At 44.3% G+C, this 120,698-nt stretch overlaps 3 protein-coding genes and 1 long non-coding RNA gene across 12 annotated transcripts in view; 1 reads left to right on the top strand and 3 right to left on the bottom strand.

Annotated features, from left to right (window-relative positions):
• faxcb (failed axon connections homolog, metaxin like GST domain containing b) overlaps positions 1–36,861 on the bottom strand; it is a 79,725-nt gene extending 42,864 nt beyond the window's left edge. The window contains exons 1-2 of the mRNA XM_059983169.1: positions 36,592–36,861; positions 24,726–24,861 (exon numbers count right to left, since the gene is read on the bottom strand). Of these exons, the coding sequence (XP_059839152.1) occupies positions 24,726–24,861; positions 36,592–36,851 (396 nt within the window). The 5' untranslated portion in view covers positions 36,852–36,861. The remainder of the gene's footprint in view (positions 1–24,725; positions 24,862–36,591) is intronic.
• A 14,355-nt stretch (positions 36,862–51,216) lies between these two features.
• On the bottom strand, positions 51,217–66,469 carry coq3 (coenzyme Q3 methyltransferase). Of its 4 annotated transcripts, XM_059983161.1 has the most exons (7): positions 66,296–66,404; positions 64,345–64,533; positions 62,813–62,950; positions 61,954–62,053; positions 56,310–56,552; positions 53,596–53,755; positions 51,217–51,602 (listed from the first exon to the last, which is right to left on the bottom strand). In XM_059983161.1, the coding sequence occupies exons 2-7, from the start codon at positions 64,431–64,433 to the stop codon at positions 51,400–51,402; spliced, it is 933 nt and encodes a 310-aa protein (XP_059839144.1). In that variant the 5' UTR covers positions 64,434–64,533; positions 66,296–66,404; the 3' UTR covers positions 51,217–51,399. The 4 variants fall into 4 exon arrangements, with proteins under 4 accessions (XP_059839144.1, XP_059839145.1, XP_059839146.1 ...); XM_059983162.1 differs by lacking the exon at positions 64,345–64,533 and having other exon boundaries at positions 66,296–66,469; XM_059983163.1 differs by lacking the exon at positions 64,345–64,533 and having other exon boundaries at positions 66,175–66,304.
• A 188-nt stretch (positions 66,470–66,657) lies between these two features.
• Positions 66,658–74,887, top strand: LOC132401188 (uncharacterized). Its single transcript, XR_009514516.1, has 3 exons — positions 66,658–68,338; positions 71,300–72,415; positions 72,501–74,887. It is a non-coding gene; the product is annotated as an uncharacterized LOC132401188 (long non-coding RNA).
• A 5,034-nt stretch (positions 74,888–79,921) lies between these two features.
• On the bottom strand, positions 79,922–119,930 carry pnisr (PNN-interacting serine/arginine-rich protein). Of its 6 annotated transcripts, none has more exons than XM_059983166.1 (12): positions 119,800–119,922; positions 113,181–113,380; positions 110,381–110,566; positions 106,875–107,104; positions 105,167–105,308; positions 102,399–102,589; positions 99,239–99,373; positions 96,584–96,683; positions 92,784–92,837; positions 90,019–90,198; positions 80,697–81,807; positions 79,922–80,470 (listed from the first exon to the last, which is right to left on the bottom strand). In XM_059983166.1, exons 2-12 carry the CDS (start codon positions 113,266–113,268, stop codon positions 80,440–80,442), a joined length of 2,448 nt encoding a protein of 815 aa, XP_059839149.1. In that variant the 5' UTR covers positions 113,269–113,380; positions 119,800–119,922; the 3' UTR covers positions 79,922–80,439. The 6 variants fall into 6 exon arrangements, 4 of the variants coding, with proteins under 4 accessions (XP_059839149.1, XP_059839148.1, XP_059839150.1 ...); XM_059983165.1 differs by having other exon boundaries at positions 119,734–119,881; XM_059983167.1 differs by having other exon boundaries at positions 113,342–113,380; positions 119,734–119,880.
• Positions 119,931–120,698: the final 768 nt, after the last annotated feature.

Below are 120,698 nucleotides of genomic sequence, written 5' to 3'. Positions count from 1 at the left end.
AGAGAAGGAGTGCCCAGGGGGAGGGGTGAGTGACAGGAGGCAGAGAAAGAGTGCCAAGGGGAGGGGTGTGGGACAGGAGGCAGAGGAGTGCCAGGGGGAGGGTTGTGGGACAGGAGGCAGAGTAGGAGTGCCAGGGGGAAGGGTGAGTGACAGGTGGCAGAGAAGGAGTGCCAGGGGCAGGGGTGAGTGACAGGAGGCAGAGAAGGAGTGCCAGGGGGAGGGGTGAGTGACAGGAGGCAGAGGAGTGCCAGGGGGAGGTGTGTGGGACAGGAGGCAGAGAAGGAGTTCCAGGGGGAGGGGTGTGGGACAGGAGGCAGAGAAGGAGTGCCAGGGGCAGGGGTGAGTGACAGGAGGCAGAGAAGGAGTGCCAGGGGGAGGGGTGAGTGACAGGAGGCAGAGGAGTGCCAGGGGGAGGTGTGTGGGACAGGTGGCAGAGAAGGAGTGCCAGGGGGAGGGGTGTGGGACAGGAGGCAGAGGAATGCCAGGGGGAGGGGTGTGGGACAGGTGGGAGAGAAGGAGTCCCAGGGGGAGGGGTGAGTGACAGGAGGCAGAGAAGGAGTGCCAGGGGGAGGGGTGAGTGACAGGAGGCAGAGAAGGAGTGCCAGGGGGAAGGGTGAGTGACAGGAGGCAGAGAAGGAGTGCCAGGGGGAAGGGTGAGTGACAGGAGGCAGAGAAGGAGTGCCAGGGGGAGGGGTGAGTGACAGGTGGCAGAGAAGGAGTGCCAGGGGGAGGGGTGTGGGACAGGTGGCAGAGAAGGAGTGCCGCGGGAGGGGTGTGGGACAGGAGGCAGAGAAGGAGTGCCAGGGGGAGGGGTGAGTGACAGGTGGCAGAGAAGGAGTGCCAGGGGGAGGGGTGAGTGACAGGTGGCAGAGAAGGAGTGCCAGGGGGAGGAGTGTGGGACAGGTGGCAGAGAAGGAGTGCCAGGGGGAGGGGTGAGTGGCAGGAGGCAAAGAAGGAGTGCCAGGGGGAGGGGTGTGGGACAGGTGGCAGAGGAGTGCCAGGGGAAGGGTGAGTGACAGGTGGCAGAGAAGGAGTGCCAGGGGGAGGGGTTTGGGACAGGAGGCAGAAAAGGATTGCCAGGGGGAGGGGTGTGGGACAGGAGGCAGAGGAGTGCCAGGGGGAGGGGTGAGGGACAGGATGCAGAGAAGGAGTGCCAGGGGGCGGGGTGTGGGACAGGAGGCAGAGAAGGAGTGCCAGGGGGAGGGGTGAGTGACAGGTGGCAGAGAAGGAGTGCCAGGGGGAGGGGTGAGTGAAAGGAGGCAGAGAAGGAGTGCCAGAGGGAGTGGTGTGGGACAGGAGGAGAAGGAGTGCCAGGGGGAGGGGTGTGGGACAGGTGGCAGAGAAGGAGTGCCAGGGGGAGGGGTGTGGGACAGGAGGCAGAGAAGGAGTGCCAGGGGGAGAGGTGTGGATCAGGTGGCAGAGAAGGAGTGCCAGGGGGAGGGGTGTGGGACAGGAGGCAGAGAAGGAGTGCCAGGGGGAGGGGTGAGTGACAGGTGGCAGAGAAGGAGTGCCAGGGGGAGGGGTGAGTGAAAGGTGGCAGAGCAGTGCCAGGGGGAGGGTTGTGGGACAGGAGGCAGAGAAGGAGTGCCAGGGGGAGGGGTGAGTGACAGGTGGCAGAGAAGGAGTGCCAGGGGCAGGGGTGAGTGACAGGAGGCAGAGAAGGAGTGCCAGGGGGAGGGGTGAGTGACAGGAGGCAGAGGAGTGCCAGGGGGAGGTGTGTGGGACAGGAGGCAGAGAAGGAGTGCCAGGGGGAGGGGTGTGGGACAGGAGGCAGAGAAGGAGTGCCAGGGGCAGGGGTGAGTGACAGGAGGCAGAGAAGGAGTGCCAGGGGGAGGGGTGAGTGACAGGAGGCAGAGGAGTGCCAGGGGGAGGTGTGTGGGACAGGTGGCAGAGGAGTGCCAGGGGGAGGGGTGTGGATCAGGTGGCAGAGAAGGAGTGCCAGGGGGAGGGGTGAGTGAAAGGAGGCAGAGAAGGAGTGCCAGAGGGAGTGGTGTGGGACAGGAGGAGAAGGAGTGCCAGGGGGAGGGGTGTGGGACAGGTGGCAGAGAAGGAGTGCCAGGGGGAGGGGTGTGGGACAGGAGGCAGAGAAGGAGTGCCAGGGGGAGAGGTGTGGATCAGGTGGCAGAGAAGGAGTGCCAGGGGGAGGGGTGAGTGAAAGGAGGCAGAGAAGGAGTGCCAGAGGGAGTGGTGTGGGACAGGAGGAGAAGGAGTGCCAGGGGGAGGGGTGTGGGACAGGTGGCAGAGAAGGAGTTCCAGGGGGAGGGGTGTGGGACAGGAGGCAGAGAAGGAGTGCCAGGGGGAGAGGTGTGGATCAGGTGGCAGAGAAGGAGTGCCAGGGGGAGGGGTGTGGGACAGGAGGCAGAGAAGGAGTGCCAGGGGGAGGGGTGAGTGACAGGTGGCAGAGAAGGAGTGCCAGGGGGAGGGGTGAGTGAAAGGTGGCAGAGCAGTGCCAGGGGGAGGGTTGTGGGACAGGAGGCAGAGAAGGAGTGCCAGGGGGAGGGGTGAGTGACAGGTGGCAGAGAAGGAGTGCCAGGGGGTGGGGTGTGGGACAGGTGGGAGAGAAGGAGTGCCAGGGGGAGGGGTATGGGACAGGAGGCAGAGAATGAGTGCCAGGGGGAGGGGTGTGGGACAGGAGGCAGAGAATGAGTGCCAGGGGGAGGGGTGTGGGACAGGTGGCAGAGAAGGAGTGCCAGGGGGAGGGGTGAGTGACAGGTGGCAGAGAAGGAATGCCAGGGGGAGCGGTGAGTGACAGGTGGCAGAGAAGGAGTGCCAGGGGGAGGGGTGTGGGACAGGTGGCAGAGAAGGAGTGACAGGGGGAGGGGTGAGTGACAGGTGGCAGCGAAGGAGTGCCAGGGGGAGGGGTGTGGGACAGGAGGCAGAGAAGGAGTTCCGGGGGGGGGGTGTGACAGGTGGCAGAGGAGTGCCAGGGGGAGGGGTGTGGGACAGGAGGCAGAGAAGGAGTTCCAGGGGGAGGGGTGTGGGACAGGTGGCAGAGAAGGAGTGCCAGGGGGAGGGGTGTGTGACAGGAGGCAGAGAAGGAGTGCCAGGGGGAGGGGTGAGTGACAGGAGGCAGTGAAGGAGTGCCAGGGGGAGGGGTGAGTGACAGGAGGCAGAGAAGGAGTGCCAGGGGGAGGGGTGAGTGACAGGAGGCAGAGAAAGAGTGCCAAGGGGAGGGGTGTGGGACAGGAGGCAGAGGAGTGCCAGGGGGAGGGTTGTGGGACAGGAGGCAGAGAAGGAGTGCCAGGTGGAAGGGTGAGTGACAGGTGGCAGAGAAGGAGTGCCAGGGGCAGGGGTGAGTGACAAGAGGCAGAGAAGGAGTGCCAGGGGGAGGGGTGAGTGACAGGAGGCAGAGGAGTGCCAGGGGGAGGTGTGTGGGACAGGAGGCAGAGAAGGAGTGCCAGGGGGAGGGGTGTGGGACAGGAGGCAGAGAAGGAGTGCCAGGGGCAGGGGTGAGTGACAGGAGGCAGAGAAGGAGTGCCTGGTGGAGGGGTGAGTGACAGGAGGCAGAGAAGGAGTGCCAGGGGGAGGTGTGTGGGACAGGTGGCAGAGAAGGAGTGCCAGGGGGAGGGGTGTGGGACAGGAGGCAGAGGAATGCCAGGGGAGGGGTGTGGGACAGGTGGGTGAGAAGGAGTCCCAGGGGGAGGGGTGAGTGACAGGAGGCAGAGAAGGAGTGCCAGGGGGAGGGGTGAGTGACAGGAGGCAGAGAAGGAGTGCCAGGGGGAAGGGTGAGTGACAGGAGGCAGAGAAGGAGTGCCAGGGGGAAGGGTGAGTGACAGGAGGCAGAGAAGGAGTGCCAGGGGGAGGGGTGAGTGACAGGAGGCAGAGAAGGAGTGCCAGAGGGAGTGGTGTGGGACAGGAGGAGAAGGAGTGCCAGGGGGAGCGGTGTGGGACAGGTGGCAGAGAAGGAGTGCCAGGGGGAGGGGTGAGTGACAGGTGGCAGAGAAGGAGTGCCAGGGGGAGGGGTGTGGGACAGGAGGCAGAGGAGTTCCAGGGGGAGGGGTGAGTGAAAGGTGGCAGAGAAGGAGTGCCAGGGGGAGGGGTGTGGGACACGTGGCAGAGGAGTGCCAGGGGAAGGGTGAGTGACAGGTGGCAGAGAAGGAGTGCCAGGGGGAGGGGTGTGGAACAGGAGGCAGAGAAGGAGTTGCAGGGGGAGGGGTGAGTGACAGGTGGCAGAGGAGTGCCAGGGGGAGGGGTGTGGGACAGGAGGCAGAGAAGGAGTGCCAGGGGGAGGGGAGAGTGACAGGAGGCAGAGAAGGAGTGCCAGGGAGGGGGGTGTGGGACAGGAGGCAGAGGAGTGCCAGGGGGAGGGGTGTGGGACAGGAGGCAGAGAAGGAGTGCCAGGGGGAGGGGTGAGTGACAGGTGGCAGAGAAGGAGTGCCAGGGGGAGGGGTGTGGGACAGGTGGCAGAGAAGGAGTGCCAGGGGGAGCGGTGAGTGACAGGAGGCACAGAAGCAGTGCCGGGGGAGGGGTGTGGGACAGGAGGCAGAGGAGTGCCAGGGGGAGGGGTGTGGGACAGGAGGCAGAGGACTGCCAGGGGGAGGGGTGAGTGACAGGAGGCAGAGGAGTGCCGGGGGAGGGGTGTGGGACAGGAGGCAGAGAAGGAGTGCCAGGGGGAGGGGTGAATGGCAGGAGGCAGAGAAGGAGTGCCAGGGGGAGGGGTGAGTGACAGGTGGCAGAGAAGGAGTGCCAGAGGGATGGGTGTGGGACAGGTGGCAGAGGAGTGCCAGGGGGAGGGGTGAGTGAAAGGTGGCAGAGAAGGAGTGCCAGGGGGAGGGGTGTGGGACAGGTGGCAGAGGAGTGCCAGGGGAAGGGTGAGTGACAGGTGGCAGAGAAGGAGTGCCAGGGGGAGGGGTGTGGAACAGGAGGCAGAGGAGTGCCAGGGGGAGGGGTGTGGGACAGGTGGCAGAGAAGGAGTGCCAGGGGGAGGGGTGAGTGACAGGTGGCAGAGAAGGAGTGCCAGGGGAGGGGTGTGGGACAGGAGGCAGAGAAGGAGTGCCAGGGGGAGGGGTGAGTGTCAGGAGGCAGAGAAGGAGTGCCAGGGGGAGCGGTGAGTGACAGGAGGCCGAGAAGGAGTGCCGGGGAAGGGTGTGGGACAGGAGGCAGTGGAGTGCCAGGGGGAGGGGTGAGTGACAGGAGGCAGAGAAGTGCCGGGGGAGGGGTGTGGAACAGGAGGCAGAGAAGGAGTGCCAGGGGGAGGGGTGAGTGACAGGAGGCAGAGAAGGAGTGCCAGGGGGAGGGGTGTGGGACTGGTGGCAGAGGAGTGCCAGGGGGAGGGGTGTGGGTTAGGTGGCAGAGAAGGAGTGCCAGGGGGAGGTGTGTGGGACAGGAGGCAGAGAATGAGTGCCAGGGGGAGGGGTGTGGGACAGGTGGCAGAGAAGGAGTGCCAGGGGGAGCGGTGAGTGACAGGAGGCAGAGAAGGAGTGCCGGGGGAGGGGTGTGGGACTGGTGGCAGAGGAGTGCCAGGGGGAGGGCTGTGGGTTAGGTGGCAGAGAAGGAGTGCCAGGGGGAGGGGTGTGGGACAGGAGGCAGAGAATGAGTGCCAGGGGGAGGGGTGTGGGACAGGTGGCAGAGAAGGAGTGCCAGGGGGAGGGGTGTGGGACAGGAGGCAGAGAAGGAGTGCCAGGGGGAGGGGTGTGGGACAGGAGGCAGAGAAGGAGTGCCAGGGGGAGGGGTGTGGGACAGGAGGCAGAGAATGAGTGCCAGGGGGAGGGGTGTGGGACAGGTGGCAGAGAAGGAGTGCCAGGGGGAGGGGTGTGTGACAGGAGGCAGAGAAGGAGTCCCAGGGGGAGGGGTATGGGACAGGAGGCAGAGTAGTGCCAGGCGAGGGGTGAGTGACAGGAGGCAGAGGAGTGCCAGGGGGAGGGGTGTGGGACAGGAGGCAGAGAAGGAGTGCCAGGGGAAGGGGTGTGGGACAGGTGGCAGAGAAGGAGTGCCAGGGGTAGGGGTGAGTGACAGGTGGCAGAGAAGGAGTGCCAGGGGGAGGGGTGAGTGAAAGGTGGCAGAGAAGGAGTGCCAGGCGGAGGGGTGTGGGACAGGTGGCAGAGGAGTGCCAGGGGAAGGGTGAGTGACAGGTGGCATAGAAGGTGTGCCAGGGGGAGGGGTGTGGAACAGGAGGCAGAGAAGGAGTGCCAGGGGAAGGGGTGTGGGACAGGTGGCAGAGAAGGAGTGCCAGGGGTAGGGGTGAGTGACAGGAGGCAGAGGAGTGCCAGGGGGAGGGGTGTGGGACAGGAGGCAGAGAAGGAGTGCCAGGGGAAGGGGTGTGGGACAGGTGGCAGAGAAGGAGTGCCAGGGGTAGGGGTGAGTGACAGGTGGCAGAGAAGGAGTGCCAGGGGGAGGGGTGAGTGAAAGGTGGCAGAGAAGGAGTGCCAGGCGGAGGGGTGTGGGACAGGTGGCAGAGGAGTGCCAGGGGAAGGGTGAGTGACAGGTGGCATAGAAGGTGTGCCAGGGGGAGGGGTGTGGAACAGGAGGTAGAGGAGTGCCAGGGGGAGAGGTGTGGGACAGGAGGCAGAGAATGAGTGCCAGGGGGAGGGGTGTGGGACAGGAGGCAGAGAAGGAGTGCCAGGGGAAGGGGTGTGGGACAGGTGGCAGAGTAGGAGTGCCAGGGGGATGGGTGAGTGACAGGTGGCAGAGAAGGAGTGCCAGGGGGAGGGGTGAGTGAAAGGTGGCAGAGAAGGAGTGCCAGGCGGAGGGGTGTGGGACAGGTGGCAGAGGAGTGCCAGGGGAAGGGTGAGTGACAGGTGGCATAGAAGGTGTGCCAGGGGGAGGGGTGTGGAACAGGAGGTAGAGGAGTGCCAGGGGGAGGGGTGTGGGACAGGTGGCAGAGAAGGAGTGCCAGGGGGAGGGGTGAGTGACAGGTGGCAGAGAAGGAGTGCCAGGGGGAGTGATGTGGGACAGGTGGCAGAGGAGTGCCAGGGGGAGGTGTGTGGGACAGGTTACAAAGAACGAGTGCCAGGGGGAGGGGTGTGGGTCAGGAGGCAGAGGAGTGCCAGGGGGAGGGTTGTGGGACAGGAGGCAGAGGAGTGCCAGGGGGAGGGGTGTGGGACAGGTGGCAGAGAACGAGTGCCAGGGACGTACAGGTGCAGACACACTCAACCCTGAGACAGCAGGCATGGTCTTTAGATTCCAGACAGTTGAATTATTGATCAGTAATAAAACAGCAGAGTAGACTCGATAGGCCAAATGGGCTTCTCCTGCTCCCATTTCTGATGACCTTCTGGTTTTATTGTGGATTTTCACAAATGAAACAACATGAGGCATTTTATGTTTCAGAAAAAAACATACAACTCATTTACTGATCTCCAAAAAACTGAATACAAAACTCAGCACAAGCCCCTTATGTAATTACGCCACCACGTCAGACCAGCCCCTTGAAGTGAATCCCCAACTCAATGTTGGTGGCTGTGCATGACGTACATTTCCACCAATTACATTACCCCCCACACCCCCCGGAATTCGCTAAAACCGGCATTGCAAGCCCGTCTGGAGCTGACACAAGTCGTCTGGCTCAGGTCCCATGCTCCATGGTGGAGGAACAGCAGCTGCCTCTGGCCCGCCTAGAGGTGTGTTGACACGCTCCTGGTCACGTGGTAGCAGAATCCTCCATATCTTGGTTGGTCGGTTTAAGGCGATCTACCAAAACATTCAGGTTTACCCCACTATCTTTCCTCTTCATTCCCAAACGAGGAACAGGCCATCGTAAGGGGGCCTAAGGGGATGTTAATGTGGATCTTGGCGAATGAAAACAAACGAGGTGGAACGCAGGTCAACGGGAACCCAAGAGTGCTGTACGCCATGATGGGAGGGAGGAATTGAATTTACTGAGGAGGGTGGAACACTGCTGAGAGGCCGACTAGGCGGGCGTGGTGTCAGGAATAAAATCACCTGGCACTCGTAACAGCTGCCCATATACCAACTCAGCCACGGGCAAGAGCAGGTCCGTTTTTGGAGCTGTCCTGAGCTCCAGCAGGCTGCACGGGAGATGATCATGCCAACACTCATCGGTCGAGGAAGCTCTCAGAGCAGCCTTTAAGAAGCAGTGAAACCACTTGCGTAGGCCACTGGACTGTGGGTGATACACCTTGGTGTGATGAGCCTAATGCCCAGGTTCTGGGCCATCGCAACCAGAGGCCTAATAAACACACCCATGCTGCTGGAGGAACTCAGCAGGCCAGGCAGCACCTGTGGAAAAAAGTATAGTCGATGTTTCGGGCCAAAACCCTTTGACAGAGTTCTAATAGGAATTGGGGCCCACGGTCAGAGGAAATATGCCATTGGGTGCCAAACTGAGAAAGCCAGCTGCTCATGAACGCCCGAGCCATGTCTGCAGACGTCATCGACGCTAAAGAGTCGACCCCTGGCCACCTGGTGGTACGAACCACCAAGGTAAGGAGGTGTGTGAAACCAGAGGGAGGGGGGAGCAGGGTCCACATTGACATGGCTAAACCTTCACCTGGGGACCTCAAGGACGCCTGGATATGACAGTTAACTTCTGTCCAGTGGCACCACGCGCAGGCTGTCCTGTCCAATCACGCCTGTCCTTTCGAAGGCCGTGCCAAACGAACTTTAGTGCAGCCAGTGTCTGTGGGGCCTTCCGGTCCGGAGGCAAGAAACCACGAATGGAGTCAAAAACTATCCAACTTCAGTTGGTGGGCACGACGGGGCGAGGGTGACTGGTGGAGACATCACACAGGAGAGAAACCCCAGCTTCCCCAAACTGCATGTCAGCCAACCGCAGGCTGCTGCTCGATAAGCCTGGATCTCTGGGTCAGTAACCTGGTTAGCAGCCATGCTGGCACAGTCAACCCCTATGTGTACGGCCTCAACGACTGGCCGTGAGAGGCAATCAGCCACGGCATTATTTTTCCCCTTGATATGTTGTAGATCAGTTGTGAACTCCAATATGTAGGCTGGGTGACTTTGCTGCGGTGCAGAGCCAGGGTCTGACATTTTGGCCATCGCATGCATGAGGGGGTTTGTGGTCAACGAACGCTGTGAAATGGCGACTCTCTGGAAGAAAACAAAGATGGCGGAGAGCCAGACAAAGACCGAGAAGCTCACGGTCAGACGTGCTGCATTTCCTTTTGGGGGACGAGCTGCCGCCTGAAGAAAGCAAGTGGCTGCCACACATCTCCGACCAACTGTACGTGCACGGCACCCACAGGGCGGTCTGAGGCATCAGTAGTAAATGTTATGGGTGCATTGGGGAGCAGGGTTGTGTTGGAAAGAGCTTGTTAAGTATCATCAAATGCCCTGGTCATGTCTGCTGACCAGCGAAGCACTTGATTAGGGGTATTGTCTCTGAGCACACCATATAGGGAGAGCATAAGTTCAGCAGTTCATGAAATGAAGCGGTGATGGAGATTCACCATCCCTAAAAACCCCTGCAGTTTTTTAGTAGTGTGGGGCAGTGGGAAATCGATAACAGCGGCTGCTTTTGATGGGAGGGGTTTCGCACCTTCTGTGGAGATGTGATCCTGAGAAACCCAATGGTTGACAACACAAACTGGCTTTTAGCAGGGTTAATATTAAACTGCATTGGCTTTAAGTGCTTGAAAAGTGTGCGGAGATGAGATACGCGTCCAGATTTGGACACATTGATGACAAGTATGTCATCCAGGTAAACAAAAAGAAAGTCTCACTTTAACTACAGACTCCATCAGCCATCTGTGCTGCATTTTTCAGCCCAAACATGTACAGAAGCTCAGAGAGGTCAAAAGGTGTTATCACAGATGTTTTGGAAATGCCCTCTGGGCACACGGGCACCTGATGTTAGCCCCTAACTAGATCAACTTTGGAAAAATTAACTTTCAGGTTAAACTTGTTGAAAGGTCTTGGACGTACGGGACTGGATAACGATCAGGGTAGTGACCTCATTAAGCTGTCGGTAATCACCACATGGGCAGCAACCACCATCCAACTTTGGGACCACACGGAGGGGCAAAGCCCAGGGGCTGGTCGACTGTCGTACAACGCCAATTCCACGTAGACAAACTCAGCCTTCGTGGTTGCCAGCTTTTCTGGGTCCAGTCGACGCGTGCAGGAATAGACTGACGGGCCAGATGTAGGTAAGTGGTGATCGACCCCAAGATCTACAAATGTTGAGGAGAACGGCTGGTGCAGCCTCCAGCAAGGTCTCGTCACTCGTGAATAGGTGATGCTGTCAGCACGCTCATTTGAGTGCCTGAAAGGGTGTCCGTAATGAACTGTAGATGACCCTGACAGCTAGAACCCACAGTGTTCACAGACGTCTGGTGTTACGATGCACTGGCACTGTCGAAGCTGCAAGGGCATTGGTTCTTCCTGGAGTTCACACTAAAGTGAGTGTGGTAAATACACAGAGTCGCCGTCATGGGCATCCTTGTGCTGGGGGGCCATGCCGACATGGCTTATTAAGGTGGAGAAAGGAGGAGGAACGATGCACCACTGCCTGGCTGAGTGTAGACTACCAGTCATTTTAACAAGCTCTCTCTACTCCATTAGCAAGGGCTATATGAACTTGATCAAGCATTTGCTACATGAAGAGTTCTTTAGAAATAAAACAAGGATGGTGTTTTCCCAGGAGAGACAGTACGTGGTCCATTAGCTCTGACAGCCTAGCATCACCGAGGCCAGGCAAGGAGACGACTGCTAAGTATGCCCACAGGAAAAGAATCTCAAGATTGTATGCGATGACATATATGTAAACTGATAATACAATTTTGCTTTGAACCTTGAACTTCGTTTGCCGTGCTCAGACTCCAATAGTCCAAAAGTCTGTAAAAGGTGAGTTTTAGAACATAGAACATAGAAAACCTACAGCACAATACAGGCCCTTCAGCCTACAATGCTGTACCGAACATATACTTACTGTAGAAATTACCTAGGGTGACCCACAGCCCTCTATTTTTCTAAGCTCCATATACCTGTCCAGGAGCCTTTTAAAAGACCATACTGTATCCGCCTCCACCACCGTTACCGGCAGCCCATTCCACACACTCACCACTCTCTGAGTAAAAAACTTACTTCTGACATCTCCTCTGTACCTACTCTCCAGCACCTTAAAACTGTATCCTCTTGCATTAGCCATTTCACCCTGGGAAAAAGCCTCTGACTAGCCACACGATCAATGCCTCTATCATTTTATACACGTCTATCAGGTCACCTCTCATCCTCTGTCGCTCCAAGGAGAAAAGGCCAAGTTCATTCAACCAATTCTCATGAGGCATGTTCTGCAATCCAGGTAACGTCCTTGTAAATCTCCTCTGCACCCTTTCTATGGTTTTCACATCCTTCCTGTAGTGAGGTGACCAGAACTGAGCTCAGTACTCCAAGTGGGGTCTGACCAGGGTCCTATATAGCTGCAGCATTACCTCTCGGCTCTTGAACTCAATCCCATGATTGATGAAGGCCAATACATCATATGCCTTCTTAACCACAGAGTCAACCTGTGCAGCAGCTTTGAGTGTCTTATGGACTCGGACCCTCAGCAATACTTGGGCGGGTGTTCTAGAAAGCTCACCACTCTTGCAGTCGTGGAGTTAGTGAGTGATACTATCATGTCGTAGAATTTGGTTTTGTCAGTGGTGATTTCTTGCAGCACAAATTGGGCCTCAGCTTGTACAAACCAAGTGACGGCATTTTGTCCCCAAAACTCTAGCAGTTTGTCCCCAAAACTCTAGCAGTTTCAAAGCGACTGTGTTGGCCAACATGTTCAATAACTCTGGTATCATCCCAGAGCATCAAATTGAGGCATTTTTATGTTTAAGAGAAAGCCATAACAACTCATTTATTGAACTCCAGACACTGAACACAAAGCACGAAAAAAAAACTTTACGTAATTACATTATCACATCAGACCAGCCTCTTTAAGTGAACAGCAACTCAATGTCGGTGATTGTGAACCACCAATTACATTACTCTACATTCTTACAGAATCTTTCTCTGGTGCTTCCCTCTCCCTTCCCCCTTTCCCAACCATGATTCGCCTCTCCTTGCCTCACTCCCCACCCCCCACCACATCCACTCTCAGTCCATAATAGAGACCATTATCAGAATCAGGTTTATCATTACTCACTTATGTCATGAAATTAGATATTTTTGCAGCTGGATGGGACGGGAAGTCTATGGAGCAGGTGGAGGCCAATTGGTCGAGGCAGATTAATTGTTTGGCATGGACTAGATGGACCATCTTCCCCAACTCCCACCCCCAATCAGGGTCACATGAAGCCATTAGAGCAGGCGGTGGATGGTCGTATGAGCAGCTGGTGCATATCGCAGGTCCTGGTTATGTGGCCACCAACACCAGGCAGACAATCTACGCCTTGCAGTCCTGCAGAAGGGTTTCAGCCTGAAACGTCAACTGTGCTTTTTTCCATAGATGCTGCCAGGTCTTTTGAGTTCCTCCAGCATTTTGAGTGTGTTGCCCGTCTTGTAAAGACACTGCCCAGAAGAAGGCAATTCCAAACCAGTCCTGTAGAAAAATTTGCCAAGGCAATCAAGGCCATGAGACCATGATCACCCATATCATATGAATTAATGAATTGTGAACTAAGAGTGGGAAGGGAGCAGGGAGAGGGGAAAAGGGGAAGGGGAGGGGAGAGAATGGGAAGCACCAAAGAGGCAATCTGGAATGATCAATTGTTTGAAATCAAATGATCCTGTCTGGTTTGTCGGCAACTACGTCAATCACCCTGACCCCTAGTCTAGCACCTCTCTGCCACCTGTCCCACACCCCTCCTATGGCACGCCACCATCACCATTCCCAACATCTCTTAATTCTGCCATATTTACAAACTTCTTCTCCAATCCACGTTGACAAACACAGTACTGTGCAAAGGTTTTAGGCACTCCAGCTATATATATACACTAAGATATTTGCACAGTACTGCATGTCAGTGATAATAAAACTGGTCCTGATTTGGATTGTGAAAATGACCAAGAATGGCCTGTATTCCGTACAAAATCTTCAATACAAAATACGAAAACTAAGTGCAATAGTGGAAACTATTTACAATTTTCTACTCCAACATGGAGTCATAGTCTCACGGATTCCTGGAGTCATGGACCACTACAGCATAGAAACAGGCCATTCAGTCCATCTAGTCCATGCCAAACTATTGATCTGCCTAGTTCCATCGACCTGCACTTACCTTCCCGTCCATGTACTTAACCAAACTTCTCATAAACTTTAAAATCGAACTCACATCTACAGCTTGTTCCACACTCTCCCCACCCTCTGAGTGAAGAAGTTCCCCTTCACGTCGGCTTTGAACAGTTAATCTTTCAAAGTTCAAAGTAAATTGATTATCAAAGTACACGTCTGTCACCATGTACAACCCTGAGATTCGTTTTCTTGCAGGCATACTCAATAAGTCCATAATAGAATAATAACCATAATAGAATCAATGAATGTACCAGCTTGGGTGTTCAACCAGTGTGCAAAAGACAACAAACTGTAAATACAGAAATAATGATAATAATTAAAAATAAGCAATAAATATTGGGAACATAAGATGAAGAGTCCTTGAAAGTGACCTTCCACCCTTAATTGGTTGTAGTCCCACCCAACCTCAGTGGAAAAAGCCAGCTTGCATTTGCCCTATCTATATCCTTCATAATTTTGTGTACCTCATTTAAATCTCCCCTCATTCTCCTACACTCCAGGAAATAACGTCCTAACCTATTCAACCTTTCCCTATAACTTGAGTCCTCAACTCCTGGCAACATTATTACACATTTTCTCTGTACTCTTTCAATCTTGTTGATAACTTCCCTGTAGGTAGGTAACCAGAACTGTACACAACACATCACCATCGCCTTGTAAATCTTCAACATCACATCCCAACTCATGTACTCAATACATATGAAGGCCAATGTGCCAAAAGCTCTCTTTACAATCCCATTACATGTGACTTCACTTTCAAGGAACTATGAATCTGTGTTCCCACATAGCTCTGCTCTAACAGATTCCTCAGTGCCATGCCATTCAACATGTAAGTCCTGTGCTCAACACTTTGATTTATGAAGGCCAAGTGTCAATTTTTTAGCTGTTTTATAATCGACATTTCATCCACTGGGAAGCACTTGTTCGAACATCTTTCAGTCCCAAAGGATCCTAACTCAGGTCAGCTGTTGGTAGCTTCTAAGTCAGTCAGCCTTTGTGACGTCACAATTAATAACATAGACAATGCTATAATTTAGCGACTCAAAGGTTTAATCACTCTTAAAGATATAGTAACAATAAAATTGGGCTGGACAGCATCAATTAGCTTTGCTTCATTTCTTTTTATTTCCACAATGTGCCTTCTTTTTCACATTGGCTGCTGCAATGGATAGTTTTCATGAATTCTATTGTATTTCTTTATTTTTCCTGTAAATTTCTGCAAGAAAATGAATCTCAAGGTAGTATCTTGTAACATATACCTAATTTGGTAATAAATTTGACATTGACTTTTGTTCATGAATAGCTAACAAACATTTTGCATTACTTGCAAATTTTTCACTGAAGTCATGCGTGCATCCCACGTGCAGAGCAGGGGAACGCGATGGTAATTCTATGCCAGTTGGCAGTGGGTGCAAGCAGCCTGGAAAACAGGGAATGCGGTGCTCTTGTTCAACAGGGAGCTATTGGCCTGTTAGCTTAAGGCATTGGACAGACCTTATTTGGAGTATTGTGAGCAGTTTTAGGCCCCTTATCTGAGATTGGAGAGGATCCTGAATAGGAGTCCTAAAGGTTAACTTGCAGGTTGAATCAATGGTTAATGCAGGTGAATGCAATGTCAGCATTTATTTCTGCAGGACTAGGATATAAAAGCAAGGGGTTAATGCCAGGGTTTCATAAAGCATTGATCAGACCGCACGTGGAGTATTGTGAGCAGTTTTGGAGAAAGGATGTGCAGGCATTAGACAGGATCGAGAGCAGGTTTACAAGAATGATCCCAGGGATGAAAGGGTTAACGCATGAGTAGCGTTTGGTGGTTTAGGGCCTGTACTCACTGGAGCTTTGAAGGATGAGGGGGAATTTCTTTGAAACCGACCGAAAATTGAAAGGCCTAGATAAAGTGGACGTAGAAAGGGAGTTTCCATTCATAGGGCAGTCTAGGAACAGAGGGCACCATTTCAGAATACAACGGCACCTCTTTAGAACAGGGATGAGGAGGAATTTCTTTAGTCAGAGGGTGTTGCATCTGTGGAAGTCATCGCCACGGACGGCTGTGGAGGCCAAGTCATTTGGTGCATTTAAAATGGAGGTTGATAAGTTCTTGATTAGTCAGGGTGTCAAAGGTTATGGGGAGAACACAGGAGGGTTGAAAGGGGTAATAAATTAGCCATGCTGAAATGGTGGAGCAGGCCCGATGGGCTGAAAGGCCTAATTCCGCTCCTATGTATTATGGTCAGACACTGGAGTGTATAATCATCATAAAACATTGAAGAGCACAGCCCACCATATCTGTGCTGAACATGAGGCCAGATTAAACACACGATACATATCCCACCATTCCCTGCGTATTCACTTGCCTATCTAACAGCCTCTCTCTTATCTGCTTCCACCACCCCGGCTCTCACTGCTCTCTATACAAAAAAATGAGGCCTGCATATGCCATTTAAAATCTGTGTCAAACATGGTGTGATGAGGATATTTGGATCCCGCAGTGGGATGTGTCGAGTGAATGAGCAAAAAACTCGCAAATGGAGTTTAATGTTAAAAAGTTGTGAGGTCAGGCCACAGCCACGTTATTGGGCACACACAGTAACGCAACGGTTAGCGCAATGCCCTTATTAGCTCAGGGTGCTGGAGTTCGAAGTTCGACTCGAGTCCTCTGCAAGAAGTTTGTACGCACTTCCCGTGTGTGTGTGCCCCAATCTCCTGCCTTCCACCCGTATCCCTTCACACCCTGACCATTTGGGTAGACTGCTGGGCAGTGCGGCCTACTAGGCCAGGTGGGCTTGTTCTCAAACTAAAAATAAATAAAACAAAGATATTCACGTGCCTGCCTAGCAGCCTCTCAAATGCTGCCGTCGCACCTCGTCATTTACAAAGATGGCGTGATGGGAATATCTGTTCCCACAACAGGACGCTTTGAGCGAGTGAGCAAAAGATTAGCAGATGGAGTTTAACACGGAAAAGTGCGAGGTCATGCCAATCAGCAATCAGGTTCTTAGCTAAGTGGGAAAAGGCCGCAAATGAATGGAATATGGAGGATGAAAGGCAAGTCGCGAACAGGAAGCTGTTGGGAGGGGAAGCATGGTGACATTCGCTCCCAGCACAATCCTCATTTGACACATCTCACTGTATGTTTTGATGGTGTGATGTACATGTGACATATAAGGCTAAACTCTCTCTAATCTCTCTTAAGTCGGATATAATGCTTGACATTTACAGCTGCCTTTGCTGTTTGCACTCCAGTGCTTTGTAATCGGGTCCACTGCAGCTCGGGAATAAAATAACATTAATTAAATTCAATGCATGTGGTACATTCATGCTGACATTTACTGTACCAGGGAGTGGGAGGTATGGCTGTGTGACTGTACGTCTAAATGTCATTGTCGGGGAAATACAGCAACATTTTCTGATCATCTGCTGTGCCCTTGAAAATTGGGCATGCTCTTAAAGCAGTTTACGGCCTTCCCAGTTTCAAAATAAAATAAAAACAAAATAAAATAAAATATAAAAGTTTCAAAATAAAAATAAGATGAACAGACCGAGGGGCGTGTGAGTCTTCCTGGGGCAGACGAGGGTGCTTAACGGCTGAGCAGGGGAGGGCCTACCAGGGCTTGGAAAGGCAGATATCAGATAGGGCTATTCCCAGTCCAATCGACCTGCACCCACCCATAACCCTCCATGTCCCTCCCGTCCACGTACTTATCCAAACTTCACTTAAATGTCGAAATTGAACCTGCGTCCACCACTTCCGCTGGCAGCTCGTTCCACACTCTCAATACTCTCTGAGTGAAGAAGTTTCCTTTAAACGCTTCATCTTTCAGCCTCACCCTATGACCTCGAGTCCCAGTCCGACCCCACCGCAGAGGAAAAACCCTGCATCGACTCATGCCTCACCCCAGGCGGGCTAAACCAGGTGAGGGTAGCTGGCAGCCCGCGTAACCTGGTGAGATAGGGTGCCCGTTGGAGCACGTGAAATCAGCTGGGCGGATGAGGCCAACAGTGACCAATGGCCAGGAAGGCGGATCTGCATTGCTCCGTGAAGAGCAAAGGCCAGGACAAGGCACAGAGATCCTGGTCGTGCACTGCAACCAGGGAAGATCCCAGCTTCCGAAGTCAAGAAAGTGGAACTGCCCCAGTGCAAAGTCTTTTCCACTTTAAAAGCACTCCTTCCCAGGTTTCATAGTCAGCCTCGGACACGATGTACAACCCAACAGACCCCCATTTAATTTTCGATACCTCTGCAAAATCTCCCTTCATTCTCCTACGCTCCAGAAGTTAAAAGTCCGAACCTATCATGAACCTGTGAGGGGTTTGAGATTTGCAGGGGAGGAAGAGACATTAATTAAGACTCAAGTAAGCAAGAATAAGCAGCAACACACAATTTGCTGCAGGAGCTCAGCGGATCGAGCTCCACTGTGGAAGGAAAGGAATTGTCAATATTTTAGATCAAAAACCCTGTATCAGGACCTGAATCGTCAATAAATCCTTTCCTCCCACAGATGCTGCTCAACCTACTGAGCTCTTCCAGCAGATTTCTCTTTTTTTGGCCCCATATTATAGGACCTACAGTCTCTTGCATCTTGAAAAGGAACAAATTGCATCTCATTTTAGCATAGCAGCAAGCATGAAGCAGTTGCAACTTGAGACATTGGAGTTTGGAGTTCAATTCCAATGTCCTCTATAAGGAAGTTTGTATACTCCTTCCCATGTGCACTTGGGTTTCCTCCACATGCTCTGGTTTCCTCCCACATTCCAAAGACGCACGGGTTATTACATTAATTGACTACATGGGTGTAATTGGGCAGCACGGGTTCATTGGTCCAGAATGGTCTGTTACGTGCCGTATCTAAATCTCCAAATCATTAGGAGTTTGAAGAGATTTGGCATGTCAACAAATACACTCAAAAACTTCTATAGTTGTACCGTGGAGAGCATTCTGACTGGCTGCATCACTGTCTGGTGTCACTGCATCACTGCATGGCTGCATCACTGGCTGCTGCACAGGACTGAAAGAAGCTGCAGAAGGTTGTAAATCTAGTCAGCTCCATCTTGGGCACTAGCCCACAAAGTACCCAGGACATCTTTAGGGAGCGATGTCTCAGAAAGGCAGCATCCATTATTAAGGACCTCCAGCACCCTGAACATACCCTTTTCTCACTGTTACCATCAGGTAGGAGGTACAGAAGCCTGAAGGCACACACTCAGAGATTCAGGAACAGCTTCTTCCCCTCTGCCATTCGATGAACCTTTGGATACTACCTCACTTTTCTTTACAGTATTTCTGTTTTTTGCGTGATCTTTAATCCATTCAATGTGCATATATTGTAATAGATTTACTTATTTATTTTTTATTATTTTTTTTCTCCTATATTATGTATTGCTTTGAACTGCTGCTGCTGTGTCAACAAATTTCACATCACATGCCGGTGATAATAAACCTGATTCTGAAATAAATAAGATGGGGAGCCTTTGGTTTTGGGAGGCCCAAAGGGACCCTCAAATGCCAGGTGCAGGTCTCAACATGCACTGAATTTAAAACTCAATTACCAGTGGGAAGATCGAGGTAGGCTCAAAGACTGAGGCAGGAGAAATACAGTAAAAGCATTTTAATATACAGTGGAGCTATGGAGCACGACAGCACAGAAACAAGCCCTTCGGCCCCTCTAGTCCATACCAAACCATTAATCTGTCCAATCCCATCAACCTGTACCTGGACCACAGCCCTCTATATCACTAGATATCACTAGATATAGGGACATAGATATAATGTCCCTATCCAAATTTCTCCTAATTGTTGAAATTGGACCGGCTAGCAGCTCGTTCCACACTCTCACCACCCTCTGAGTTCAGTTCTGTCTCACATTCATCTTAAACATTTCACCTTTCAACCTTAAGCCATGACCTCTAGCTCTAGTTTTGGACGAACCTCAGTGGTAAAATTATGCTCTGGTTTCCGTCAGCTGAGCAGCAGGCAAGAGCAAAACAAAATATTGCCTGTTTTATTGAGCTGGTTTTTCCCTGCAAGGCAATCTAATTCACTCTTAAACATTCATTAACAGCTGTAACTGCTCCTCCTCGGCACAGAGCGAGATGTAACGAAGAGCACGCTAGTTTCATTATCTCTGCCATACAGCACATAGAACAGACCCTTCAGCCCACAACGTTGCTGCTTGCCATGAAATTTGCTGTTTTGCAGCAGCAGTATAGTTCAGGACATTAAAAACTACTGTAGATTACAGAGTGGATAGATAGACAGACAGTACAGGCCCTTTGCACCACAATATTGTGCCAATTACTCAACCTTTTCCAAGATCAATCTAACCCTCTCCCCACCATATGACCCGTCATTTTTCTTTCGTCCATTTGCCTATCTGGGACTTTCATGAACGTCCCTAATGTATCTGCCTCTACCACCACCCCTGGCAGTGTGTTCCATGCATCCTTATAAAAAACCTACCCCTGACATCTCTCCTGTACCCTCCTCCAATCACCTTACAATTATGTTCCTTGTTTCCTGGGAAAAAGGCACTGGCAGTCCACTCAACCTATGTCTCTTACCATCTTGTACACCTCTATCAAACCACCTTTCATCCTCTTCCACTCCAAAGAAGAAAGCACAAACTCACTCAACTTTTCCTCATACAACGCGGTTTCTAATCCAGACAGCATCATGGTAAATCCCCTTTGCACCCTCAAAATCTGCCAACACAGTTCCTATAATGAGGTGACCAGAAATGAACACAATACTCCAAAGAGATGCTTGTACGTGACCAGACAGATGAATAGATACACAGTTAGATAAAGCAAGAAAGAGGGAGAGTGAGGCAGTGTTCATGTGTTCCTGGATGATTCAGAAATCTGTTCGTGGAGAGGAAGATGTTCCTTTAAAAAAAAATTGAGTATGGATCTTCAGGCTCCTGTACGTCCTCTTTGGTGGTAGTAATAACAATGGGGCATGTCCCTGATGATAAAGGTATTAAGTGATGGGTACTAATAATGGTTTATTACTAATAGTAATCATCATAATGGTTTATCCTGAAATGGACTATGGTCACCTCAGAATCCCATACAGTCATTAGAAGATAACAATTCTGATTGTCCATTCTGATTGATGTTGGAAGTGCACCAAAGATGTAGGTCACTTCTGTTGCCCTTCTTTGTCACATTTGAATGATTACCAACAAGCCTGGTCAATAATGCCCACAACTGTGAAGAGCAGGTGCCTCGATATTGAACTTCGTCCTCTCTCAGGAGCTCTAAGTGACTGTCCCGAGCCCGGCTGTGAAAGGAGGAGGGTTGCGCATAGGGCTAGCAACCCCATCCCGCAAAAACCCAGAACCACAGAAATTCCAACAGAAGCTCCAAAGACATCACCCCTGGGAGAGGAACGATCTTCACCTAGAAGAATCATGAAGTCCTGAGGTGTCACAGCTGTGGCCCAGCCTGAGGACTCTGGCTAGAAGCTGTGGCCGGCCTGTTCCTCAAAAGGGATTGGTGGGCTGAAGAGAGAAACGACAGCTAGCGTCCAATCAAGTGACCCATAAACAGAAAGCAAATTTAGCAGACAAAAACTAGATCATTGAAGTGATTTTTATCAGAAATCACATGTGAGAATGGATCCTGACAGCCACCATATCGGTAATGCATTAACCATGGGAAGATGGTTAGAGCCATGGAGGTGGGGGGGGGGGGTAGTTCAGAGGAGCTGTACCGTCCACTCACCCCTAACAAAAGATCGAACATAAAACAGCGCAGCATAAACAGGCCTTTCAGCACACAACCTTCTGCTGAGCAAAATAAAGTTTAATTTATCATCAAGGTACATGTATACAGTATTAGCATACACAAGTTGAGTACCCCTTATCCAAAATGCTTGGGGCCAGAAATGTTTCAGGTTTTGAATTTTTCATATTCTGGAACCTATGATGAGGTAGCTTGGGATTCGCCATCAATCCCGACTCTGAATTTATGTGCTACCAGTAAGTAGTCTTTGCCTTGCACTTGTTAAACACACATTAGCAGTCAAAATGATTATATACCATTAATATAAATGAAAACATAATGAGCTCAGGGTAACAAAAGCCACACAGGAGCGTCAGGAGAACACCTGAACCAGCTGTTGAACAGCTTTCAGTCTCCACCTACGATGCCATCTTTTGATTACAGTACACTGTATTTGTGTTTTACTTCTTTTAGGTATAAAAACAATCAGCATTGTAAACTTGTCCTGGTGTCAGGTTTTCATCAGCGACGATCTTCACAAACTTATCTTTGAATTTCTCTGCTGCTTTGTGATGAGCAGACACTCCACCTTTAAAAATTTTTTAAATCCTTAAAAGATTTTCTTTAAGTTCCTGCAACCATCCTGCTGAATATTCAGTTACCCTCGATTTTCAGTTCGTCTTGATAAACTTTTGCTTGCTTCATTATCGATATATTGTTAATCAGCTCATGTTCACTCTGACGCCGATGAATCACCTCTTTCAATACACGATCAAGATCTGCATTTTCCAGCTCGTGAGGTGTTTTTCTATTTCTCATTAACTTCCGATCATCACTTATGTGAGGTCACTTCTCAGAACTGTCTGCGATGTGCAAAGATTTATGCATCGACTTGTGGAATATTCCATTGGTGACGTCATGTCAGTGAGCAAAAAACTTTTGGATCTCAGGATACTGGAATTCAAGATTAGGGTTGTTCAAGCTGTACTACCCCGAGATAAACTTTCCTGCAGGCATTTACAAGAAAATAAAGAAAAGCCGTATATAAACGGCCTGCTCCACCAGTGCAATCCAAGCACCCACAACTCCCCGAGTATAAATCTACCTCTGACATCACCCTGTACTCTTCTCCACTCACCTTAACCAGGTATCCTCAGGTACTGGCCATTGTCACTGGCCCGTCCTGTGCTCCATCAAGCCACCTCTCATCCTCCGTCATTCCAAAGTGGGATTACACAGGTCGAGTCCTATACCATGAACTACCACACAATTCAACATATATCAATTCATGCAACTGCTGTTCGCCGGTAAATGCAAAAGCAATGTAGATTAATTTGAATTACATAATCGAGATTCTTTTAAAAATTAATCAATTGGAATGTAGTTTCTTTGCAGCTGCTTCTGGAATATTTCCTGGTCCTGTTGGTACTCTATAAGACCAAATGTTGTGTTAAGACCATAAGACATGGGAGCAGAATTAGGCCATTTGGCCCATCGAGCTGCTCCCCCATTCAAACTCTTCCTCCTGCCTTCGTCCCATAATCTTTGACGCCCAAGGAGCCATCAGCCTCTGGTTTAAATATACCCAATGACTTGGCCTCCACAGCCGTCTGTGGCAATGAATTCCACAAGTACTTCACCCTGTGGCTAAAGAAATTCCTCCTCATCTCTGTTCTAAAGAAACAACCCCATATTCTGAGTCTGTGCCTATGGTGCTAGACTCTCCCTCTATGGAAACACCCTCTCTATGTCCTCTTGGTGGCCTTTCAATATGCGATAGGTTTCAATGAGATCCCCCTCATTCTTCCAAGCTCCAGTAAATACAGTCATCAAAAGCTCCCCATTGCTGCGATCATACTCGTGAACCTCCTCCGGACCCTCTCCAAGTCTTTCCCAGATGACAGTCCCCAAGCTGCTTACGATTCTCAAAAGTGGTCCTGACCAGTGCCTCACGAAGCCTCAGCATTCCATCCTTCCTTCGGCATTCTGCTCCTCTCAAGATGAACTGACTCAACCTGCAAGTTAACATTCGGGGAATCCTGAGCCCCTTTATCCCTCAAAGTGCACTTCCCTACACTGTAAGATAACCATTGATCCCAACAACAGATTAGTGCCAGCCGGTTACATCAAACCTGCACTAACACAGCTTATTCTCCCTCTCAACCCCATTCTCCTCCCCGTAACTTTTGACACACTTACTCAGCAAGAAGCAACCTCTGCTTTAAATATACCCAACGATTTGGCCTCCACAGCCACCTGTGGCAATGAGTTCCCTTTCTCTTTTCATCTACCCTGCTGACATTTCTGAGATTGGCCTGTACTTTAGTTTTTGGCGTTTTCTTTTTTGTGGCCGATCTGTAAATTCTTTTTTTCTTTGTGGGAAAGGGGTGGGGTAGGGTATTTTTGATGCTACTGTCGCTATTGTTTTTGCGAGTGAGGGAGTTAGTCGTTGGTTCTTTCTGTGGGGGAGGGGATGGATGTGTTGACATTGTTGCTATGTTTTTTTCTGTGGGGAGGTGGATGGAAATTGTTATTGTTGCTGTTTTTTCTGTGAGGGGGGTCAGGGATTGTTATTGTTGCTGTGTTTTGTGAGGGAGGGGGTCAGGGATTGTTACTGTGGATGTTTTTGGTGGGGGAGGGGGTCGGGGATTTCTATTGTTGCTGTTTTTGTGGGGGAGGGGGTCGGGGTTTGTTACTGTGGCTGTTTTTTGTGGGGGAGGGGTCGGGGATTGTTACTGTGGCTGTTTTTTGTGGGGGAGGGGGTCGGGGATTGTTATTGGGCTGTGTTTTGTGAGGGAGGGGGTCAGGGTTTGTTACTGTGGCTGTTTTTTTGTGGGGGAGGGGGTCAGGGTTTGTTACTGTGGCTGTTTTTTGTGGGGGAGGGGGTCGGGGATTGTTATTGGGCTGTGTTTTGTGAGGGAGGGGGTCAGGGTTTGTTACTGTGGCTGTTTTTTGTGGGGGAGGGGGTCGGGGATTGTTACTGTGGCTGTTTTTTGTGGGGAGGGGGTCGGGGATTGTTATTGGGCTGTCTGCACCTTGCACCTTGCTACCTGGAAGAGTTCCTCTTGCCAGGAGTCACTTTGTCACTTCATCGTTTCCTATCAGTGTCAGGTATTCCTGCACCTCACATCACTTGATCTATGTACCGTCAGTCCATGTATATACTGTGAACTAATCCTATGTACAGTATATAGATGGCCACACTCAACTGTTGCTTGTACATTGTGTTTTAAAGGATTGCTTTTATATTCACACTTATTGTGTTCTTTTTGCTGGAGTGGATCTGGAGTGACAGTCATTTTGTTCCCCTGTACTGACGAATGACAATAAACAATCTTGAATCTTGAAACGGCTCTAGGATTTTTGGCTCAAAAGTTACATTGGTAAACTATTACCGAGAACATAAACAGGAATTTAGGAATTTCTCCATTCACTATGTTGATTAGACATTCGTCAACAGAAAGACTAACTACTAGAATGTGCCATGAAATACTTTTGACAGCGGTTTTAACGTATTTACTTAGAGAAACAGCGCAGAACAGTTCCTTCGCCCCAGTGAGCCACATTGCCCACCTATTTGACCCTAGCCTGATCATGGGACAATTTACATGACCAACTCCCTCTGACCAGTAAATCTTTGGGCTATGGGAGGAAAGTAGAGCGCCTGGGGGAAACCCGCGAGCTCACGCGAAAGTGCAGAAACACCTTAACAAAGGATGCTGGGATTAAACTCCAAACTGCAGAATGTCCCAAGTTGTAAATTTTTACACTACCATGGTACCCCTTGCAGAAACTGAGGCAAGCAACAGTACGCAATCTGTGACCAGCAGACATTAAGCACAGGAGCAAACATTTCATCAACCTGGTACGGCAAGTCAGCCATTCGGAGAAACGTTTCCATCTTCAGGCAAAAAGGAGACAGGCTGGGAATTCTAGACTCTGGCCGAGAGAACTGATGCAATATAATCGCATCTTTAGAATCCAGTTTTTGCTCCTTTCTGAAAAATAAGAAAGACATAAATCATAAACACGGGTGACTGTGCTGAAGATGGAAATCCAGAGCATCACATATAAAATGCTGTAGGAAATTAGCAGGCCAGGAGGTATCGATGGAGAGGAGTAAACAATCGATGTTTCTAGCTGAGACCCTTCATCGGGGCTGGAAAGCAAAGGGGAAGATGGCAGAATAAGAAGGTGGGGAAGGGGGAGGAGGACAAGCTGACAGGTGATAGGTCAGGCCAGATGTGTGGGGGAGGGGGGTGGATAGCGTCAGAAGCTGACAGGTGATAGGTCAGGCCAGATGTGTGAGGGAGGGGGTGAATGGAGTTAAAAGCTGACAGGTGATAGGTGGAAAAGGTAAAGGGCTGGAGAAGATGGAATCTGAGGGTGGATCTTGGGAGAATGGGTAGGAGGAGGGGCAACAAGGGGAGGAGATTGGCAGTTGCAGAAAAGAGGTGAGAGGGTGGGCCAGAGTGGGGAATTGAAGAAGAGGGAAGGGGGAGGGTGGGAAAAATTACAGAAGTTGGAGAAAGTGGTGTTCGTGCCACCACTTTGGGGACTACCCAGAGAGAATACAAGGTGTTGTTCCTCCAGCCTGAGAGTTAGTACATCAAGAGGAGGCCATGGGCCGACATGTCAGAATGGGAACGGGGAGTGGAACTTAGCTGGTTGGCCGCTGGGAAATCCTGCTGTTTGCGGATGGAGTAAAGGTGCTCAACAACGCATTCCCCAGTCTACTTCAGGTCTCTCCAATGTAGAGAAGGCCACGTCGGGAGCACCGGATAAATAGAGCACATCTACCATTTGCTGAAAGAACAGCTGGGACGTGAGACTGCTGGGCACGCTGTCACCACCCAGTCGCAGTAACAGTGTCGTGCATTCAACTATATGTCGCATTTGCACTTTACGTCAACGCGTACATCTCTCAATCTGTTAATATTACTGTAACTGCGCTATAGGTGGCCCCCAAGCCCGGGTGTAAAAGGAGGAGGTTTGGGCAAAAGGCTAGCAACCCAGAGCTGCAGAAATGCCAAGAGAAGCCCTGAAGTGCTCGTCCCTGGGACAGGAAGGAGACGAAGAGGATGGCCCGGGACAGAGGGCTCTAGCAGCGGCCTGTGCCCCGGTAGGGGTGATGGTCTTAGGAAGAAGAATATTACTGTGTTCATATTGTTTTATGTGCTGTGTTTTGCACCTTGCTCCCTGAGGATCGTCGCTCCGTTCAGCTGTGCGCACGTGCAAGGTTGAATGACACCATGCACGTTTACAGGTGTCGTACTGGTCAGCAGCTCGCCTTACGGTACAGGCAAACAGGGTTCGATTCCCGCCACGGTCAGCGAGGAGTTTGTTCGTTCTCCCCGTGACTGCGCGGGTTTCCTCCCACAGGCCAAAGGCACACCGGTTGGTAGGTTAAATGGTCATTGTAAGTTGTCCCGTGATTAGACTAGGATTAAATTAGGGGATTATTGGGCGGCATGGCTCGAAGCCCAGAAAGGGCCTATTTTGCACTGTATCTCAATGAAAAGTAACCTTGTACATTGATGATGATACTTTATTACATTACTTTTAATGAAATGCATTCACTTAATAAAACAGATTGGGAAAGGAGAAAGCCGGATTGCTGTATCCTGGCCTTCCCCAGCCATTGGTGGGACCATTGCAGGCCTGCTCGCAGTATTATCTACAGGGCCGACGAGAAGAGAAGCAATGACTTAGTGAAAAATAAACACTTGAGCTGGACACGGTGCTTTCTGGGGTTCACTGATGCACCAATCAGAACGTGGAACAGTAGAGCACACTACAGGCTCTTCGGCCCACTATACTGTGCTGACCTTCAAACCTACTCCAAGATCAGTCTACCCCCGCCCTCACACATGGCCCTCCATTTCCCTTTCATCCATATATCTCTCTAAAAATCTCTCAAATGTACCTAATGTATTTGCCTCTACCAACATCCTTCTCTGTGTTAAAAAAAATCTACTTCAGACATCTACCCTATATTTCACTCAGATCACCTTAAAATTATGCCCCTCGTTAAAGTTAAAGGGCTGATGGCAGTATTATCTGAGGGGGCAAAGGGAGGAGATGCAGTGATGTAATAAGATGAGGTGAAAATGGGCGGGAGGAGTTTGCTGATATGGCTGTCAGGTTATTAAATTAGTCTCGAGGCCGAGGCTATCAATGCAGACAACTGGACCTCAAACCCAACTTGATTCTCTGTAAAATCTGTTTTTTTTTTTAAGTCTGCAAAAAAAACTATAACCACAAAGGTGGTATATTATTCTGAAGTTGAAACTATTCGCCAGCGTCCTTTCGAGAAAGAAAAATGCCATTTTTACCTAATCGGGTACAAGAGCCCTTCAAAGAGGCCGCATAGCCTACAGCACCAGTAATACTCTCAGTTTAGAAAACCATCAGCCATTGGAGCAGAATTAGGCCAATACAATATAACATTACAGGAACTAGAGCTGCTTGGCCTCCAGAGATTAAATCAAAATAGAAGAGCCTTTGCTAACAAATGATTGAACGGACAGATATTAGAGCACAAGACCATAAGACATAGGAGCTGAATTAGGCCTTTTGGCTCATTGAACCTCTGCCATTCCATCATGGCTGATTTATTATCCCTCTCAACATCATTCTCTCCATAATCTTTGATACCTTTCTTGATTACTCAAGGACCTATCAATCTCTGCTTTAAATATATCCAATGACTTTGCCTCAACAGCAGTCTGTGGCAACAAATTCCACAGATTCACCACCCTCTGCCTAAAGAAATTCCTCCTCATCTCAGTTCCAAATGAAGGCCCCTCTGTTCTGAGGCTGTGCCCTCTCATCCTGCAATAGGAAACATCCTCTCCACATCTGCTGTACCTAGGCCTTTCAATTTACTTGCCCAGCCTTAATCGCACTTAAGGTGTCGGTTATTGCTATATTTATTTATTTGTTGCAACTTATAGTAATTACTTTTATGTCTTGCGCTGTACTGCTGCCGCGAAACAACTAATTTTAGGACATAAGTCAGTGGATTTTCTGGTGTAGTCTGTTTTGTCATATGCGTTTGTGATATCATTCTGGGGGAACGTTGTCTCACTTTTTAATTGCATTGCATTTGTGGTACCTAAATGACAATAAACTGAATCTCAATCTGAATCTGATAATAAACCTGATTCTGATTCAGATTCTGCATTGACCAGTTTTGTTACAAACACTGAAACTACCGAATTTGATTTTTGAACACAAAAGGCTGCAATGGGTCAAACATAAATGAGATGCTGTCCCCCAGGTTTATGCTCGATGAAATGGAGGAGGCCAAAGACACTAAGGTGGACTTCAGGGAGGGGGAAGTCAAGGAAACACACACCGCTCCTCAATGAGAGATCAGCAGTGCAATGAGAGAGCAGTTTCAAGTTCCTGGGGTGTCTACCTCTCTGAAGATCTATCCTGGGCCCAATATATTGACGCAATTATGAAGAAGGCACAGCAGCAGGTACACGGTATTTCAAAGTTTCAAAGGTTCATTTATTATCAAAGTACACAACTCTGAAATTCTTCTTCTCCAGATAGCCAGGAAACCAGGAAACAAAGAACGGCGGCACCATCATCAACCCCCAAATACCCCTCCCCTGCACACAAAAATGATCAAAAATTAGAACAGGAACATCAACCCCAAACCCCTCTTCTGCTGCACTGAACACAACAGGAACGTTGACCCCCATATCCTTCTCCCCGCTGCAGGAACGTCAACCCTCAGATCCCCCTCTTCCACACAATAAAAAGAACAGGAACAACCCCCTACCCCACACACAAAAAAAATTGGGCGAGAAACACAGAATATAAAAAACTATAAGACTGAAAAAAAATGTCCATAGTCCAAAACCATATCCATATCCAAAACACAGAGAACTTTGGTAACATCCTCCAGGCACAGCAGCAGACACACAGACTTCCCTCTCCAACAGCAGAGCGATCCCACCAACGAGCAAAAGGCAGGTAGCTGACACTCGCCTTTAGCATTCACCTCAATATTTCAATACCCATCGTTGCTTTGATCGGCAAACAATGGAAACTTTAATTGGCAAAACGGAGTTAAACATTGGCTCACAAACCTCCCCCAACCCCCACAGCTTCCTTGTCACGAGATCACGCTCTCCATCTCCCGGAATCCTCTCAGAGACCGCAGAGCGCTGGAACACCCAAATGATCTCCAAACTGCAAATCACAGGCTCCAGAAACACATTGAAGGCGAAAAACAGACATGAAGCACTTAAAAGAAGAGAAAAGGATAGTTTTGTGGTCTATCCAGAAGGTGTTGACCGTGGGAGCATTGTACACAGGCACCATCTTGACCGAACAGTGACTACGTACAAAGTTCAAAAGTTCAAAGTGCATTCATTACCAAAGTGTGTATGCACTATACAACTTTGAGATTTGTCTCCTGACAGGCAGCCACGAAACAAAGAAACCCAAAAGAACCCCTAAAAAGGAGAACACCCAACATGCAGAGAGAACAAATCATGCCAACAAATGGTGTTCTGAACTGAAATCCATGGAGAATCTGCCTCCAGACCCTTCATTTAGTGCAGCGTGCCGAACTAACCCGTGGCTCTGATATCCCGACCTCTCCAATTCCGCCTGGCACTTAAATCATCATCCACACATAGGGTTTTGTCTCTTCGATACACTCTGTGCCCTGGACCAAGCCGACTCGATTCAGCCTGCGCCTGACCTTTCCAAAATGGCCCGGCAATTATATCGACTGAATCGCGGGTTTTCCTCGCTCTCAGTGATGGTCCGGCTGCCTCGTCTCAGTTCTGCCACATCGAATTGCCTCCAAGTCCAAAAGGAAGTTTATTGTTTACCAGAAAAAGTGTGGTTAACAAAGTACTTTGCTGTTTTCGTTGCTTTGTCAGCTACCAGCTGAAGTTGCTAAGCTTCACCAGTGCCATCTTAAACCATAAAACCAAAGACTCTTGGAAACTTCTACAGATTTACTGTGGAGAGCATTCCAACTGGAACAAGAGGAAATCTCAGCAACACACTGAAAGTGCCGAAGGAAGCCAGCAGACCGGGCAGCCTCTATGGAAAAGAGTACGGTCACCATCTGGGATGGAGGGGCCACTGTACAGGACTGAAAAAGCTGCACACTCAGCCAGCTCCATCATGGGCACGAGCCTCCCCAGCACCTTCAGAAAGGTGGCATTCACCCCCATCACCCAGGACATGCTCTCATCTCATTGCCACTTCAGGGAGGAGGTACAGGAGCCTGAAGACACACACTCAACATTTTAGGAACAGCCTCTTCCCCTCCACCATCAGATTTCTGAATGGACAGTGAACCCATGGACACTACCTCTCTCTTTTTGCACTATTTATTTAAGTTTTATATATATCTCTCATTACAATTTACAGTATATTTTATGTAATGCAAGCTGCAGAACAACAAATTTCATGACATATGGCATTGATACAGGGTCCCTGACAAGCCTGTCATTTCCGTCTCTGAGATCCTTCGGGAGGGTTGTACCCATGGACAACATCTGGCCCCATTGGGTATTTGGCTGAGGACGAGAGACCTGTGCTGAACAACTGGCTGAAGTGTCCACTGATTATATTTAACCTCTCACTTCAGCAGTCTGAGGTGCCCACCTGCTGGAAGCAAGCTTCAGTGTTACTGATGTCCAAGAAGAACATGGAAACCTGTCTCAATGATCTTCATCCGGTAGCACTTACATCCTCCGTGCTCTGAGAGGTTAGTGATGAAACATATCAACTCCTGCCTGAGCAGTGACTTGGACCCACACCAGTTTGCCTACCATCACAACAGGTCAACAGCAGATGCCATTTCATTGGCTCTTCACTCACCCCTGGAGCAACTGGACATGAAGCTGCACACATCAGGATGCTCTTCATTAACTACAGCTCAGCATTCGGTACCGTCATCCCCTCAAAGTTCAGACCATAGGACCAGAAGCTATAGGAGCAGAGTTAGGCCATTTGGCCCATCGAGTTTGTTCCACCAATGCATTATGGCAGATCCACTTTTCCTCTCAGCCCCAATCTCCTGCCTTCACACTACATCCCTTCATGCCCTGGCCAATCAAGAATCGATTAACCTCTGCCTTACATTTACATAAAGCCTGGCCTCCACAGCTGCCTGTGACAAAAAAATTCACAGGTTCACCACTCGCTGGGTAAAGCGATTCCTCCTCATCTCCGTTGTATTCTGAGGCTGTGTCCTCTGGTCTTCCACTCTCTCACCATAGGAAACGTCCTCTCCATATTCACTTTATCTGTGTCCTCTGGTCTTCCACTCTCCCACAATAGGAAACGTCCTCTCCACACCCACTCTATCTGTGTCCTCTGGTCTTCCACTCTCCCACCACAGGAAACATCCTCTCCACACCCACTCTATCTGTGTCCTCTGGTCTTCCACTCTCCCACCACAGGAAACATCCTCTCCACACCCACTCTATCTGTGTCCTCTGGTCTTCCACTCTCCCACCATAGGAAACGTCCTCTCCATATTCACTTTATCTGTGTCCTCTGGTCTTCCACTCTCCCACCATAGGAAACGTCCTCTCCATATTCACTTTATCTGTGTCCTCTGGTCTTCCACTCTCTCACCATAGGAAACGTCCTCTCCATATTCACTTTATCTGTGTCCTCTGGTCTTCCACTCTCCCACCATAGGAAACGTCCTCTCCATATTCACTTTATCTGTGTCCTCTGGTCGTACACTCTCCCACCATAGGAAACATCCTCTCCACATCCACTCTATCTGTGTCCTCTGGTCTTCCACTCTCCCACCACAGGAAACATCCTCTCCACACCCACTCTATCTGTGTCCTTTGGTCTTCCACTCTCCCACCATAGGAAACGTCCTCTCCATATTCACTTTATCTGTGTCCTCTGGTCTTCCACTCTCCCACCATAGGAAACATCCTCTCCACACCCACTCTATCTGTGTCCTCTGGTCTTCCACTCTCCCACCACAGGAAACATCCTCTCCACACCCACTCTATCTGTGTCCTCTGGTCTTCCACTCTCCCACCATAGGAAACATCCTCTCCATATTCACTTTATCTGTGTCCTCTGGTCGTACACTCTCCCACCATAGGAAATGTCCTCTCCACATTCATCTTATCAAGGCCTTTCACCATTTGATAGGTTTCAATGAGGTCATTATGACTATTAGGTCATTCTGACTATTATGAGGTCATTATGACTATTATGGCCAATTTTAGTATGCGCCTCCAAATACCCTGACACTTCATAACCAATTACCTTAAGCGATAAGCTCCAAGGACCTAGGCCTCAATTCTTCCTTGTGCAACTGGATCTTCAATTTGCTCACTTGCAGGCTCCAGTTTCAATTGGCAACAACATCTCCTCCACAAACTCCTTCAGCACAGGTGCACCACAAGGCTATGGAAGCACCAATGCCCTTGAATGGAAAAGCCTACAAATTGTAGTGCAGTCCCACCATGGGTACATCCCACCCCACCACTGAGGACATCAACACAGCGCCATCGCAGGAAAGCAGCATCCATCATCAAGGGCCACAACCACTCAGGCCATGCTCTCTTCTCACTGCTGTCACTACTGCCATCAGGAAGAAGGTACAGAAGCCTCAATACCCACACCACCAGATACAGGAACAGTTATTACCCTTCAACCATCAGGAAGGTGGTACAGAAGCCTCAAGACCCAGACCACCAGATTCATGACCCATTATTACCCCTCAACCATCAGGAGGAAGGTATAGAAGCCTCAGGTCCCACACCACCAGGTTCAGGAACAGTTATTACCCTCAACAATCAGGTCCCACACCAGGTTCAGGAACAGTTATTACCCTCAACAATCAGGTCCCACACCAGGTTCAGGAACAGTTATTACCCTCAACAATCAGGTCCCACACCAGGTTCAGGAACAGTTATTACCCTCAACAATCAAGTCCCACACCACCAGGTTCAGGAACAGTTATTACCCTCAACCATCAGATCTCACACCAGGTTCAGGAACAGTTATTACCCTACAATCATCAGGACCCACACCACCAGGTTCAGGAACAGTTATTACCCCACAACCATCAGGTCCCACACCACCAGGTTCAGGAACAGTTATTACCCTACAACCATCAGGTCCCACACCACCAGGTTCAGGAACAGTTATTACCCCACAACCATCAGGTCCCACACCACCAGGTTCAGGAACAGTTATTACCCCACAACCATCAGGTCCCACACCACCAGGTTCAGGAACAGTTATTACCCTACAACCATCAGGTCCCACACCACCAGGTTCAGGAACAGTTATTACCCTCAACCATCAGGTCCCACAAAACCAGGTTCAGGAACAGTTATTACCCTCAACCATCAGGTCCCACACCACCAGGTTCAGGAACAGTTATTACCCTACAACCATCAGGTCCCACTTCACCAGGTTCAGGAACAGTTATTACCCTACAACCATCAGGTCCCACACTACCATGTTCAGGAACAGTTATTACCCTACAACCATCAGGTCCCACACCACCAGGTTCAGGAACAGTTATTACCCTAAAACCATCAGGTCCCACACCACCAGGTTCAGGAACAGTTATTACCCTACAACCATCAGGTCCCACACCACCAGGTTCAGGAACAGTTATTACCCTACAACCATCAGGTCCCACACCTCCAGGTTCAGGAACAGTTATTACTCTCAATCATCAGGCGAATGGTTGAACCAGAGAAGATAACTTCACTCACTTTCAAGAACTCTTCATCTCATGCTCTCAATACTTATTGTTTATTTATTATTTCATGTATTTCTGTATATAGTGACATATTCTGTACTTTGATAATAAATCTACTTTCAACTTTGAAGTAATAAACCGGATTCTGATACTGAGAGTTAAAGTGACGGTGAACTGGGAGCTTGACGTAGCTTTGAGGAGTAGCACCTCATCTTGTGCCTGCACATCTTGCTGTGCTCTGGACCCAATGATTCACAGCAACCCAGTCTGAGTCAGAGCTGGCCATATAATGTGTAATTCAGTTGTCCTTCACCTGCTCATGGTGCCTGATCGGCTGCACATTTCCACATTCCCTGCCTTGTTTCAGGTCTCAGTCGCAGCGCTGACCTGGATTTCACAGCTTATCTCACTGTTTGCCTTCTCACTCTCCACCCTGCCTCCTTCCGCAACCCACCACACTGGCTTCGCAAACGGCGTCTCCAGGGGCAGCACTGGAGAGTGGCGTTTAGCAGAGTACTTCACTGCAGGTGGCAATCCCGAGGAATTCATCGCCGTGAATGGCTGGGGGAGCCAAGTCACTTCGGGATGTTTAAAGTGGACTTTGATAGGTTCTTAATTAGTAAGGCTGCGGAGAGGAGGCAGGTGAATGGGGGTTAGAGGGATAATAAATCAGCCACGATGGAATGGCAGAGCAAACTCGACGGGCCGAATGGCCCGGTCCTGCTCCTATGTTTTATGGTCTTAATCCCTGCCACTGTAAGGATGCAGGGGTTGGCGGGGTAGCGTAGCGGTTAGCAGAATGTTTTACAGCTCCAGGGGTCGGGCTTCCCGCCACTGTCCCGTACACTTCCGAACTGTCGTTGATAATGTACATGTGAGAAATAAAGCTAATCGCCTGTCCGATCTCTCCCCACTAGAGGTATTCCATTTGCCCCGTCTAGGGCACCGGGGTAGTGCGGCTGTTAGCCCGACTGTCATAGCTCAGGGAGTTCCGGAGTTTGGAGGCCCCGCGAACCACAAGATGCTCCAGTTCCCTCCCACAGTCCAAAGACATACCAGTTGGCATGTTAATTGGTCATTGTAAATTGACCCGCGATTAGGCTGGGGTTAAATAGGCGCAGTTTGTTGAGCTGGAAGGGCCTGGTCGGGGGTAATCTGTAAATCAAATAAATAAATATAATGATATCTGCAACTTCTGAAACCAATTTGTTTTCTTCCTATCCATCCCTGTTAGCCTTAGAGGTGAAATATTAACTGTTTCTCTCTCCGAGGATACAGCTCAGTTTCTATTTCAGATTTCAAAATCCCTAGGGTATTATTTTCGTCAGGTTTTTATTCCACTCGTTTTTGGTCAAAGTAGTTAATGACTTCTCTTGTCTAATAATATTTTACTAAACTGCATTTTAGATGGTTATTGTAAAGGGAGCGGATGGAAGTGCGGTATCGTTAAAATGACGTCACGTTATCACGTCAGACGGTAACTTGATGAACACAGAAAGCCTGCAGCACATTACAGGCCCTTCGGCCCGCAATGTTGTGCCGACCACGTAACCTACACTAGAAGCTGCCTAGAATTCCCCTGCCGCATAGACATGAGAAGCGGGTGTTTCATTTACGTTCCCGCAGCCGAACGGAGGTAAACGCTGGTAAATGACTCCGTTTACGTGCGCACGTGTGGATTTGGTCTATAAAATGAATTAGTTATTTAGTTATAAAATGAATGATTCCGCCGCTAAAGTAAATCATTTCTGACTTAAGGCTCAAATGATGATAAATCATTTGAGTCTTCTAACACGTAACGAAAAGATATTGAAACATGATATTTAAATTGTCCATTTATACTGATGATTAAAGACAATGATGTTTAAGAATTACAATTCGCATTTCGGACACTGTATACCAGCACAAATAAGGTACCGATATTTTACCTAAATCATATCGCTCTTTGTGAAGGGTAGAGGACCCAAACTGGAAGCCATCGGAAGACATGTTAATTGTTTCACAGAACTTTACTACACAGTACAGGCCTTTCGCCCCTCAGAGCCGCGCCGACTTTTTAAACCTACCTGAAGATCGATCTACCCTTCCCTCCGACATCATAACCCCGCAGTTTTCTATCACCCGTGTGCCTGAGAATTTCTTAAATGTCCTTAATATACCTATCTCTCCCAAGGCGTCTCATGCGCCCTCCTTTCTCTGACATCCCCCTACACCTTCCTCCAGTCACCGTAAGATTATGCCCCCACATATTTGCCATTTCCTTACTGGGGGGGGGGGTGTCTCTGCCTATGCCTCTTATCATTTTGTACACCTCTGTCAAGTCACCGCTCTTTCCCCTTCGCTCCAAAAATAAATGCCCTAGCTCGCTCAGCCTGTCCTGTGTGTATGTCTGTGTCTGTGTCAGTGTGTGTGTGTGTGTCAGACGATGTGTATGTCTGTGTCTGTGTGTGTGTCAGTGTGTGTGTGTGTGTCTGTGTGTGTCTGTGTCAGTGTCAGTGTGTGTGTGTGTGTGTGTGTGTGTTCTGTGTGTATGTCTGTGTCAGTGTGTGTGTGTGTGTGTGTGTGTGTGTGTGTGTATGTGTGTGTGTGTGTGTGTGTTCTGTGTGTATGTCTGTGTCAGTGTGTGTGTGTGTGTATGTGTGTGTGTGTGTGTGTTCTGTGTGTATGTGTATGTGTGTGTGTGTGTGTGTGTGTTCTGTGTGTATGTCTGTGTCAGTGTGTATGTGTGTGTATGTGTGTGTGTGTGTGTGTGTTCTGTGTGTATGTCTGTGTCAGTGTGTGTGTGTGTGTGAGTGTGTGTGTGTGTGTGTGTGTGTGTGTGTATGTGTGTGTGTGACGATGTGTATGTGAAGGCGTTGCCTTTCCATGCACACCCCAGCCCTCTCATCCCTTCTCCTGCCTGCGGGACAAGGTCGGTGCCGCTGGCCCAGCCCGGTGGGAAGGGAAGAGGGAAAGAGGGAGAGGGGGAGGGCGAGGCGGCGAAAGCTGTTACCTGATCGCCAGTAATTCGTGCAGGAGATAGGCAGCCGCTGCCAGCAAGGCGCCCCCGGTCAGGCACAATGTCTTCTTCCACCACGACTCGGCGCCCAGCCCTGACATGATGTGAGAGTAATCCTGCAGGGGGAAGGTGATTATGTAGCCATAGAAGGAGTAGTGGTCAGCAGGACCGCACAGTCCCAGGGAAAAGCTGTGATTCCTGCTCAGGTCAACCACGCATGATCGGGACGATGCAAACCCGACACCCCAGTACATTCTCCGATGGTCGGACAGGTCGGCCCGAGAGGCTGCGCCCTTTTAAAACCGGGATAGTCGCCGATATCCGGGGAAATGTAATGATGTCATGTTGATATAAGTTGCCGAAAGAGCAAACGTGTGAACAGCACCCGCGGATCCTCGCGGAAACAGCAGCATATTGGCCTGGCTCCCGATGCTGTCTTTGTCTTCCCTTCCCTCCGGCGACTCCGTCAATGATGTCATCCCTTGTCGGATCGATTCCCCGAAGACACCAATTTCCCTAAGACCCAAAACATGGACCGAATTTAATCTGAGGACAATCGCAATGGATAGAATCCACTTTGCGGAATAATACACCTTGTGTATCTATAATGCGAATAACGCAAGGTGCTGAGTGTGTGCAATTCATTGCCACAGACGGCTGGAACCAGTCACTGGGTGTTTTTAACGCCGAAGTTCACGGGTTCGACCGCGCTGCTCCGTTCTCCAAGCAAGTAAATTAATAGAATGACGTGGGCTCTAAAGGAAAACGAAGCATGTAAGAATGTTTGTTTCATAACCTTCCCTTCTTCCTTTCTCCCTTACTTGTCTATTTATTTATCTATCTATGGATCTATTTATTGTAGGTATTTATAATCATATAAAATATAGCTCTGAAAGAGGTCATTCGGTCCACCTAGTGCATGCCAAACCACTTAAACTGCCCACACCCATCGTCCTGTACTCGGGCCATAGCCCTCCACGCCCCTACTGTCCATGTCCCTACTCAAATTTCTCTTAAACACTGAAATCGAGCTCGCATGCACCACCTGTGCCGGCAGCTCATTCCACACTCTCGTGACCCTCTGAGTGAATTAGTTTCCCCTCATGCCCCCCTTAAACATTTCACCTTTCACCTTAACCCATGACCTCTGGCTGCAGTCCCACCCAACCTCAGTGGGAAAAAACCTGCTTGTATTTACCCTATCTGTACCCCTCATGATTTAGTAAACTTCTATCAAATCTCCTCTCAGTCTTCTACGTTTTAAGGAATAAAGTCCTAACCTATTCAATCTTTCCTTCTAAACTCAGGACCTCCACCCAGCATATATATTTATTTACCTATTGTTCATTTTCTGATTTTATTGATCTATTTATTATCTGTCTATTTATACATTTTATTTATTGTATTTATTTATTTATCTATTTACCTATTTATCTATTTATTTATGTATCTCTGTTTAAATATTTATTTATCTATATATTTATGAATGTATTAATAGTCATAGAAAAGTACAGCACATAAAAAGGCCTTTCAACCCATCTAGTCCATGCCAAACCATTTATACAGCCTACTCCCATCGACCTGCACCCAGACCATAGCCCTCAATACCCCTACCATCCATGTACCGATCTAAGCTTCTCTAAAATGCTGAAATCGAGCTTGCGTATGGACCACTTGTGCTGGCAGCTCTGAGTGAAAACATTTCCCCTCATGTCCCCCTTAAACATTTCACCTTTCACCTTTAACCCATGAACTCTGATTGTGGTCCCACCCAACCTCAGTGGAAAAAGCCTGCTTGCCTTAAGCCCCTCATAATTTTGTAGACTTTGATTAAATCTCCCCTCATTTTCCTATGATCTAAGGAATAAAGTTCTAACCCATTCAATCTTTCCTTATAAACTCAGGACCACCTGACCCAGCATATATATTTATTTATCCATTTATTTGCAGATTTTCTGATGTTATTTATTTATTCATCTATCCATTTATCTGCATAATGATCGATTGATAGATTGTTATTGATTATTTGTGTATCTATTTATCTCTTTGTTTAGTTATTAATCTATGTATGTAGTTTATTCATATTTATCTGAGTAAATATCTAGTTATTTATAATTTATTTATTTACTTGCTTATTTATTTCCCTATTTATCTATCTATCTATTTATTTACTTATCTATTTATCTATCTCTCTATGTATATCTTAATTTATAGGTCATAGCATCATAGAAAAGTACAGCACAGGAACAAGCCATTCAGCCCATCAAGTCCATGATGAACCATTTAAGCTGCCTACTTCCACTGACCTGCACCGGGACCACAGCCCCCCATAACCCCTACCATCCATGTACCAATCCAAACTACCCTTAAACGCTGAAATCGAGCTCGCATGCACCACTTGTGCTGGCAGCTCACTCTACACTCTCGTGACCCTGTGAGTGAAGGAGTTTCCCCTCACGTTCCCCTTAACTTCTGACTTTCACCCTTAATCCATGACCTCTGGTTGTAGTCCCACCCAACCTCAGTGGAAAAAGCCTGCTTGCATTTACCCTCCCTTCATAATTTTGTATTCCTCTATCAAACGTCCTCTCAGTCTTCTACATTCCAAGGAATAAAGTCCTGTTTATTTATCAATGTAAGTCTATTTATTTATTTAGTGGTGCCAATTAACCTACCAGTTGGTCATTGGACTGTGGAGGAAACCGGAGCACCCAGAGGAAACCCACACATTCCACAGGGAGGACATACAGAGTCTGGGAGCATAGGAATACTATCCAGAGGAAGACTAAACATTTTCCACTATTTAATTTAAATTAGTTGACAAAGCAACCATGGTTCATTTACATTCTTTGAATTACAAAATTCCAATAATTACAGATTAATTATGGCCTGCATTGTCCAATTTAACTGACACACAAGTGTTACTCTTCTGCTTTATCTTCAAACTTACCAGCACATGGACTCTAATTTTAGAAAGATGGACAAAATCTCCTCTTTGTCTCCAGTTTGTACCCTTTAACTGACTGGCCTCCTTCACCCCACATCAATCACTCTCAACATACCCATCACCCAAAACATTCCCCTCACCAACAGTTCAAAGGTTCATTTATTATCAAAGTTTACAGCTCTGAAATTTTTCTTCTCCAGATAGCCACGAAGCCAAGAAGAAAAGAATGGCAGCACAATTACCAACCTCCAAAACTCTTTCCTCTACACAAAAAAAATGAGAAAGATTGGGCAAAATACACAGAATATAAAAAACATAAGTGATAAAAGTCCATAGTCCACAACCAGTTCACCTTCTCCGCTTTATTCCATGGTCCACTGTCTCCTCCTATCAGGTTCCATCTTCTTCAGCCCTCTGTCACCTTTGCCTAGCACCTCCCATCTTCTAACATCTTCCCCAGTTCCTCACCCGCCTGATACCCTCCTCAGCTGGGTCCGCCTATCACTTGTTCTTGGAGGCCAAGTCGCTAGGTATATTTAAAGCAGAGGTTGATAGATGCTTGACTAGTCAGGGTGTCAATTGTTGTAGGGATAAACCAGGAGAATGGGGTTGAGTGGGATCAGCCATGACAGAATGGCAGAACAGGCTGAATGGCCTAATCCTGCTCCTATGTGTTACGTTGTATGTGATGCACCATCAATAACTCACACTGAGACGTAAGGTGAGATATCGGCTTTTATTGACTGGAAGAAGGAACCAGGAGTGAGTGTCTATCATACAATGTCCTGGAGACTGAGGCCGAGCATCAGGCCTCAGATCGCCTTTATACAGGGGCCTGTGGGAGGAGCCACAGGAGCAGTCAGCAGGGGGCGTGTCCAGACAGGCACATAGTTCACCACAGTATGGTTATACTGCTCGTTGAGAACAGAAGCAATTTACACTTTGAACTTTCTCACAACATATGTACCCCAAAAGTCAAAAATATTAATCTTTATTCAAGTTGTGGTAAGCTTCAAGGTTTGTTCACCATAAGTACCTGATACTAAAGGTCACACCAACAAAAAATTTGGACAAGAGATCCTTTGGTTTATTATCGTGAGCATCGATTTTATTGGCCAAATACTGCACATTTACATGTATTAGGAATTTGCTGTGATATGTTGGTCAGGGCACAACATGTAGCAACAAACATACAACAATTATGGATTAAAGAGTTACATAAAAATAAAGTCTGAGGTTAAAGAATGGATATGGAATAAAATGTGCATAAACACCAGCATGTATTTACAATGTAAATTTCAAAAAGTGGTTTAAAGTGTTTACAGGGTAGGGACAGGAGTAATAGATAGAGGGGGTGGGGTGCTAACTAGAATGGTTGATCAGATTAATGGCCTGGGGGAAGAAACCTTTAAAATGGCATGATTTCATTTCTTTGAATGAGTTAGATTTAGTACCATTTTCAGTATAGACCCATTTAATGTAAGCACTTTATCCTGAACAATGAATATCTACTTTATAATAAGCAACTAAAGAAATAATAAATCCATTTGAGTCTAAACATAATGAAATGTATGGGACGTTTTATTTAAATTTCCATTCCACACTGCTGATTAGACACAAGTTACACTTGAGACCTACAGACTCTTTTTCAAGGAATCTTCCACATCTCACGTTCTCAGTATTTTTTTTATTTGCAGAATTTGTCACATTGGTTGTTTGACAGTTTCTGTTTATGCATGTTTTCTCATAAGTTCTATTGTATTTATTGATTTTTCATGTAAACTCCTGAAAAAAAAACTGAATATCAAGGATGTATATGGTAACAGATAAATACTTTGATAATAAATTTACATTGAACATTTTACAGTGCAAATGTAAGCTATATAGAGACATAGAAAACCTACAGCACAAAACAGGCCCTTCAGCACACAAGCTGTACCGAACACACACCTTAGAACTACCTAGGCTTTACCCATAGCCCTCTATTGTTCTAAGCTCCATGTATCCATCCAGGAGTCTCTTAAACGACCCTATTGTTTCCGCCTCCACCACCGCCGCTGGCAGCCCATTCCACGCCGTCACCACTCTCTGCGTAAAAAACTTACCCCTGACATCTCCTCTGTACCTACTTCCAAGCACCTTAAAACTATGCCCTCTCGTGCTAGCCAATTCAGCCCTGGGAAAAGCCTCTGTCTATCCACACGATCGATGCCTCTCATTACCTTCTCTATCAAGTCACCTCTCATCTTCCGTCACTCCAAGGAGAAAAGGCCGAGTTCACTCAACCTGTTCTCATGAAGCATGCTCCCCGATACAGGTAACATCCTTGTAAATTGGCTTTGTGGGAGAAGCCAGAGAGTGGTAGCAGATGGTTGCCTCTTTGAGTGGAGGCCTGTGACAAGTGGAGTGTTGCAGGGATCACTGCTGGGTCCATTGTTGCTTGTCACCTATAACAATCATCTGGATGATAATGTGATTAACTGGATCAGCAAATTTACGGATGACACCATGACTGGGGGTGTAGTGGACAGCGAGGAAGACTATCATGGCTTGCAGAGGGACAGCTGGAAAAATAGGCCAAAAAAATGGCAGATGGAGTTTAATGCAGACGAGGTGTTGCACTTCGGTGGAATCATCCAGAGTGTGGTAGATGAAGGGGATCTGGGAATACAGGCCCATCATTCATTGAAGGTTGCATTACTGGTAGATAGGGTTGTAAAGAAAGCTTTTGGTACACTGGCCTTCATAAATCAAAGTATTGAGTACAGGAGATGGGATGCTATGTTGAAGTTGAAGATATTGTGAGGCCTAATTTGGAGTATAGTGTACAGTTTTGCTCACCTACCTACAGGAAAGATGTAAATAAAGTTGAAAGCGTACTGAGAAATTTTACAAGGATTGTTGCTGGGGCCGAAGGACCTGAGTTATGAGGGAGAGATTGAACAGGCTAGGGCTTTATTCCTTGGAATGTGGAAAATTGAGGGGAGAGTTGATAGAGGTATACAAAATCATGAAAGATATAGACAGGGTAAATGCAAGCAGACTTTTTCCATTGAGGTTGGTTGGGACTACAACCAGAGTTAATCGATTAAGGGTGAAAGGTGAAAAGTTTAAGGGGAATATTAGGGGAAACTTCTTCACTCTGAGGATTGTGAGAGTGTGTAACGAGCACCATTGCCAAGTTGCTACATGTAAGCTCAATTTCAACGTTTAAGAGAAATTTGGATAGGTACATGGATGGTAGGGGTATGGAGGGCTGTGGTCCCGGTGCAGGTCAGTGGAAGTAGGCAGTTTAAATGGTTCAGCATGGACTTGATGGGCTGAATGGCTTGTTTCTGTGTTGTACTTTTCTATGTCTCTTTGACTGTAATTCATTAGAGTACATTGAGGTAGAACAAGGTAAAATAACAACCTCCTCCTTCCTCCTTCTCTCTTTTTCCACTCCTATTTCTGGTTTACCTCTCATGCCTTCTCTTCTCCTCATCTGCCATCACCTCTGTCTAGCTCCACTCCTTCCTGCCTTTCTCTCACGGTCAACTCTCCTCCTCTATTAGATACCTTCTTCAGCTCGTTGTCTTTTCCACCAAAAATCCGACAGCTTCTTACTTCAACCCCGCTCCCCCTACCTGTCTGGCTCCACCTGTCACCTTTTAGCTCCTTCCTCCCCCCACCCCCTTACTCTGGCTCCTTCCCCCTTCCTTTCCAGTGCTGACAAAGGGCCTCAGCCTGAAACGTCGACTGTTTATTCCCCTCCATAGATGTTGCCTGTCTTGCTGAGTTCCTCCAGCATCCTGTGTGTGTTGCTTACCAAGACCTCTCCTTAGTTGTTGCCCGATATCAGCTCTATAAACCTAATAGCTTTAGATGTTTTAATTGCATACAGTGGACCTATGTTCTCACTCCATCAATACCATTTCCAGTATTGTAGCTGTAATTCTCAATCCAATCATTTACAAACGTTTTTGTTATAGAAAAGTACTAAAATGACTCTGTCTATAAAAGCCATTACATTAGGGACAACATGGTAGCGTAGTGATTAGTGTAATGCTTTACAGCACCGGTGATCAAGTTTTAATTCCCGCTGCTGTCTGTAAGGAGTTTGTACGTTCTCCCTGTGACTGCGTGTGCTTCCTCCAGATGCTCCGGTTTCCTCCCACATTTCAAAGAAGTACCAGTTAGGGTTATGGGCATGCTATGCTGGCACCAGATGTGTGGCAGCACTTGCCAGCTGCCCCCAGCGCATCCCCAGACCTTGTTGGTCATTGACGTAAATGATGCATTTCCCTGTATGACTCGATATACATATGACAAATAAAGCTTATTATTGTCTTTTCATTATTAAAGATAGAAAATAGTAATGAACCTAAAGAACGGATGAAACCTGCCAGTCGTTATTGGTAACTGGTTTCCACAATCATTAATAATCAAGTCTTTACTCACCAGGGCAAATAGTTGCCAATTCCATTATGTCCTTTATTACATTAAAATATCTTTCCAAGTTACTTTCTGAGATCCCTGTAGACCAAAACACCTCCGAAGAATACTAATCAATGTTGCAAAACACTTTCTTTAGACCCAGAGGCTGTGTTCATTATTCCTGATAGAACATAGAATAATTGATGATAATAATAATAATAGTACAGGCCCTTCAGCCCACAACATTGTGCTGACCTTTAATCTACTCTAAGATCTATTATAAATAACTCTATCAAATCTATAGGTTTTACAGAAAGCTACGATGATCCTTTTGGGATCCTGCCAATGTGTCTACAGTTCCTTGGAGCTGCTTTGCCACTTCTTGATAAATTAAACTAGTTCTGGGCTGAGAAGAGAATTAAGTCTACGTAGGTGATAAGGAAACAGACAACAGCGTTGACTGGGGTTATCGTGCTTGAGTCATTCCATGTTAGGGGTGGCATGGTAGCGTAGTGCTTTACAGTACTGGCATTTGGGGTTCCATTCCTGCAGTTGTCTGTAAGGAGTTTGTATGTTCTCCCTGTGATTGAATGGGTTTCCTCTGGGTGCTCCAGTTTCCTCCCGTGCTTCAAAGATGTGCAAGTTAGTAGGTTAATGGTCACATAGGAGTAATTGGGCAGTGTAGGCTGAATCTCTAAACAAAATAAACATATTGCTTTTAATATTTTCAGTGTTCATTTCCAGTTAATGATTGCTACTGACTGAATTTGATGTCATCGCTTATGTCTTTAAGCATACTCTGAGAGTTCATTCAAATCTGCTCTAATAAATCCTTTATACATCTTTAATAGCACTCTGACTCCTGACATGGTGGAAAAAAAATCCTTTCAGCACGGTCATGACAGCTGTCCACTATCATCTTCTCCATGGACACTTTCGTTGCTCTAAGAATAGATTTTATTGTTTCTAATGAGGCACAAGGGTGGCCTCTGTTTTACTGTGAATTATCGTCCTGAAGACTGCAGAAGGATTATTCTGTTAGAGGCAAAATTATCCTTTTGCCAAGTTTCATTATAGCTTCCAATTGTAAACTAAATGCAAACAAGAGGAAATCTGCAGATGCTGGAAATCCAAGCAACACACACAAAATGCTGGAGGAACTCAGCAGGCTGGGCAGCATCTATGAAAAAAAGTATAGTCGACATTTCAGGCTGAGACCCTTCGCCAGGACTGTGTGTGTAAACTAAATGCATCATTTTTCAGGGCAAAATCAAATGGCAAAATAGTACAACTGTGGCAGACAAGGGAAGTCAAAGCTAATGTAAAAATAAAAGAGAGGGCATACAACAAAGCAAAAAATATTGGGAATATAGAGGATCGGGAAGCTTTTAAAACTTACAGAGAGCAACTAAAAGAATCATTAGAAGGGAAAAGATAAAATATTAAAGCAAGCTAGCAAACAGTATCAAAGTGGATAGTAAAAGCTTTTTCAAGTATACAAAAAATAAAGGAGAGATGAGAGTGGATATAGGATTGCTAGAAAATGAGACCAGAGAAATAATAATGGGTGCCAAGGAGATGGCAGATGAACTAAATGAGTATCTTGTATCAGTCTTCACTATGGATGACACTAGCAGTGTGCCAGATGTTGAAGGGTGTGAGGGAAGAGAAGTGAGTGCAGTTACTATTATAAGGGAGAAGATGCTCAAAAAGCTGAAAGACCGAAGGGTACATAAGTCACCCGGACCAGATGAACTGCAGCCTTCGGTTCTGAAAGAGGGAGTAGTAGCTATTGTGGAAGCATTAGTAATGATCTTTTAAAACTCATTGGACTCTGGCAGGGTGGCAGAAGACTGGAAAATTGCAGATGTCACTCCACTCTTTAAGAAAGGAAGGCGACAGCATAAAGGAAATTATAGTTAACCTGAACTCAGTGGCTGGGAAGATGTTGGAGTCAATTGTTAAGGGTGAGGTTATGGAGTGACACAGGACATGGTAGGACAAAGTCAGCTTGGTTTCCTTAAGGGAAAATCTTGCCTGACGAACCTGTTGGAACTCTTTGAGGAGATTACAAGTCGGATAGATAAGGGGGATGCAGTGGATGTTGTATATTTGGACTTCCAGACAGCCTTTGACAAGGTGCCACACATGAAGCTGCTTACCAAGTTAAGAACCCATGGTATTACAGGAAAGTTCCTGGCGTGATTAGGGCATTGTCTGATTGGTAGGAGGTAAGTGACTGGGAATAAAAGGATACTACTGGTTGGCTGCCAGTGACTAGTGGTGTTCCGCAGGAGTCAGTGTTGGAACCACTTTTTTATGCTGTATCTAAATGGTTTAGAAGATGGAATAGATGGCTTGTTTGCAGATGATATGAAGACTGGTGGTGGGGCAGGAAGTGTTGAGGAAACAGGTAGGCTGCAGAAGGACTTAGACAGAGTAGGAGAATGGGCAGAAAAAATGGCAAATGAAATAAAATGTTGGAAAATGCATGGTCATACACTCTGGTAGTAGAAATAAATGCACAGACTATTTTATAAATGGGAAGAAAATCCAAAAATCTGAGATGCAAAGGGACTTGGGAGTCCTTGTGCAGAGCACCCTAAAGGATAACTTGCAGGTGGAGTCGGTGGTGAGGAAGGCAAATGCAATGTTAGCATTCATTTCAAGAGGTCTAGAATACAAGAGCAGGGATGTGTTGCTGAGGCTTTATGAGGCACTGGTGAGGCCTCACCTTGAGTATTGTGAACAGTTTTGGGCCTGTCATCTTAGAAAAGATGTGCTGGCATTGGAGAGGGTCCACAGGCAGTTCACAAGGATGATTCCAGGAATGAGAGTGTTATCATATGAAGAACATTTGATAGCTCTGGGTCTGTCTCACTGGAATTTAGAAAGATGAAGTGGGGATCTCATTGAAAGCCCTAGACAGAGTAGATGTAGATGGTGGGGAAGTCTAGGACACGAGGCACAGCTTCAGGATAGAGGGGTATTCATTTAAATCAGAGATGCAGAGAAATTTCTTTAGCTAAGAAGGTGCTGAATTTGTTACCACAGGCAGCTGTGGAGGCCAGGTCGTTGGGTGTATTTAAGGCAGAGATTGATAGATTCTTGATTGGACAAGGCATCAAGAGTTAAGGGGAGAAGGCCGGGGGGTTGAGGAGAGGAAAAAAGAATCAGCCATGATCTGATGGTGGAACAGACTCGATGGGCCAAATGGCCTTATTTTGCTCCTATGTTTTATGGTCTTATTGGGGGTTTTTTTGCATTGCATAAAATCCAGAGTAACAATTATTTCATTCCCCTTTATACTTGTGTACTGGAAATGACATTAAACAGTCTTGAATTCTGAAATGTCATCTAAAGTAGCGATCGTCTGGGGCCTTTATGAAGGGTCCTGGCCCGAAATATCAGCTGTTTATTTGCTTCTGTTAATGCTCCCTGACCTGCTGAATTCCTCCGGCATGAACTGCTCTGGGTTTCCAGCATCTGCATAATCTATTGTGTTTCTTATCTGGGTCACTTAATTTCTTCCTGATTTGATCAGAGGCTTAAAATACAAAAATCTAGATCTGTGCTTTCGTTTCCGAGCTTTGGCGGCATCCATTAATTAAAAATAAATACTCCTGACTCATCTGTATCTGGTTGGAGAACAGGAAGAAGATAGAACAGGCCCTTCAGCCCACAATGTTCAGCACAACTAAGCTCCTCTGCCTACACTACGCCCATATCCTTCCACCTTCCTCACATTCACATGTCCAGCCAAACATCTCTTAAAAGTCCCTAATGATTCTGCATCTATCACCGCGCCAGACAGTGCATTCCAGGGATCCAGCAATCTCACTGTAAAAACAAACTTGCCCCTCCCATCTCCTTTGAAATCGTCCCCTTTCACCTTAAATGCGTGCCCTCCGGTATTAGACATTTCAATACTAGGGAAAGATAGTGCGTATCTGTTTATCTTTACCCCTCATAATCTTACAAATCTCTATTAGATCACCCACTCCAGAGAAAACAACCCAAATTTGCCTGTCCTCTCGTTATAGGAAGAGCATTTGAGCCCTGGCTTGAATTGGGTCATACCTCCTGCAGAGTCAAATTGTTTCCCTTTGTATCACACCTCTTGTTAACTTTACCAAACAAACCCTGTCGGTGTCAGGCTGTCATTGGACACGTACTGAGACTTTAGAAGGCATCGGTTGGACCACATTTAGTTTTGGAACCCATATCTAAGAAAGGGTGTGCTGGTGTTGGAGATGTGGAAATATATCTGTAACCCTGAAGTCTTTAGGAATTTATAACTTCTGTAAAACATAATGCAACAAAATGGAACCTGTGTTGTCCCAGAGTGTTTTGCTGGTTTATTAATGTGTTTGGTTTACTGCAAGGAGTGCTTTGACATTGCGTGATTGAAAGCAGAGAAAAACAGGACACGGCTTTTGGGAGGCGGGGGGGGGGGGGAGGAAGAAGCTGCAAAGACAAATGGGCTCATTTAGATAGATGTGAGATAAGGCAGGAATGCAATTAAGGGATGCAACAACGTCAAAGACATGAAGTTGAAGAAGTACTGGAATCTGTAACCGTATAAAAATGATCCGCTTTGAGCTGCAAGATTGAAGTCACATACCGATGACTTACTGTATGGAGGTAGACTTCCTTTGCAAGTAATAAATATGCTAATAATTTGATCCGATCTGTGTTTGTTGCAGTCTGTTACCGTATATTTAGAAGACCTAGCTGAACAGTACACAATAGCAAGGATCCAGAGTAAGTTTATGATGATGATCCTGGGAACGAAAAGGTTAATACATGAAGAGCATTTGAAAGCTCAAGGCCTGTACTCACTGGAGTTTAGAATAATGACCAGGTGATCACATCGAAACCTACCAAACCTTGAAAGGCCTAGATAGAGTGGACTTGGAGAAAATATTTCCAATAGTGGGAGAGTCCAGAACCAGAAGGCACAGCCTCAGAATAGAGGGATGTCCATTTAGAAAAGAGGAGGAATTCCTTTTGTGAGTGGGTGGTGAATCTGTGGCAGTCATTGTCACAGACAGCTGTGAGGGCCAAATCATTGGGTATATTTAAAGCAGAGATGGATAGGTTCTTGATTAGTAATGGTGTCAATGGTTATGGGGAGAAGGCATGAGAATGGAGTTGAGAGGAATAATAAACCTGTCATGATGGAATGCCGGAGCAGACTGGATGGGCCAAATGGCCTAATTCTGCTCCTATGTTTTATAGTCTTCTTATATCTGCTGAATCGTTTATGTATAGTTTCATTACTACTCTATTGTGTTTCTTTGTACCTGTAATTGCCTGCAAGAAAATTAATCTCAAGGTAGTATATAGTAACACAAACATACTTTGAAAATGATTTTCCTTTTTGACCTTTGAACAATAATAGACATGTACTCCAAAATAAAGTTAGCAGTGCTCCAACAAGTGGCTGTAAAGTGACCACGGACTTACCAATAATCACGTCGCTGCTGCCAAATAAGCAGCCCCCCACCCCCCTCCCTTATATTGTCTTACAACATTGAATCACAATGAATTTAGTTTGGCTTTTGTTGACACTGATAACAGACAAAGACTCTTTCATGTCAAAGTGAAAACAGATCTCTACAAAGTAATCTAAATTGGTTACAGGTATACAACACAAAATAATTGATTGCCTAAGTAGTCACCCCCTTCAAGTCAGTACAGTGTTTAGCAGATGCACCGCTGGCAGCAATTACTGCCTTGAGTCTGTGTGGATAGGTCTCCATCAGCTTTGCACATCTGGACACTGCAATTGTTCCTGGTTATTCTTCATAAAACTGCACAAGCTCTGTCAGATTGCATGGGGATCATGAGTGAACAGCCTTTTTCAGGTCCAGCCACAAGTTCTCAATTGGGTTGAAGTCTGGACTCTGACTTGGCCACTCCAGGACATTAACTTTTTTGTTTTTAAACCATTCCTGTGTAGCTTTGGCTTTATGCTTGAGGTCATTGTCTTGCTGGAAAACAAATCTTCAAGTCATAGTTCTCTTGCAGACTGCATAGGGTTGTCCTCCAGGATTTCCCTGTATTCATTTTACATCTTCACAAGCCTTCCAGGGCCTGCTGTCAGAGAAACATCCCCACAGCATGATGTAGCTCCCACCATGTTAGGGATGGTGTGTTTTTGATGATGTCTAGTGTTTGTCTTACACCAAACATAGTTTTTAGTCTGATGGCCAAAAAGCTCAATTTTGTGATTGTCAGATCCTAGAACCGACTTCCAGCTGACCTCCACATGCCTTCTGGCAAACTCTAGCTGAGATTTCATGTGAGTTTTTTGTCCCACAGAGGCTTTCTCTTTGCCTCTCTCCCATAAAGCTGTGACTAGTGAAGCAACCAGGCAACAGTTCTTGTATGCGCAGTCTCTCCCACCTCAGCCACTCAAGCTTGTATCTCCTCCAGAGTTGTCATCGGTCTCTTGGTGCCCTCCCTCACTAGTCCCCTTCTTGCACAGTCATTCAGTTTTTGAGGACAGCCTGCTCCAGGCAGATTTACAGTTGTGCCGTATCCTTTCCACTTCCTGATGATTGACTTAACTGTACTTCAAGGGATATTCAGTGACTTGGGAATTTTCTTGAATCCATCTTCTGACTTGTGCTTTTCAGTAACCTTTTCACAGAGTTGCTTGGAGTCTCCATGGTGTAGTTTTTGCCAGGATACTGACTCACCAGCAGATAAGGTGTATTTTTACTACAGTCAATTGAAACATCTTGACCACACACAGGTCTCCAAAAACAGGTCTCCATATATCTAATTATGTGACTTCTAAAACGAAGTGGCTGCGCCAGTGAAGATTTGGTGTACTGTATTAAGGGGGGAGGAGGGTGAATACTTGTGCAATCCATTATTTTGTGTTTTATATTTGTAATTAAATTAGATCACTTTGTAGAGAGATCTGATTTCACTTTGACATGAAAGTGTCTTTTTCTGTTGATCAATGTCAAAAAAGCCAAAGTAAATCCACTGTGATTCAATGTTGTAAACAATAAATCATGAAAACTTCCGGGGAGGGGGGAGAGTACTTTTCATGAGCACTGTACCTTTCTGAATGCACTCAAACTGACAAGGTGCAGAGGTCAAAGCCATGGTACATAAGAGCCAAAGTACCTAGGTAAAATTTTAAGTTTTAGCTACCAGCATTATTAAAAAAAAATCAAATTTAAATAATTCAATGTCAAAAATCCCTACAATAATGAAAAATACATCAATACCCAAAAGCAGATCAACACTGGTTGTTTAATGTTAAAATAATCCCTGGTAAACAGAATTCTGTAATCTCGGTATTATTACCGATAAATTTGATATACAAACATAATTTATTTTTATTCGGAACAGTGCTGGGAATAACTGTTATAAGGAACAGGAGGAGGAAGGAAAAGGACTTTAAGGAACCGTTCCTTCTACAACTTGTCTGTGGGGGAGCCACTGGATTCTGATCGTTCAGAACCATGCTCTCGGCCATTAGTTCTTCCCGAGACATCACCTGACTGCTTCTTTTTCACTGCATGCAGTGCATAATTGACACTGCAGTTACTGATCCAAGTCCAGGAACCAAACAGCGGATTGAACAGCATTCCATTGACAGCTTCCACTGAGAATCCACCTGGGACAAGTAAAGCATAGTTAAATATTTCTCTTTCATAAAATATGAATGTTGATGCAATTTCCCCCCCCCCCCATAGCAATGAATAAAACACCATAACCATAAATTACCAGTGAATTGTTTGTGATACTGACCAACAAGAAATCAGCATCCATCATCAAGGACCCCCACCATCCAGGCCATGTTCTCTTCTCGCTACTACCGTTGGGCAGGAAGTACAGAACCCTCAGGTCCCACACCACTAGGCTCTGGAACAGTTATTACACTTCAGCCATCCAGCTCCTGAACCAGGGTGGATAACTTCACTCAACTCAACACAGAACTGATTCCACAACCGAGGGACTCACTTCCAAGGTCTCTACAACTCATGTTCTCAGTATTATTTATTTTGTTTTGTTTGCACAATGCGTCTTCTTTTGCACATGGGTTGTTTCTCAGTCTTTATATATTGTATTTATTTTCCTGTAAGTGCAAGGAAATGAACCTCTAGTGCATGATAAAATACACTGTATGTACCTTGATAATAAATATACTTTGAGGAGTATTGCAGAGAATTGCCGATTCCATTGTGTTTTTCTGTTTTGTGGTTGCCTGCAAGTTGAATCTCGTTTGCATATGGTGTACGTACATCAATAATAAATGTACTTTGAACTTTGACAGACTGCAATACTTTAAAATAGGAGGTGGCTTTATTCCAAAAGAATTTGTGAAAAGGAAATTCATGTTACTGTTCCAAGCAAAAGCGGTACTGCTCATTCGAGAGATTACATATAGCAGGACTGCTACAGTGGCTCTTAAGGACCTTCAGCTTCATGTCTCTCACAAGTGCTCACTGAGCCTTCTCAGCTCTCGGTGCAATGAAACCATTCCATAAGCTCCATTCGAGTAAATAAAACAAAGGACCAAAAAGACACAGACTTGTACTTCTGTAGTTAGCTTCAGACAAAGCCAAAACCTGCTCCTCTGCTCCTTGATAGTATTGTTCATTGGGGGACTACCTTGTCAAGCACCTCTGCTCCATCCACCAAAAGCAGAAACTCCCAACATTTTAATTCCCATCCGCTTTCCCGTTCTGACATGTCAGTCCACGCTCAGGGTGGAGGAACAAGACGTCTGGGTAGCCTCCATTCTGATAGCATGAACAAAATAAAACCGCAGATGCTGCATATCAAAGTGATAGGTACAAAATGCTGGGGGGGACTCGGCAGACCAGGGAAAAGAGTAAACAGTTGATGTTTTGAGCTGAAACCCTTCATTAGGACTTCAGTAAGAATATCGGTTTCTCCTTCCAGTAAAAAAAAAATTCCCTCCCCTTCTCCCCTTCCCCACTCTGGCCTTTTACCTCTTCTCACCTATCTATCATCACCCCTTGGTGCCCCTCATCCCTCCCTTTCTCTTATGGGCCACCCTCCTTCCCGATCAGATCCCTTCTCCTCCAGCCTTTGACCTTTCCCACTCGGCTGGCTTCATCTATCACCTTCCAGCTGTCCTCCTTCCCCTCCCCACACCTTTTTATTCTGGCATTATTTCCTTTCCTTTCCAGTCCTGATGAAGGGTCTTGGCACAAAATGTCACCCGTTGGTTCAATTCCATCGACGCTGCCTGACCTGCTGAGTTCCTCCAGCATTTTGAATGCGTCGCCTTGGATTTCTTGTTTTTATATCATATCGCTAATGGTTTTGCTGTTGTTGTTTTGTTTTATTGCTGCTTGTTTGCTCCTGCTGAATATGAGCTGAGGCCAATTAATAGTTCAGCACAAACTCTATGACCAACTGGAAGCTAGAAATTTGTCCAGCTCTTCAGGGCCAATGAATTTTTCCAGTTCATCAATTTAAAAATATATTAATATATGCATTAATAAAATAAATCATGTTGGGTGATTACAATTTCACCTTCTTAACCATAGAAACCTTTTCAATCTAACTTGCATTATACTATATTTCTGCCTTCTTCTGACAAATAAAACTAAAATTAAATAATTCACATTACTCACTGGATGTTAGAAATGTCTCCAGTTCTTCGGGGCTAATGAACTTGCCCCATTCGTGTGTCCCACTCGGTACAACTCTTAATAGGTGCTCAGCTGCTATGATTGCCATTGCATAGGACAGGAACGTTCGGTTTATTGTTGTGATAAAGAGCGATCCTTCAGGCTGCATCAAAGAGCAAAAATGATTTACCTAGAACATTACAGCACAGTACAGGCCCTTCGGCCCACAATGTCATGCCTATCTTTTAACCTACCTCCCACGTAGCCCTCCTTTTCCCTATCTTCCATGTGCCAATCCAAGAGTCTCCTCTATGCCCCTAATGTGTCTGCTTCTACCTTCATCCCTGGCAACATGCTCCACACACTCACTATTCGCTGTGTAAAATACTTACCTCTGACATCCCCTCTATAATTTTAAGATGATTGGAGGAAAGTATGTCCCCTCACATAACCCATTTCCGCTCTGAGAAAAAGTCTCTGGCAGTCTACTTGATCTGTGCCTCTTATCATCTTGTACAATGACCTAAAGAGTGTAATTAACTCGTTTTGCCTCTGAACAAAAGTTGATCCTGTCTACAAATTGTAAAAGAAAGCTCAAGATCTTCACAGGTTTCTCATGATAAACAGTGTCCATAAATGGTTGCTTATAAACAAGACTCTCAGTACCAAGATACTTCCAAGCAGATTTACTATCTTGGAAATTTCCTCTAATCCTAATCTAATCCCAGGATGTGGAAGCAGAGTAATCTTGGCTATTCCACTTCACAATGAAATGGCCAAAAGTAAAGGCCAAAGGACACTCTCCCATAAAGCTGCGACTGGTGAAGCACCCGGGCAACAGTTGTTGTATGTGTAGTCTCTCCCATCTCAGCCACTGAAGCTTGTAACTCCTCCGGAGTTGTCGTATGCCTCCTGGTGCCCTCCCTCACTAGTCCCCTTCTTGCACGGTCACTCAGTTTTTGAGGACGGCCTGCTCTAGGCAGATTTACAGCTGTGCCATATTCTTTCCATTTCTTGATGATTGGCTTAACTGTACTCCAACAGATATTCAGTAGTGAAGTAGTGTTCATGGGTTCAATGTCCATTCAGAAATCAGATGGCAGAGGGGAAGAAGCTGTTCCTGAATCATTCAGTGCGTGTCTTCAGTCTCCTGTACCTCCTTCCTGATGATAGCCCTGGGTGGTGGAGGCCCTTAATGATGAATACCACCTTTTGAGGCATCGCTCCTTGAAGATGTCCTTGATACCTTGGAGGCCAGTGCCCAGGAAGGAGCTGACTAATTTTGCACCTGCCTGTAGCTTATATCAATCCTGTGTAGTAACCCTCCCCCGACATACCAGACGGTGATGCACCAGTTAGAATGCTCTCCACGGTACATCGGTAGAAATGTGCGGGTGTCTTTGGTGATACACCAAATCTCATAGGAACATAGAAAACCTACAGCACAACGCAGGCCCTTCGGCCTACAATGCTGCGCCGAACCTACTTACTTTAGAAATTACCTCAGGTTACCCATAACCCTCTCTTTTTCTAAGCACCACGTACCTGTCCAAGAGTCTCTTAAAAGACCCTATCATATCTGCCTCCACCACCGCCACCGGCAGCCCATTCCACACACTTACCTCTCTGTGTATAAGTCTTACCCCTGTCATCTCCTCTGTACCCATTTCCAAGCACCTTAAACCAGTGTCCTCTCATGATAGCCATTTCAGCCCTGGGAAAAAAGCCTCTGACTATCCACACGATCAATGCCTCTCATCATCTTATACACCTCTACCAGGTCACCTCTCATCCTCCATCACTCCAAGGAGAAAAGGACGAGTTCACTCAACCTATTCTTATAAGACATGCTCCCCAATCCAATCCAGGCAACATCCTTGTAAATCTCCTCTGCACCCTTTCTATAGTTTCCACATCCTTCCTGTAGTGAGGCGACCAGAACTGAGCACAGTACTCCAAGTGGGGTCTGACCAGGGTACTATATTGTTGTAACATTACCTCTTGGCTCTTAAACTCAATCCCACGGTTGATGAAGGCCAATGCAGCTTAATCACAGAGCCAACCTGTGTAGCAGCTTTGAGTGTCCTATGGACTCGGACCTCAAGATCCCTCTGATCCTCCACACTGCCAAGAGTCTTATCATTAATACTATATTCTGCCATCACATTTGACCTACCAAATGAACCACCTCACACTTATCTGGGCTGAACTCCATCAGCCACTGCTCAGCCCAGTTCTGCATCCTATCAATATCCTGCTGTAACCTCTGACAGCCCTGAAACTCCTAATAATCTCCTCAAACTCCTAATGAAATATGACCACTGTCATGACTTCTTCGTAGCTACATCCATATGTTGGGCCCAGGTTAGGTCCACAGAGTTGTTGACACCGAGGAACTTGAAACTGCTCACCCTTTCCCACTTCCAAACCCTCTATGAGGACTGATGTGTGTTCCCTTGTCTTACACTTTCTAAAGTCCACAATCAATTCTTTGGTCTTACTGACATTGAGTGCAAGGTTATTGCCGTGACACCACTCAACTAGCTGACACATCTCATTCCTATAGACCCTCAGGTCACCATCTGAAATTCTGCCAACAGTACTTGTGTCATCAGCAAATTTGTAGATGGCATTTGACCTGTGCCTAGCCACACAGTCATGGGTGTGAAGGGAGTAGAGCAAATACAATACAATTAGATTTTTCCCCAAAATCTTACCTTTAACACTTGTGCAGCACATCCAATAAATGTCTCCAGGTCACTAACATGTTCTACAACTTCAGAAGCTACAACGGCATCAAATGTACCCGTAGCCTCCATTGCCATTTCCTCCAGAGCACAGGTAGTGTACTCCACCTGTCTCGTCAGTACCGGGTCAAATGACTGGTGCAGCTCGGCTGTTCTGATGTTCTCTTCCAAAGGATCAATTCCAACGACCGCTGCTCCGAGACGGCCTAGTGGCTGAATGAGTAGAAAGCCAAAATCATTATCAGGAAGTCCATGGAAATGAATAAATGGTCAACATTTCAGCCCCAGACCCTTCAACAGGACTGAAAATATCCTTCATCACGACATCCATGGAAGTGAATAAATGGTCAACGTTTCAGCCCTAGACTCTTCAATAAGACTGGAAAGGCCCTTCATTGGGATATCCATGGAAAGACTGGAAATACACTTCATCAGGTTAACATGTTGGCCTGAGACCCTCCAACAAGACTGGAAAGGCCCTTCATTGGGATATCCATGGAAAGACTGGAAATACACTTCATCAGGTTAACATGTTGGCCTGAGACCCTCCAACAGGACTGGAAAGGAAGAAGCCAGAATAAGAAGGTGGAGGGAGGGGAAAGAGTACAAGCTGGTAGGTGATAGATGAGACCAGAAGGAGGTCTCGTGGGAGGTCTCGTGCTGAATTAGTACAGGTTTCTTAAGGAATTAAGGAATTGAGTTCAAGTTTCTTAAGCAAGGTAACGTTGCAGCTCTATAAAACCCTGGTCAGACCACACTTGGTATTGTGCTCAACTCTGGTCGCCTCATTAGAGGAAGGACGTGGAAGCTTAAGAGAGGGTGCAGAGGAGATTTACCAGGGTGCTGCCCGGATTAGAGGACATGCCTTGTGAGGGTAGCTCAGGCTTTTCTGTTTGGAGCACAGGAGGATGAGAGATGACTTGATGGAGGTGTACAAGATGATAAGAGGACGTCGAGTGGACAGCTGGAGACCTTTTCCAGGGCATAAATGGCTAATATGGGGAGGGGTGATTGGATGAAGGTATATGGGGGATATCAGAGATAACCTCTTTATGTTGTGGTGGTGGGTGCACGGAATATTTATCTCCGAGTATATGAAAAGGACATTGTAGGCTGAAGGACCCGCACTATGCTGTAATGTTCTAATCTTCTGTGAAATAAATCTGATCAAAACTGTCACAAAGAATTGAGGCTCGAGTCCACTAGGGAAGTCGAAGGCCCAATGTCTGAACTGGGCTTGTTTCATTGTTGTTCTGTTGTTGCTGCTTGGGTTGTCCCATAGACGTTACATTGGTGCCGAAATGTGCAGCGACTCTTGTGGGCTATCATCCACGTGTGTTGGTTGTTACCATCATTAAGGGCATTCACCACCCAGGACATGCCCTCTTGATGCACTGCCTTCTCCACTTTTTGAAGATGTCCTTGCTGGTGGGGGTGGGGGGGGGCTATGCATGTACTGATGTACTGGAGACGGCTAAGAACACAACCCTTGCACATTGGATCCTCCGTATTGAATGGATTTATCCTTCTATACTTTGTACTGCAATTTAAATGTCTTAACATATTTATTTATTTAATGGCTTAGGGAAATAAAACTACATCTGTGCAAATCCCTGCAGCATCTGGTGATCTGCAACCTCTGACTCGGAGGCCGAGGTCAGAACATCTTTGATGAGGGTAAACTCTCGCAGGGCATCAGACTCTGATGGTGTACCTAGTAGGGCACTGAAAATCTGTGGCAGCAATCTGTCGGGGGTGTTCACGGACGTCTTCGACATCTCACTGCTGCAGTCCGATGTTCCCACCTTCTTCAACAGGGCAATAATCGTACCAGAGCAGGGTGAGCTGCCTTAACGACTATCACCCAGTTGCACTCACATCTACTCTGATGAAGTGCTTTGAGGGGTTTGTCGTGGCCAGGATCAACTCCTGCCCTGGACCTGGACCCACTGTAATATGCCTATCACCATGATACGCCTACAGCAGGTACAATCTCACTGGCTCTGCACTCAGCATTGGATCACCTGGACAATAGCAGTACCTATGGCAGGCTGCTGTTTATTGACTAGAGCTCTGCGTTCAACACCATCATAACCTTAGTTCTAATCAACAAGCTCCAAAACCTGGGCCTCTGTAACTCCCTGTCAAACAGGATCATCGACTAGGTCATCAGGAGACAACAGTCAGTGAAGACTGTGAATAACATTCCTCCTCGCTGACAGTCGACGCAGGTGCGCCTCAAGATTACATGCTTAACCCACCGCTCTCTTCTCTCTACTTCAACAACTGTGTGGCTAGGCACAGCTCAAACGACAGCGGTAAATTTGCAGACGACACAATACTTCAGGTGGTGACAAGAAGGTGTACAAATGTGAGATAGATCAGCTGGTTGAGTGGTGTCAAAGCAGCAACCTTGCCCTCAATGTCAGTAAGACCAAGGAACTGATTGTGGACTTCAGGAGGGGAGTTCGAGGGAACACACACACCAGTCCTCATCGAGGGATCAGGAGTGGAATGGGTGAGCAGTTTCAAGTTCCTGGGTGTTGACATCTCTGAAGATCTATCCTGGACCAACATATTGATGCAGTTACAAAGAAGGCACGACAGCAGCCTGTCGCTGGGAGTTTGAGGAGACTTGGAATGTAATAGAGTTACAGAAAAGAACAGCACAGAAACAAGCCTTTCAGCCCATCTAGTCCATGCTGAACAATTTAAAGTGCCTACCCCTACAAGGACAATAGCCCTCCATTCCACTATCATCCATGCACCTATCCAAACTTCTCTTAAGTGTTGAAACTGAGCTTGCATGCACCACTTGTGCTGGCAGCTCATTCCACACTCTCACTGCCCTCTGAGTGAAAAAGGTTCCCTTCTTGCTTACCTAAAACATTTCAACTGTCACCCTCAACCTATGGTCCCACCTAACCTCAGTGGAAAAAGCCTGCATCCATTTACCCTATCTGTACCACTCATAATTTGGCATAGCTTTACCAAATCTCCCCTCAATCTTCTTCATTCAGAGGAATAAAGTCCTAACCAATTAAAAAGTTCTTTATAACTCAGCTCCTCCAGTCCCGGCGACATCCTTGTAAATTTTCTCTGCTCTCTTTCAACCTTATTTATATCTTTCCCGTAGGTTGGTGACCAAAACTGCACACAATACTCCAAATGAGGCCTCACCGACACCTTATACAACTTCAACATAGCATCCATCTCCTGTACTCAGTACGTTGATTTATGAAGGCCAATGTGCCAAAAACTTTCTTTACAACCTTTTCTACCTGTCCTGCCACTTTCTTTGAATTATGGACCCGTATTCCCAAATCCTCTGTTCTACCACACTCCTCGGTGCCCGAACATTCAGTGTGTAAGACCTGCCCTGGCTGGTCTGACCAAAGAGCAACACCTCACACTTGTCTGCGTTACATTCCATCTGCCGCGATCCAGCTGCAACTTCAGATAGTCTTCCTCACTGTCCACTACACCCCCAATCTCCGTGTCATCTGCAAATTTGCTGATCCAGTTAGCCACATGACCATCCAGATTGTTGATATCAACGGCAAGCAACAATGAACCCAGCACCGATCGCTGCGGTACTCCACTAGCCACCGGCCTCCAGTCAGAGAGGAGACCATCGATCACCACTCCGCTTCTCCCACAAAACCAATGTCTAGTCCAATTTACTACCCCACCTTGAATACCAAGTGACCAACCTTCCATGTGAGAACTTGTCAGATGCTTTGCTAACATCCATGTAAACAACATCCACTCCCTTGTCTTCATCAATATTCCTGGTAACTTCCTTAAAAAATATCATTAAGTTTGGTTAGACATGACCTACCATACACAAAGCCATGCTGACTATGTCCAATCAGTCCCTGTCTATTCAAATACTCATATACATGGTCCCTTAGAATACCTTCCAATAACTTTCCCACTGCTGATATCAGTCTCACCAATCCATAATTTCCTGGTTTATGTTTGGAGCCTTTCTTAAACAGCGGAACAACGTTACTATCCTCCAATCTTCTGGTACCCCTCCTGTCGCTACAGCTGATTTAAATTTCTCTACTAGGGTTCCTGCAACTTCTGAACTTGCCTCCCCACAGGGTCCGAGGAAACATCTCACTAGACCTTTGGGATTTATCCACCCTAATTTGCCTCAAGACAGCAAATGTCTCCTCCTCTGAAATCTGTATTGGGTCCATGAACTTGCTGCTGCTTTGCTTCGCTTAGAGTCGATATATGTGTCCATTTCTCAAGTAAATACAGATGCAAAAAACGTGCATTTAAGGTCTCCCCCCCCATCTCTTTTGGCTCTGAAGATAGATTACCATTCTGATCTTCCAACTTTGTCTCTAGCAATCCTTTTGCTCTTGAAATCTCTCTAGAATCCTTTGGGATTTTCCTTCACCTTGTCTGCTGGAGAAACCTCATGCCTTCTTTTAGACCTCCTGATTCCTTTAAGTGTTCTCTTGCGTTTCTTATACTCCATTAGCACCTCGTTTGCTCCCTATACCTCCCTATATGCACCTCATTTTTTATGTTAACCAGGACTTCAATATTTCTTGAAAAGCAAGGTTCCCTAAACATGTTATCTTTACCTTTTATTCTAACAGGCACATACAAACTTCGAGCTCTCAAAATTTTTACTTTTGATGGCCTCCCACTTACCAAGTCCACCTTTGCCAGAAAACAGCCCGTCCCAATCCACACTTGCCAGATCCTTTCTAATACCATCAGATTTGGCCTTTCCCCAATTTAGAACCTCAACCTGCAGACCAGACCTACATTCTTCCATATTTACTTTAAAAAGTACTGGCATTATGATCACCAGATGCAAAATGTTTCCTTACATACATTTCTGTCACCTGCCCTTTCTCATTCCCCAACAGGAAATTAGTATCACACTTTCTCTTGTTGGGACTTCTATGCACTGATTAAGGAAACTTTCCTGAACACAGTTGACAAACTCTGTCCCATCTACTTTTGCAATGTCACCAAAGATTCTCACAAATTTCTACAGATGGACTGCGGAGAGCATTCTAACAGGCTGCATCACCATCTGGTATGGAGGGGCCGCTGCTCAGGATCAGAAAAACCTGCAGAAAGTTGTAAAACTCAGCCAGCTCCATCGTGGGCAACAGCCTCCCCAGGCATCGAGGGCATCTTCAAAAGGCAATGCCTCAAAATGCAGCATCAATCTTTAAGGACCCCCACCACCCAGGACATGCCCTCTTCTCATTGCTGGCATCAAGGAGGAGGTACAAGAGCATGAAGACACATACCTAATGTTTTAGGAACAGCTCCTTCCCCTCCACCACCAAATTTCTGAATGGACAGTGAACCCGTGAACACTACCTCAAGATTTCCTTTTTTTGCTCAGTTTTGTACTACTTAATTATTTTTATAGATGCAGTCTTTCTTATTGTAACTTATTGTAACTCAGTTTTTTTTTAATGTTTTAGGCTCTACTGCTGCTGCAATACATCTTTTGCGACATTTGCCAGTGATATTAAATCTGATTCGGATATCTTGGTACTGATTATTACTAATATTAGTAATCTGTACAGTCAGTGAATCGGTTCACCACTTCCACAGGCATTTTCTGTACCTCACATAGTAGACCTCCTCCACAGCCAACGTCTAGAATCCGGAAACCATCAAGGGGGTATCCCAAATGTGTTTTCTCACTGTACATTAATAATCTGTCTCTAGAAAGAAATTTAAAAAAAAAACAAAAATCAACCATCTTTCTCCAGAAAGCAGCTTCAGAATACAACAATGTGAAAAATAAAACTGTATCTTAAGTCTGCGGTTTCAAATTCTGACTGCATATTTGTTATGGTGATATGTCCATATTCAGAAGTTATAAATTTGCCAGTGATAATCAATAATTGATCACATTGAAGCAAAAATAAAAAGTTTATGGAGGGGAATAAATGGTTGATGTTTTGGGTTCAGACCCTGGAAAGGCGGTGGGGGGAGGGGGCTGAGGAAGTACTAGCTGCCGGGTGTTGGTGAGAGCAGATGAGGGGGTAAGGTGGGTAGATGACGTGTGAAGTTGGGAGGTGGGAGGAGTAAAGGCTTGAAGAGGGAACCTAATGGGAGAAAGGGAAGGAGGAGGGGCACCAGAGGAAGCTGATGGGCAGGTGAGGAAAAGAGTAGGGATAAGAGGGGAGCAAGAATGGGGGAAATGGAAAAAAGAAAGAAGGGGGAAGGGGAGAAATAACCAGAAGTTGGACTACTTGATCTGGTTGGAGGCTACCCAGACAGAATATGAGGTGTTGTTCCTCCAACCTGAGTGTGGCCTCATCGTGGAAGCACAGCAGGCAAGTCGGAATGGGACCAGGAAGCAGAATTGAAACGGACAACCCAGGAAGGACACGTGTGTGTGACAGGGAGTCTGGGTGAGCCAAGCAATTCCCACATTTACAAGCAGCACAAGCTGTTGAACAGGAAGGCGATCGTACCGGATAAAAGGGACGCGGAGGTCATTCAATGAATGTAGAGCAGCAAATTCTCCATTTCTGTCCCACCATTTTTGTGACAAGGCCTGAAACTTCTTCATTTCGCCAGGTTCCACAGTGGTCTTTGACGCGCTGTACATCCTAGTAAGGCAAAGAAGCAACACCTCAGACCTTCTTCAGATCTAACATGGTTTCCCTATCAAGACGATAGAAGTTCAAGATTCAAGATTTAATGTCATTTTCTGTACACAAGCGTAAAGGAGAATGAAGTAATTGTTATTCCGGATCCAATTCAGCACAAAACAAAATCACCATAAAGAACACAATAATAAAGAAAAGACACTATAAACATAAATACATTTAATAGCTGTTATACATAGATTGATTTAATGTCCATTAAGTGGTGCTAGGCACAGGACCGTCTGAACGTAAGGTCCAACAGGGAATGATAAAGTAGTGGTGGGTGGAGGTGTTGTTTTTGAGTCAGGTGGTCCTGGTCTAGATGCTACATAGCCTCCTCCCAGACGGAAGAGGGACAAACAGTCCACGACCAGGGTAGGTGGAATCCTTTATCAAGTTACTGGCCCTTTTCCAGCACCTTTCTGTATATATGACCTTTTTAGCGGGAGGCTGCCGCAGGTGTAACTTCCTGTTGTCAAATCTGAACTGGTAAATAGTTCTGACCTCATAGAGGCATATAAGATGATGAGAGGCACTGATCATGTGGATAGTCAGAGGCTTTTACCCCGGGCTGAAATGGTTGCCACAAGAGGACACAGGTTTAAGGTGCTGGAGAGTAGGTACAGAGGAGATGTCAGGGGTAAGTTTTTTTTACGCAGAGAATGGTGAGTGCGTGGAATGGGCTGCCGGCAACGGTGGTGGAGGTGAATACGATAGGGTCTTTTAAGAGACTTTTGGATAGGTACATGGAGCTTAGAAAAATAGAGGGCTATGGGGAAGCCTAGTAATTTCTAAGGTAAGGGCAAGTTTGGCACAACTTTGTGGACCGAAGGGCCTGTATTGTGCTGTAGGTTTTCTGTTTCTAAATAGGTTTATTATTGTCACATGCATGAGGTACAATGAAAGACTTGTTTTGCATATCATCCGTGCAGATCTATTCATGACACAGTGCGGCGAGGTAGAGCAAAATAAAAGAACAACGCAGAATAAAGTGTAACAGCTACAGAAAAAGTGCAGTGCAGGCAGACAGTAAAGTATAAGCTTCTAACAAGGGAGATTCTAAAAGATCAGTCCATACACCAGTATGTCAAGGGAAAATTAAAACAGAATTCGCAATAAACTCACAGTTACAGAGAAAGTGCAGGCAGGTACAATAAAGTACAAGGTACATCAAGAGCTCTTCAGCTTAGTCCTCTGCAGAATTGACAGGAGCTTACCACAGCGAAAGGTGAAATGATATTTCTCATGGAGAATAACATTTTGATTCACAAAGTACTTCGATTTTGGGGATGATGTAATAATTGTGAACAAAATGCTTGCCTGATAACCAATGAGGAATTAATATAGGCAGGCACCTCAATATACGACAGGCCTCCTCCCCCATCTCAGCCTCTGGAGTTATCAGAACAGGAGTACGCATGCACGTTGGTTCCTTGGAATCCATTAGCCAAATTAGATGACCAGGGCGAGCAGGTAGGATATTGATGCTACGTCACTGGCCTGCCTCTCAGCAAAATGTCATCATGGTCACTAATGCTTGCAGCCTTTGAAATGTTTCAAAACAAAAACAATCTATAACTACTTCTGTGTGGTCGTGTCAGGGCCTGGTGTGGATCACAAGAGGCTGTGTAGGGTTAGAGACTCAGCCAGCACCATCCCAGGCATCAGCCTCCCCAGCATCGAGGATCACGGAATTAAGGGAAGAAGGCAGAGTAAGGAGGGAAGGTTGTGGACAGAGGAGGGGAAAAGTAGAGGTGAGGGACTACCAGAATGGGGGGGGGGGCAGAAATAAAGGGCAAACAAAGGGGAGAGACTACCACAAGGCCCGGACACCATTCCCACACTGATATCTCTATCCTTGCCCTCTTGTACTGCCATGCTGAAGCCAAACGCAGGTCGGAGGAGGAACACCTCGACTGCTTCTGGGTGGCCTCCAACCTGACGCACGAACATTGATTCCTCTCCACTCCCCTCTGTAATCCCTACCGTCCTCGTTTCTCCCTCATTCTGGTGGGGTCTCACCTCATGATGTCCCTCCTCCTTCCCTTTCTCCCAAGATCCATTCTCCTCTCCGAGCAGATTCCTGCCTCTTCCAGCTCCCCGCATCATCGCCAACCACCTACCATCCCCCTCACCTATCACCTGCCAGCTTGTACTAAAACACCCCCCCCACCCACCAATCTACCTTCTTCACCCCTTCCTTTCGAATCCCAATGAAAGGTCTCAGGCAAAACGTCGAATTTTTATTTCTTACCTTAGATGCTGCCAGACCTGATGATGTGTGTGTGTGTGTGTGTGTGTGGGGGGGGGGGGGTGATTGTGTGGGGGTGTCTGTGTGTGTGGGGGTGGGGTGTGTGATTGTGTGTGTGGGGGGTTGTGGGGTGTGTGTGTGGGGGTGTGAGTGTGGGGGGTGTGGATGTGTGTGTGTGTGTGTCTGGGGGGGGTGTGAGTGTGTGTGTCTGTGTGTGGGGGAGGGTGTGAGTGTGTGTGTATGGGTGAGTGCGTGTGTGGTGTGTGAGTGTGTGTGTCTGTGTGTGGGGGGGTGTGAGTATGGGGGTATGTGTGTGTCTGTCTGGGGGGGTGTGAGTGTGTGTGTGGGGGGTGTGTGTCTGTCTGGGGGGGTGTGAGTGTGTGTGTGGTGTGTGTGTCTGGGGGGGTGAGTGCGTGTGTGGTGTGTGTGTCTGTGTGTGGGGGGTGTGAGTATGGGGGTATGTGTGTGTGTGGGGGGGGTGTGAGTGTGTGTGTGGGGTGTGTGTGTGTATGTCTGGGGGGGTGAGTGTGTGTATGGGGGTATGTGTGTGGGGGGGTGTGAGTATGGGGGTATGTGTGTGTGTGTGGGGGGGGTGTGAGTGTGTGTGTGGGGTGTGTGTGTATGTCGGGGGGGTGAGTGTGTGTATGGGGGTATGTGTGTGGGGGTGTGTGAGTATGGGGGTATGTGTGTGTGTGGGGGGGGTGTGAGTGTGTGTGTGGGGTGTATGTGTATGTCTGGGGGGGTGAGTGTGTGTATGGGGGTATGTGTGTGGGGGGGTGTGAGTATGGGGGTATGTGTGTGTGTGTGGGTTGTTCTGGATTTCCAGCATCTGCAGAATCCTTTGTGTCTCTAAGCTCCTTACCACATTTTCTTTCCCCAGTAAGTTCAGAGTTTATACTTCTCACTGCAGTCGCCACCCAAAGACCTAATGTACCCGTTGCAAGGCCGATTGCTCTTCGTAAAGGGCATTTGCTGCTGACTGAGCAGCTCCGGAGGGCGAGATGCCGCTGACAAACTGTTCGCCCCTGGGTCCCGGGAGGAGAGGAGCTTCTCACCGGACGCCGGAGCTGAGGCCGGCCGTGCGCCGCGCCTCCCCGAGCCGGAGCCCCGGACACCGAAGCAGCGCCCGCCGCACAGCCATCGCAGCGCAGCGCAGAGACCCGGCTCCGGAACCACAGCCACCGCCGCCGCCGCCGCCGCGGCTCCTCTCCGATTACAATCCGGCGGAGAAACTGGCAGCCGACAGCTCGGCCCCCGGACAGAAACCAGAATCGGGTTTAATCTCACTGGGGGGCGTCGGGAAATTCGCTGTTTTAGGTTTATTGGTTGACATTTGGTTTATATAACTTACAATGAGCAATATATATATATATATATATATATATATATATAACATTAATTTAAATAAGAAGTGCAAACAAGGTTCCTTAAGGTTACAGCCTGGGGTGGTAATGGGGACAAGCTCCCAGTAATGTTAAGTGCTCCCAATGGCGGGCGCCTCAAAGTCCGGCCCCTGGTCTTCACCTGTGGCTGAGCGACGAAACCCGGCGGAACCGTTCCTACCGACAGGTGAAGGGGCAAAGGCGGTTTTCTGGCGCCTCAAAACAAGCCGCTTCGGGCAGATGGGGCTCATTAGCCGTGGTTGGCAGCTCATCTGGGATTGGGAAACTCTGATCTCAAAGTCCCGCTGCCTTGCGGCTATACCCACCCATGGGGCAGGCTTCGGGAGTAGCAAACATCCGGAGCTGGAGTCCCTGAGGCTGAGTTCGACGCTGACTGGCAGCTCCTGTGACGCTGCTGGTACCAGACTGCTACATGGACAACCGCTCTCCATGTTGTCCTTGCATATCTAGACAGCTAGGACACAATAGCTCACTGATCAACTCTGACCGTCCGGAGGCCTCAGCAGTGCATAAAAGACCAAAAAAGTGAGGTTGTTCATTCTGAAATCTAATGGTAGAAGGGAAGGAGCTGTCATGAACATGTTCAGACTCCCCTACTCCTTGGTGGCAGTAATGAGAAGACAGAGGTCCTGAATAATGGATGTCTCCTTGTTGAGGCATTTCCTTTTGGAGGTGTCCTGGATGCTGGGGTCGGGAGTGTCCACGATAGAGCTGGCTGAGTTTGCAACTTTCCGCATCTTTTTTCCGACCCTGTGCAGTGGCCCCTCCATGCAAGACAATAATATAGCCTGTTAGAATGCTCTCCACAATGCATCTATAAAAAATAGCAATTCTTTGGAGACCTACAGTACAAATTCTCCTCAAACACCTAATAACATATAGCCACTGTCATGCCTTCGTTGTAGTTACATGAATACTCCATGTTGGGCCCAGGATAAATCCTCAGGGATCTGAAACTGCTCACTCTTTCCACCGCTCATTCCTCGATGAGGGCAGGTATGTGCTCTCCCCCGACTTCCCTTCCTGAAGTCCACGATCAATTTACTGACGCTGAGTGCAAGCTTGTTTTATTTCAACACCTCTCAACCAGCTGATCTATCTCGCTCCTGTACGCCTCCCCGTCACCATCCGAAATTCTGCCAACGACTGCCTGCAGGTGGTGCCTGGCCGCAGTGGGGGGTGGAACGGGAGCAGGGCAGCGGGTTGGGCACGCTAAGCGGCTGCGGATGCTGGAAACATTGAGCAGTGCACGGGAGATTCTGCAGGAATGGCCACCCTGGTCCCTCTTCAGTTCCTCTCTCCACCACGTTTCAGCCAATAGAAACACAGTAAAACTCCCTGCAGTATTTTGTGTTTCCCCTCCACAGATGCTGCCAGAGTAGCTGAGTTCCTCCAGTGTTTCAAAGTTCAAAGTGAATGTATTATCGAAGTACATACATCTTACCATATACAACCCTGAGACTCACTTCCCTGCAGGCATTCACAGGAGAATAAAGCAGTGCACTAGAATCAATGAAAAACTATACATAAAGACTGACAAACAACCCAAGTTCAAAGTGCATTTATTATCAGAGTATGTATACTTATACAACCTTGAGATTTATCTCCCTACAGGCTGCCAAAACAAAAAGAATCCCATTAAAAGAAGACGGATTTCGACTAAGCGACAAATTATTAAAATTCGTAAACAAGACGGTAATTTAACTACTGATTATAAAGAAATCAATAACACTTTTCAAGATTTTTATAAATCTTTATATCAATCAGAATTTGACGGTGACCGGTTTACGATGGATAATTTTTTTAATAACTTGAATATTCCTAAACTGATAGATGAAGATTGTAGCTTGCTTGATGCTCCTATTTCTATGGATGAAATAAGAGAGGCTATCTCATCAATGAATTCAGGGAAAGCTCCTGGTCCTGATGGTTTTATTGTAGAATTTTTTAAAACTTTTTCTTTATTGCTTTCTCCTTGGTTATGTGAAATCTTTAATGATGCGTTTGTTAAGAAGAGACTACCTCAATCGTTTTATGAAGCTACTATCTCTCTAATTCTTAAAAAAGATAAAGATCCTACTTTATGTGCATCTTATCGCCCTATATCATTATTAAATGTAGACTCTAAGATTCTTACAAAAATTTTAGCCATTAGATTAGAAAAGGTATTACCACAGATTATTTCAGAAGATCAAACTGGTTTTATTAGGAATCGGTATTCCTTTTTTAATATTAGAAAATTGATTAACATAATTTATACTTCATCACCTACAACCCCAGAATGTGTTATCTCATTAGATGCTGAAAAAGCCTTTGATAGAGTTGAATGGACATATTTATTTAATGCATTGAGAAACTTTAATTTTAGTCCTAATTTTATATCATGGATTAAATTAATATATTATAAACCTGTTGCTTCTGTTCTTACAAATAATTATAGATCCTCTTTTTTTCAATTATCTCGTGGTACGAGACAAGGTTGTCCTTTAAGTCCTTTATTATTTAATATTGCATTAGAACCTTTAGCTATTGCTATTCGTGAGTCTCCTAATATTTTCGGTATTATCCGTAATGAGAAGTTATACAAATTATCGCTTTATGCTGATGATTTGTTGTTATATATTTCTAATCCTAGTAGGTCTATTCCTGCTATTTTATCCTTGTTGGCTCAATTTGGTAGCTTTTCTGGTTATAAGCTAAACTTAGATAAGAGTGAGTTATTCCCTTTAAACGCGCAAACCTTATTGAGTGATAGGATGCCATTTAAAGTTGTTACTGATAACTTTATTTATTTAGGTATAAAAATCACTAAGAAATATAAAGATTTATTTGGACTGAATTTTTTACCTATGCTTTATCAAATTCAACAACTTACTACAAGATGGTCTCCCTTATTTTTATCATTAGTTGGTCGGATTAATGCTATTAAAATGATGATTTTACCGAAATTTTTATATTTATTCCAAGCTTTACCAATTTTTATTCCTAAATCTTTTTTTGATAATATTGATTCAAAAATTTCCTCATTTGTGTGGCAAAATAAAAATCCTAGGTTAAGCAAAAGGCAATTACAAAAGTCTAAAAAAGATGGTGGTCTAGCTTTACCTAACTTTAGATTTTATTATTGGGCGAATAATATTCGTAACCTAATGTACTGGAAACTAGATTTGGATTCACCTGTGTGCCCACAGTGGGTAAATTTGGAATGTAGTGAGGTTAAGGGATATTCTATATTTTCCGTTCTTGGTTCTTTTCTTCCTATTGATTTAGCCAAATTCAATAAACAGATATCTAACCCTGTTGTTAAACATACACTACGAATTTGGTTTCAATTTCGCAAATTCTTTAATCTGAAAAACTTTGTTCTGGACAGTCCTATTTTATGTAATTTTTTTTTTAAACCTTCACTGACAGATCAAGCTTTTAGTATATGGAAAAGGAAAGGTATAAAATGTTTTCGTGATCTTTTTTTTGAAGGTACTTTGATGTCTTTTGATCAACTTTCCAACAAATTTGAATTACCTAAATCTAATTTTTTTAGATACTTACAAATTAGAAATTTCTTACATAAAATTCTTCCATCTTTTCCTAATTCAACTCCATCGGATTTTTCAGATTTGATTTTTACTTTTAATCCTTGTCAGAAGGGATTAGTAGCTTTTATTTATAACATGATTATGAAGATACAGCCAGAAATATCGGATAGAATTAGACAAGAATGGGAAAAAGAACTTCGATGTAATATATCAACAGATAAATGGGAAAAAATTTTACAAATGGTTAATTCCTCTTCTATTTGTGCTAAACATGCTTTAATACAATTTAAAATTGTACATAGAGCTTATATGTCTAAAGATAAGCTTGCCCGATTTTACTCGCATATCAATCCTCAATGTGACAGATGTCACTTAGAAGTGGCTTCATTGACTCACATGTTTTGGGCATGTCCCACTTTACATAACTATTGGAAGGACATTTTTGATGTCATTTCCTCAGTATGGAATATCGATTTACAACCCCATTTTATTACTGCAATTTTCGGTATACCAAATGAAGATGGCAATCAGCTTTCCCCTTCAATCAGACGAATGATTGCCTTTGTAACATTAATTGCCAGAAGGTCTATATTACAAAACTGGAAAGAAGTAAATCCTCCTACTACATTTCAGTGGTTCTCCCAAACTATTTCTTATCTGAGTTTGGAAAAAATTAGAAGCACTATCTTTGATTCTTCAATTAAATTTGAAGAAACCTGGGGACCATTTATTCGACACTTTCATATGAATTAATTTGGCCTATTTCAGATCCTTCTCTCTACTTATCCTTGTTCAGGTATGGAGTTCCGGAGTTCTTTTCTTGACACCTTCATATATTTATAAAGTGCTATTATTGCCCATGTTAGTTTAGTTTAGTATTTTTTTCAATATATATTTTTTCTCATATATAATTTCAATTTTTTTTTCTTTTTTGATGATTATTTTTGTTTTTTTTCATATATATTTATATAGACTTGATTGATTTATGTACCTTTTGTTGATTGATGTTTAATAGGATATTAGTATCCTATTACTAATGTAATCTCAAGTTTATTGAATTTGTAATCTATTCATTATTATGTGTTGTTTTTTTTTCTTATATATGAAATTTAATAAAAAGATTGAAAAAGAAAAAGAAAAGAAGACGGTCAAACACCCCATGTGCAGGGGGGAAAAAATCAAATCGTGCAAACAATGACATTCAGAACTGATGTCCAGGAACGTAAGTCCACAGCCAGTAAGCCGGTCATCACTGCAGACCATCCAATGGCCCGTGGGTTGCAGGCTACGGGCTCAGTTCACCGCAGAGAAGAGTGGACCTCTCAGATCAGCGAGCTTGTCGCGACCCTCACCTCACCTTCTCAATCTGACCTGGTGCTTACCTCGGGACATTCCTCAGTCTCAGACCCAGGCCCCGCTGCTTCAATGTGCTCTCGGGCCCAGGCCTTGATTTGGGCCCTTGGCCCGGCACTTAAATCAACCAAACAGTGGGTCATTCCTCAGTCTCAGACCCAGGCCCCGCTGCTTCAATGTGCTCTCGGGCCCAGGCCTTGATTTGGGCCCTTGGCCCGGCACTTAAATCAACCAAACAGTGGGTCATTCCTCGCTCTCGGGTTCGGGCCTGGGCCTCACAGCCTCAATTTGGCTCGTACCCACTAAGCCACAACCATCCTCCACCTTCGAGACTGCAGTTCACGCCACAGAAGTTGCAGTTCATACAGGCGATTCAAAAGCTCAACTCCGAAAGGGAAGTGACAGGCTATGGACTGCAGTGATCGTACCTGGCAAAAAGGGAGATGAATACAGTCATTTACAGTATCGTTTGTTTGGTTTGCTACCAGCAAGTTGTCGCTGTGCTTCAGCAGCACCGTCTTGAAAGGGAATGTGCAAAAGAAGACAAGCCGTGCTTAACCGCAGGGAACGTGAGTTGTAGAGTCCATAGGTTGTGGAATCAGTTTGTAGTTTTACTTAGAGATGTAGCCTGGAGCAGGTCTGTCCAGCCCACCGTGTCACGCCGACCAGCAATTCACCAATTTAACCCTAGCCTAATCACAGGACAATTTACAATGACCAATTAACCTGCTAACCAGTGCGTCTTTGGACTGTGGGAGGAAACCGGAGCACCCGGAGGAGACCACACAGTCACAGGAAGAAACTACAAAGAGAAGATGCCGAAATTGAACTCTGATCTCCGCGCTGTAATCGTGTCGCGCCACCCGCTACGTTTAGCACTGAGGTGAGTGGTGTTAAAAAAACAATTATAACTGGATAAGCAGTTAAATATCATCGAATACAAAATAAAATTTGTTTTTTTCTTGCAGAGGTGGGGGAGGACCAAGGGAATGTGTGCAATCGGGCGAAGAGCAGAGTTGATGGAAGAGATTCTGCAGATGCAGGAAATCTTCAGGTTTCATTATCATTCAACCCTGCGTGAATGTAGCTAAATGAAGCAGCATTCCTCTAAGGTGCAAAACACCAGCGGCAAAGAGCACACTGAACTTTGCACGAATAGCACATATGGTTAACAGTTCAGGAGAAAACATACAGTCACAGTGAGAGAAAAAAACCCCCAAGTCCCGGAGTTGTCCCGGTTCTTCCAGAGCGAACACCAGAGGGCAGCACCAAGATAACACGTACAAGTGAAAACCTGTCGGTGCTGGAGATCCGAGAAACGCCCACGAAATGCTGGAGGAACTCAGCTGGTCAAGCGTCATCTTTAGGGGAAAATGCTTTCATTTCAGGCCAGCAGCATCCATGTCGATATTTCTGGCACTTCCCAGCACAGTGTATCAGTAAATATTTATAGGGCATCGCAGTTCAAGACTAAATAATTGTATAATGAATTTTGTTGGTCAGCGCAAGTTCAGGTATTATATACTGTATGAGATTATTATTTATTTTACTTCAAAGTAAGTATTACAGGGAAGCATCTCTTAAGTAAGAATGTTTTTGATCATTTGCAATTCGTGAGTTGTGAGTTAATTGCTTACTTTTTTATTGATTGCATGGTTTTTTTTTGCACATTGGGTGTTGGTCAGCATTTGTTGTAATGGGTTATTTCTGGATTCTATTGATTGATTTTTGATTTTCTTTTGTGATTACTAGAGTGAGTAGTTTACATTATAACTTTTCATGCCAACCTTGTAGTTCAAAGTACTTTACAATGGGATAAAGTGCAAACATGACTTAAAAGACAAAAACGTGTTAGTTAAAAGCAAAGTAAAATTAAATAGGTTTTGAGCTCATGTTCAAAAGTGTCAGCTGAGTCTGCATGCGTTATGGTTTTGGGGATTGAGTTGACACTTTAGCAGAGTAGTTCAGAAAAGCTGATTTACCAAATATCTTTCGAGGGGGACTGCTTAATTTTAAGAGACCTGAGAGCTCAAGCGGGATTATAAAACAAAAATGATGCAGTGGTGCACTTCGGGCCCAGACCATTAAAAGTTTTAAAAACAAGTAAGAAAACTTTGAAATCGATTCTAAAAGATACAGGAAGCCAGTGCAGGACAGGAGTGATATGCTCCTTCATAGTAGTTTTAGTTAGAAGTCAAGCAGCGGCATTCTGAATGAGTTGATGTTTGCCAATAGATTGCATTGGAAGGCCAGTGAAAAGTGCACTGCAGTAATCTAGCCTATTCGATATAAGGATGTGAGTTAGTTCTTCAGTATCACATAAAAATAGTTCCGTCAAATTTGAAGAGTAGTCCTAATGGAGCAGATATTTACTTAGAACTTTTTTGGAAGAGCAGTTAATGAGCAGTCTGTCTCGAGCTCAGAAACTCAGATTATTCAATTCAAATCGCATAGGGTTTGAGTCGCTCTGTGACTGCATTCAAAGGCAACTGAAAACAATCACAAGATTAAATAAGGAAGAAATATGATCTAAGTGACTGTTGAATGATTGTTGGTGCTAGATGGGGTGGGTTGAGTATTTCATAAGCTGATTGGGGATTTTCACACACAAGAGTTCTCTAGAATGTACAGAGAATGGTGTGAAAAGCAAAACACATCCGGTGAGTAGCAGTTCTGTGCACAAAAATACCTGGTTAATGAATGGCCAGACTGGTACTGTGGTGAACTACATATACCTGTGTGGACACGCCCCCTGCTGACTGCTCCTGTGACCCCTCCCACAGACCCCGGTATAAAGGCAATTGAGGCCTGAGCCCGGCCCTCGGTCTCCAGGATGTAGTATGGTGGTCAACTACTGCTTGTTCTTAATTCCAGTCAATAATATCTCGCCTTCAGGTCTCAGAGAGAGTTATTGATGGTGCGTCAGGTACCAGCTGACAGGAAGGTGGCAATAACTATGTGTTACAACAGTGGTGTGCAGAAGAGCATCTCTGAATGCACTTGCTGAACCTTGAAGAAGATAAACTACAGAAGCAGTAGACCATGTCTATACACTCAGTGGGCACTTTATTATGTACAGGAGGTACCTACTAAAGTGACTATTGAATGTATGTGTATATATATATTTTTTCAAAATTAAATAATATGTTTTGAACATGAATGAACAAAAAGTAAAATATCAGTCAGTCAACTCAAGCTTTCCATTCTGTAGATCGGGATTGAGTTCAAGAGCCGAGAGGTAAGGTTGCAGCTATAAAGGGACACTGGTCAGACCCCACTTGGAGTACTGTGCTCAGTTCTGGTCCACAGGAAGGATGTGGAAACTATAGAAAGGGTGCAGAGGAGATTTACAAAGATGTTGCCTGGATTGGGGAGCATGCCTCATGAGAATTGGTTGAATGAACTTGGCCTTTTCTCCTTGGAGCAACAGAGGTTGAGAGGTGACCTGATAGAGGTGTATAAGATAATGAGAGGCTTTGATTGTGTGCATAATCAGAGGCTTTTTCCCAGGGCTGAAATGGCTGCCACAAGAGGGCACAGGTTTAAGGTGCTTGGAAGTAGGTACAGAGGAGATGTCAGGGGTAAGATTTTTATGCAGAGTGGTAAGTGGTAATGGGCTGCTGGCGGCGGTGGTGGAGGCGGATACGTTAGGGTCTTTTAAGAGACTCCTGGACAGGTATATGGAGCTTAGAAAAATAGAGGGCTGTGGGTAACTCGAGGTAATTTCTAAAGTCGTCGTTCGGCACAGCATTGTGGGCCGAACGGCCTGTATTGTGCTGTAGCTTTTCTATGTTTCTGTCCTGAGGAGGCTGATGGGCCCACAATTTATTAACCTGTACATGTTTGGAATGTGGGAGGAAACCCATGTGGTCAAGGGGAGAACGTAGCAGCTCCTTTACAGACAGCGGTGGGAGCTGAACCCTGATCTTACAGCTGGGGTACACTAACACCTAGGCTGCTGGGCCATCCCGATGGATCGCCTGGCATTTGCAACAGTTCAGAGGAATGAAAGAAAATTTTACCAAAACATAACAATGTTCTTACAGGCCTGATAGGTTTCTGCTGGCTGAATTCTAGAATTAGTCACAGTTTCAGGATAAGAAAATCATTTAGTATTGAAATGAATCAATTCTTCTCAGACACATAGGATGGTGAAACTGGAATACTCTAGCACAGAGGGCTGTGGAGGTTCAGAGTTAAAGCAGAGATTGGTAGATCACTCTTGGGTTGGAGGAGCAACACCTCATACTACATAAAAACATACAGCTCAATACAGGCCCTTCGGCCCACAAAGCTGTGCCGAACATGTCCCTACCTTAGAACTACCTAGGCTTTACCAATAGCCCTCTTTTTCTAAGCTCCATGTGGCCATCAAGGAGTCTCTTAAAAAACCGTATCGTATCGACCACCACCACTGCCAGCAGCCCATTCCACGCACTCACCACTCTGCGTAAAAAAACTTACTTCTGACATCTCCTCTGTACATCTCCATCCAAGCAGCTTAAAACTATGCCCTCTCGTGCTAGCCATTTCAGCCTTGGGCCTCTGACTATCCACATGATCAATGCCTTTCATCATCTTATACACCTCTATCAGGCCACCTGTCATCCTCCGTCACTCCAAGGAGAAAAGGCCAAGTTCACTCAATCTATTCTCATAAAGCATGCTCCCCAATCCAGGCAACATCCTTGTAAATCTCCTCTGCACCCTTTCTATGGTTTCCACATCATTCTTGTAGTGAGGCGACCAGAACTGAGCACAGTACTCTTAAGTGGGGACTGACCAGGGTCCTATATAGCTGCAACATTATCTCTCAGCTCCTAAACTCAATCCCATGATTGATGAAGGCCAATGCACCGTATGCCTTCTTAACCACAGAGTCAACCTGCGTAGCAGCTTTGAGTGTCCTATGGACTTGGACAAGATCCCTCTGATCCTTACTATTAATGCCATCATATTTGACCTACTAAAATGAACCACCTCACACTTATTCGGGTTGAACTTTATCTGCCACTTCTAAGCCCAGTTTTGCATCTTGTCAATGTCCTGTTGTAACCTCTGACAGCCTTCCACACTATCAACAACACCTCCAACCTTTGTGTCATCAGCAAATTTACTAACCCATCCTCTCCACTTCCTCATCCAGGTCATTTATAAAAATCACAAAAGTCCCAGAACAGATCCCTTAGGCAGATGACTGGTCACCGGCTTACAAGCAGAATATGACCCATCTATAACCACTCTTTACCTTCTGTGGGCAAGCCAGTCTGGATCCAGAAAGCAATGTCCCCTTGGATCCCATGCCTCCTTACTTTCTCAGTAAGCCTTGCATGGGGTAACTTATCAAATGTCTTGCTGAAATCCATGTACACTACATCTACTGCTCTACCTTCATCAATGTCACATCCTCAAAAAATTCAATCAGGCTAGTTAGGCTCAACCTGCCTTTGACAAAGCTATGCTATTCCTAATCATATTACGCCTCTCCAAATGTTCATAAATCCTGCCTGTCAGGATCTTCTCCATCAACTTACCAACCACTGAGGTAAGACTCACTTGTCTATAATTTCCTGGGCTATCCCTACTCCAACCCCCCAGAACCTCTCCTGTCCCCATTGATGATGCAAAGATAATTGCCAGAGGCTCAGCAATCTCTTCCCTCGCTTCCCACAGTAGCCTGGGGCACATCCCATCTGGTCCCAGTGACTTATCTAACTTGAAGCTTTCCAAAAGCTCCAGCACATCCTCTTTCTTAATATCTACAGCCTGAAGCTTTTCAGTCCACTACAAGTCATCTCTACAATAACCAAGATCCTTTTCCGTAGTGAATACTGAAGCAAAGTATTCATTAAGTATCTTCGCTATTTCCTGCAGTTCCGTACACACTTTTCCACTGTCACACTTGGTAGACGGTGAAAATGTATTAACGTTTCCGGTTAAAAACTCAGTTTAACTTGCTGAATGTAAGCCTTAAGATCCACAAATTATACGTCGACCAACATGTAGACTACTCATGAAATTAGAAATTCACCCCTCCTCGTTTATTTACTGAGATACATTGAGGAAGGGGCCTTCCGGCCACTCAGGCCATGCTGCCCAGCAACCCCCGATTTAACCCTAGTGCGACTATTTACTATGCCCAATTAATCTACCAACCGGTACATCTTTGGACTGCGATAGAAATCAGAGCATCCGGAGAAAACCCACGACAGACTGCTTCCAGACGATGTTGGAATCAAACTCTGCCATCCTAAGCTGTAATAGTGTTCTGCTAATCACTACGCTATTGTAGTGCTGCATAAAACAGAATTAAGGTTTACTGTTTCTGCCCAGCTATTATATGCTTGTTGAACGTCTCACCACCCGTGGCCTGAGCGTAACAGAACCTTGATTATTACTATGGAAGTACAACCGTGAGAACACAGGAACATGGAAGTTAGTTGAATAGAACTCTTGAAGAGTGGTGGCAACTGATGGTTGGTTCTGATTTGGTGGTTTGAGATGCTGCAATCGCTGGTCCATTTACTAGTTTTTTTTCATTATCAGTGGAAAGGATATAAAAGTAAAGTGGTTGGGGAGTTTGGAGCAGTTCTTTGAGGCCTCACCAATAGGCTTGTCGTGAACAATGTCAAGGATCGAGTGGGAGGTGTGCTGTAGAAAGGGACCTGCGCATGCCTAGCTAATGCTTGCCCTGCCCTGTTATAATAAACAGTTTTGTAGTTCTAAGTCGATAATTGGAGTGTGTATTTTTTCTTATCTGAGCCAGATCCGAGAAACTACCGTGTATTGGAAGAGCTGTTAAAAAGATTTCTGGACCCACCATCCTTCATGTTTCAGACCTGAAAAATATTTCTGCTTGAATGGTTAAACTGTACAGGTCCATGATGATTGTAAAGATATTTTATGACATCATATTCCATACTTGCTGGATTTCATTTGTAATTGTCCTTTTTTCATATGGAAAGTGCAATCTGATAGCCTTAATAATGTCTTACGACCAGTTAAAACATACACACAAATATTCTGAACAAAAATGTTTATTAAAATCTGTAGATTTACTGCTTGGATTTCAAATTAAAATCTTACATTTAATTCTGAATATTGATGTGAATATACTTGTTTGAGATTAGGTGTTGAGCATCAAGATGGATTATTTTGCTTTTTTTTGAAAAATAATACCAGATTATTAATAATTGTTTAATTCAGAAATGCAAATGTGCAGAACAAAATTGAAAATTTTTGAAAGGTTTGTACCTTTCCAGAAGAGTTTACATCTAATGAAAAATTCAAAGGGGCCTGAAATCAGTGACAATGCACAGATAAAATATATTTTACCCTTGCACCTCGCTGACAAGGATGGCTCAAGTTTCAATAATTTGTTGAATTCACCTTGTCCCAAAGTGTACTAAAACCAAAGAAACTGATGGTCTTTTTGAAATATTGCTTCATCTCACTGAATTCTGGAAACATTTGTTAATTATAACACACCTCCTACAATTATTATTTCAACCAGTCTGTACCTTGATACCAGAGTTTCATTCCATCAAAGGTTTCCCTGTAGGTTTTCTATTTAAATCAGAATATACCATGGAGAGCATTCTGACTGGTTGCATCACTGCCTAGTATGGAGGGAATCGGAAAAAGCTGCACTCATTCACCCCCCATCATGGGCACTAGCCTCCCCACCATCAAGGACAACTTCAAAAGGCGATGCCTCAAAGAGGTAGTATCATTAAGGACCCACACTATCCAGGACGTGCCTTCTTACTGCTACCATCAGGGAGGAGGTACATTGAACAGTTTAGGAACAGCTTCTTCCCTTCTGCACCAGATTTCTCAATGGTTTTTGAACACTCTCACTATTTTGGCTCTGTTTTTACACTACTTATTCAAATTTTTAACATATAGTGTTTTTATGGCAATTTATGGTATATTTTATGCATTGCACTGCACTGTTGCTGCAAAGCAACAAATTTCACAATGTATGTCACTGATTCCGACTAAACATCTAAGTCCCCAAGAAGCCTAAAGGATCTGGCAAACATATTGAAACACCAAATTTGATACTCTACTAACCTTTACTCCACTCTGTACACAGCAACTTCTTGGTGGCTCCACACCGCTTCCTTCCTACAAGTACAGCTACTTGTAATCCTTCTGCAGAAACGATTAACTTGCACAGAAGTCTCAATTTGTCCTACTAATCTATCAATGGCATTAAATAACATTTCACTGAAAAGCTGACATCCAAAAAGTGTGACTGCTGTGACTTGCAAGTCTGGTAGAAAGGATCTGAAGTTTGGTTATTTTCCTATTGAAAATGTATACAATTCTGACTATAAATTATTCCCTCAAGTTATTTTAAATGAGAACTCCACATTAATCTGTACCAGAGAAAATTTGAAGGAATTTAATATACAGCTTTAAACATATGCACAGATTACAGGTGGGAATTAATTAAAGACTGCAACCTGGTCTCAGAATCTAGATGACTCTTTTGTTTTTGTGTAGCCTTACAATGGACATTACGGCTTTGCGTTCAAGTGCTCTTCATTCAATCTCTTTCAGATTTTGATCCACATACCTTTTAAAACGCCATTAACATCAGCAGTAAACAGTGGGAAATGTTTTAACAAAACCAACCTGAAAAGTTTATTGACAGCCGACTACAGATTATATTAAAATGTTACAACTGAAAGCAAACTGTTTACAGTGTGAATAATCTCTGAAGAATGCAATACAAATAAAACCCTAAACAAGTACTGATCTATAGACAGCACTTGGAAAAAATTTACACCTATATACATATAAACACCTACACAGTTGTCATATATGCCTCTATAATGAGACAATCCTCCAAAACTCATGGAATTTCTGATCACAGCAAGGGTGCCGCAGCTTTCCCCCTTAATGCTTACGATTATGGGGTGTTCGCGACCTGCAGAAGAAATGAGAGAAAGAAATAAATTAATAAGAGACAAGATTCCACTTCATTCACTAGCTAGACTAATTAAAATTATAGTATTTCAACTTAAGCTTTTAATTGTAAATTTTATCTTTACATATTCATACATAAAAAAGACCAATATGTTCGTGCCTTTTAACATTACTGGCCTTAAAACTTTACAGATAAACGAAAGAAAATTGTATAAAATGTATACTACCTTGATCGTGATTTAGACTTGTGTTTGCGGCTTGCCTTCTTACCAGACCTTTGAGGTTTTTCCACTGATCTTGAGCGACTGCGTTTTGATTTCTTTGCCTTCTTCTCCCTGCTATCTGGAGAACGAGAGCTGCTCCTTGCACTAGATTCTGTGTCTGAGTGCTTTTTGACATCCTTTGCAGATCCCCTCTTGCTGGATTTGCTATCCTGCCTAGAGTACTGCTGCGGAAGTTTACTGCCCATACCTCCCGGGTACATCCGCTCTGATTCCCTCTTGCGCTTCAGCTTATTCTCATCCTGACTGCTCGACTTGCGGCCGTCATTATCTTCTTTCTGCTTATCCTTACTCTTCTGTTTTTCTTTCTTTCTGTCCTGTTCCTTTTCCCTATCCCTTTTCTTCTCCTCTCTCTTCTTAACCCTCTCTGCACTCCCACTCCTGACTTTTTTCCTGTCCCTGTCTTTACTGCTGCCCCTCTGCTTCACTCTGCCTCCACTACGGCTCCTGCGCCTTTCGGGACTCCTGCGTCTTTCTTTGCTCCTGCTGCGGCTGACACGCTTCGCATCGCTTTTGCTCCTGCTCCTGTGCCTTTCTCTGCTCCTTCTGCTGCGGGACACACTGCGGTGCCTATGCCGCTCTTTCTCCCAACTGCTCCTCCTAGGCTGCCCGTGGCTCCTGCTCCTCTCCCTCCTGTAACTCCGACTCCTGCTCCGGCGCCTGCTTTTATGGGACGGGGACCTGCTGTGGCTCCACTTTTTCTTTCTTTTAGGTGAAAGGGAATAATTTGAGCTACTGCTGCTCTCTGTGCTGGCACTGGAGCTCGAGCTTCTGGACCTGCTGCTGCTGCTACTGCCACTGCCACTGCTGCTGCTACTCACACTACTACTACTTGATGAACTTCGGTTTCTGGGGACCTTTTCCTTCAAACCTTTCTCACTAAAACCTTTGCCCACTTCTGAGCTGGGCTCGGTTTCACTGTGAGTTCTTTTCTTTTCAGGAATTGTCTCACAATCTCTTTCCTTCCCTTCCTGCTTTACTGCACCACCATGTTCTTTGCTCTGTTCTTTAGAATCCACCTCCCTGAAAACTTTGCCCTCCTGATGATGCTTTGTATCTGGGAAAAGAGGAAAATAAAATATAATTTTAATTTACAAAATATTCATTACTTTTCGAGAGTTAACATTTTCTCAACACAAACATTTGAAAAGTTATTCATAAATTTTAATGAGAAGACTGTACCTTAATTAACCTCAAAGAAATTTGAGACTGAGCACAGAATATAAGGTTAAACAAGTTACTGAAAACGAAATTACACTTTAGTGCAACACACACAAAATGCAGGAGGAACTTAGCAAACATTGGAGGGGTATAAATATTTTGGGCTGAGACCCTTCATCAGGACTTGGCTTAAAATGTCGATTGTTTATTCCCCTCTATAAATGTTAATTTGTGTACGTGTTACTCAAGACTTAAAGCATCTTGTGCTTCTGAGTTGCACCTTAATGCATTTCTTTATTTATTATTTACCATGGAATAGACCCTTCTGGCCCTTCAAGCCAAGCTGCCAGCAACCCTGATTTAACCCCAGCATAATCACAAGAGGTGATTATGAGGTGGTGATCTCTTAAGACTCACCCGGCAGTAGGCAAATGCAAACCACTGCTGTAACCTGCGGAATACATGATTTCCCAATACGTCAGTCTCAATAAAGGATCAAAACAACAACATTAATGACAAGTGTCGGGACAGAGTGGAGGGAAATCGTCCGCCAACTGGAAATTCCAGATGCGACCTAACAGTGATGACGATAATTACAAGACAAATTACAATGACCCACGAACCTCCTGACCAGTAAATCTTTGGACTGTGTAAGAAACCACAGCACAATGAGGAAACCACACGTTCAACAAGGAGGACACAGGAACTCCTTAGAGGATCTCGGGATTGAACTCTGAACTCAGATGTCCAAAGCTGTAATAGTATTGCATTAACTGCTACGATACTATAGTGCCCACAATAAAAGCCATGGGCCATTTTTGATCATGCATAATAACAACTATTTAATGAGCCCAAACAGACGTGCTAACATAGAACAGACAAACTTTTGACTCCATATTACTTGATCTGCACCACAGCCTTGGAAACTACATATGATATGCATTTTCCCATTATGTATGACTGAAGCCATGGATTGTTCAGAAGCCCTAGTTTCTTAGGGGAGGATTTACCCATGATGTAAGCAAACATGAAAACTGTTTTTTGTAAATTTGCAGCCAAAGAAACAGAACAAACCAACATTTTATAACCCTGGTGCAGCGGAATGAAACGTTCTGAAACTTACCCAGATTATCTGTAACAACTACCAAAGTTCAAATGTTCAAAGTCAAAAGTACATTTATTATCAAATTTTATGTATTATATACAACCTTCAGACACCTTACAAGCAGGCACGAAAAGAAATTGTACAAACAAAAGCAAGGAAAATAAGCGTGAGGTGGTTCATTTTGGTAGGTCAAATATGATGGCAGAATATAGTATTAATGGTAAGACTCTTGGCAGTGTGGAGGATCAGAGGGATCTTGGGTTCCGAGTCCATAGGACACTCAAAGCAGCTGCGCAGGTTGACTCTGTGGTTAAGAAGGCATACAGTGCATTGGCCTTCATCAATCATGGGATTGCATTTAAGAGCCGAGAGGTAACGTTGCAGCTATATAGGACCCTGATCAGACCCCACTTGGGAGTACTGTGCTCAGTTCTGGTCACCTCACTATAGAAAGGATGTGGAACCCATCCTGCAGAGATTTACAAGGATGTTGCCTGGATTGAGGAGTATGCCTTATGAAAACAGGTTCAGTGAACTCGGCCTTTTCTCTTTGGAGCGATGGAGGATGAGAGGTGACCTGATAGAGGTGTATAAGATAATGAGCAGCATTGATCATGTGGATAGTTAGAGGCTTTTTCCCAGGGCTGAAATGGCTGCCACGAGAGGGCACAGGTTTAAGGTGCTTGGAAGTAGGTACAGAGGAGATATCAGGGTTAAGTTTTTTATGCAAAGAGTGGTGAGTGCATGGAATGGGCTGCTGGCAACGGTGGTGGAGGCGGATACGATAGGGTCTTTTAAGAGACTTTTGGATAGGTACATGGAGCTTAGAAAAATAGAGGGCTATGGGTAACCCTAGTAATTTCTAAGGCAGCACAACTTTGTGGGCCGAAGGGCCTTTATTGTGCTGTAGGTTTTCTATGTTTCAAAGAACTGAGTTCACGAAGGAAAGTCCAGAGCCCAAAACCAATCATCACTGGAGCTGATCCAGCTGCCCATAAGTTGCAGGCTACAGCCTCAGTTCAGTGCAGAGTGACAAGTAAATCTCATGGAGCAGCTAGCTGAACCAGCCTGTCCCTTGACTTCTGCCCCAACACCCTGATCTTTGCAATCTGACCCAGCACCAAAAACATCCAACCTCGGGTCATTCCTCGCTCTTAGACTCAGGCTCTTGTTGGTTCACTACTGTTATGAATGTACCACAGCTCTGAGGGGCCAAAGGGTGCGGGATAGCCCCCTCCTTTGTGAGAATCGCAAGAGCATTATTGGGTTGGGTCAGAGGACGCAGGAAATGAGAGAAAGACACGCAGAATCCACAAGGGGTTTGGAATGTCCTGGCCCCTCAGCGATACAAAGCCATGGGAAACAGCCATTGTCTCTTGGAGACGGAATTGTGTATTGAGTACCGTACTATTTATTTGAAGCCCTCAGGGAATGAACCGAGGGGGCTGGCTGACAGATTGCATCACCCCAACCTGATTGACATTTACTACCCGGCGAGTTAAGATAAAAGGGGGGGCTGTAGGGTCAGCCCCTCAGACAAGACCAGAAGAAACACTAGCGATCCCGTAATAGCGGGAAGCCATTGGAAGGAAGCCACGTGCGTTCAGTTCCCTTGCCTGGGAGCTGGTGGCTGGTACCACGGAAAATAACTTGGAACTAACAACGGGGAACCAACTCCCCCGACGCAACGGATTGGCCTCATAAAAGTCCCGGGCAAGTTTAAAACAGTCTCTCTTAAACCCAAAAGGCTGCAGCTTGAAAGGACAGTGACTTTTATCTTTCCATCGGACAATACAATATCCCCTAGACAAACGGTAGAGCTATTGTTTAGCTGATGATTATTATTATACCCGCGTTTTTCGATTGAGTCTTGACGACGTATTTTATCTGAATGTCTGTATTAATCTTATTTTTGTGCCCCTTTATAAATAAAGACTTTTAAAAATAGTACCATCAGACTTCAACGGGCCTCTCTATCTTTGCTGGTAAGTGACCCAGTTACGGGGTTCGTAACACTACACTCTCGGGCCCCGGATCTCACCACCTCAATTCAGTCTTGCCTTGGTTCTGCCACATCGAAGAGACTCCAAGTCCATTCCAGCAATGATGCCAAACACTGGCTCAATCCACTCTCTTGGGCCCAGGCCCCAACACCTCAATTCAAAGTAAAACTGTCGGTAGATTTTCTCCCCCCAGTTTGTTTATTGTTTCCTTCTTTATATTTCGTACTGTAGCAATGCCAGGCAGGATAATTGAATGCTCATTTTGCAGGATGTGGGCAGGCAGGGATCTCCAGTGTCCCTGACGACTCCAGCTGCAGCTTTTGATACTCCGTGTTCAGGAGACGGAGCTGGAACGGGAGCTGGATAAATTCCGGCGGGTGGGGGGGGGGCGGGGGTGATAGATAGGACATATAGAGAGGTAGTTACACCCAAGGTGCAGAACACAGGAGACTTGGTGACATTTAGAAAGGGGAAAGGTATTAAAACAGCCAGCGCAGAGTACCCCCGTGGCCAACCCCCTCAAAAACAAGTATAACACTTTGGATAGTGTTGCAGGGAATGACCTACCAGAGGAAAGTCGCAATGGTCAAGTCTCCAGTACTGAGTCTCACTCTGTGACACAGAAGGGAAGGGGAAAGCAAAGGTGAGCTATGGTGATAGGGGATTCGTTAGTTAGTGGAACAGAAAAAAGATTTTTTCTGAGAAAATGAGATTCCTGGATGGCATGTTGCCTCCCGGGTGCTAAGATCTGGGACAGGTCGGATTGGATCCTCAGTATTCTTAAATGGGAGGGTGAGCAACCAACGTGATCCATGTATGTACCAATGACATAGCTAGGAAGAGTGACAAGGTTCTGTAAAGTGAGCTCAGGGAGTAAGGTTCTAGGTCAAAGGACAAGACCTCCAGGGTTATAATCTCAGGACTGTTACCTGCGCCATGTGCTAGTGAGGCCAGAATTAATAGGAAGATCAAACAGTTTAACATTTAGCTAAGCAGTTGTTGTAGAAGGGAGGTGTCAAATTTTTTGGGCTCCCTTCCAGGGAAGGTAGGACGTGTACCGAAGAGAAGGATTGCACCTGAACTGGAGGGGACCAATATCCTGGCAATAAGGTTTGATAGTGCTGCACGGGGGAAGGTGTGGCTGGACTAGAGTTGCAGGGAGATAGGAACCAGAGTGCCAAAACACATATTGGAGAGGTTGTGGATACAGCTGTCGTTAAGACCTCAGATAAAACCAGGAATCAAAAGGTTGAGTGTGGTGCAACTAATGTCCCTGAGCTGCGTAAATTTCAATGCAAGAAGTATTGTAGGAAAGGCAGATGAACCCAGGGTATGGATCAACACCTGGAATTATGAGACTTGGTTGCAGGAGGGGCAGGACTGGCAGCTCAATATTCTGATCTTCTGTTGTTTTAGACATGATAGAAGGGGAGGGATTAAAGGAAGAGGGATGGCATTACTATTAAGGGAAAATATCATGGCAGTGCTCTGCAGAACAGACTGGAGAACTGGTGTAGTAAGGTGTTATGGGTGGAACTGAAAAATAAGAAAGGTATGACCGTGTTATGGTACTATATTATAGATCACCCAACCATCTGCGGGATTTAGAGAAACAAATTTGTAGAGAGATCGCAGACTGTTGCGAGAAACAAAAGATTGTTATAGGAGATGATTTTAACTTTCCACATATTGACTGTGACTCCCAGTCTGTAAAAGGACTAGATGGGATAGAGATAGTCAAATGTGCTCAGGACAAAGTTTCCTTAACCAGCACATACAGATCTGCAATTAGAGAATGTGATCATAATGCCATTAGTTTTAAACTAAGTATGGAAAAGGATAGGTCTGGTCCGCAGGTTGAGATTCTAAAATGGAGAAAGGCCAATTTTGATAGTATCAAAAATGACTGGGGAACTGAATTAAACAGTGATTGGCACATATAGAAGAAGAATTTACCTTTTCAAAACTCACAACCAATCTTGTTCATTCTTTAGTGACAGGTTCTCTTTTTGTAGTAAAAATAAATTATAAATTCTACCAGTGGAACCTCTCACTAAAGGATTCAATTTCAAAATGTTATCCAACAAATCAGATTCTTGCAAATATGGAAACTTAAATATTGTTGTAAAAAATTTGTCTAACCTGAAGGTATTGCAGAAAGTGTGTATGAGCCAGAGAATATTTGTTAATTAACTCTTCAAAAGTCATCACAAAATAAATCTGTAAAAGAACGGATCCCTTTATTTCTCCATATGAGAAAAATGGGATCAGTTACTGAAGGTTTAAATAAAAAGTTTCAATATAAAGAATTAGACAATTTAAGTTCTTTAAAATTTTTAAAATTGCGAAACTGAAACCAAATCCGTAAGGACTGTTTAATAACAGGGTAAAGATTTAAATTTGGAATTTTAGAGAGCTGTAAAGGTAATGGAGCTCCTAATATTGAGGATCAAAATTGTTTAAAATTGTTCACCATTATTATTTAACAAAGGAGAGACTATTTAAAATATTTCCTAGTATAGACAACTACTGCAATAGGTGTAAAACTGAAGTAGCTACTTTGTCACATATGTTCTGGTCATGTTCTTCATTAAAATCGATTTGGAAATCTTTATTTTCTACAATTTCTAAAGCTCTGAAAATTAATTTACAACCTAATAGACTGACTGTTCTATTTGGAATAGTTCCGAATCATATTCGGGGTATTTCATCTTCAGATCAACATGTTACATTATTGGCAAGAAGGACTATTCGATTCAAAATGACTGGGGAAGGCTCTTTTCTGCCAAAGGAGTACTTGGTAAGTGACTGGCCTTCAAAATAGAAATTTTGAGAGTAGAAAGCTTGTAATTTTCTGTCAGAATAAAAGGTAGAACCTTAAGGAACCTTCATTTTCAAAAGATATTAAGGTCCTGGTTCAGGAAAAAATAGAGGTACATAGAAGTTATAGGCAGGTAGAAACAAATAAGACGCTTATGGAGTATAAGAAATGTAAGAGAACATTTAGAAAAATCAGGAGAGCTAAAAGGTGAAGGAGAATCCCAAGGGATTCGACAGATATTTTAACAGCAAAAGGATTGCAAGAGATTAAGTTGGTCTTCTGGAAGATTAGAATGGTAATCTATTTGTAAAGCCAAAGGAGATGGGGGAGATCTTAAATGGATTTTTTGCATCTGTACTTACTTGGAAAATGGACACATATATAGACTCTAAGTGAGGCAAAGCAGTAGCAAGTTCATGGACCCAATACAGATTACAGAGGAGGAGGCACTGGCTGTCTTGAGGCAAATTAGGGTGGATATATCCCAAAGTGTGATGTTTCCTCAGACCCTGTGGAAGGCAAGTGCAAGAATTGCAGGGGCCATAGCAGAGAAATTTAAATTAACCTTAGTGACAGTTGCGGTACTGGAGAATTGTTCTCGTGTTGTTCTGCTGTTTAAGAAAGGATCTAAAAATAAACTGGAAATTATAGGCCGATGAGCCTGACATCAGTATTGGCAAAGTTACTGAAAGGTATTCTAAGAGATGGGATATATGAGTACTTGGATAGACATGGACTAAATAGGGATAGTCGCATGGCTTCGTGAATGGTAGGACATGTCTAACCAATCTTATCCTGTTTTTCGAGGAAGTTACTAGGAAGGTTGATGAAGACAAGGCAGTGGATGCTGTCTACATGAACTTCAGCAAGGCACTTAACAAGGTCCTGCATAGAAGGTTGGTCACAAAGGTTCAGTTGCTCGTCATTCAAGATGACGCAGTAAATTAGATTAGACACTGGCTTTGTTGGAGAAGCCACAGAGTAGTAGTAGATGGTTGCCTCTCTGACTGAAGGCCTGTGAATAGTGGAGTAATACAGGGATTGGTGTTGGTTCATTGTTGTTTGGCATCTATATCAATGATCTGGATGATAATGTGGTAAACTGGATCAGCAATTTGTGGATTACACCAAATTTGTATAGGCACGTGGATGGTTGGATATGGGAGGCTATGGTCCCAGTGCAGGTCGATGGGAGTAGACAATTTAAATGGCTCGGCAAAGGCTAAATGGGCTGAACGTCCTGTTCCTTTGGTGTATTTTTCTATCACTTTGTACTGTATATGAAGGTATTTGAAAGACCACATTCCACTTGTAGTTTATTCATAAGCTAAGCCCCCACTGGCCGTCTTGTCGCGCAGTGACATCAGCACCGGTTCCCGAGTTCGAACCCACTTGGGCTGCTCCCAGGCACGCTTTCCATCCGTGCCGGGTTGAGTGTCGAGCTCGCAACTCAGCCTCTTGAAAAGAAGGACATGGGGGACCACTCACAGAATCTTTCCTCCAAGGAAAAAAAAGTGGTCGTCAAGGCTCTGACGGAGAATGGCACACAAAAAAAAAAACACCCATATATTTAACATGATATACTTGAGCACTTCCTGCTTTATAAAGAATGCAACATTATAAAATACTTTTGTTTTAATGGGAGTACAGATATGGCCTTGTAAGTTCACACTGTAAATAACTTGCACTAGTGCAATGAATGGTTTGTGAAGCTTAAACAAGGAACACAATATGCTAGGGTGTTCCTAGGACCAGGACCCTGCATGAACCATTTTGCAAACTGCTTATTATCAAAACATTAATTAGAAAGGTCACATCCCAATAAAAAATGCATTAATCCAGAATTCTGATCAGATTCCTTTGTAAGTAAGCAGATTCCAAAGTTAAACCTGCGTAAAAGCAGAAAGGTTGGGAATATGTTGGATTCAGTTTCTAAACTAATTGAATCTCATGCAGGCTGCTACAGAAGTCTGCAGTTTCACTGTCTAATGCAAAAAGCAGAATGACACATTGAAGTACTGTTATCTTTCTCACATCAAAACTGGTAAAAGTCCTCTGACGACATATGTCGGAGATCAAAAATTTGATTCTCAATCCTGAGCAGAGATCAAGAAAAATCTAAGAAGTAAAATTAAAGATTTTTGGGAAAAAAAATGTAACTCTGGGCAGCAGTCATACCTTCCATTTGTTTCTCCTGCTGCTGTTGTAGCAACAGCTGTAGTTCCCTTTCTTTGCGTCTGAAGGCATCTTGTTTTTGTCTGATTCTACGGTGCAATTCTTCGTCATCTGTATCTGAGGATTCAGAGGCTCTCTCACTTCTCTCATCTTCACTGTCAGATCCATACCCGCCCAGTCCACCTGCACATAAAAACCCCAGTTTCTTTCACAGTGGAAATCAAACACATGTTTTTAAACACATTGTACATTTAGTTTATTATGTACTTGGTTTGATTTATTCAAATCCCGAACCACTGAAAGTCTTTCTACATTATGGCATTATGGCAGAATACATTTCAATAATATGATCAAAGCCACATTATCCAAAAAAAACACACTGAACAAAAACATCCAGTTCGGAGCTCCTGACAGTAATTTAAAATATAGAAGTTTAAATTTAACATTGTGGAAAGAAAACTCAGAATGGGGATGTAGGTAAACTGGGGTAGTAACAACTCAACTGGGGCAGCGTGGTAGCGTAGCGGTTGCATGACCCTTGTGAGCATTAATCTGAGGCAATCCTGTATTTTTAACAGACCATAACACACAGGAGCAGAATTAGGCCATTCAGCCCCTTGAATCTGCTCCACTATTCCATCATGGCTGATTCATTATCCCTCTCAACCCCATTCTCCTGCCTTCTCCAAGTAACCTTAGACGCGTCGACTAAACAAGAGCCTATCAAACTCAGCTTTAAATCTGCTCAATGAGTTGGCCTCCACAGCGGTCTGAGGCAATGAATTCCAGATTCACTACACTCTCGCTAAAGAAGTTCCTCCTCTTCTCTATTCTAAATGGACAACTCTCTATTCCTCTGGTCCTAGACTCCCTCACATTCTCTCCACGTCCATTCTATCTAGGTCTTTCAATATTTGGTAGGTCTCAATGAGATTCCACCTCCTCCCCACCCCATTCTTTTAGAATCCAGCAAGTAATGGCTTATATGAAGACATTTAAGCTATGCTGATCTGGACCATCTCCAGATGACTTGATATGTAAATCCATCTGTGCTTCTCAGATGCCAACTTCCCCCAATTTTAACTCAGTCTGCTGTCATCGAATTCAACAGCAGCTCCTGGGAAATTATTTACGAATTTGGTGGGAAGAGAAACAAGGCACTAATATTTTTGAACCTTGACTATCATTTACCCTTCCACAGGAAACCGTGCATAAAGACAAATCTGGGAAAGGTACAAATGGGCTGCAAGTCCCTATCAACTGCAACCAGTCACAACTCACTGGCTTAAGGAAAGAAAACAAAGTCAACCACAAAATAATACTTTTTAAACAATTAAAATTATTATGTTCAACTTTATCCTAACTAAAGTAAATATATTTTCTTCAAAGCTAGGCTAACCCTTTTATAAAGGTAAATTTTTCTTGATAGTTTCAATAAAAATGGTTCAGTGGATATTATTTATTATTTTGAAGTATTTTTCAAGTTTGACATGGGCCATATTTGCTAAACGAAGAAGGGAAATAAAAAGCACTACTTGACAAGATTTCCTATTTTTCAGTAATGGAAAGTTATTACTTCTGAGACTTCTTTGTAAATAAACATTCCTGGTAAACAAAAAAAAAATGCAGACAGGAGTCACTGTAATACAGGATTAACAAAAAGAAAGCTAAATTATGATTATTTTTGAGTAGTGGCAACATTAATAATACAGATAGACTATCCAGGAAAATGCTTAACATTATGAAGAGCAGTTCATTCCCTGCAATATATAATTACAAATGCAGGCACAGATTCCCAGATTTTATTTTGGGACAGTGGAAATATTAAGTCATTATTTCCTTAGTGATGGATATTTTAAATAACACAATTCAACAATTAATTTGTCTAAGCAACCTTATTCTGTGAAAGTTATAGCTTTTGTAATACACATTCACAACAAAAGTAGTACTGCCACCAAAAATAAGGGTATCACATATTTAAAGCTTCTTGGCTCCCCCACAGTAACTGGCACTGTTGTAGAGTCAGAGTTGTACAGCATATAAATAGGCCCTTCACCCTACTAGGTCCACACACACTAATCCCATTTTTCTGAATTTGGTCTTGCTATGCTTTGCCTATTCAAGTGCAACTCTAAATGCAGCGATTGTATCTCATGTCACTATCACCTCTGCTGGTTAGTTCCAGATGTCAACCGCTTACTATATAACCCTCAAATCCCGTTGACAATTCCTTCCTCTCTACTTAAAACCATGCCATCTTATTTTTGATACCTTTACCTTGCATACCCTTTGCTAACAATGCCTCTTACAATTTTATACACTTCTATCAGGTCACCTCTCAGTCTCCTTTGATCCAGGGATAACAAGCCCAACGTAACCAATCTCTCCCTACAAGTCCTCCAATCCAAGCAGCATCCTAGTGAATCCCCTCTGCATTCTTTTGAGAGCAGATGGGACAATTTGCACCATGCACTGAGGGGAAGAACACATGATGGGAAATTAATCTGTTCTGGAATGTCAGCCAGACCGCTTGGTTGCTAGCATTGTCGAAACATTACAAGCAATGTTTTCATAAGTTTATACAGGAAGCTGCACCTGGATAAGAAAACAGACTCAAAAATGCATAATTGTCACCTTTTGATCAGTATAATGTTCATGATGACAGTTAAAAAGTACAAAGGAACACACACACATATATTCAGGTTTAAATTGTGAACAAACCCCCTTTCTCCCATTACCCCTGTTTTCTTACAAATGATGTTACTTACCAAGTCCAGTTAGAGAAGCCAGTGCACTGGACTGCGCCAGCTGTTTTGCAGGAGCTTTGTATCACATCAACAACAGGAACAACATGTTAACACTTTTTCAAAGTCATGATTTTCTATGGCATTGCAAAACTGTACTACTACAGCTGCTTTGCAAGGGAGAGAAGAAACATTATAAACAAAAAGATCCATTCAAGAGCACAGTGCTTCACATAACAGGCACATTTTTAAAACAATTTTATATTACCTAAAACAAAATTAGTTAGCATCTACTAACATGAAATGTAAGGCGTGCTTCTCTAATAATGCACCATCAACTAAGAAGAAATAAAAGGATTTTTATCTTGTGTGGTATTTTAAATATGGTAGGAGATACATTTTTCAAAAATAAATCTTCTGATAATTTTCCAGCATTTAGGGAAGCAAGACCTGAAAATATAGTGAAATGCTGACATTAAAAATAAGTTTTACATCTCAATGTGGAAATACTATATAGACTTGACAGCAAATTGTTAAAGAATAGGATGATTATATCACATTAAGCTATAATTAGATCAATTTTTGACCCTTAAAGTCAAATATGCACTGCATTTATAATCCAAGAAACATAGTTCAGTTTATTACTGAACTATTGCACTGTGATTGTGCACTAATAGAGACAGATCACTGTAAATGTATTACACTATTGTGGAACACGACAAACTTAAATTCATCATGGTGGTGATGAAACCAATCAAATCTTAATGGATATTGAAGACAGACTCCAAATTTGCTAAATTCAATAAAGGGACCTGCAATTTATTCTCATTTGTAACCAAGAAAAAAAACTGTCTAAGAAATTGCATTAATTCCGGAACTATCAGGATAACTGCCGTAGTTTTACCAGAATAAAAGAAATGCATTTTTTTTTTACTATTCATTTACTGAAATAATATTAGAACAAATCCAAGCTTCTTTTTGAATGGTTACACTTAATAACTGTCAGAAATATCAGAGATCCCAAAACTTCCTTCTATGGACATAATTTCCAGATCACAACAGCTGAAAACCTGTTTAGTAATGCATTTTAGACAAATATCATTGGTGTTTCAAGTATTGGGATATTTTGAAATTTTAGATTTTCAAATTTGGTGAGAGTATTAGTTTTGTTAACTGAAAATATTTGTTTTGTGTACAGTAAAATCCCATTTAACCAAACCATAGAAACAAGTCTCAATTAACCAGAGACTTGAATCTTAAAACAGACCATGAAAAATTATTTGACTAATAGAGATCCTGAAAGTCTTCTGAAACAATTAAAGAGATCAGTGATCAACCGTAAATAATTTGTAAACTAATTAAAATACACAATGCATGGGCACCTGTGAATTTCAAACATATTTCTTTGATTTTGCTAGCTTGCTGTCAAGGAATGTTTTCAAATTACTTGGTGCATGTAGTCAAGGGAATTTTCTATAAGACTCTATGCCAACAGACAGATTTGCATCCTGACATCTAGACTGATTGTTAATCTAATAAGCTGCTAAACTTTTGAACTATGCTCCAGAACTGTGGAATTAATTAAAAACTATAAAAGATACACTCAGTTGACACTTTTAAACACCAACAAAAACATATTTAACCTTGCTTTTAACTAACATCTTTTTATTTTGATTTTTTATTTCATTTTAATGGTTGCACTTCATCACATTGTAAAGCAATTTGAACTCTGTATGAGAAGTGCTCTATAAGTAAGTTATTATTATTATTAAAATGTAGTTTGTAAACCATTAATGAAAACGCAGGGTAAAGCAATTTTTTTTATGTCTTGCACTGTACTGTTGCCGCAAAGCACACATTTCACAACCATGTCAGTGGTAACAAACCTAGTTCTGATTCTGTTCTGCACATTCCTCCCCCAGCTTCTCTCACTGAAAACTAACTTACAACTTTATATTTTCCCTTCTGACAGAGCCACAGGCCTGAAACATTGACTGTTTCTCTCCTCACAGATGCTGCCTGACTGCTGAGTTTCCCCAGCATTTCGGCATTTTGTTTCACAATTCCAGCACCCGCAGTTTTTTTAAAAATAATTTTCAGAAATCATTTATCAGCCTTACAGATTATAAAGAACTATAAATTTTAAAAAATACTGTACCCTTAAATAAAAAGTTATTAATTTAATTTGTAGGCTATAATTTTATCCATTCCATCAATTGTGTATTCACACATATTTCACATATCAAAACTACTTATTAATTCAGAATTAAGTTTAATATTTTATTTTTATTTCATTTAGAGATACGGTACAGAACAGGCCCTTCTGATCCAACATGCTGCAACACTCAGCAATACATTAATTTAACCCTAACCTAATCACAGGACAATTTACAATAACCAATTAACCTATTTCCAGCATCTGCAGATTTCCTCATGTTTGAACCTATTAACTGGTACGTCTTTGGACAATGGGAGGAAACCAGAGCACCTGCAGGAAAGACACGTGGTTCACTGGGAGAACAAACAAACTTTCTTACAGAGGACGCCAGAAATGAACTCTAAACTCTGACACCCTGAGCTGTAATAGTGTTGCACTAACCGTTCCACTACCACTAGCATTGGTAGATATCACTGGCACATGTCAAGAAATTTGTTGTTTTGTGGCAGCAGTACATTGCAATACATAATAAAAACTTTGATAATAATAAATATATTTAAAATTTTAAATTAATTTAGTACAAAAAGAACACAGAAAGAAAATACATAGTGAGGTGTATGAGTTAATATTGTCCATTCAGAAATGTGATGGTGAAGGGGAAGAAGCTATTCTCGAAACATTGACTATTACTCTATTTACTGAAGAATTAAGTTACGATGGAGAATGGAAAATAATTGTCAATACATGGAATAAGGTAAAGTAGCATGAGAAGAAGCTCACTGATGCATAAACAGGTCAAATATTCTATTTAGTCACTGGAAAAATTACATATTCCTAATAGTTAAATTTATTGCTCTTAGCTTCCTATTTTTCTTATCAACCTTTGCCAACAAAATTAGCTCAAAGTGGAATAACTAATACAGCAGCAGATCTGCAGGCATATTTCACTACCTTCCTAAATTCTAGCCTGACACATTTTGCATTTCCTGTTTTTTAAAAAAATTTGCAGCGCTGAATAGGCCCTTCTGGCCTTTCGAACCACGCCCAGCAAACCACCGGTCCAACCCTATCCTAATCCAGGACAATGACCAATTAACCTGCTAACTGTACGTCTCTGGGCTGTGGGAGGAAACAAGAGCACTCGGAGGAATTCCACGCACACATGGGGAGGATGTGCAAACTTGTTTACAGAGAAGGCCAGAATTGAATGCCGAACTCTCATGCCACGAGATGTAATGGCATTACATTTAACTGGTATACCATTGTGGCTTTGTTGGAATTCAGTCCACAATGGTCTGTCTCAGCTGCTGAACACTGAAACTAAATCAGAATCCTTGCTTGCTTCACTTCCATATTCCACAAATGTTTGATTTAATGAGGTTTTACTGCAACATTTATTCACATCTGCCATTTTAATTGTAAATCTGTATCATAGGGTGTGTAATAAATGTGAAAAATGTTAATTTGAGAGTGGATTACTTCTCAGGAATTAATGCAATCTTCTTCAACTTTCTTTAACATTTTATATCTACTGTCAAGCATAAAAAATGTGAACTGCAAAATACATCATGTCTTAAGGAATTAACACCTGTTGCAGACAATATGCTTCAACTTTTGTTATATTATACAATTCATTTAATTAAAAATACTCAAAGATTTCAAGTACCTTTCGTGGCTTTACGATGGGCTTCTCTGGCAACATAATATATCTCTTCATTTGTTACTTCCAAAAGTACCTCTGTAAGCAGCATCTTCATCATTATCATCTGGGATCAAGATTTAAATAAACACATTAAAACATGGGCTCAGAAGGAAGTGTAATACACTTGATAGAGAGCATAGATTGGTTGGATAACCAGAGGCTTTTTCCCAGGGTGAAAATAATTAATACCAGGGAGTATAATTTTAAGGTGACTGGAGGAAAGTATAGGGTGGATGTTAAAGGTAATTTGTGTTCTTTTGGAACACCCTGCCGGGGACGGTGGCATTGGCAGACACATTACAGGCATTTAAGGAACTCTTGGATAGGCACATATGGAAGATAAAAAATGAGGAGCTATGCAGGTGGGAACGATCTTGGAGGTGGTTAAATTTTGGCGCCACTTCATGGGCTGAAGGGTGCACACTGGGCTGTAGAGTTCTATGTTCTAAAGCAGCAAACAAACCATTATTTTTAGAGATTTGGCAATTGTCAGTGTATTGCATCAAACTTTTCATTTAACAATTCTACGTCGATGCACCAGAACCTTGCCAGTGAAGCAACAGTGTTTGTTGCTAATCTGGACGAGTTTTCTTTGGTGATATCTATGACATTGTCAGCCTTATTCTCAACCGAAGTAGCTGCTGAGACTATACATTAAGGGACACCTGGTACAGCACAACTATAATGTCATGCTGGTTGAGCATCCCAATCACAAAGAATTTTCACACACATACATCCAAACTTTTTCCGAGAACAACTTTCAGCCAAGCAAATTCCAAAATATTTACATGAAGTAATTATAACCTTTACAAATGATGTCTGTACATTTCCACTAGGCAGCTTCCCATGCAATAATTATGATTTAATGTGCAATTCAAAAATTAATTCCTCATGCAACAAGGTGTAATATTCTTGGGTAATTTACAGTAAAAATTATTTGCAACACTGAAGCTCATATCAGAACATTAATTTCTAACAGATGTTGAAGTTGGATACAACAGGGGAAAAGATTTAAAAGGTACCCAAGAGACAATTATTTCCAGTGTGTGGTAGTTATATTTAGTTTTTATTTTATTTAGAGAATCAGCATGGTGACAAGGCCTTCTCAACCAACGAGCCTATGCTGCCCAATTACACACATGACCAACTACTAACCAGTACATATTTGGAACTTGGGAGGAAACCAGAGCACCTGGAGGAAATGCATGTGGTCAAAGGGAGAATGTACAAACTCTTTAAAGACAGCGACAGCTACGCTACAATGCTGCCCACATATGGAACAAACTGACAGACCAAGTGGTAGAGGCGGGTATAATTATGATACTTAAGGCGTAGGTAGGAACAGTTCAGGCGCAAATGGGACTAGCTCATGTAAACACCCCAGCTCGCAAGGACAAGTTGGGCCAAAGGGGCAGTTTCCATGCTGAATGACGAACACTGTGGACCTTACAAGTAAGCAGCAAATTATTGACAGCAACTTTTTTATATTTCTGCATTTAGCTGTGCCTAAAATGCCTGGCAGCTTCACAGCATTACAGTGATGAATGGTGGTAGTTGTGCTATCATTGTAACAATAATAATTAAATTGCACTGACAATAACTAGCAAAGTGACCATAAGACATAAGAGCAGAATTAGGCTATTCCACACATCGATCATACTCCTCAATTCCATCACGGCTAACTTATTATCCCTCTCAACCTCAGTCTCCTGCCTTCTCTCCATAAACTTTGAATCCCTTACTGATCAAGAACCTATTAACTTTCGCTTTAAATGTACTCAATTACTAGGCTTCCAGAGCCATCTGTTGTAATGAATTCCAGATTCACCACAACCTAGCTAAAGAAATTCCTCCTCATCTCTGTTCTAAAAGGACATCCTTGTGTTGAGGCTGAATCTTCTGGTCATAGACTCTCTCACTATAGGAAACATCCTTCCACATCCACTCTATCTAGATCATTTAATATTTGATAGTTTTCAATGAGAAGCCCCTCATTCTTCTAAACTCCAGCAAGCACAGGCCCAGAGCCATCAAGCACTCCTCATACATTAACCCTTTCATTCCCAGATCATTCTCATGAACCTCTTCATATGTGCCATAAATAGGATCAAAATGACAATTTTAAAAATTGCAGACAGTTTGGAAACATTTTCCGTTGCTTCTACTTAGCAAATATGTAAATTATTTAAAAATTAATTGCCCTGAAAAGAGATTTTAAATATCTTGGATAGTTGATCACATTATCACTTACACAAGGAAGTAAACCATAGTATAAACTTTGCGACAGTGTAGAGAATTTGTGATTGGATGCATTAAAATTAATTAAAATAAAGTTGCAAGGAAGAAAAAAGCATGACTAATATTGTAGGAGGTACAACAGTTATAAGGTTTAAAGAATTTAACATCACATTTTACAGCTATGATACAGTGACACTTCACTTCTATATTGTGAAGACATTAATTTCCCTTGGTCTGAATTCTATAATGTTTTTGCTTCTTTTCCATTTGGACTATTCCTCAATGGTTGATAAATTTTTACTTTTTTGGGGTTAACTTTGTTTCCTAATTTGTAAGATTTAATGTCAAACCCAATGTACAAAAAAAGTAATAGTAACATGCCATCTGAAATTCCTTTTCTTCTTCAGTCATTTCAGGTTCGCTCTGTTCTTCCTGGGCTACAGGTGAAGGACTCCTGCTTTGTTTGTCACTGCTTTTTGTTTCAGTCGTTTCGTATTCCTCTTCATCATCACTGTCCTAAAACAAAAACCAGGACCCAATAAGTTAAAATTTAAAATGATCCGACATCTTTCAAAAGTACAGTTGGCCCTCCATATCCGGGACCCCCTGCAGATACCAAAATTCGAGGATGCTCAAGTCCCTTACATAAAAGCCTAAGAGAGCTCATAAGGGTGTTACAAAAAGCGAAAATTGCGTTTGTTTTGCAGCGAGCCATTATAGAGGCAGCACGCACCCCAAGCAGCAAGAGTGGCAAAAAGCGAAAATAGCAAAACAACCACTCAGCATCTCAGAGTCAAGCCACCATAGCTTTGAACTGCGTGAGATATTTGCTACGATCGACAGTGCTGCAATGATTGAAGAAAAGTATGACTTTAATTTTGAAAGGCCATGTAGGTTTAGGGCAGGTTTTCAGGATGTTCTGAGTGCTTACTAAGACCTGAATGACAGCTGTCTTCCCCATTCTGGTAAATGAAACTACACTGTACATACATTATTTCTACTTTATATAGACTGTGTATTTATCATATCATTCCTGCTTTTACTATATGTTAGTGTTATTTTAGGTTTTAGGTGTTATTTGGCATGATTTGCTGGTTTTTTTTGGGCCTGGGAACGCTCAAAAACGCTCTACTTTCATATAGCAGGGGAAACCTGTACAATGGAAATGCTATGTAAGTAATTGTTACACTGTGTTGTTTAGGGAATAAGAAGAAAGAGAGAGAACTTCTGGGTTTTTGACCCCGATCCGCAGTTGGTTGAATCCGCGGGTGCGGAACCCGCAGATACAGAGGGCAGACTGTATTAATATATTCTCACCAAATCAGTCGGATAATATGAAAGTACACAAGAGCAAAATAAGGACTTATTTTAATTTTTGATAATAACATTGCCATTGGAAAAATATACAATAACATATAGGAGTAGAATTGTGTCTTTCGGCCCAGACTGCTCCGACATTGCATCATGACTGATTTATTATCCTTCTCAATCCCATTTTCCTGCATTCTCCCCATAACATATGATGCCCTGATTAATAAGGAACCCATTAACCTCTACTTGGTCTCCACAGCCATCTGTGGTAATGAATTCCACAGATTCACCATTCTCTGGCAAAGACGCTCCTTTACATCTCTGCGCTAAAAGGAGGTCCTCATGCAAAAGTAAGTTGGACCACTGGACAAAGTATTCATCTGATTTTATTTCCTGTATTTTTTATACAGTCATACAAAAAAGAACAGCAAAAAAAAACAGGCACCTTGGTTCATCTCGTCCACGCCGAACCATTTAACCTGCCTCCTCCCACTGACCCACATCGGGACCATAGCCCTCCATAACACCTACCATCTACGTACCTATTCAAACTTCTCCTGAACACCAAAATCGAGATTGCGTGCACCACTTGCGCTGGCAGCTCGTTCCACACTCTCACGACCATCTGAGTGAAGAAGTTCCCCTTCATGTTCCCCTTAGACTTTTCATCTTTCACCCTTAATCCACGCCCTCTGTTTGTAGTCCCACCCAACATCAGTGGAAAAAGCCTGCTTGCATTTATCCTATCTAAATTCCTCAATTTTGTAAACCTCTATCAAATCTCCTCTCAATCTTCTATGTCCCAAGAATAAAGTCCTAACTTATTCTATCTTTGCTTATACCTTAAGTCTGCCAGACCTGGCAACATCCTTGTAAATTTTCTCTGTACTCTTTCAACCTTATTTACATCTATCCTGTAGTTAGGTGACCAAAACTGCACACAATATTCCAAATTAGGCCTCACCAATGTCTTATACAATTCAACATAACATCCCGTCTCCTTTACTCAATACTTTTGATTTATGAAGACCAATGTGCCAAAAACTTTCTTTACAGCCCTACATACCTGTGACGCCACCTTCAAGGAATTTTGGACCTATATGCTCAGATCCCTTTGTTCTACCACACTCTTCACTGCCCTACCGTTCACTGTGCAAGACTCGCCTGCTGGTCCTACCAAAGTGCAACACTTCGTACTTGTCTGCATTAAATTCCATCTGTCATTTTTCCAGTGATCCAGGTCCCACTACAAGTTCTGATAATCTTCCTCACTGTCCACTACACCCCTAATTTTTGTGTTATCTGCTGTTCCAGTTAACCACATTATCATCCAGATCATTGATATAATTCTTTATCCTTATAACTGTTGAATTTTTTTTTTGTCACATGTCATGCTCTGACCAACACCAGGACAAATTTCTAATACATGTGAACATACACTCCATGCCAACTTATCAGTTACTGCCTTACCCAATAAAGTGGCCGTTGATTGTATGTTCATGGTCTTCTGCTGCTATAGCCCATCCACTTCAAGGTTCAACATGTTGTGTGGTCAGAGATGCTCTTCTGCACAACATTGTTGTAATGCTTGATTATTTGAGTTGCTGTCACCATGAACCGGTCTGGCTATTCTCCTCTGATCTCTCTCATTTACAAGGCATTTTCACCCACAGAACTGCTACTCTTTATTTTCCACACCATTCTCTGTAAACTCTAGAGATTGTTGTGCATGAAAATCCCAGGGGATCAGCAGTCTCTGAGATACTCAAACCAACCCATGTGGCACCAACAATCATTCTACAGCCAGTCACTTGGATCATATCTTCCCTATTCTGATGTTTTGTCTGAACAACAACTGGGCTTCTTGACCATGTCTGCATGCTCTTCTGCATTGTGTTGTTGGCACATGATTGGTTGATTATGTATTTGCATTAGGGTTAGGTGTACAAAAAAGTGGCTCATTGGTACAAATGACAAATACAGCTGATCCATGAGTTGACCTTTGGTAATTCAGCAGAATGTTTCATGTCATTGCATCAAGTTTAAGTTTCTCTTCTCAAAGTGATAAAAATTTTGAATGGCAAACAGTGCATAACCTTCCAAGCCATTAACCCTGTTTCTCAACTTTCACAAAGTGCAGACAATATTGTTGGTGTAAGCCTCTCTCAGTAAAGACTTTTGCAAAAACCTGTAAACATTCTCTGTTGAAAAGCAAAATGCATGTACTTACAAATTTACTTTTGTGAGGCAACCTTGGTCCATCAGCTTCTCCAGGCACATCTTCAGTGTCTTTTTTGTGTTTTGATGACTGAGCCCGCTCTTTTTCTAATCGTTCTTTCTCAAGCTTTTTCTGCTTCTCCCGCTCCATCTTCTCCAGACCCTCGCGAATCCAAGCTGGCAGTGTTCTGCGTTTCACAGCATCTGCAATAAGGTGCCATTGGACATTCCAGGTAAGACATGTATGTGCAAACCTGGGAATTGCTTTATAAAATAGTACCGACACAAATGTCACATAAGCGTATTATGCATATAGCAACCAGATCGTAAAATAACTGATATTATTCACAATAATATGAAATGAATTCTCGACCAGATTTCCTAATGTCAGTTATAACGTAAAAGGAAATTCTCACTATTACAGATTATTTATTTCCTGAAGAAAAAGAAACAAAATGGAAAAATACCACATCAAGCACCAGAACTATCAGAAATGAAAACTAGTTATTTTATATGAAAACTAATAAAGGACCCGCAGAAACCTAACTTACATTGCTCTCAACTCAGTATAGTTAGGGCTGAAATACGTACCAGAAAATTCAACACAAACATTACTCTTGTGCAGAGAAACTGCAAATAGAGCAGAGATGGGATGTGTAAATGTCATAGTTTGGGGTTATTGGGGTTGTACTTTTGGGAAGGTACAAGGTGGTGAAAAAGTGTCAGAGGCCATTATTACTTCATGCACATCATACCTACTAGTCCAAAACAAAATGAAGCAAAGTTCCGCCATACTAAAAAGAAATGCTGCGATAGTAATATATAATAGACAACTATCAGATGGGATACCTGGGTAACTGCATCATTTCGCATGTTAAAAAAAGTGACTATACAAGGACATTGGGGCCAAATTAGATTAATGTTTTAAAGTTACTAAGGAGCTTGATAATGTGAATTATTATTATTGGAAAGCCATCAAGCGACCCAAGAAGAATTTTAGTGGAATTCCTTTATACATAAAATAGAAAAAAAAATACAAAATTCAATACCACGCAACCAGTGGAAGTGGTGGATGTAGATTTGATTGTAACATTGGATAAGTTCATGGATGGGAGAGGTATGGTCCAGGTGTGGGTCGATGAGAGTAGGCAGTCTGGCTTGGACTAGATAGGCAAAAGGGCCCATTTTGGTTCTGCAGTGCGGTATGACTCCATAACTAGATGAAAAAAGGAATTGACATTATGAAGAGAGACTTGGGATAAGGATGGATGGAAGCTTGGGAAATGAACAGCAATACGTAATTGGAGAGTAAGAAAATTCCAGTTGGATCAAGAAGTCACATTCAGTGTTGTAGACTGTAAGTTGGAAATACTCAGATATTATAAAATAGGATTCTTGTATTGATTGCTGTAGTTGTTTTTGTAGAGAGATGGGGAAATTCCAAGAAATACTATCATAAGATTTCTGCTTTCTGTCAAAATACCCTATCAAACCCCCTTCTCTAACCCTACTTCAGATACTTCTTGTCATTATTTACAACAGTTTCAAGTAAAACAAAGAACAAATCAGTTTTTATGCCCACGTTCTCTCAAGTTGTACTAGAATCCAGGGAATTAATCTTTAATGCAGTGCTGATCCAGTTAAATTAGTAGTATCGTTAGATTTTACTCATTAAGTAATTTACATTAGACTTGCAGGTAACTGGGTGAACTTTTCTAACTGGATAAAGCTTATGAACACATCAATAAGCCAACAGATAATACAAACAAATTTATACCAATTCCTCATGTCAAAACCACTAAGGTTCTAAATGAAGATAGTCTGAAAGCAGCAATGAACAGTAAGGAACAGAGTAATTTCAAATACATTTTGGAAAATACTTTTGATTGCTGCTTTCTTGCTCTACTGACTAACCTAGAACTTCTTGTAACATAATAAACATTTTAAAAAGTTTAAACACACTAAAGTATTTTGTTCATATACAATCTCCAACAATATTTTGTGTTGGAAGGTTCAGTGTCTCAGAAAACAAGAGGCATCAATTCATAGGCAACACCTCCTCCCATAGATGCTGTCTGGCCTGCTGAGTTCTGCCAGCACTTTGTGTTTTTAGGCATCAATTCATGAAGCTTCTCAAACGTAAGACCACATCTGTTAAATGACAATCTAAAAGGAACCTGTCTGTAATCCCTAGAACATGCGAACATGACATTGTACAATCACAGAAACTAAACTTCCCAATTATCACAATCAATAAAGGCAGCACTATAGTGCAGCAGTTAACATAACACCTTTTGTATCAATGACCTGGGTTCTACTCCCATTGCTACCTGTAAGGAGTTTGCATGTTCTCCTATGACTGAGTGGTATTCTTCCAGGTGCTCCGGTTTTCTCCCACAATCCAAAGATGTTAGGGTTAGTAAACTGTGGGCATGCTACGTTGGTGCCAGAAACAAGGTGAAACTTGTGGGCTGCCCCAGCATATCCTTGGACTGTGCTGGTCATTGATGCAAAAGACATACTTCACAAATGAAGTTAAACTTTAAAAATCTTTTTAACTGTGGACATACTTTCCTCATTGAGGCCAGGTTAGCCAATTTTTTTAATAATATAAACAAAAACATATATAAATGCAATACTACTAAGGGAAATTTGATCAAAAATATATTTCTTAAATTTCTTGCTGACAACATTCATTCTGAGCTAAGAATTACAAATTACATTTTGCCAGGAAAAATGTATTTATCTGAAAAGGTCTAAGGGAGAGAGGAAGAAACTTACCAAGTGCAGGAGGGTCTTGTTTTACCGTTACAGGTGACCGTGGACGATCTCTGTAAGCTGGCCTGTCTCTACGGTTTGGTGGTGGCCCAGGTTGCCAGTAAGGTGGATGAAACCCTCCTGGGGGCCCAAAAGCTGCACCGTGCTGCAAGTTAAAAATGTTGTGCACATTTAAAAGGTTACCTTAGCCAAGACTTGTCATGAGCTTATTATAAATTCATCCTAATCTTTCAATGGATGTATAGACATTCTTACACAAAATTCATATGAATAAGCAATGCTCAAGATAAACATAGTTAAACAAATGAAATATCCTGTAGCAAGGTATTATTTTGCATTCTTACACATAATTTTTTCATTTCTAGATTCAGAATGCAAGGTAGTGAAAAGATTCTGCATCTGTAGCAGCTACTAGCTTCGATCGGGTTTATTTGCATCCATGGATAATTAAATCCAGGCTGGATTAGGGACTGGCCCCTCCCGTTGGTGCTGCTCTCGAGTGTAGGCTCAGTGAGAGACAAACTGGGTTGTGAGTGTGCATGTGCTCCTCTAAGCACTGCCAAGGGCTTGTTCTTGCTGGCAACATTCATGCTCTATCAATCTATGGGACATGACTTAGGGATTTGGGCGTATCTTTTTCATGTGACTACATGTTTACTGCTACCTTATATGTGCTATATATGCCCTGTGTTCTGTATGACTATGTATGACAGTGTTTTGCACCTTGGCCCCAGAGGAACGCTTTTTCATATGGCTGTATGCATGGGTATTCATGCATGGTTGAATAATAATTAAACTTGAGGTGGTTTTCTGAATTTAACACTGAATTCTGTTTTGAATCTGACATTCTAAATGATCAACAGAGAAGAGCCACACAGAAAAGTACCACTAGAAGTCTTTGCTATTAGTAATAATAATTTCAGTCAATTTCCAGAATGCCACTATGACAGGCAATACTTTAAGTCCTTGAGTCATGCATCAAACACCAATTCGGATGACAGATTGTCATTCTGACAATCTATCCTGAACCTTTAGAAATCAGCGCTATCGATGAGCAGAATGGCTTGATGAGAGGGAGATACTTCTAACATATAGTATATTTTGTCTGGTCTCTTGTGGGTGACACAGTAGCATAGCAGTTAGTGTATCACTTTCACCAATTGAGGTTTGATTCTTTCCACTGTCTGTAGGTTCTCTCCATGACTGTGTGGGTTTTCTTTGGGTGATCTTGTTTCCTCCCGCGTTATAAAAATGCACAGTTGGGGTTAGTGAGATGTGGGCATGTAATGTTGGCAACAATTGTGGTCTGCCCAAATGATTTGATTTGATACATTTCACTATGTTTTGATATTTTGATTTATAAAGTGAAGCTTTATAAAACTTTATGGAAAATAACTAAGGGACAAATACTACACGAGCACCATTATAATTTGCAGCCAGAATGGTCATTCTTAATTAAAAGACATGAAATCCACCATCTGTGGACCTCACAATCAAGTCAAGCAACATCAGAGTTGCAGGTACGGAACTTAAATAGGTGATGTTGCTGTTGATTGATATAATTGAGGAATATAAGGAAGTAAGCATCTTGAAGGGTAAAAATGTTTTCCTGTTTATCTCACGTACACAAAACCAATATTGGTTTGAAGTCTGTCTCACGATGGCATGAATGCTTATACACCAAGAATGAAACTGCATTAAACAAATTTACCTGATAATCAAACTGGCTGACGGGCACAGATCCCATTCCAAAGTTTTCTGGTGCTCCTCCAAAATTGTTGTTATTGACTTGATTGAACATACGCCTAGAGTCTGGAGCAAACTCACCACTGTCCTGGCTATTGTCCTCTGATGGAGGGACTATGTCCATGGGAGCTGGGGTCGGTATCCACTGCTGGTCTGGTGGTGGGGGAGGTGGTCGATGATGTTGCATTCCCCAGTCTAGTAAACACACAAACAGAAATTCAGTACATATTGCAGTCTATGAAAAGACAAGTTAACACACTGGTAATAGTCAATTTATTCATTTAGAGATACAGCACAGAACAGGCCCTTCCAGACCAACGAGCCACACTGCAGAGTAACCCACCTATTTAACCACAGCCTAATCAAAGGACAATTTACAATGACCAAGTAACCTACTAACTGGTACATCTTTGGACTGTGGGAGGGAACTGGAGCACCCGGAGGAAACACATGTGCTCACAAGGAAAATGTACAAATGTCTTACAGATGGCGCTTGAACCGAACTCCAGTCCACCCCAAGCTGTAATGACATCTCATTAACCACTACGCTGCCATGGCATCTATCACTGCAGAACAAGTACACTTCTCTATTACAATTGGAATGTAAGTTTTAAAATGAATACATTTATCACAGAAAAGCAACTGTGGAGCTTTATTTAAATTAAGGCACACAATATTTTTGGGAAATATGATGTCATTTTTGAGGGAATATTTCATTCCATGTGCAGTGTTTTCCATCAGGAAGATTTAAGAGAAAATGCAAGGAACAAATTAAGGACAATAGAATTTCAAAGACGGGAGAAATTGTGTTTGTGAAACCTGGGAACAGGCATCATCTGGAAACGGCAAAAAATTGTGCGAATGCTACAAATGACAAGCTGATAGCCTAAGGAAGGGTGTCATTAATAAAAGGGATCAAGGAAAAAAGATGCAGCATGAGGAGGAGAGAACTACTTAACAATAATCTTTTAGAATATAAAAGCAAGGATGTATTGGCGAGGCTTTAAAACACATTGATCATACTGTGCTTAGAGTATTGTGAGCAGTTTTGGGCCCCTTATCTAAGAAAGTACATGCTGGCATTGGAGAGGATCAAGTAGGTTCATGAGAATTATTCCAGGAATGAAAGGGTTAACGTATGAGGAGCATTTGATCGCTCTGGACCTGTACTCGCTGAAGTTTAGGAAAGTGAGGGGTGTGGTCTCCTTGAAACCTTTTGAATATTTAAAAGCCGAGATAGAGTGGATGTGGAAAAGATATATCCAATAGTTGGGGGGGGTCTAGGACCAAAGGGCACAATGTCAGAATTGAGGGACTCCCAATTAAAACAGTAATGAGAAGGAATTTCTTCAGCCAAAGGTTGAATTCCATGGAATTCATTGCCATATACAGCTCTGGAGGTATACTTAAAGAAGTTGATGGGTTCTTGATTAAACAGGGTCTCAAAGGTTATGGGGAGAATGCAGGAGAATGGGGTTGAGGGATATAATAAATCAACCATGATGGAATGGCGAAGCAGACTTGATGGGCTGAATGGCTTAATTCTGCCCCCATGCCTTCTAGTCTTAAAAGAAAGGTAATTTGGTTAAAGAAATTACCTATGTATTGTTCACCACAAAGGAATTTTTTTGATAAAAACAATAATAATGTGTATTTATTTTGCCACAATATTATCCACCTTGTTTTCCCCAATACTCTCCTAGGTGGAATACATTGTTTTGAATTTTCTCTCAATACGTCCATAGATAAAGGAGGAGAATTTCTGTAAATCTTGCCCATGGGAAAAATAAGTAAGTTAAAGCACTTGAATGGTAACACAGTATATGACTTATCAAAGGAAATAACTGGATGCCCAACTTGCTCATTCTTATTCTATGCTTCATTGTGCTAATTACTTACTGGAGCAGATAAATCACATAGAAACATAGAAGGTTTGCATGTCCATATCCCTCCATCCTCCTTGTATCCAGGTGCCCATCCAAACGTCTCTTAAGAGCCTCTAATGTATTTGCTTCTACCACCATACCAGGTAGTGCATTCTAGGCATCCACAACTCTGAGCAAAAAACTTACCCTTCACATCCCCCTTAAACCCCTCTCACCTTCAATGCATGCCCTAGGGTATTAGACATTTTAACCCTGCAAAACAGATATTCTCTGTCCACTATATCTGTACCTCTCATAATCTTGTAAAACCCTATCAGATCTGCCCTCAGCCTCCTGTGCTCCCGAGAAGATAACCTAAGTTTATCCAGCCTCTTGTGTTAGCACATGCCCTCTAAACTAGGCAGCATCCGGTAAACCTCTCTGCAACATCCTTCCTATAGTGGAGAGATCAAAACTGTAGGCAATACTCGAGATGTGGCCTAATTATAAAGTCACAACATATTGACTTTTGAACTCAATGCCTTAACTAATAAAAGCAAGTATTCAATAAGCTTCTTAATCACCTTATCGACCTGTGTAGCCACTTTCAAGGAGCTGTTAACTTGAATCCCAAGATCTCTCTGCTTAACAACACTGATAAAGACCTTGCCCTTAGCAGTGAACTGTGTCTTTGCATTTGCCCTACTGGGGTGCAACACCTCACATTTATCTGGGTTAAATTCCATCTACCATTTCTCAACCCAAAATCTGCAGCTGGTCTATAATATGCCATATTCTTTATCAGTCTTCTTACACTATCCATAACTCCATCATCAAATTTACTAACCCACCCATCTACGTTTTCATCAAAGTCATTTATATACATCCCATATATATTTATCTCAGCAGAGGTACCTCCACAACACCACTAATTACAGATCTCCAGCTTGAGTAAGTCCCTTCAAAATGTAGATGAGTAGGTTAGTAAATTTGTGGATACCAAGATTGGTGGAGTGGTGGATAGTGTAGAATGACAAAGAGATGCCCAATGCATCACTGGCACCAGTCTACCAGCTATCAAGAACATATATATGGAAAGGTGTCGGAAAAGAGCCAGTAGAATCATGAAGGATCCCACCCATCACATTCATGGTCTGTTTGTCATACTCTCAGAAAGGAAACTACGTAGCATCCATGTCAGGACCACCAAATTCAAAAACAGTTACTCTCCCCAAGCAGAAAGGCTGATCAACACCTCCATCCACCAACCCACCCCTCCACACCCCCAACCACCACTACTTTATCATTTCTTGTCAGTCATCTTACATACAGACACTCATGTGCCTCGCGTCACTTAACGGACATATAATATAATTAATATAAGTAGATTGATTATGTATTTATATTTATTGTGTTCTTTATCTTAGTGGGGGTTTTGTTGAGTTGTATCAGATCCGGAGTAACAATTATTTCATTTTCCTTTACACTTGAGTACTGGAAATGCCATTAAACAGTCTTGAATAAGGGAATAACTCACTCATAGTATGGTTCCAACTGACAGACATCTCAAATTAACAAACATCTCTGTAAGTAAATGAATACAAACCCTGTTCCCACATTCTGTTGAAATTTGGATCTCCTGGAAAGCTTCCATGATTCTCTTGACTATTTTCAATACCATGTACTGCCTGTCCATTGGGTATTATAACTGGCTGTTGTGGTGCTGCAGATTCCTCGGAGGCCTCTCTCTGAGCAATCCAGGCTTGTGCTAATGCCGCCCAGTCAATCTGACCTGCAAAAAAAAAAGGTTATTGTAAAAATAATATTACACTGGATGCAGAGCTTTGTCATTTTTCATCAGTACATTAACATTTATTACATTTAAAGAACAATATGTATTTTCAACTGAGAAGCCCTTTGTTGATCAGGGTTGATATGGAGAGTAAGCTGGTGCCCATACAGCTAATGAATCAAAAGGAATGGCAGAGACTGATACAGCAGCATTGCAGAAGTTGCCAGTCAGCGTTGAACTCAAAGGAGTCCTTTGGGACTCCAGCTTCAGATTTTTCCTTGGGGCTTACTCCAAGGAAGTAGAAGTTTGAGATCAGTTTTCTTTCTCCTCGACGAGCTGCCAGCCACAAGCCCTATCTACCCAAACCGTCTGGTTTTAAGATGCCAATAACCTGCCTTTGCCCCTTCTCCTGTCAGTAGAAACAGTTCTGCCAGGCTTAGCAGCTAAGTCACACATGCAGGCCATGGACTTGGCTGACAGAGGCTATTTAAGACTCACACCATTGTGAACATTTTCTCAACCGAGAAAACGCGGCTTTATCAGTAGGATTTGAAATAAGCATCTGATGTATTGGCCTGTATCTGGTGACCTGTGATAATCATTACTGAAGTTGAGGTTAAAGGAAAATATTTTCAAGGAGAGTACCTTAGGATGAAGGATGATTTATTTCCAGTCCAACTCTCTTGGTTCTGGGAAAATTGATGTGGTAATGTGGGGTCCACAGACTCACTAAAGGTACGGCAGGAGGTGCTTGAAAGGTTGGCCACCACACTAGGAAGGGCTTGACCCAACATGTCGACTTTCACCATTTGCCCCCACAGATGCTGCTGCATTGTTCCTGATGCCAGCATCTACTCTCTTATAACTTTCCTCGTGCTGTCTACAGTGGGCTTCCACGTACAGCTGGAAGAAATTCTGAACGCCACTTTGCCATCAGAGGCCATAGTCTCCGGAGCTGGTAGGGATATCACTTCCCCACCCCGAGGGGTCTCTGAGAAGTAGTAGCCTGAGAGAGGACACGGACATTGGTATCCTGCTGATGGATTTAGATTTTGGAGGAAGCAACGTTGGTGGTAACTCCTTGTACTATATCAGATTGATTGCGGGAATGTGGTAAGTACGCATGCAGCCAATCAGTTGCATGGTGAATTGATTGGGCCTCCTCCATGAGAGAGGTGCTCTGCTCTGGGCAGGTGTAATTGTTGTTCTGTGCATGTGTGGCACTCTTCCTTGTTTTAAGGCATCTTCCCCAGAACATACTTTTGCAATTTTACACTGTCATCATAGCAAACATCCTGACATCAGCCCTTACCGTTGGGTTTGGTGCAGAATTCTGCCACCATATACAAAAACTACAGCAAACGGTTAGGTCAGCAGAAAAGGTCATTGTCAGCAGTCTCCCATCACTGGAGGACTTGTATGTGTCCAGAACAAAGAAAAGAGTAGGGAAAATCATTACAGTCACTACCCACCCAGCAAAATGCCTTTTCCAAAAGTTCCTTCTGGAAAGTGTTACAGGGCTATTAAAACAAAAAGCTTCATGCCATCCCAAATGTTTCTTCCCCCAGATAGCAGCACAGTAGTGTAGTGGCTAGCACAACATATTACAGTATTAGTGACCCGGGTTCAATTCCCACCGTTGCCTGTAAGGAGATTATACGTTCTCCCCATGACCATATTGAGTTTCTTACAGGTGATCCAATTTCTGCCACAGACAAAGACAGTTGGTAGGCTAATTGATGATTTAAAATCGTCCTCTGATTAAATCCGTGGATTGCTGGGTGGCATGGCTCAAACGGACAGAGGGCCTATTCCACACTGCATCTCAATTTCAAAAAAATTTAAAAGTTGGTGAAACACTGTAGCGACACAGTGGGAGTGCTGGGGAATTTCATCATCGTCATCAGCCTTCCCTGTGGTTTCTAAAGATTTGGAAAGTTGACAATAATTTGCAGAATTTCATTGTGGATCTTCATAGCTGAAGGCCATTGTTGATCAGATAAGTATGCATCGCCTGCATTGTGCATCTTGATGAAACAGAGGTTGAAATGACCTGGCTCTGGAGTGGAAGTAACAGAGGTTGCACATTCCCATTTTTTGTATAGATTAGCTCCACTCCAGCTGAAAACTTGGATTTGATATGCAATACTGGTGTAAGAGACAGAGAAGATTACAAACACAACAGATTCTGCAGATGCTGGAAATCCAGAGCAACACACAAAATGCTGGAAGAACTCAGGTCAGACAGCATCTATGGAAATGAATAAACAATTACATTTCAGGCTGCGACCCTTCATCGGGACTGGAAGGGAAGGGGGTAAAAGCCACAATAAGGTGGTGGGGGAAGGGTACAAGCTAAAAGGTGTTAGGTGAAGCCAGGGAAGACTATGCTGGGATTGACTCCTTCATGAATTCCATTGGTTGGAAACTTGCATGACTTACGTAGCAAGAGTAACGGATTGAGATTAACAATTATAACATTAGTCAAAGTTAAAGGAAATCATACTAATTGCCAAATTCCCTTGAAGTGTCTTTGCCTGCATCAATTAATATCAAATACATGCTTCTGAAGAACAGGTTAAGCACTGTGAGAATTTCAATTTTGGAAACTTACTTGGATCTTGTTGCTGCTGAAATGACTGCATCCACTGTTGCTGGCTTAAAGGCCACTGCTGCCAAGGTTGACTACCTTGGTCCCACATCCTCAAAGGTTCAACAATAAATGTTTCAAAGTTACCAACAGAAAAATAAAAGGTTGTAGTGTTTCCACTCTACCTCAATGGATGAGAAACTCCATAAAGCTGAGAACATATCCTGGAATATAAAATATACAATTCCTCAGTACATTCAATTGGCTAAATTGCTAAAGGTTATTCCTGTCATGTACATTCAACAGCCACTTTAGACATGCTGGTTAATGCAATGATCTCATCAGCCAGTCAAGTGGCAGCAACTCAATGCATAAAAACAAGCACATGTGGTCAAGAGGTTCAGTTGTTGTTCAGACCAAACACCAGAATGGGGAAGAAATGTTATTGAATTGACTTTGACAGTGGAATGATTGTTGCTGCCAGATGGGGTGATTTGAGTAACTTAGAAACTACTGATCTCCTAGGACTTTTACTCACAGGTTTCTAGAGTTTACAGAGAATGGTGCAGTTCTGTGGGCGAAAACACCTTGTTAATGAGAGAGACCAGAGGAGATTGTCCAGACTGGTTCAAGCTGACAGGAAGGCGACAGTAATCCATATAACCATGCATTATCACAATAGGGTGTGAAAGAACGTCTCCAAACACACAACATGTCCAACCTTGGTGGGTGGACTACAGCAGCAGACCATGAACACTCAGTTGCCTCTCTATTTGGTACAGGAGGTAGCTAATAAAGTGGCCGCGGTGTGTAGTGTTCCTAATGTGGCACTACTGGTCACTCATATCGTCTTATTGTTTTTCCATATACAATTAAAATCCCAGAATTCCATGGGTTTAATTAATACCTTCATACTGTGGACTTTAAAATGACACTCTACATTCATGGTGAAATTTACAAACACCTGTTGCTTTTTGCTAACAGGTACAGCACGCTCCTCTTTTCTGCCCCCAAGGACAAGAAAATCCAATTATTTTCCTCTACAATGCTTATTAACTCACAAACAAAGTCTTTGACATTCACAATCAATTTATGGATCATTGAATTGCTATTCTAAGTTTGAAATTTGGCTTGTTTAGTTGTAATTTGCCACTTACGTCCCTCTTGCCTACTCCACCCAGACTATGCTATAATGTTATGGCCCCCCTGACCAAAATTACTCTCAATTCTTTTGTCATCGACTCTACCTTCAAACTACTAATGCTTTTCTATGCTTCCTGCCTCTTTTTTTAAAACCCCGCGTGGAACTTTTTATTCTTCATAATGTCCACCTTCATTTCTGCTACTTTCACTGTCTTTCAATTTGATCTGCTCCATTTACCCATCATCTATATCTGTCACCGTCTTCTAAGAACTCTATCACCACAGCAACTATTGTGTCATGTTTCTTAACTGACCAGCTCACCTCCAATCATCTCCTACTTGCATGTTATTCTAATCCACCAGATCAAACTGTAAACTTCAACTTTAAAATGTGCAGTGATTACAGAGATAGCCATATATCTTGCATTTCCAAACTCTTAAATGATAGAATGAATGAAAAATATCACTTTTTTAATATCAATATAGAGATTTCCCTCCGTAGACCACGTACAACTAGAGGCTATTGTCACTTTCTGAATAGTCATCTCCAAATCACATTGAAGAAGTGTTTTATGGGATCTTAGCTACAACAAATCTTCCAGGTTTAACCTATAGAGTAAAAATAAGAGGTTTCTGTTTCCCCTTTTGATATCACTTTAAACCATCACCATCTCTGTGTCTCATGTTGTATGGTGTAGGTGATCATGGTCTCATGACCATGATTGTTCTTGGCAAATTTTTCTACAGAAGTGGTTTGCCATTACATTCTTCTGGCAGTGTCTTTACAAGATGGATGACCCCAGCCATTATCAATATTCTTCACCTCAGACCACTTCCTACTATTAGAGTAAGGAGCTAAGGGATGCTTAAGATATGTTCTTACTTTGGCTTAGGTAAAAGTTCATTACACTAATTCTTGGAATGAAGAGGATATTTTGAGGAGGTACTGAGCAGAATTGGCCTTCTTTGGAATTTATAACTGAGGTTATCTTAGTAAAATATTGAAGGACACAGCAGGTTAATGCTGAGAGTATGCTTGTCCTGGACCAATAATCTGGAATGTGAGGAATAATTCTTTCATGATCTGTGAACCTTTGTTCCTGTCTGGCCGTAGAAAGTTGTGAATGTTCATTACATTCAAGTCTGAGATAGAAAGATTTTTGAATGATGATGAAATCAGCTCTAGTAGGAAATCAGGACCAAAGGAGTGCCATGATTATGTTTTGATGTACATGTGACAAATATAGCTAATCTTTTTTAAATAAGGGAAGAGGCCTGTATGGCCAAATTCTGATTTTTATAAATGGTGCTGATGTAGAACAAGCAGTTCTAACCTAGTTTCACAGGGAAAGACATTGGCAGTTTCCTTTACCACAGATACAGCCTGGCTTGCTGAGTCCTTCCAGAATTTTCAGCTTTTGTTTTAGAAGATGAGGCACGATCTGGCTGAATGTGGACGAGTCTCAAAGGGCTTGATAACCCACATGTGTTCCTACTTCTCACATTATTTTCCATTATATTCATTCTGACTATGTTATTAACATGAAACACAATCATATGGAAGTAACAATATTCCACCTCTCCTCAATTGCTTATGCAAGTTAAAAAGATCAGAAATTAAGTGAAAGGATGCAGCTCTGCAAAATTTAAGTTTCTTGCTTTTGAGTGCACTTATTACAGAACCAAAACTATAACTGGAGGACAATAACAGGAATGTTAGCCACTTTACATTACACTGATTGGACGACTGTATCTATACTTGAATGGGTTTTTGGATCAGATTTAGTGTAGAGAGGCAGGTAGACCAAGAAACCAAAGAGAATGAAGATGTTTTACAGTTACACAATAATTAGAAAATATAAGATACATTTGTTACCAATGTTGAATCACTTTAGCCCTGGACTTCAAATTTTCTGGGGGGGGGGGGAAAAAAAATAAAAACGGCAAAATTTAAGGTTGAGGCTCCTTATACCAATGTTTTCCTTGTTGCATGCTAAACATGCTGAGACAAGATGGAAGTTGGATTATGGTACAGAGGGATCTATTCCAGAGTTGATAATGATTGTGCTTCAGAATGTATTTATTATTTAGAGATACAGCAGGTAACAGATCCATCTGGCCCAATCAGCTCATGCTGCCCAATTGCACACATGCGGCCGAATCACCCACTAACCTGTAGGTCTTTGTGGAGGAAACCAGAGCCCTGGAGGAAACCCAAGCAGTGATGGGGGGGGGGGGGGGGGGGGGAGAGGTACAAACTCCTTACATACAGCAGTGGGAACTGAACTTGGGTCACTGTGCTGTAGTAGTGTTACATTAACCACTGAACTGCCCAATTAATGAGACGGAATTAAAATAAAGTCACTGCTTTATTTATGGTTACACAGCCATACATCACTCTAAGTACCTGCACATTTGTTTCTCAGATCTGGAAGTTTAAACTTAGACTAGGATTCTTTCAAGTGAGCTCTAAGTAACCTTGCAAATTCCACAACTTAACAGCATGAAAATGTTAAACGGATGAGCTATAAAATAAAAATATGCATTTACAAGTATTTCATTTTGAGACAGCGCGGAATAGGCCCTTTCAGCCACGCTCCCCAGCAACTCCCAACAACCCCGATTTAACCTTGGACTAATCATAGGATTACTTACAATAACCACTAAACCCAGTAATCCTTTGGAAGGTGGGAGGAAACCAGAGCACCCACAGGAAACTCCCATGTTCCACGGAGAGGACGGCAGGGATGTCTTACAGAGGATGCTGGGATTGAACTCCGACCTCCGACACCCCAAGTGGTGCCCATATATAACATGTAGTAGTTATGATCTCAGCAAATCTCTAATTATATATCAATGGAGAGAATCTCTATGCCATCAAGAATCAAGTGAAACAGAACAACACTGCTGTCAAGAATGAGTACAAAGCTAGCAGGTTGGGTCTGGAATGCATCACTGGAGGAACAGTAGTTAAGAGGTTCAATTTCAGCATTCTAGACAGAGCAGCAAACACTCAGAGGCCACTTTATTAGCTACAGGAGCGGAACCTGATGTGGTCTTCTGCTGCTGTAGCCCATCCACTTCAAGGTGTGATGTGTTGTGCATTCAGAAATGCTCTTCAGCACACCACTGTTGTAATGAGTTACTGTCGCCTTCCTGTCAGCTTGAATCAGTGGCCATTCTCCTCCGACCTCTCTCTTTAACAAGGCATTTTCTTCCACAGGATTGCCACTTTCTGGATATTTCTCTGTTTTTCGCACCATTTCTGTACATTCTAGAGCAGGGGTTGTCAACCTGGTATCCACAACCCCTCAGTTAATAGGAGGGGTCCATGACATTAAAAAAAAAATTGGGAACCCCAGCCTTAGAGAGTGCTGTGCATGAAAATCCCATGAGATCAGCAGTTTCTGAGGTACTTAAATCATCCCAAGTGACACCAACATTCATTCCACGGTCAAAGTCACTCAGATCATATGTTCCTCATATCATATCCTCATCCTGATGTTTGGTCTGAACAATAACTGAACCTCCAGGCCATTTCTGCATGCTTTTATGACAGTTGCTGTCACGATTGGCTGGTTACTTACATTAAAGAGCAGGTGTACCTGATGAAATGGCGACTGAGTGTAAAACTAAAAGATTTTGTAGAATTGTTGCAAGAGGGGAGGGGAAGTGGGATTAGTTAAATTGCTTTCTATCAGAACAAGTATGGATGCGTTGGGCCAAATGGCTCCGTGCCATAATTAACTAGTCAATGACACTGAAATATCAACATTGTATTCTATTCTTAAAAATAAAGATGTATCCAAGTAGGATACTTCAAAATAAAAATGAAAAACACTTGGTGTTTCTCTGTATGCCATGTTTATGAAGTATTTCACAGACCAACAACTCTGAAATAGATGTCTCAATCAGGATTATTTTAAACCAGATAAGTGTAACGGGTGCACTTTTATTAATAACCTTCATCTGGCACATGGTGGGAACCCTGATTACATTTCACACTCTCAAGTTTCCTTGCCTTCATAGAAAAAAAATTGACAACTTGCTTTCGTCAACTGCAACCCAATGGTGTGATATCTGTTAACATGGCTACATTTTATAGGGTCACCCATCCTGTTGCCAAAGGTAGATCAGGAACTGACCCACCCTTCCTGCCGTCCTATTCTATCCGATCTCACCGTTACAGCGGACCCAACCAGAAAGGCGGCAGGCAATTCTCCTTTGGCCCTCGGGCGATGCCCTCCACAGATTTAATCATCACAGGGAAGGCAGGTCTGAACTGCAACTCCCTCCTCACATCAGGAAACTGCACTCACTACCATGTCCCTGTGCCAGGCTGCTTGCATCCTCTCCTACTCCCAGGGAGCTGTATTCCCTCCACTCCACCCCCTGGGGATTTGCGCCCTAATCCTCTCCACTCCCTTTCTCACCTCGGGAAGCTGTACCCACTACCATGTTCTTGTTCCAACCTGGTAGCACACCCTCCTATCTCCAGGAAGCTGCACTCATTCCTCTCCACCCCACTCCCCAGAGATTTGCACCCTCCTCCTCACCTCAGGAAGCTGTACCCACTACTGTGTTCCTGTTCCAGGCCGATTGCAACTCCTTATACACCCAGGGAGCTGCACTCCCTCCTCTCCACCCCCTGGGGAATTGCAACCTCCTCCTCTCCCTGGGGAGTTGCCCCCCCCCCCCACTTTCTCACCTCGGGAAGCTGTACCCCACTGCCACGTTCTAGTTCCAGACTGGTTCCTACCCCGCAGGGAGCTGCACTCCTTCCTCTCCACCTCCTGGGGATTTGCGCCCTAATCCTCTCCACTCCCTTTCTCACCTCGGGCAGCTGTACCCACTACCGTGTTCCCGTTCCAGGCCTGTTGCACCCCCTCCTCGCCACCCCCTACGGATTTGCACCCCCACTCCTCCCCCCTTTATCACCTGGGGAAGCTGCACCCCTTCTTCCCTCCCTCTAACCGACCCCCGGGCAGGTGCACCTCCTCCACCGCAGGGAGCTGAGACCCCCCACCCCCACCCCAATCCCACTGATTAAATTACTGGGGATCCTTCCCTCCATGAGCCCTTGTCCCACTACACGGGCAGCCTCCTGTCCCTCTAGGGCAGGGGAGGGGAGTGAGAGGCCGAGCCCTCGGCCACCAACAGCGAAAGCTCCATGGAGACTCAGGGTCCCGCGGGGCGGAGGCGGTTCCACGGCTGGACGGGCCCCGGTTCATCGGGCTGAGCCGGAGTGGGGCGAAGGAGATTTTACCCTCATCTCCAGCCGGAGGGGTATTGTTTTACGGGGGTGGGAGTTATTACTTTCCACAACCTCCGCTAGGCACGGTGCGTGAGGGCATTGGGAGATGGGGGGGGGGGGGTTCATTCACCTCGGCGACGGCGAGTGAGCGCTGAGGATTCGCGGATGTTTTTCACTCACCTCCCCTGAAAAGGGGGAAAAGGAGAGCGCGCTGCGTCGCGGGATCGGCTCCGGTTTTTCACTCACCACCCTCGGCGGCCGCTCCGAATCCGCGCTCCGGACCGATCAATATGGCGCCGGCACCGCCGACCCGGAAGCAAAACCCAGTCTCCAGGCCCCAGGCCCCAGGCCCTGAACTCCCTCCTCCTCAGCTTCCCCGGGCCTCACGCCGGGAGCGCTACCGATTCCGACACACCCGTCTGATTCCGTGACCCCGCTCCCCCCAGAGGTCGGGGCAGAGGGGGTGACGGGGAGGGGCGGGGGGTGACGGGGAGGGGCGGGGGGCAGAGGGGGTGACGGGGAGGGGCGGGGGGCAGAGAGGGGGAGGGGTGGGGGCAGAGGGGGTGAGGGGGAGGGGCGGGGGGCAGAGGGGGTGAGGGGGAGGGGCGGGGGGCAGAGGGGGTGAGGGGGAGGGGCGGGGGGCAGAGGGGGTGACGGGGAGGGGCGGGGGGCAGAGAGGGGGAGGGGTGGGGGCAGAGGGGGTGGGGAGGGGCGGGGGGCAGAGGGGGTGAGGGGGAGTGCTGGGGACGGGGGGGGACAGAGGGGGTGAGGGGGAGGGGCGGGGACAGAGGGGTTGACGGGGAGGGGCGGGGGGCAGAGGGGGTGAGGGGGAGGTGCTGGGGACAGGGGGAGGGGACAGAGGGGGTGAGGGGGAGGGGAGGGGACAGAGGGGGTGAGGGGGAGGGGCGGGGACAGGGGGTGAGGGGGAGGGGCGGGGACAGGGGGAGAGGGGAAGGGCGGGGGACAGGTGGAGAGGGTGAGGGGCAAGGGGTTAGGGGAGGGGCAAGAGGGAGGGTGAGCAGGGTTGAGGGGTGGAGGTGGGGAGCGGGGTCGACGTGCGGTGGGGAGGGGTGGGCTGAAATTGGGAGGGGTTCAGGGGTGGGTGGAGCAGATTAGGGGGCAAGGGGACGTGGAAAAGGGGAGGG

This window comes from Hypanus sabinus, chromosome 10, assembly GCF_030144855.1.
Source record: "Hypanus sabinus isolate sHypSab1 chromosome 10, sHypSab1.hap1, whole genome shotgun sequence".
Classification (NCBI taxonomy): domain Eukaryota; kingdom Metazoa; phylum Chordata; class Chondrichthyes; order Myliobatiformes; family Dasyatidae; genus Hypanus; species Hypanus sabinus.
This window is presented reverse-complemented; position numbering and strand designations above follow the sequence as displayed.

Coding starts and splice junctions, on each gene's coding strand:
- coq3 (XM_059983161.1), bottom strand. CDS start 64,433: ATGGATTCCAAGGAACCAACGTGCATGCGTACTCCTGTTCTGATAACT. Junction 56,553..61,953: donor GAGGAGGTCTACTATGTGAG/GTACAGAAAATG, acceptor CTACTCATTCAG/CCACTAGGCCGTCTCGGAGC. Junction 51,603..53,595: donor GGAGACATTTCTAACATCCA/GTGAGTAATGTG, acceptor TACTTGTCCCAG/GTGGATTCTCAGTGGAAGCT.
- pnisr (XM_059983166.1), bottom strand. CDS start 113,268: ATGTGGGACCAAGGTAGTCAACCTTGGCAGCAGTGGCCTTTAAGCCAG. Junction 102,590..105,166: donor ACAAGACCCTCCTGCACTTG/GTAAGTTTCTTC, acceptor ACCTTATTGCAG/ATGCTGTGAAACGCAGAACA. Junction 96,684..99,238: donor AAGAAAAGGAATTTCAGATG/GCATGTTACTAT, acceptor TCTTGATCCCAG/ATGATAATGATGAAGATGCT.